Source organism: Hemiscyllium ocellatum, chromosome 11 (genome assembly GCF_020745735.1).
Source record: "Hemiscyllium ocellatum isolate sHemOce1 chromosome 11, sHemOce1.pat.X.cur, whole genome shotgun sequence".
NCBI lineage: Eukaryota > Metazoa > Chordata > Chondrichthyes > Orectolobiformes > Hemiscylliidae > Hemiscyllium > Hemiscyllium ocellatum.
In genome coordinates this window covers 34,086,907-34,231,085 of record NC_083411.1, presented here as the reverse complement: position 1 = coordinate 34,231,085, position 144,179 = coordinate 34,086,907, and positions in this window count along the sequence as shown.

The following is a 144,179-nucleotide window of genomic DNA, read 5'->3' as shown; positions in this document are numbered from 1 at the left end:
TGTTTCCTGCTTGCAGTACCCTCCCAGGTAGTTCATTCAAAGTTCCCACCACCCTTTGGATAAAAAGCATTCTTCTCAAATCCCCTTTAAACTCCCTGCCCCCTTGTTATTGAGTCTTCAACTAAGGGGAATTGCTGCTTGTGATCCACTTTGCCCACACCACTCATTATTTTGTACACGTCAATCAGGTCCTTCCTCAGCCTTCATAGCCCCAAAGGAGATTATTCAGTTTCTCTTCATAGCTGAAATGCTCCAACTCAAGCAACATCTTGGTGAATCCCCTTGATACTCTCTCCAGTATAATGACATCCTTCCTGCAATGGAACGTCCTGCAGTGGCCTAACCAAAGTTTTGTACAGCTCCAAGATTACCTCACACTTTACCTCTCTATATAATCTGCCATGACTGATAAAGCAAGTTCCCCATTTGCCGTTTTAACTAGCCCACTAATCTGTCCTGCTGTGTTCAGAAGATCTGTGGACAAGCACTCCAAGATCTCTCTGACTCCCTCCATGAGATGACATCAAAAAATGTGAGATTGAGATATATTCCCTGAAAAATCTGATGTAATTCTTGTTTAAGAGAAACAGCTGCGCAGGAAAACTAGCTGGATTGCAGAGCACCGCTCCTTCATCAGGTAGTTACCTTCACCACAGCTACCTGATGAAGGAAAAGGGCTCTGAAAGCTAGCACTTCCAAATAAACCTGTTGGACGAAAACCTGGTGTTGTGGGATTTTTAACTTTGTCCATCCCAGTCCAACACCAGCACCTCCACATCATAGCTGGATTGGTTCAGATCCTTTTCTTCTAGGAGTAAGTGTTGTGGGCTTTTTGTCCATATTATAGAAAGCCTTAGGGAGCAGACCAAGTGCAGCATACTGGAAACATTGTGGCATCTGCTCTCTGCTTACAGTCAGATTTTTGGAAGTACTGTGAAAATATTAGACATACAACAGAAGATGCCAACACTCATGGCTTAAGGGAGTGGTGCATAAACTTCCACTGTTTAATGCAAATAGGTAAAATGGATTGCCTTGGTTAATTTTTCCCACCCTTTCAATCACTGCATTCTCATGAGTACAGGCTGAGATTTACATAATAGTTACCTTAATAGTTAATTATCCTTATTTACCAGGTAGAAAAAAAAGGATAGCATCTGAGGAATCCCATAATATTTATTCAATGAAAGTAAGACTTAATTTGTCTGGAAACCACTTACATTTTAAAAGCTGGTGAATAGTCTAATCTTTCTTTGTCAGACAATGATTGATCTCACTGGGAAAGCAAGAAGTGGTATGAAGATATTTGAAAATTAGGATTGTATAGAATGAGCCCCAAAATGTAGTACCTCTGTTAGGCCAACAAAAATATTCAGAAGAATGATTTTCTCATTACTCCTGACAAGTCATCAATCTCCCTAATAGCTCCAGGCACCACACTTTGGGAACTTGACGCAATTAACTTTACTAAGCTGAGTGAGAAAAGTCACTAGATAATTAGATTAGATTCCCTACAGTGTGGAAACAGGCTCTTCGGCCCAACAAGCCCACATCAACCCTCCAAAGTGTAACCCACCCAGATCCATTTCCCTCTGACTAATGCACCTAACACTATGGGCAATTTAACACAGCCAATTCACCTGACCTGTACATCTTTGGACTGTAGGATGAAACCAGAGCGCCCAGAGGAAACCCACGCAGACACGGGGAGGATGTACAAACTCCATACAGTCAATCATCCAAGGCTGGAATTGAACCCAGAACCCTGGTGCTGTGAGGCAGCAGTGCTCACCACTGAGCCACCGTGCTGCCCCAAATAGTTGAAAAATGATTTATGATTTCCAAAACCAAACTTGTTATGAGACTTTGCTTAAAAATAAGTGATATCATAGAATTATAGAATCTCTACTGTGTGGAAGCAGGCTATTTGGCCCATTGAGTCCAGATTGACTTTCCGAAGAGCATCCTACCCAGAACCACCCCCTCCACCCAATCCGTTTAATCTGAATTAAATTGAATTGAATCAACTTTATTTTCACATGTACCCAAATGAACCAGTGAAAAGTTTATTACAGCACCATCTTAAATCAAGTGTGTCCAGGGATAGTTTCTACAGTGTAACAAGATCACCAACACATGACATCGTCTAAGGTACAGAGTACCTAGTTACAATCCTTAGTTAAAGAATAGAGAAATGAAAAGTTATATTACAGCTATACAGTATACCATAGGTCAGAACAAACAAGAGCCAATGTTAAAGTATCATAGTTTGTCTCTAAAAGTTCTTTGTACCAGACCAGTACAGGGGACCTCCATGTGGTCAGATCACTCAGAAGCCGCCATTCACAGCACTGGGCTGTTGGTCACCAGCATCACCACTCCAGGCTGTTGGTCATTGATGTCCCCACTCCGGGCTGTTGGTCAGTGATATTCCCTCTCTAGTCCGCTGGTGGCTAACGTTCCTGCTTCAGGCCATTGATCACTGATCCCGCTTTGGGGTTTGGGAATCAGAGGTCAGTGTTGGGAGTCTAAGACCAAGAGAAGGGAGGAAAAGCAAGAGAAAAAAAGTAAAAGAACAAGTGGAGCTGATGAGCATCTTACTGGAACGGCAGATTGCAATGCAATTGTATTTTCCCAAGGCTAATCTGCCTTGCCTGCACTTCTTTAGAATACGGGAGGAAACCAGTGCATGTTGAGGAAATCCACACGGCCACAGGGAGAAAGTACACAATCTACTCAGATGGTCACCCAAGGCTGGAATTGAACCCAGGTTCTGAGTGACAGCAGTGCTAACCACTGAGCAACCATGCTGCCCAAATATTTCAGTAGTAATTGTAATCACCAATTTAAATAGAACCAAATGTTGGAACATGAGAAATGCTGATAAAGACATTAAAATTAAAAATCCATTGATTAAGAGAAAGACTCAGAGTGCTCAGGTTCAAAGAATCAAGGAGACATTTTGGAAGGTTCTTCTTGTTTTATAATAAGAACAATAATACGCCACAAAGAATGCCTGTACAGAAGTTCTTCTAAAGAGGCACACAAGAGTTTGGGCATGTTTCAAGAATCACAGTATCCAGAGTTTTGTTTGTCACCTGCATTTAAAAATACATCAAACAAGAAGCCATGGAAGCACTGATTAAATAATAATCAGATACTGCCTAATATCAAGAATGAAAAAGGTAGAGATGATTGAGCCAGGTAGGCTTAACTTACAATGAGAAATTGATTCATTTGGGCCCTTCATCATTACTGAGCTAACAGATTAGAATTTAGTTATAGCAGTATTAGTATTGCATTTACCTGTTTGTTATCTTCCTGTGCCAAAATTTGCATCTGCAAAAAATTTTAATATTATACCATTCAGTTTTGTTACTATAGTGATTATAATTAGTTCAGCCAGGTGGGCCTAATGAGTTTCCTGAGTGAGGTTGTTAATCTGGTCCAATCAGGGAGCCTTGGCTGACAGATAAGAACAGGTATGTTTGTTCACACAGCATTGCCCTTTGACGTGAAGGGCACTGCTTGTCACAGGCCACTCGGGTGTTTTCCTTCTTTTCCTGGTGGTGGATATTGAATAAAGAAAAAAAAAGAAGAAAAAAAAAGAACAGGTATGTTCACGCGGTGTCCACCAACACCCTGGAGTTGTTCAGGGAGAGGTGGGCACTGCAGGGAGTGGAGTGCATCATTTCCCCCTCCAACTCTATTTTGATTTAGTCCCTGCCCTCCCCTTCACTGTTTTGATCACACAGCATTGCCCTCTTTGATGTGAAGGGCACTGCTTGTCACAGGCCACTCGGGTGTTTTCCTACTTTTCCTGGTGGTGGATATTGAATAAAGATTCATGCACTTTGTGTCTCTCACTGTGTCTCACACTTGCACGCACACACCATGGGTGCTGGGGGAAAATAAGCACTACCGCAATTAGGCGGTAGTGTGGGGGTTAATAAAAAAAAGAAAAAAAAGGAAAAAAAGAGAAAAAAAAAGAACAGGTATGTTAGACATTCTGGTCATTCTCGAGCTGGCTCTGAGGGAGCTGGATCAGTGTCAAGAACTCTCCAATTTGTGTCAGGGAGGGGACTGACTCTGAGCTGGCTGCCCACATCCAGTGTGTTACTGTTGCTTTCTGTTTGTTTTGGGGAAAAAACTGATTCCTGAACTGGCTGGTTTACAAAGCCAGTTTGTTAACTGGTATTCCTTTTTTATTGAGGACTGATTTCTAAACTGCCTGATCTACACAGTCAATGTGTTTCAGGTGTAACTCAGTTATCATTAGGGGATTGTTGTTTCACTGGCTGGTTGCAGCCTGGGTGTTATTTTCTCTTTCACTTTTGAGAAAAGGACAATGTTAATTTTGTGGTAGGGCTTAGCCTTGTACTCTAGTTTTCTTTGTTTTTTGTATGTGCCCTCACTGTTTTTTTTTGGTGTTTGGACTGAGCCCTTGTGAGAAACTACAACTTTCCAGATGAGCTATTCCTGTGGTTTGGCCTGGCCCTGGGACTGGGTCTCTGCAAACACTGAACATCTGTGTGTGCTGGGAGGTGAGCACTTGCTGTATCCTAGAGTTTGGAAGAAATCCTTGCCTTTGGAAGTGGACCAAACCCCTGTGAGTTAACTGCATCTTTTACAATGTATTGTCTTCCTGAGTGTGGGCCTGGTTGTCCAAGGATGAGCCAGAACCCTATGGAGACTGAATACCTGTGTGCTGTGGGGAGTGCATTTGCCACCTCCTGGAGTCGACTCTACCCTTGGTTGTGGACCCCATTTTTAATAACGGACTCTGCGGTTTGGAGTGGACTCCATTTCTGACAATGTACTTTGTATACTAGAGTGGTCTCTGTTACTGGGAATGGACTCTACATTTTGAAGAGTACTGTCTATGCTAATGGACTCTGAGCATCAGAAAGAACTCTGTTTGTTGATAATTAATTCTGTCGTGTTGCTTGTTGGGTTATCACCTGTACTGCCTTCTGTGTCCCTGGGTCTGGCAGGCCTTACTGAGCTGGGAGGCTCATAGGTTGTCCTGAAGGTTGTCACCCTGAGAGCCAGAGGTTGGGTAGGCCATTCTGTAGACCTGAAGGTGGATAGGCTGTCCCGAAAGCTGGAGGGTGGGTAGGCCAACCTGATGGTCGCCCTGAGAGCCAGAAGGTGGGTAAGCCATTCTGAGCAATGTCATCCCAAGAAGGGGTAATCAGGATGGGCTGTCCTTGAGGTGGTTGGAAGGTGTGTCAGAGCATCTGAGCACCAGTAGGGGCAGGCAGAGATCTGGAAGGTCTTGTGGGCTGCCCTGCATGCTGCTGTCCCAGGGGAGGGGATGGGCTGTCCTAGAGGTGGCCAGAAGGTGTCAGGGCAGTCCACTGGCCAGTTGGCACATCGGGGTGGGTGCGAGCCCAATGGTACGTAGGTGCAGACCGAGAACCAGAAGGCAGGTAGGCTATCCTCAGCGCTGTCACCCCAGGTGGGTATTGGGGCGGGCTGTCCTAGAGGTGGCCGGAAGGTGCTAAGGGCGGTTAGGAAAGTTGGAAAGTGAGTAGGCTGTCCTGACCACTATCGTCCTGGGAGGGGTTAGGGAAGCATGACGGGCTGTCCTAGAGGTGGTCAGAAGGTGTCAGGGCGGATCGAGAACTGGAAGGGGCATGGGGTGGACTGAGCACCAGAAGATGCATAGCTGCGGGCTGCCTTAGAATGGCCAGAAGGTGGGAGGGATGGTGGTGGGGAACTTGGTGGGTTTCTCGGGGTCTGCATTGGATGCACTTTTTTATGTAATTGGACTGTCTTGTATGTATAAATGTCATTGTTACTGTTTTGTAAAGTTGAAACTGGGATTTGAGGTTTGTCCTCATCTACCCTGAAAACTGGTTGAATGGAAGTTTGGGGCCTGGCTTTGCTGCTCCTCTCCCTTGTAAAATTGCTGTTTCTCTGTATACAGCTGTTAATGTTAATTGTTTTGTAAACTGTGAATTGGTTAATAAATTAAAAGAAAAGAACAGGTGTGTCAGACATTCTGTTCACTCTTGAGCTGGCTTTGAGGGGAGAAAGTGAGGTCTTCAGATGCTGGAGATCAGAGCTGAAAATGTGTTGCTGGAAAAGCGCAGCAGGTCAGGCAGCATCCAAGGAACAGGAGATTCGACATTTCAGGCATAAGCCCTTCTTCAGGAAAGATTCCTGAAGAAAGGTTTATGCCCGAAACGTTGAATCTCCTGTTCCTTGGATGCTGCCTGACCTGCTGCGCTTTTCCAGCAACACATTTTCAGCTCTGGCTTTGAGGGAGCTGGATCGATGTAAAGGACTCTCCAAATAAAGGCTGACTTGGTGACAAGATGTCTCCCTCTTTGGAGTTATTTGAGTGGAGATGAGAGAAACGCATGCTCCTGAAGAAAGTCACTTGCAACAGTCACCTTTGAGTAGAGGTAAGTTTTTTCAGCATCATGCTGTTATTTGGGAAGCTTGACTCTTTGGATCCAGCCTTCAAAGACTGAGCCCAATGTGTGGAAAGAATGTGTTATTTTTTTCTAGGCAAGTGACATTGGGGAAGAATAAAAGCAATGAGGAATTTTCCTGGAGCTTTTTCAGTTATTAGGAGCCTAACTTTCCCTGAGAGACCAATTACTATAAACTTTCAAGAGTTGTCAGATTTACTTAAGGAATATTACAATGCCAAGCCTCCACTAATTCTGAGATGCTATTGGCTTTATGCAGCATTTCGAGCATCAAGAGAATCAGCACTAGGATTTTTTAACTAGGTTAACATGGCATGTGACTTTGGTTTAACCCTTAATGAGATGCTGAGAGACCAAATGGGATTTGATTTGATTTATTATTGTCACATGTGACAAGGTACAGTGAAAAGCTGTGCTTTGCGTGCAATACATGCAGATCATACCAAAGAAAATGCGCAAGGGAAATAGAATAGAGCAAAGAACACAATGTTACGGCTGCAGAGAAGGCGTACAAAACGAGTCCAACATTAAATTTGAAGTTTGAGAGGTCTAATCAGAAATCTACTAACAGGAGGGAAAAATCTGTTCTTGAATCTATTTGTGCAGATGTATTGTGGAATCAATGATGTCACCATGCAAAAAAGCCTAGCTGAAGCCCAACTGGACTTCAATAGGCACGTCAACTGGCTTTATCATTTGAAAATATGGCAAGTGGAGCATGAGAATTGTAGAGTATGCTGATGGAAGTGGACACCCTAGCCAGTCATACAGAGCTTGGGAAACACCTCTTGAGCAAAGACAATTGCATAGCTTTACTCAGTACATATCTTGAACAGAGGGATTCTAGATTAGCCCACAGCAAAACTCCAAAAGAAAGCTGCATCTTGACCAAACGGTTCAAATTTTCTTCAGGATCTGGGCCAGCAAGCTATTGTAGTTGCAATTGATATGCAGACTAAAGACAGCCAAAGAGTCCCACTAGATGTAATTTGAGTAAGAGAACTCATAGGCTGGTATCCAGGAGAGTATACAACCTAGAAAGACCACTTACATCTGGCTTTGAACAATTAAATTGCTTAGCAACATCTACATCAGAACCAATTAAAATAAACATCTGGTTAAATGGTCAAACACCTCTAATGGAGGTCAATAGCGGCGTGGCCATTTCAGTAATCATAGGATTAATCTTGAACAAAATTTGCTTTGGACACCAATCCTTCATTTTGTGCAAGAATTTGGCTAATCTGAGAACCTACACTGGGGAACCTTTACAGATTAAGGTAATGACTTTGGCTCTGGTCTCTTATGAGGAGCAGCCTGTTCAGTTTCCACTGATTGTAGTAAAAGGCTTGGGCCCAACTGAGAAAGATTCACCAAGATTGCTTAATGTTTTTCAGTTAGAAAAGGCTGCCTGAGTGAAGTCCTAATTAAAATACCCGAAAGCATTTCAGGAAGGCCTAGGGACTATCAAAGATGGCAAAGTCACCTTGCATGTTGACCAGGAAGCTATTCTATGTTTCTGCAAGTCCTGCCCAGAGCCATTTGCCTTATGGGCAAAAGTATAGGCAGAAAGCAGGGGGCTGGAAAGTGAAAAAATCATCAAGCCAATCCAATTTGCAGAATAAGCAGCACCAGTCTCATTATTTGTAAAGCCTGATGGCTCAGTTTGCCTTAGTGGAGATTTTAAACAAACGATAATTCACTTTTCACAGCTGAATAAATCCCAATCCCACGCATCAAGGATTCAGACACAAGCTGGTGGTGGTGGGGCGCTGTCCTTCATGAAGTTAGCATGAGCCATGTGTGTTTGCAATTGCAGTTCGATGAGGATTCCCAGAACTATGCTACAATTAATGCCCATAAGAGTTTGTACCAATATCTGTATTTGGGGTATCGTCAATCTGTGCAATTTTTCAGCGGGTGATGGAAAACATTTTACAAGGTCTACTGTAGGTCATCATTCATCTAGATGACATGCTAATAACAGGGAAGACCAAAAAGGAGCACTTTAAATACTTGGACATGGTACTCAGATGTTTTCCGAGAGGTCATATGCCTGGAAAGGGAAAGATCTGCATTCCTGACATTCCAAGTGACTTATTTGGGCTGCAGAATCGACATCCTGGCACAATTGTGTCAACAGTTTAAAAAAAGGGTCAGCCTTGGAAATAGTTATGTGGCCAAACCATAGCTATCAGGGAAGTGAAGAAACAGGTATCATCCTCTAAGGTGTTAGCACACTATGATCCCAAGTGAGATCTGGCATTGACATACTGTGCTTTCCCATATGCCATAGGAGTAGGTATTAGCTCATAAGTGGTCCAATGGAGAGGAATGCCCAATAGCATATTTTAGGACACAGAGGTCGAGCCCCTCTCTTAAATAAAATCAAACACCCAGAAAAGCTCACCTTGCCTCGCAATCTGTTATATGAGTGACAGAACTCCTAACTTCTACTATTTAAAGAAAAACAATTTATTGTTCTAACTCTAATAGTGAACATTAAACAAAACCTATTCACAAATTCAAGCTCCCCTTAACTACTTACTATCTGATCCAATTATATTTTTTTAAAAAATGCTGTTCCAATAACATACTTACTAAACATTTCATTAACTGAATCTTAATACCACACAGCCTCTTGTCTTCTCCACTGTCTTCAATCTTCCAGCTACTGATCTCCCTGGGTCGCCTTCTTTCTTTTTTAGTGTATATGTTTGACATGAAACAGTACCTTTGATAGAGAATGTTTTCTAATTTCTTTGAGCGCAAAATGTTACGTGGGCAGTTAGCCCTCTGGCTCTACGGTGTTTGCTCGCTCTTATTTTCAAAATGTGCATATATTTTAAAACCCCCATGACACATTAAATTCATACAATTTTATTGGTTTATGAGTGTCAAAATAATAAATTAAAAGTCGATTGAATTTTAATGTCCTGGGCATAATTTAGACTGATTGCTGTTTTGACAACCATTTGAATTTAACCAATCAAAACTCAGGTATTCATTTAATAGCCATATATTACATGCATCTATTTTGGAACAGCTCAACTCCCAGTCTTTCCATTCGGTCAGCAGAGCCTGCACTTTAAGTTTACTTCAAAATTTAGAAAATACTTTCTATTTTAAAGTAGTATTATGTTTTGGCTTTGTAACAATATGCATCCAGGACTTTGGCTAATGTACAAGTGTAAAAGTGTCCAGATAGAGAAGAAAATTTCACGGTCATATTTGGAATCAGGATTGGAATATCGTCCAGAAGGCCATGTTGCAAATGCAAATGTATTCAGCTGCCTCCCGCTGACAGATGCACCAATGGTGGTACCACCACTGAAAGAATCCAGAATAGTTTTACATTTCTTGGACCCACTTCCAGTCCCAGCTGACCATATCAGACTGTGGATATGGAAAGAGCCAGTTCTGGCAAAACTGAAATGGTTGTTGGTGAAGTGGTTAACCAAAGGAATGTCACAATCAGAATTGAAAGTCTTTTGGACTCAGAGACCAGACCACAGTGGTGGATGGCATATTATTATGGGGAGCAACTGGTGGCCAAGATTTGATGCCGACGTAGTGGGGCAGTGCCTAGAGTGCCAGCAGAGACAAAAATTACCACTAGCCTCTCCCACACATTTGTGGAAATGGCCGGGTGAACCCTGGACTCAGTTACATGTCGACTATGCAGGTTCTTTCATAGGCTCAATGGATGTGCATACAATTCATTCATCAAACATTGGGATGATAGAAAAACTCTGCACATCCTTTTCAATACAAAGACTCTAGGAAGTGAGAGTCACAGATAATGGACTATCATTTATCAGCAGGGAATTTGAGCACTTCCAAAAGTTTAATGGTGTTTGACATATTGCGATGATGCTTCTCCTTTAACAAGATTATTCTGTCCTTGTTTTTTTTCAGAAAGGGGTCATAAAGGCAGACTTGAAAAGACTTTTAAGTTTCGTTTGAAAACACTTGCACAATGAAAAGGAAGTGGCCAGTTCTCCCAGTTCAGGGTTTTTTTCTGATTTGGTTTAAGCAAGCAGTCTGTTTGAGCCGATGATCAAGTTTTAGGTGGGGACCCAAGGAAAGAGTTTCATGCTAATTCTCTGTCTGCCCTGTAAGAGCCTGTGTTTTATTTTACCTATTTGTTTGCCAAGGGGGTGTTTATGGAGATGTTGCAAGTGTTTGGAACAGCATCATTAAGTTGCAATACAGTCAGTTGGGTTTTCAGATAGGTTCAGTTATTTTAAATTTGGTTCTCTTTTGTTTGTGTTTACATTCAGCAGTCTGTAAATAAATTCTGTTTTGTTTAAAACGGAGTGGTTAGGCCAGCTTCATCACTCCTGGAATATCCACTTTACACCTGCTTAAAACAACTAGAAAAGTTACGGTCTGGGCTACCTTCTTGAAATGTTTTGAGGGGGTCTGGCCTAGTCCAGAACAATATAAAAACAGCTCCATACAATCCACCATCTAATGGTCTGTTAGAAAGAGTAAAAAGTGAGGTCTGCAGATGCTGGAGATCAGAGCTGAAAATGTGTTGCTGGTTAAAGCACAGCAGGTCAGGCAGCATCCAAGGAACAGGATGCCGCCTGATGAAGGGCTCTGGCCCGAAACGTCGAATTTCCTGTTCCTTGGATGCTGCCTGACCTGCTGTGCTTTAACCAGCAACACATTTTCAGCTCTGTTAGAAAGAGTAGTCCAAACTTTGAAGGCAGGCTTAAAGAAACAGCCTACAGCTTGTCTAGATACCAAACTGTCCCAGTTCCTATATAATTATAGGATTACCACTTATGCAACTACAGGGATAGCTCCAGTAGATTGCTAATAGGAAGAAGTCTCTGTACCAGGTTAAATCTGGAGGGAGGATGAAATGGCATCAGGATCAGCAGTGCCAGACAAAGCAAGTGAGACAGTATACTATAGGGGACAAAGTTTGGTGTAGGAACCATGAGTAAGCAGCATGGTGGATGTGAGGTCAGGTCCATTGATGTATAAAGTTTGGGTGGGGTCCTGAGTAACCACATGGACCATATGAAACCTGCAAACTCACAAACAGTGCAGGAGCAAAATGTGTTTGGCTCCTCAATAACCATGCTGACTGTTGCAGAACCTGGAAGTTTTCCCTCTCTGTCAAGCATTGAAGCTACCTTGGGATCTGAAATTGACACAACAGATGTCATCACCTCGAGGCCTTAGCCATCTGAAGAAAAGAATTAATTTCTTCCAAGATGATCTCATTGTAAGAGGCGAGTTACTGTGTGTTACATGCCATCCATATCACAGGCAGAGTTGAAGGACCATGATCAGGTCCTAACAGCTCCAGGAGGAGCTCCAAAAAATAGAACTGGCCTTTGGCCTTAGACTCGGAGGGGATGTTGTGATTGTAAGATGTCAACTAGGTAGATCTCCTAGGTATGTGTTCCCTGATTGGGTCTATTAATCTGATCCAATCAGGGAGCCTGAGCTGACAGATATAAAACAGGAGTTTTGAGCTGGCTCTGAGGGAGCTAGATCATATGCAAATATGATGGGATACCAGCTACTGTGGAGTTATTGCAGTTCCTATGGCAAATCTTGGCATTTCAAGCCAGACCACAATGCATGCAGTCTGCCTTAAAGGATGCCCTTATTATTACTGATGATAGACACAGGTGATAGACAGTCCAACAACATTGATCAATTTAATGGACACTCTGTTTAAGAAGATAACTGATTCAAACATACAACTGTAACATTTTTAAGAATGTAATTGGTAAGAGTGTTGGTATAAATTGGCACAGCATGGTAATGGATGATTGTCTCATGTAGGATGTGACTGGAATAAGAAATAACAACTTGCAACAACCATCTGAAAATTTGTGGAGAACGTTGATTTGATCATGTGAAAGAAGATTTCACTGTGCTAAAGTTTTGATGTAAATACCTTGCGCACTAGTGTTTGTTAATGAATTGAAGTGCTTATTCAGAAATGTTGCTTTTATTTAGCTAAGCTTGCTTAGCTTTATCCTGACATTGCTTTTCATTGGAAATGCTGTCCTTATTAGTCAACGGTTTGAAACAACAACTGGAGAATGCTGTGTTATCAGGAAATTTATTCAAAAATTGTATTGTCAGTGCTGAGCAGTGAATTCAGTGGAATTCAGTAGAGGAAAAACAGAAATTTCAACGTTGTTTCCTTTTTCAAAGTGTACATCAATTTCAGAGAGAAAAACTAGACCAGGAAGCAATGAATACAGAGACAAAGAATGAGAGTCGATTTGGATCACTGAATTTTGGGCATGCCTGTTTTTCAAAAGACAACCTCTATTTTGTTGAGCCAAGGAAAGAGAAAAAAAACAAGAGTCAGAGAGACAGCTTTCCATTGAGAGATGTTGCTGAGTGGTTTAGAAAATGCCATAGAAAGGGGCAAGACTGGATGGGAGAAAGGAAACTAATGATTATAAGACTAAAATAGAGGCAGAATGATAATGATCTGCATGGTTGAAAGGCACATGGTAGATTTTGATACATTTTATGACAGAAGCATGGCACACTTTTATCTTATGAAGCCTCTGTTCCAATTCCCATTCTGCCCTGAGCTGGTTGATTTCAGCCAACGGCACAATTAATTTGAAACTTCCAAGGCTGAGTAGCTGAGAAGCAGTTAAATTCTTGCAAAAGTTTGCTACCCAGCAACCCAGATTTTGGGAGCTTTTTTTAATGTGTGAATATTGTTGAGGTCAGAACCAAGCTTAGTGGTGATGCCATCTTTATGAGTAACTAGCTGATTTCACTCTTGATAAATGACGGGTGAGAGATGATTAAGCAGCAAACATTCTTTGAGCAATATCTCAGCAAGAGTTAACACATTCAGTAATATAGGGGAGAACAGAAAGCCGACATTGAATTTGATTACTGCAAGTTAGTGGCTGGAAAGGGAGTTGTTAGAATAATCACAACTCAAATTTATTTAAGGTCTTTAATGTAGAAAAAAAATCCCAAGGTACTTCACAGAAACATTAAGAAGAAAAATGGATGTTGGGTCACAGAGGATGTACAAATGCCAAAGACATTTGACAAAATACCACAAAATAGTCTTGTAAGCAAAATGAAAGCTCATGGGATTAAAGGTACAGAGGCAGTGCAAATATGAAAATGGCTAAGAGACAGAAACAAAAAGTAATGGTGCGTGGTATATTTATAAGACTGGAGGGAGGTAAAAGACTGGATGTAGTGGTGTTTTTCAGGCACTGATGTTAAAGAGCACTATATTTTTTTCTAGACTTAATTTGTAACTCACCATCATGTGAATGACTTAGTCTTAGATATACAGGGCATAATTCCAAAGCTTGCAGATGAGTTAAATCTTGTAAATGCTTTCCATGTAAACACTGAACAGGATTTAGCATACTTCAGGATAATGCATATTGACGATATGGACAAACACATAGTAGATGAAATTTCACCAAGAGAGGTGCAAAATAATGCAATTTAATACAAAGGTTGAGGATAGGCAATCTGAACTAAGTAGTACAATTTCAAACAGGGTGCAGGTGCAGAGAGGATTTTTTAAAGATGGCAAGACAAACATATGGGATCCACAGCTTCACAAATACAACAATACAGACCAACAACAAGGAAGTAATGTTAAACCGCTTATAAAAGACTAATTAACGTTTGGCTGGAACATTGCATTAGATGAAGATGAGGAGGATGCCAAGACTTTGGAGATAATGAATGATCTCGAAATTAGAAGCATAATTTATGTGGTAAGTTTGGGAAAAGACAGTGTGCCTCTTCTTAGAGCAAATAAGACTAGGAGGACATTTGGTAAAAGGGCCCAAAATCATGGAAAACTATAGGGATGCTGCTTCTAGTGGTTAGCAACCAGAGACTAGAGATTTAGGGTGAATTGGGAAAAGAATTCCGTATAACATTATTTGTTTTTGTGTGTTCCCTTTCAACACAATTTGTGATTTGGAATGTACTGCCCAAAAAGGTAGTGAAAACTAATTACGTAGCAGTAATCTCAAAAGAACACTGGATAACATATAACCTCACTGAACACTGGCAACTTCACCATGTGGAGAGGCCATTCATCTGCTTCGAGTGTGGGAAGGGATTCACTCAATTATACAAGCTGCAGACACACTAACAATGTCACACAGGCCCGTGATCCTTAACCTGCCCTGATTTATAAATTTGTTCTGAACATACTTCAGAAACAATACTTCTGTCTGCCCTTCACGTTATTACTATTCCAGTGTACTATACAAGGGTAAGCACATTTTTGTATAGCTGAAGATGATACTACGGATATCTACAAGTTTGTAAGACCTAAAAAGAAGTATTTAAACAGCTTGAAAATAAAATGTATTTATTTATATAGCTGCAAGTGCAATAAAAAAAACTTCCTCATAATTTTATATTCAACCTCATCGTCCACTTACTAGCATGCTATATGTTGTCTGGTGAAAAGTTCTGTCCTGGCCAATTTGTAACCTTTTACTAACAGTGACTAATGTTTACAGGAGGATGCAAGATGTCCAAATAACCTAAGCTAGTTATGTTGTTATGGTATTGCATGATTTTGCGATAATCACAGTGATCTCACTGGCAAAACAAAACAGTGCTGGGTTCTGTTTGTGCAATAAAATCATCTTTCTAAAGTTCAGCATGACCCAGCCTGTAAATTGCCTTCATGGAATAGGCAAAATCTGATAAGCTGGAAGTGTGTTTGACATATTAGACGCTGCTGAATGGAGTTGCTATACTCTTGACATAATCATATTTGACAAGTTCAACTAACAGAAGAAATGGAAATTTTTCTTGGATATAAATTCTTCTATAAAGAGTAACTCAGTTTCCCTCTTACTTCTCTTCTCAGTATTTTATTTCCTACTATTTTTGTAGATGTTATCTTGTCTCGATCACCGCAAGTTAGAATGGTTAATCCAAGAATCTTCTTTCTATCTATAACACTGAAGAGTGAACATTTGCTGATTATTTGGCTTTGGCAGACATGACAGTCCAATCCTTTTCTCAGCTGACATCCACATAAAAGACCATTTGGGTAGTGATCAGAAATGCTGATGCTTCTTCTCTGGAGATTAGTGGAGCAGTGCCAAATCCTATACTATCTGAGTTCAATTAACTCAGCAAGCCTTGAGCTCATAACTTGTGCCTTATGCAATGTATGACTGAGTTAGAGATTCCTTTTGGGCAAGATGACTACATCTTAAGATAAACATTTTTGCTGTTCTGATTTAGGTCTAACTTCAGGCTAACAAAATTAAAGTTCCACTCTATTTCTGTGAGTCTATGGATTGAGGTTTTGCTCCCAGATTGGGATAGCACAGTTGGGACATTTGTCAGCTCAGCAAACTTGGGCCAGGAGAAAGTGGCTGATAAGTTTACATTTTTGTTCTGAGGTGGCCCCATTCTGTGGAAGTAGATGTTTTTTTGGGGGGGTGGGGGGGCACCTGGAAGACAACCCTTCTAGCATTGCGTTGATGATTAGATTAGGTTAGATTCCCTACAATGCGGAAACAGGCCTTCTACCCAACCAGTCCACAACGACCCTTCGAAGAGTAATCCACCCAGAACCATTTCCCTCTGACTAATGCACCTAGCACAATGGGCAATTTAGCAATTCACCTAGCCTGCACATCTTTGTGACTGTGGGAGGAAACCGGAGCACCCAAGAGGAAACCCATGCAGACACAGGGAGAACGTGCAAACTTCACACAGACAGGCGCCCACAGCTGGAATCGAACCTGGGACCCTGGTGCTGTGAGGCAGCAGTGCTAACCACTGAGCCACCATGCCACCCCTATGCTTTAAAACAAAAGCAATAAAGCATAAGGCACCATGTGAGCGCTCAACCTCAATTTCCCCCATCTCTAACAGACTTTGCGTACCTTATCCAGACCGATCAATTCGACAGCATGAACCAATCCAATCCCCTTAACTTCAATACCCTCTCTGTCATTGCAGGAAATCAGCTTTGGTGCTGCAATTACTTAAATTACATATGGATGCAAATTAGGAACAGAAGTGGCTTCTCAATCCCTTGAGCATGCTATATCATTAAATAAGATTGTGCCTACTCTGTTCACCACATGTGCTTGCTTACCTTTGAAAGTCTTTCACCCCCTACTTATCAAGAATTCATCCACTTCTGCCTTTAAAGTATTCAAAGATTCTGATTCCATCATTTTTTGAGGGGAAAAGTTTCAAAGACTAAAGACCTTCTGTGAGAAGAAAAAAGCATATCTCTGTCATAAATGGATAAACCTTTACAGTGAGACTTCTTTAGATTCTCCTACAAGAGGAAGCATCCTTTCCACATCTACTATGTCAAGTTCCCTGAGGATCTTGTATGTTTAAAACAAGTTACCTCCGAATCTTTTAAACTCCAACAAAAATGCACCTAGTCTGCCCATCTTCCCTCAGGACAACTTGCTCATTCTAGGTATTAGTCTAGTGAACCTTCTCTGAATGTATTCAAATCCACTTGTATCCTTCTTTGACGAAGAAGACCATTACTGGACAGAGAGTCAGAGTTTTCACAGCATAGAAAGATAGCCTTTGGCTTATTGTGCTATTGTTTGTCATTTAATATCCATCTATTTCATTTTCCAGTGCTTGGCCTTTAGCCTTGTATGCTATAGTGTTTCAAGTGCTTGTTTAAATAGTTCTTAAATGTCTTGAGGCTTCCCACATCTGCCACCCTTCCAGGCAATGAGTTCTAGATGCTCACAATCCTCCAGCTGACAAAATGTTTCTTAAAATTCATGTTAAACCTTCTGCTCCTTATCCTAAAACCATGTCCCTGGATTATTGACTCCTCTACTTAGGGGAAAAAATGTATTCTAGTTAACCTATCTGTGCTCTCAGAATATTGTCACTTCAAGCAGGTCCTCCATCAGCCTTTTGTGCTGAGGAAAACAACCTTAGCTTATCTGTTCTGTCTTCACAGATTAATCACTCCAACATCCTGCTGAATCTCTTCTGCCCTATCTCAAATCTCCAAGTGTGGCACAACAAACATTTTATGTAGCTCCATTATAACATCCTTGTTCTTGTGCTCAATGTCTTGACTAACAAAGCTAAGTATGATGTCTAACTTCTTAGCATGCTTATCTACCTATTCTGTTCCTTCAAGAATCTATGGATGCACATACCACAGTCTCTCTGATCCTTTGTACTCCTTCTTGATCCTTCTATTCAACATGTACTATTTTGCATTGTTAGTTCCCCCAAGATGCACTACCTGGCACTTTTCAGGATAAAATTTCATTTGACACTGTTCACACCATCTCACCAGCCTGTCTATCATCCTAAAGTCTGAGGCTTTCCACTTTCTATTTACCACACCACGAATTTTTCTGACATCTGCAAACTGACTGACCATACCTCATTGGTTCATCTCTCGATCATGAATGTATGTAACAGCAATCAACTCAGCACGGAATTCTATGGTATGCCACAAGCTTCCAGTCACACCCTTTGACCATTATCTTCTGCTTCCTGCCACTAAGCTATTCTTTTTGTCAAATTGCACTGGATCACATGATCAAGAGCATTATTGAAGTCCATGCAGATTGATTGCATTAAACACATCTATTCATCTCATCACCACCTCAAAAAATTCAATCAAATAGTAAACAGTGTCATTAAAAAAATAAATAAAGAGCATAGGTACACAATGAAAAGAAAATTCACACAAAATATAAAAAGGAATGTAAAAGGCTTCTATAAGTATATAAAGTGACTAATGGTCCACTGGAGTATCAGACTCAGGTGTTTATAATGGGGAACACAGAAATTGCAGAAACGCTAAAACATAATTGTGCCTCAGTTTTCGCAGTAGAGGGTACTAGAACCACCTCAATAGTAACAGGAAATGCAGAGATTAAAGAAAAGAAGGAACTTCAAACAATTATCATTACTCGGAAAAAAATACTGGTCAAGGTTTGAGTAGATTTGTAGCTCAGGTGCCGATTGTCGTAATTGTGGGGACAATGAACAACCGTAACCGTCAACCGGAGGCAGCAAGAACGAAACCAAATAAATTCCATTAGATACAGTATAGCAGCACTTCACAGGAGGCTCCAAAGCACTGAAGATGTCACCTAGACAGGGGACGAAATGACTGCAAATCAACTTCTCAGCTCGACAAACATATTTACAACTACGAGAAAAGTACTGAGCAAACCTTTAGGATCAAATGCAGACAAGTCACCAGGTGGGATTGAATGTAGAAGGTTACCAGGTCCCCATATCCTAAGGTCTTAATGTAAGTGGATCCACTGGTTATAATATTCCAAACTTCTCTGGATGCAGGAAACATTCCTATGGATAGGAAAAATACTATATAACACCCTTATTTACAAAGGGAGGAATGCAGAAAATAGGAAACTAGACCAATTGGTCTTACATTGGGAAATTCAGGAAAGTCGAAACAAAATCCATCAGAGTCAGTATGGTTTTATGAAGGCTAAATCAGTTTTTGATTAATTTACTGGAGTTCTTTAAAAATGTACTAAACAAAATGAATAATAGGGATTCTACAGATGAAGTATATGTGGCCTTCCATGAACCATTTGTCAAGGTGCAGCCCAACAGTTATATATAAGGTAAGATCAAATGAGGTTTAGGGCAGTTTATTAACTTGGACAGAGAATTGGCTAGGGTCAAGATTAGAGTGGTGCTGGAAATGTACAGCAGGTCAGGCAGCATCCGAGGAGCAGGAACACCGGCATTTCAGGCAGGAGCCCTTTATCAGGATTTTCCTGCTCCTCGGATGCTGCCTGACCTGCTGTGCATTTCCAGCACCACTCTAATCTTAAATCTAATCTTCAGCATCTGCAGTCATCACTTTCACCCAGAGAATTGGCTAATCAAGCAGAAAGTCAGGATAAATGAGTCTTTTTCTGGTTTGTAAGATGCAACTAGTGGAGTACCATGGTTTGTTTTGAGCCCCCAATGAGTTACAATCTGTATTAATAACTTGGATGCAGAATTAGAAGGTACCAGAGCCAGGTTTACAGATTGCAGTAAAGCAGCTGGGAAAATAAGTTGCCGTAAAGAAATGAGAAACTTACAAATCGAGATGAATAGGACATGGGCCAGATTTGGCAGATAGAGTTGTTCATGAATAAGTACAAAGTTGTCATTTTTGGTTGAAAAATAGAAAAGCAACTTATTATTTAAATAGAGAGAAAACTGAGAGTGCTTTAGTGCTGAAAGATCATGTCACTGTGCATGAGTGATAGAAGTCTACTGCAGGCATAGTAGTTAATAAGGAAGGCAACTGGAAATTTAGTATTTATTGCTGAAGAAATAGAGTATAAAAGGAGGGAAGTGTTGCTGCAACTGTACGAGGCATGAGTCAGACTCCATCTGGATTTTTATGTACAGTTTTGGTATCCTTGTTTGAGGAGGGATGTAAATGCATCAGAGTTAGTTCAGTGAAGATTCATGTGGTTGATTTTGGAGATGAGGGATTTGTCTTATGAAGACAGCTTGAGCAGTTTAGAAGAATGACAGACTGAAGTATAGAAGATACTAAAGGGATTTAACAAAGTAGACAAAAAGCGGATGTTTCCACTTGTAGGACAATCGTGAATGAGAGGTCATTGTTTTAGGAAAAAGGGTTTAAATCAGAAATGAGAAGCTACTTCTCTCAATTCGTTACCCAATCTGATGGTAGATGTTGGGAAATTAAGTGAATTTACGGAGGAGATAAATCCTTTTGATTAGTAATGAATTGAAGGAGTATGGAAGCAGGTAGAAAAGTAGGGGCAAAATTAGATCAGCCATGATTGTCTTGAATGACAGAAAAGGTGGAGGGGCTAAAATTGCCCGCTTTGAGAGATCAGGCCCCAGGAAGAGTAGGGAGGAGAAGAGATCAAGACCCAGGAAGAGGGGAGGAAAGGAGAGATCAGGACCTGGGTTGGGAGGGGAAGATCGTAACTTGGATGAGGGAGGACAAGATCAGAATGGGAGGAGATTAGAACCGGATGAGGAGATTGGGACCTAGGAAGGTGGAGCGAAAGAGTACATTAAAACCCATGCTTTTCCCATTACAAAATTTCAAATGCTTCCCTGTGCATGCACAGTGTTGCATTTGTGGATGATATCAAATGTAATTCCACATCATAATATTTTATATTTGCACATGTGTGTTCCTGGAGCAACCATCAAAAAGAATGGTTGGTATTCAATGCAAGTGAAGTTAAATTGAGAAATGAAGAAATCTTGCTACAAATGTATGGAGGTTTGGTGAAACTGCATCTGAAATTATGCATATGCTTCTGATTTCCTTATCAAAAGAATGGTATAGTTGATACGGAAGGTGTACAACAGATATTCACCAGACTAATCCCTGTGATTGCGGGCTTTTTTTAATGAGGAGAGATTTAGGAATCTGAGCCCATATTTCTGAGAGTTTCAAGGAATCAAATGTGATCTTACTGAAACTTCGGACCTTTTCACAAAATTTAATAGTGTTGATGGAATTTGGATGATTCCTGGAATATCGAGAATCGGGGATATAATCTCAGAATAATCCCATTTAAAACTGGGATGAGGGGGAATCATTTCACACAGAGGGTAGTGAATCTTTGAAATTCTTTAATCTAGAGACCTGTGGAAATACAATCATTGAACATGTTCAAGATTGAAATTAATAGATTTCTGGTGATTAATGTGAGCAAAGGATAAAGAGAAAGTGCAGAAAAGTGGCAGTGAGGTGGATGATCAGCTGTGATCTAATCAAATCTTCAAATAAGCTTGATGTACTGAATAATCTACTTCTATTCCTGTGTTTGTGTGGTACATGCTGACTCCTGAAAGTCATTGATTATGAAATTAATTACATATTATTAATAGCAATATAATCAATCTACACTATTACAACTATCTTAAAGGATTTCATTCTATGAAATATTTTCCATTAGAAATCTGTTAAATTGTTATTATAAATGAAATAGATTAATCTGATTAATTTTAACAATGCAGCTATTAGCATAATCATTAGTGAATAGATTTCAACACTAAAATTTCCATTCCAGATTTTCAAAATTAGCATTTTTCTCTAATCAATTTATGGCTAAATAAAAAACTGGTTCTAATTGCACCAAATTAAATGGATCAGGAGCCATTTATTTAAAAAAAATGGTAGAGTGTAAGCCTCTAATATTTAGTACAATGCAAGTGAAAGTGGAAGCAAACAGTAAAATATAGCAAATTAAAATTTGCAGAGCATCTCACTAACAAACATCTAATGAATTACTTTGAAATGCAGTAGCATTTTTTTTTCAGAGTGATATTCTCCAGCAAGTTAATTTTACAAATATCCATTGGATCTGTTTTTCCTGTTGTTGGATCAGGGAGAAATATTGGACCCACAATTTACTAAAATGTAAATTTAGAAATACTATCAGGGGAGAATATTTGCTCAGAATAGTAATAAATCTTTGGAATAATCTACTAAGCAAGTTAATAGTGGAAGTGTACTGAGGTTATTTAAAATGCAGTGAGATGCCATAATAGGATAGTTAATGTACGCAAGAGATGAGCTTTGATGGCTCTGGTGACTTTTGTATTCTTGACTTTCCCTTTATACATGAATGCAATCATCATTCGGGACACAGCAAGAAAGTCCAGAGTAACATTTAGCAGGAGCCAGCTTGTCATTTTTAATGTTATCAGCCGACTCCCCTGCCACCTTTTAAAATCCCACTCTCCATGTTGATTGAGAGACCTGTCAGGAACCTTTATTTTCCCAGTGCTACTCTTTGCAGTTTGGCCACATGCCAACTCCAATACTGTAGGAAGCAGCTAAACAGTGAGAAAGAAATGCAATACAAAAGGGGAAAAGGAGACAAAGAGAAAGGTAAATAAAACAAAAAATATGTGAGGGAGAGAAAAAATTAAAATGAAGATGGCGTGAAATAAAAGTGGGAAAGAAAACAATGCAGTAGAAGGAAGAGAGAGAAAAAAATAGACAAATTAAAGATGCAAAGGAAGGTGAGACTTCTCACAAATTTGTAAGATATATTTTAATGCATCCCAACAAGCAATCTAATCCATTCATTCGCTGCAGTTAACCTGTCTGTGGTGTTTTAAGTTCTTATGCTTCCTTATCTGCCATCCTTTTAGGCTTCTCTGGTGTAGCTGCATTCACATCCTTGCAATAAAGGGTTCTAACTATGGGTGGCATCATTATGAATGAAAACATTAACAATCACAATCAAGAAACCTGCATCATGAGTAGGAACACAATTTTCCTTGCAGTAGCATAGGACTTATGTCAATGTGGAAATAAACCATGAGCACGAAATGCATGTCCAACACCCTCAATGTGTGATTTATTAAGAAATGATAGATTGCATTGGTCAGAGTGCTTCTCAAAGGCTAATTATTTCCTCCAATCTGAAAAAAATGCAATTTCAAAGATAAATAATCTTGGACTCCTCAATAAAAGAACCCAGTAGGACTCCTCTTCAGATTAAACAAGACTCATTTTAGACTCCAAATGTTTCTCTCTCCACAGATTCTGCCAGATCTGCTGACTTTCTCAGTACTTCCTTTTAATATTTCCAATGTCCACAGTGTTTTACTTTTACTTAAGAGAACCCAGTTGTCAATGTAAGAAAGCAATGAACAATGAGTGAAAGCAAAAATTGCAGATGCATTTCATAACTTCCAAAATATTTAAATTATTTAAATTTTATCATCAGGCTTTGTTAGAACTCCAGAATGATATTAGTTAGCGCTTATGACTTTTGATTATATTTGAAGGTGTTCCACCACAAAGAACCAATAATCGTAACTTCATGAATAAATAATAAATCTTAACAACTCAGGTACATTAAACTGATACAGATTAATTTCCCCAGGTAGTGACAGTTGGACTCATTTTCCTTTGTAGTTTTTTATTCCTTAAATGAATATAAAATCAGGACAAATGTGGTTGTCTACTGGTACCTATTTTAATCTAATTTCCTAATTTTTCTTCATCAGTTCTCTCCTATACCTGCACAGTTTTCTGTTTTAACATCCTATTTTCAGATTCGACTAAATCACTCAAACTGAATTTTAATTTTATTTTTATAACCACTGTCTCTAAGATGCTATTATTTCTAACATTGCATGGCATAAATCTTTTATGCAGGAGCAGTAACATATTTTGAGCAGTCAAGAACACAACACATCCATTTCTCACTTTGCTGTGAAATATTCATACTCTTGTATAGCCATCATAGCCAAAGAATAAACCTGTGAGATCAATTTGTTTTTGTTGTGTGTCCTCTGTTAGTATTATGTCTGTTAAATTAGATTGCATTTGTTTTAAATACATATTTATATAGTTTCTGTCTAATTTGGGCTTACTTGTTTTGCAAGTAGTTTGTTATATGATTATGAAAGGGAATGGGATATAAAAGTAAGGAGGTTTTGCTAAAATTAAGGCTCTAGTCAGGCCACGGAAGGAATACTGTGAACAAGCTTGGACCTCTCATCGTAAGAAAGCTATTCTGGCATTGGAAGCAGCCCAGAGAAAGTTCGCTTGGCAGAGGTTTGGAGGAAGTATCTTATGAGTAGCTTGGGCCTGTACTCATTGAATTTTGAAGAATACGAGGTAACCTCATTGAATCACATGAGATTCTGAGGAGACTTGATAGAATATATGTGGAAAAGTTGTTTCACCTTGTGGGAGAATCTAGGGTCAGGGGACATCACCTCAGAGTAAGGACTTGCACATTTAAGACAAAGATGAGGAGGAATTTCTTCCCTCAGAGATAGTGGATCCGTGGAATTCTTTACCATAGAGAGCTGTAGAGATTGGGTTATAAAATATATTGAAGGCTGATGCAGACAGATTTTTAATCGGTAAGGGAATCAGGGGTCAGAAGGAAAAGGCTGGAAAGATGAGTTCAGGATTATCAGATCAGCCATCATTTCATTGATTGGTGGAACAAACTTGTTGGGCTGAATGGCCTACTCCTCCTCCTATATCTTATGGTCTTTTTCAAGTTATATTTAGGGCAAAATCTTCTCATGCTGAAATTTGCTGACCAGAAGTAGAATGATGAAACAAGTGGTGCCAATGACATGCATGGAGGTCATTTGCCTCTCTTCCATGCTCTGATCCCTTTCCAAGAATGGGATTGGGGGGAAAGTGTCACATGACCAGGAAATGAAATTGTCCACTCATTAAATAGGCAAATTAAAGTCATGAGTGAGGTTGCTCAGAGCTGGCTTTCTGACTGCTCAAGATGTTCATGGGATTGATCATCTATGAGGTGAAGCTGACTGGCTGCAGTATGGATAAAATAAGGATGGTAACATTGAAGCAGGTGTATTCAATGCAGGACAGTGAAATGTGAAACAAAAACGAGCATATATAACTGAGCAGAAAGAAAATGTTATGAACCAACCTTTCATTCATTAAGACCCAATTCTTTTTATCCATTCATGGGATAAGGGCTTTGCTGGCTGGGCAGCATTTATTGCCCATCCCCAATTATCCAGAGGGCAGTTAAGGGTCAACTACACTGCTGCAGGTTCAGAGTCATGTGTAGGCCTGACCAGATTTGGATGGTAGTTTCCTTCCCTCAATGACATTAGTGAAGCAGATGGATTTTCCAAAGAATCGACAACAGATGCATGGTCATCATAGGTTCTCAATTCCAGATTTTTTTTAAAAAATTGAATTTGATTCCACAATCTGCCATGACAGGATTCAAATCTGGTACTCAGAATATTATCTGGGTCTCTGGATTCACTCCAGTGTTAATAACACTAGGCCATCACCTCCCCAGGCAGCTTCATCAATGCTGGCTCATTGGGAGTAGAATCTGATCCGCTTCCCTGGGCTCCTGCCTCCATTTCTGCCATGTCCAGCCATTAACTGGGTAGCAAATCCATTGCGAGGGTCATTAAAATTCTGATTCCTTGAAAATCTTGCTTCATGCAGTGTTTGTGGGTGTGCAGTTTTTCCACCCAGAATCAAAAACACCTCATAAACCCTGCCTCCATTGGGAAAATCTGGCACCTGAAGTCTAATTTCAAATTTTTTCAATACTTTTGGCAGAGTTAATATTTGCAAGTTATATGACATTATGTACAAAAAATTTTTATGGTTGCTGTTAATTGTCATCCACAAATCTGTGTGGATTATAGATTCAAAAATAGAGGGTGGATGTTGGAGCTTATTTTCTTGCAAAATGATAAAATAGTGCCAAGGTTGACTCTTATTTCAATGCAGCATTAAACTGTTCCAATGATGATTCTGAATTTTAATTGAATGCATCACTTTGTGTACAATTTGGATAAAGAAAATAGTCAAAATCACAAGACTAATCTTTTAATACAAAGTACATGTAAAAAGGTCATATACATTGTTCAATTCTCTTGATTCTGTCATGGTGTGTGCTCATTGCTGCAATGCCAGCATCTGCCCTTGAATTGATGACTTGCCCTCATTGTCCTTGAACTGAGTGTCTTGCTGAGCCATTTCAGAGGATAGTTAAAAGTCAACCACATCACTATGGAACTGGAGTCACCTGTACGCCAGATCAGTTGAAAAGGCAAATATTCTTCCCTCGGTGAACCAGATGGATCTTTTCAACAATCTGTAGTAATTACATGGCACTACTGCTTATATTTCTAGATTTATTAATGTAATTTAAATTCCACCAATTCAGATTTAAACCTGAGCGATAATCTGGGTGTTTAGATTACTACTGTGGTGATTTCCCAAAAGGTCACAATCTCCCCGCCCTATTTAAGGAAAATGGTGGCATATTTCCCCAGTGTAATTTTTAGTTTAAAGTGAAAAATGGATTCACTCATTATATTTCTGGTTGTGGAAATAGAGCCTCAACTTTTAAGGAAGTATTAACTAACATTATTTTCATTTTGCGTTGATCTGATAACAAGTCTCTGTTTCACACAGCCAGCAATCCTCCTAGTGTTCTAATCTTAGTTAGAGTAATAATTATTTATAAAGAGAGCAAATAAAATATTAAACCGCAGATTTTGAAAAGCAGTCTGGAATGCTTTTTTGGAGAGTTCTGTGTGAAATCTTGGGTGACTGGATTTTCTATTTGTGGTTTCTTTGTTAGCAGTAGTTCTTAGCTGACACAATTAGTTTTAAAGCGATCAGAAAATTTATGCTATCGCCACATTCCTGCTCGTCTGGGTGGGCATCACTTCTATCATTGTGTAATTAGTACTAATTTATGGATGATTGGCTTAGTGTAATATTGTTTCTGTTGCACTTTATGACATAAAATTACTTTCTGTACAATCACACTGTTTTCACTCCTGTGGGTCCTGATGTTTTCAAACATCAGGCTGTTTTCGAGGGGAGGTAGATGTGGTCCATGTGAATCAATATTTACTTGTCTGCTCCTCTCCTGCAGAGAAATGTTTGGAATATATTGCTTCCTTTCTCAGAGGTCAGGTTTTTGCTGCATTCATTGTTGTAAAAGAGGAAGGAGAGATCCTGGAAGGGGAGAAAACTGGAAATAATGGCAGAAGGAGATGCCAATGATCATTTGAAAATTGTAGGCTAGTTCTGCACTCATTTACTAGAAGTGAGAGTCAGCAAAACTAGCAATGTCACCACTAATACTGCCGATTAGCTTAAGAATGCTGGTAATGGTGCCTACAAAATTGTTGATGGTTATAAATATTACATGTACAAATATATGGGGCAGAATTTTATATGAGTATCAATGAGGTGTGCTGTGGTGACATTTGTGGCAGAATCACATAAGAAGACCAGTAAGGCCATCTTAACATCGGACACAACTCATTGAATTTTTTATGCATCTGCCGAAGCAAGGTTCTCACTAAGCAGCAGTGAGGTACCAATTAAAGGGATTTATAGATTGTTGCACGTCTTATCAGCACCACAACTCTCCTCATTAATATTCAGTTTTCTACCTTACCAAATCGACTGGAAAAGCTGGATGCTGAGAATTCTTGACATGGAAACCAGAGTGAATAGCTGGAGACTTCAGCTTGCTGTGTGCTTCAAATGATCTCCATGTTGGACCCAAGGCACCAACATCTCAGGGCATGTTCACGGGATACTGCACCTCATGGCTCACTGGCCATCTACACCCTGTGTTCACTAACAATGGAATGCATCATTTTGGCACACTCCTGTCCACTCGGAGTACATTTCTACACTTACGCATGGTCTGCAGCGATGACTATCACTGTAATGCTGCAGTAAGGACACTGTGCCATAAGGGACACTTAGCTAGCTTATGAATTGGACTAGTCTGCATCTCCGATACCATTATAGGAGTTTCTACACTCAGAGCGGTCAGAGTCAGGATGCTTCCAAAAAAGGAACTAACCTACCACTCTTCTTCACTCTTCCTGCCTTACTGTGTGCTGTTTTCATCTTGGACTGAGAGGGAGGTGGGTATTAAAGGAGATACACCACCACAACAGTAGAGGAGGTGTCCCAACCAAGTGAGTCAGCAGTGCAAAGGATGTGTTGTATTAGTGGTATTGGGGTTGGGGTCAGTGATAGCGAATACGGGAAGATCTTTCAGCCAATAGAAAGACCAGTACAGCATAAACCTCCTTCATTGCTCAGTCCTTTGAGTTTAGGAGTTGGGAAGTCATGTTGAGATTGTACAGGACATTAGTGAGGCCTCTTCTGGAATACTGTGTTCAGTTCTGGTCACCCAGTTATAGGAAAGACATTTTTAAACTGGAAAGGGTTCAGAAGAGATTTACCAAGATGTTGCTGGGTACAGAAGGTCTGAGTTATAAAGAAAGGCTGGATAGATTGGGACTTTTCTCACTGGAGCAGAGGAAGGTGAGGGACAATCTAATTGAAGTCTGAGAGGTATAGATACAGTTAGTGGTAGTTGTCATTTCCCTAGAATGGTGGATTTCAAGACTGGGAGGCAGATTTTTAAGGTGAGAGGAGAGAGATTTAAAAAAGATAAGAGGCAATTTTTTTTACACACAGGGTGGTTCACCTGTGGAATTAACTTCCTGAGAAAATGGTTGATGCTGGTAGAATTACAATGTTTAACAGTGTGATGATGCTGTTACTTTTAAAAGGTCATTTTGTCTTAGTTTCTTTCAAGAGAGGTCGTAAAGGCAGAGGTACCAAACAGTCGAGGAAGAGGCTAGTTCAACAAGAGAAATGGAGTAGTCAGTTCTCTCAATTCAGGTTTTCTCAAGTTTGTTTCAGCAGTAGCATTCACAAGATGTGTGCATCCAGGAGTGTTGCAAGCTTCAGTCCAGAACTCCTCTGACCTTCATCTGAAATCTGTAAAAATCTGTTTGAGGTTACCTTTTAACCAAGGAGTGTGTTTGTGGGAAGTTGCTGTATGGAGCAGTTAACATAGAACATAGAAAAGTACAGCACAGAACAGGCCCTTCGGCCCATGATGTGCCAAGGATTATTCCTAATTCTAAAATAAAATAACCTAACCTATGCACCTCTCAATTCACTGCTGTCCATGTGCATGTCCAGCAGTCAGTAAAGTGTTCCTAATGATTCTGCTTCCACCACCACCACCACCGCTAACAACACATTCCATGCATTCACAACTCTCTGCATAAAGAACCTACCTCTGATGTCTCCTTTATACCTTTCTCCTATTATCTTAAAACTATGACCTCTTATGCCAGTCAATCTTGCTGTGAGGAAAAGTCGCTGGCTATTGACTCTATCCATGTCTCTCATTACCTTGCATACCTCGATTAGGTCACCTGTCTTCTTCCTTCTCTCCAGAGAGAAAAGTCCGAGCTTAGTCAACCTCATTTCATAAGGCAAGCTCTCCAGTCCAGTCAGCATCCTGGTAAATCTTCTTTGCACCCTCTCCAAAGCCTCCATAACTTTGCTATAGTAGGGTGACCAGAACTGAACACATTATTCCAAGTGTGGTCTCACCAAGGGTCTTGTAGAGCTGCAGCAAAACCTCATGGCTCTTAAACTCAATTACCTTGTTAATGAAAGCCAAAACACCAGCTGCTTTTTTAGCAACCCTATCCAATTGGGTGGCAATTTTGAGGGATCTATGCACTTGAACATCAAGATCCTTCTGTTCCTCCACACTGCAAAGAACCATGTCTTTAATCCTACGTTCAGCCCTCAAGTTCGACATTCCAAAATGCATCAGTTCACATTTATCCAGGTTGAACGCCATCTACCATTTCTCAGCCTACCTCTGCATCCTGTCTATGTCACACAGCAGCCTGAAATAGCCCTCGATACTATCAATAGCACCTCTAACCTTTGTGTCATTGGCAAATTTACTAACCCACCCCTCAATCTCCTCATCCAAGTCATTTATAAAAACTACAAAGAGCAGAGGTCCAAGAACAGAGCCTTACGGGACACCACTCATCACTGACCTCCAGGCAGAATACTTTCCATCTTCAACCACTCTCTGCCTTCTTTCAGCCAACCAATTCTGAATCCAGACAGCCAAATCTCCCTGTGTCCTAACTTTATGAATGAGCTTACCATGGGGAACCTTATCAAATGCCTTGCTGAATTCCACATCCACTGCTTGAGCTTCATCAACCTGTCTCGTCACCTCCTCAAATAACTCAATAAGATTTGTGAAGCATGACCTGGCTTGGCTCTCTCTCTCTTATTCCTGATGAAGGGCTTATGCTCGAAACGTCGAATTCTCTATTCCTGAGATGCTGCCTAACCTGCTGTGCTTTGACCAGCAACACATTTGCAGCTGTGATCTCCAGCATCTGCAGACCTCATTTTTTACTGTCCCTCACAAAGCCATGCTGACTGCCTTTAATCATGCTATGCTTTTCGAAATAGTCATAAATCTTATCTTTCCAAATTCTTTCTAAAACCTTGCTGACCACAGACTTAAGACAATAAGTAGCAATTGTTACTGTATCGGGTCAGATATTCTAAATTCTGTTTTCTTTTGCTTGTGTTTCAACTGAAGGGTTTAAATAAATTCTGTTTTGCTTAAGGCCGACTGGTTTGACCAACTGTATCACACCTGGAATATTTACTTCACATTGGCTTTAAAATAAGCTACCTTCTTAAAACACTTTGAGAGGGTCTGGCATGGTCCATATCAAAAAGACATTTTGATAGATACACAAATAGGAAAGGTTTGGAGGGATATAGGCCAGGAGCAGGCAGGTGGGACTAGTTTAGATTAGATTAGACTATACCTCTACGTTTATATATACCCATACCTCTACATTTACCCCTTACCTAACACTACGGGCAATTTAGCATGGCCAATTCACCTGACCCGCACATCTTTGGACTGTGGGAGGAAACCCACGCAGACACGGGGAGAACGTGCAAACTCCACACAGTCTGTCGCCTGAGTCAGGAATTGAACCCGGGTCTCAGGCCTGTGAGGCAGCAGTGCTAACCACTGTGCCACCGTGCCGCCCACTTAGTTTAGTTCAGGATTATCTTGGATGTGACTGGTTGGAACAAAGGGTCTGCTTTATGACTGTATAGTGGGTGATGGAGTGAGTGTGAGATATCAGAGAGGAGGTAGTGGCAGATGTACTGTGGAATGGACCTTCTTGCAACATTGCTGAGCACTCCTCTGCACTAACCCAGCTGGCAACCTCAGGCCAGGCTGATATAGTCTGGATTTGTGGCCTCCTCTGTTAATTTTGGGGGAACAGGGCATCCCACCTCTGCACCACCCAATCAGTAGGACCTCTACCTCCCTGCCCACAAAACATGTCACCAAATTTCCCTGTCTGTTATGTCTGGGCAAAATGTCATGACCCATACATGGCAACACCAGACTCTCAGTGCTTACCTGTGCATAATGGCCTTCTAAAGATGGCACTACTCCCAGGGATAATTGTCAATATTGGGATAATCTAGCAGCGGCAAGTTATACCAGGAATATAATAAAATGGGTTAAAATCAAATAATAGGATGTTTTGGGGCAGGGGAGACAGTTAATGATATGAGCTTGGTAAGAAGTTGCAAGCAAATTCGATAGGCCTTATAGCAAAAGCATCTCTGAATACTTGATGCAACCAGCACTCAGCAAAAAATTACAAGATTCAGCTTGTTATTTTTTTCTGGTTTATCTGGTGGTATGTATTCCCAGTGCAATTATAAATGCTTTCTGATCCGACTGTTCAGAGATGTTGCGACGTACCTCTGGAGTAGGTGGGACGTGAAACCAGGCCTCCTAGTCCAGAGGTAAGCTGGTGCATTTATATTCATTTCTCAAATTGTTACAACACACAACTGAATAGCTTTTTCCCACACCAAATCATCCATGTGCTTTTCCTCAATTATCTGTCACCATTAAAATCACCTGGGTCTTAAATTAATCAAATAACACTCAACGCCTGGCAAGAGCAATTCAGATAACCAAAGGTGAGGAAGCTGATGAACTTGTAGATATTTTTAATTGGCTTGTCCAGGGGTGTTATGTTTGAAATTTGTGGGACTTGAACCCGGGTCTCCTGGGTCACTACCAAAGCCCCCCTTGCCACTCCTGGTACATTTGCGTTTATATGTTTTAATCAACCAGTTCAGAAATGTTACTACATGATAGTAAAAGATTAGATTAGATTACTTGCAATGTGGAAACAGGCCCTTCAGCCCAACAAGTCCACACCGACCCGCCGAAGCGCAACCCACCCATACCCCTAAATTTACCCCTTACCTAACACTATGGGCAATTTAGCATGGCCAATTCACCTGACCCGTACATCTTTGGACTGTGGGAGGAAACCCACGCAGACACGGGGAGAACGTGCAAACTCCACACAGTCAGTCACCTGAGTCGGGAATTGAACCCAGGTCTCAGGCACTGTGAGACAGCAGTGCTAATCACCGTGTCACCCACAGTAGTAGTATTAGGAGTACACAGGACTCAAACCCAGGATTCCTGGCTCAGAGGTAGGGACACTGCCATTGTGCTACAAAAGCAGTTCTGTGTATTTATATCTATTTTCTCATCAAACTGTTCAGAGATATTATTACACAGTTTTGGAGTAAGTGGGATTTGAACCCAGGTCTCCTGGCTCAAAACTGGGGACACTAACTCTGTGCCATAAGAAGGACCCAAAGTAGTTAGTTTTTCTTCTTTTCAAAATTCAGCCTTTTTTAAATTCAAAGATGTTATTACACACTGCTGGAGCAAGTGGGATCTGAACCCAGGCCTCTTGGTCCAGGAGGGACGGACTCTACCTCTGTACCACAAGAGGGCCCTCAGTGTTTTTATACATTACAAGTGAGAATTAGCTGATGTCATTAACTATCAGATAGCACACAATCCTTCACTGATTTGTTTGAGTGTGTGAATGAAATATGTCTTACATAAAATAATCAAGACACTGCAGAAGAATTTGCTGATTATTGTAGTGATTCCACTGATGAAGTTGAAGGTGATTGCATAGAGCTGAATCTTAAGGGTTTTTTTAGTTGAGTGTCAGATTCATTGAATTTCTTTCCGTGAAGCTGAACAACTTTTAATTCTGCATCTCTCCAAACTCACCTCATTAACTAGCTACCCCTTCCATTCAATTCTACCACCCATCACACCGAGAACAACTCACCAATGCTGCAATATCCTAAAATAGATGTGTAATCCCTGGCACTAGCAACATATTTAAAACACTGCTTTGACAAGCAGTGTCTGTATAGATCTGCCCCATTTGCCCCAGCTACTGCAGAGAAAGTATCCCACTTTGTGGGCAGGTAGCTGGAGATCCTGTTGGTGCAGAAGTCAGGTGTTCCCATCACCCAGATCTGCTAGCGGAGGCCACAGCACTGGGCCATGGCAACCTGGCCCCAGGTTAACGCCTGGGTCAGTGTGGTCACTGCTGTCTGTCAGGGTGCACAGCAATGTAGGAAGAAGGCCAGTAACCTGTTTCATTCCACTAGTATCATTGCCACTATCTTCTCTCTGATACCTCTTATTCACTTTGTCTCTTGCCATTGTATCCATTTCCCACCCAGGTTCATGCTCTAACACTATCAGTATTGCCATCAAGATCATTCCTCATTCACTCCGACCCATGACTGATGCTGTATACTCACTCTAAGCTTGCTCACTCACTTACAACACAAGCCTGCCAGCACCTCTAAACAGCATTTCCTGTGACACCTGCCTCTTTCTCACTGCATGAGGAAATGAACCCACAACAGGACAGACAGAGTCTAGACAGATTTTGCCTTGCTCAAATTTCGGCTCCTCACCCTTTCGAGAAGACAATCCTGACTTTGACTGCCCTGAGCAGCTGACTGACCTTGTCCAAGTTCCTAGACCAATATCAGAGGTTTCCCTTGACTTACTATGCCCGATACTACCATTACACATGGGACACCATCCCCCATGTGCGCGACAGGTACTCATGTGACTCAGCCAACATTGTCTTTCTCATATAAGGCAGGCAAGGATACCCGAGGCATGGTAAATTGGCAAAACCATGCATCTGCTATGACAATGGATGAATGGATTCCATGCAACAATCTGCAGACAGGGATGTTCCCTCCCAATGAGGGTACACATCAGCGATCAAGGACATTTGTCCTCGGCTCTTTGAGTGAATGTCCTTCAAGGCAGACTTTGGGATACACAACAACACAGACTCTCAGAGGCTGATAGAGAAGTTTGGTACCCATGAGGATGACCTCAACCAGAATCTTGGGTTCATGTCACACTACAGGTGCACCACAGTATACACACTCACACATACATTCAAACACCAACTCACACACACATACATTCTCACACACAAACACACTCACAAAGACTCTCCCTCGTACATACATTCTCTCACACATACACGCTCACACTCATGTGCACATTCTCACAGGCATGTACTCCATCATATGTATGCACACACTCTATCAAGTGTGTACATACATGCATGCACTCTCTCTCTCGCTGTCTCTCTGTCTATCTCACACACACATTCTCTCGCTCTCTCTCGCTCTCTCTCTCTCGCTCTCGCTCGCTCGCTCTCGCTCGCTCTCTCTCTCTCTCATACACATATATATATACACACACACACACACACACATACACATGTGAGTCTATGGGGTGAATTTGCATCTGCAAATACATTTTATTTTGTTCAAAAAAGCGTGTAATCCTTAGGCAGTCAGTCAATGTAAAATTTCATAAATTCTTTCTTAGAAAATAAAGCCAGTCTGACTCCAGGTCAGGATACAGACAGATTCTAACCTCACACTTTTAACTGCATTGTCTGGGCTAAGATGTCACTTTTTTTTTAATCCACTGATGCAACATTAAGTCATCTCAGGGCTGTGACTTGAAAGAAATTCTGAGATTTTATATATTAATCAAAATCTGCAACCTCATGCATGATTTAGCAGTCATCTAACTTTGTCTAATACATTGTATCAGTTGTATGACACTTCGATCTTTTACTTATAAATTCTGTGTCCTATGACCCTGTGCCACTAGCTACCTGACAAAGAAAGCTGGTACTTTCAAATAAACTTGTTGGACTGCAACCTGATGTTGTATGACTTTTTAATTCTTGGGTTGATGCCTGGATCTTCTGCCATGAGTCTTGCTACATGTTCTCACTGAAGATGTGGCTTCCAGGCTTGTGTTTTTATCACCAACACAACAGCCTTCCAGAAGGTTCTCTGGCTTTCAAAACATCCAATAGGATGATGCCAACACCCTTCACTGTTGCCATGCTGGGGAGGGGTAAAGTTCACATCTTCATATGCTGGCTGGAAGTCAAAGTGCCAGAAAGCCTAATCAATATTTCTTCATTACACAAGCCTCAAGCTGGTTGTAACTGGTTCCCCTGAACCTCTGACATTGATTTCCACTTTTCTCTGCAGCTCAGAGCTGTTGGCTGCCATTTAGTTTGGCCAATTTTCTGTCAAGCCTGACTTCTCCAGCTGTGGGTGAATTTAGAAGGTCCAATTTTGGGTCCATGCTTGCTTGACCGCACCCTGAATAGGCTGTTGACCACTTCCTCATTAGAATCTCACCTCAGAATCTGAAACATAGTGAGGTGCTGCAGTGAGTTGTTCCTGACCTCAAGGTAAACCTCGCTAGACTTCTTGCACGATTTTCCATAAATCTCACAATAGTCCATGTAATTCATACCGCTGTATGATTCCATTCATAGGACAGAGCCACAAAGGAATTATGCAGCTTTTCTTAACAGAAAAAAAAACCTAATTGGTTTTCACTGTAATTTTTTTAATCAAAATTCTGCAAATATTGCAAAGGACTGATTGTGCAAGCATATTTGAGCAACAATCATGAATGGTCTCTTAGTGCTTTCCCCAAGTGAATTCTATTTTTTGTGAAACTGCATAGTGAGTGTTGACAAGCCACTTAACCTAATCCTGACTTTATTTTCTTGAACTAGGCCCAGGGAAATAACGCCAGGATTTACCTTCCATCCAGCCAATTTCAGCGTTATCTCATAATATGACATCCTGGGGATCTTCCTTACCTGTACAGATCAGTAAAACACTGAATACATGAACTCACTGATCTGTCAGAGAAGCTGTAGCAAAATGTATTCCAGTTCTGTTTTAAAGTTAAAGTTAGCTCTTAGTTGATCGGCATTATTCAATAGAATTTTTTTTACATTTGTGAAGAACAGAGTACTCGTGAAATCCTGTCATAGTTACTACTGCCGACAGGAGATGCTGAGATTAAGTGGAAGAGTGTCTGAGTGTGACATTGTTTGAGCTATGGAGCACAAGAGTGCTTAGTGTGTGGTACTGATGCCACAGAAAGCTCAGGGGCAGTTACTTGGTGTGAGTTGCTATGGTTACAACTCTGCATGCACTGTAGGTGAGTACAAGCATACAGCTATTTGATTTTTCTCCCCCCAGTTGCTTGCGGGAGGCTCGTTACAATGAGGTTTCTATCTCAAATAGAGCAAAGAAATTCTATACGCTTCTTTCGTAAGATAACTTTTTGTACATCATGGTTTTCAGGACATCACATTATCAGCTGTTTGAATTATTAAATAATGCAACAGAAACAAAACATCATTCATTAATGAAATGCTAATAGATTTTTGTCTTTTATTAACAGGTTTAACACTTCATGATTATTTCCTTTGTGTTGCTGTTTCTCAGTGAGTATCAGTCAAATCTTTACTGAGCCTCTGCTACAACTTGCAAAAGAAAGAATAAGAGACAGGTAAGGAAACACAATATGGTACACGGATTTAATATTTTATTGCAAATCTTTGTTCTTGATATTAAGAACTAGTAACTTACCAAACAGCCTTTTTAAAAAAATTATAACCTTAATTGCAACTGAATCTAATGCACATATTTGACCAACTATCTTATATTTAATTTTTGTAAGCTGTTATTTTAACTGTAATTTGTAGTTCTGTAACTCAACCTTGGTTGAGGTTCTGTGAGGTGACAAAGCAGTTTTATTTTTGATTTATTAACCATTAATTCAGCAAAAAAGACTATTAAGAGAGTTTAATTTATATTTGTTACACTTCTTGCAAAGATACAATTATCTTCACATCCTGCTCTCTGTATTATTCTTTAACTACTTACCAACTGTGATGAATCAGCCAAGCACATCATCCGACTGCCTAGCATCCATTGATGCTGTTCTGTGCCAGTCAATGGAAGGAATCCAGCAGAGCATTGTGGAATAATTCCCCTCCTTCTATATCATGATCTCCAATGGCGGCATGGCTTAAGTCTAGAAAATGAACAGCATGGAGTCATCAAAACTCCATCTCCCACTTGCTTGATACCACACCTTGCTTGCTAGATGTGCTGGGCTACCTTTTCAACTCCATGAAACTGCAATGTACTTTGTCTGGTAACATTAGAACAGAATATGTTCAGTGTGCCACATGGACTGGAATGACACAGTTGTTCTATCACCTTCAGTTCTTTTCAGATTTTGAGGCTGCGTCTGGTTGATGTGTACAAGTACACATTGAGCAATGACAGTACATAATAAACAAACATCCTGGAAGAAATCAAAATTTTCCAGAGATTTCAAAAAAAATAGGTCTGAGGCTGCCCCATACGTTATTTCTCTTAATCATGATAACAAATCCAATCTGACTCTGAACTTATATTTTCACTTATACGCCACAGTTGCAGTAAAAATGTCAGCCAAAACTTGTCTTTACTTCAATGCAATCCCTAAAGAGGCACAATTTAATGATATTGTAGTTACATTGAATTTGATTGTTGAACCCAGTGGCTATCAATGTAATTTTGTGGGCAGGTGCCATTTACATATCACTAGAAAATGGAAGAAAAGTAGCTCAGTGAGTCCTGCTCAGTTTGCTCCAGTACCCCCTGAACTAGAAGCTAGTCCAGCTTTGGAAAAAGGTACCTTGGAGAGATGGTTAATTCATGATGATTAAGCTGGAGTTAGCAGAATGTTCAGCAGCCTGTGTGGCTGAAAGTAGCCAGATTATGTGCAATACGTTTTTTGTGCAGAGTATTGAATTACGTATTAATATCTTGAAGGAGAAAAAGGAAAACCTCCATTTATGGTAGCATGTTTTATAATTTCAGGATGATCCAAAGTGGTCTACAATCAATAAAAAAACTTTTGAAATGTAATCATTATTGTAATATAGAACATGCAACATCATATCTGCATAGAAAAAAAGATGAAGAGGACTGAGGCGAAATTAAATAATGACCCAGATAGTTTATTTTAGCAGTATTGCTTGAGGGATAAATATTGGCCAGGAAGTTTTGAGAAGATTTGAAGCTCAGGTTGAGTTTCTGGATGAAGATTTGCTTGCTGAGCTGGAACGTTCATTTCCAGACATTTTGTCACCTTACTAGGTAACATCTTCAGTGGGCCTCCGTGCAAAGCTAAAGATGTTACCTTGTAGGGTGACAAAACATCTGGAAATGAACCTTCCAACTCAGTGAGCAAACATACATCTATTGGCCAGGAAGCTAGACAGAATTTTGGTGCTTTTCTTTGAATAGTATTGTGAAAATATTTTTGTCAACCAGCGATTGAAGGGAGAACATCCACTTAACATTCCAAACAAAGGTTAGTACCTTCAACAGTATTGCACTGGAGATTATGAGCTCAAGACTCTTGAACTGGACTTGAACACACAACCTTTGACTCAGACTGCTACCATGAATCAAACACTATGTTTATTAGAATAGATACAGTTTATATTTGAAACTGTCATTCCAAACTGAGTGAGGATGAGGAAATAAACAATTTTTTACATACCTACAGATATATTGAGTGATTGTTTTAAAATGACATAATTTAAAATATCATACAACAACAAGTTATAGTCCATCAGGTTTATTTTGATGCACTAGCATTCAGAGCGCTGCTCCTTCATCAGATAACTGGTGGAGCAGGACCATACAACACAGAATTTATAGCAAAAGATTACAGCTTCATGCAACTGAAATGACATATTGAACAAATCTAGATTGCTGTTAGACTTACCAGCAATCTCGGCTTGTTCAATATACCATTTTAGGTGCATGATACTGTAATCATTTGCTATAAATTCTGTGTCTAAAGAACCTGTCCTACAGCTATCTGATGAAGGAGCAGTGCTCCAAAAGATAGTGCATCCAAGTAAACCTGTTGGACTATAGCCTGGTGTTGTGTGCTTTTTAACTTTGTCCACCCCAATCCAACACCGGCTCCTCCACACCATGGCTACAATAAACCGTCCAACAAAGGTGATTACCGAATTAATATGACAGGACTCAACAGTAATCTTCCAGAAAATTCTCAGAAGTCAATGTCAACCGGACAATCAAATCCCATGTCCTCCTGATTGATCTATTTTGCTAACCAGGTTCAGAGATGATTATCGGTAGCAATAATAATCCACCACAATAGATTTGATAGGTCTACCAATCATGAGAAGAATTATTAATAATTTTGCATTTTACTTCTGGAATGGGCCACAGTTAGTGTTCTTCAACGGAAGCCTTTTTATAGTCATTGCTTCTTCTCCAGAAGCCTTTAGTTGCATGATTCCCACTGCACTGAATCCAACAGTATTTTTAAACATGTGATTTTAAAATAGTTGTTAGCTGAGAGGCTAGCTCAGAGATGGGGAACCTTTTCATGTTGGAAGGTTGCATTATGTTAGTTGTAATCTAATAAGGCCGCATCCAAGAAACTTCAATTATATATTCTTCAAAATTCACATTATTTTGTAAAAATCTAACTACTAATTTTCTTCTACTCTCTGGTATTTTAAATACATACATTTTAAGATTAAAATAAAAACAATAAAGGATGAAAGAAACATATTAATAAAAAATAAAAGATTTGTTTTGCAAAATTTGGATTCATTCAAAAGGTCACACACAATGGCCTAGAAGGCTGCATATAGCCTTAAGGCCGCAGGTCCCCCACCCCTGAGCTAGCTGCTGCATTTTCTGGCAATATCAACACTCCTAACTCTAGGCGACAAAGGAAAAGATGCCTGTATAAAAAGCAACCAACTATCTGTATTTGTGCCCTCTGCAAGTAAACCTTCCTTTCATTGTAAAAGTGAAGCAGATGTGACATTTTAACAAAATCTCCTCTGATTTTCAAAGATTGTCAAAGTTTTTTATGGAGAAGAAACTACCCACAACTCCTCAAATCTTAATTAACACATCAAATATTTCTTCCAAAGGAATTTCAGACTACTAAATCCAGTTTCAGACTTTTGGACTCCATCTTAAAAACAAGGAAATTGATCATATGGTATCCCTTGGTTAGTTTGTCATTCAGAAGGTGCTAAATGAATAATATCTTTATCCTTTTTGATTCTATCCCTCTATGTATATTTGCAAGCATGCCGGCACTGTAGAGTGTTCCCTACATCTAAGAATAAGTGAAAAAAACCCTATTTCTGATTTGAGTTTACCTTCGTGTTTTTGTGGTTGAACTAGGTTGGAGTCCACTAATAGAGAAGATGGGGGAAATGCACTCCTACTCGTTATAAAAGGGCTAATATTATCACAATTTTTGCATGAATAGATGGTGACAATAGGGAGAGAGATTTGTCTTAAAACTTGCTTTATGTGCATGAAGTGTATTTAAGAACTTTACATTGGAAATGAGAAGAATTGAGTTGGGTGCTAGAGATTATTTTGTCTGCCATGTTGAATAATATTCTCTGTGAAGTATCTGTCCAGTTCATATCTGTTGCATCCATGACTACTAATTATGAAATGTTAAAATTTCTTGGTTTTAATTAATTTTTGCTTGACCTTTCAAGTTTCAATTGATCAACATTAGCATTACTAATAAGATATCATGAGTTTCTACCTCTAAGGAAGATGTATGTGGAAATAACTAGCTTTCCAGTACATGGATTAACAGTCCTAACTAATATGGAGTGAATGGGAAGGAAATGTTCCTTTGTTCAGATTTCACAGCATGAATGAAAATGAATTTTTTATATTTATATTTACAAGTTAACCAAAAGTGACAAATGGCCAAGGAGACAACCTAGACAAACCCACCCTGCATAATCTGTACGTTCAATAGGCCAATGAGACTTCTGCATACCCTAATAAATCTAAAACTCCATTTAGTTTAATTATGCAGTTCAATGGTCATTGAGAGGGCTCTGTTAAAGGCTGGAAAACAGATGCTCACTTTAGCATGACTATATTCAGGAAGCCTGATTGGATTAAGTTCCTAATTGAGGATTTAATTTCCTGCCTATCATTGTGATTTCTAGTTGTGATGAAAGAAACATCCCCACTAGTTTTATAGTGGATGACTGTCCTGCCTCTGTGTGCCATTGATCAATCAGAGTCTGGTAGTTCTTTAGCATAAATGGTGTCATTGTGTGTGTGGTCAGTACTAGTATGCAGCTGACATGAGGCATCAAACGGAGCCTAAAGGGAAAGATGAGTTGGGTGGGTTCACCAACAAGCCCCACTGGAAAGGAAGGGTGGATGCTTTAAAGGATCCAGGGGAGTCTGCCTTCAAGTCCCTCTGTTCCCATTGGTTGTTGCCTCCATTAAGGATAATGGCAAAGAGAGGAGTTCTCTATTACAGGGTTTTTCAGGGAGTATGGCTATGTAGCATTTGACCTGCCTGCTTTTTATTAAATGCCAGCAGTGACAGGATAAGGCTCTTAAGATGCCCTTAAATGACCACTTAAGCATCTCATTTGTCCTCTACATTAAATCTGAGGGAGTTGAGAAGGCATCAGATTCTCCACCCAGCATTTTGCTGCCTGATTACACAGTGATCATTACTACCCATTGAAACAACCTTGGGAAGATAGGGTGCATTGAACTCAGTCCTATATCTCTACAACACTCCTTGTGCCAATTGTTCTTGCAGTTTTTATGCTACATATAATGGTCTATTTTATTTTAGCTTGCAGTTGAACAATTATTGAGCTACTTTGTTGTAAGCACTGCATATGCCCTTTTAAAGGAATTCCAGAGAAATAAATTTCTTACAACATATTTATTTACTTTGTGTCAATACAGATTGAAAATGACTTAGACATAGAAATTCCATCTTTACAAATTTGAAGACAAGTGTCAAATCTGTTGTAAAAGCATGGATATGACAGGACAATATCACAGTAATGATTATATATGAATCTAGGGAATGGATCTGTGATGCTGGTTCACAGAGTGTAAATAGGCTTTTTTTTTTCTCAATACCTTGATCTAAGAAAAAGCATCTTGAGAAATTTTGTTCAATACAATGTTAGGTGGTTAAATTAAAGATGTTGGAAATTGCAATTTGCTATTCCTGAGAGAATTTGCACTTCCTAGGCAAAAAATGATAGCTTCACAAATCCAATTTCAAATACAGTTACTTATACTCAGCAAAGGAATTACTGTTCAAATTATGTTGATAGCTCGCAACAGGTAGGAATGTATGTTAATAAGAATTATTCAGAAATACTGAACTGCAGTTTGTGATGTTTTGTAATTTGTTTTCTTAGTCAGATAAAACATAATTCTTGATATTATAGTGGAGTTAATTTTGAAACTGCAAAAAATAAATCCCAGAGATGTTATTGAAAATGAACCAATATTGCTTTTGCTGTTGGGTGGAATGAAGGTAGATTTTTTTTAAAAAATCTAGATCAGAAATGTGTTTGATAGACCCTCATGACATTGAGATTAGACTGAGGGTAGATCTAAGGTAGCAGGCCCCACTGAGGGGCTTGAATTTACTGGGGGCAGTTTAAGGTTGTGACATCTGGAGGGGTAAAGAGAGGAGGGTGGCAGGAGTATGGTACACCTATGATGGGGTGCAGAGAAACCCTTGAAAGATACTACCTTTACCTTATACAGATCATGATGCTGGGGTTGGGCTGGACGTTACACAAGGGTCAGAAGTCACTGACACCAGGTTTATTTGAAGCCACAGGCTTTTGGAGTGCTGCCCTTCATTAGGTGAAATGAAGAAAAACTCTTCACTTACTAGTCAGTTATTTATACTTTACTCACACCATCTGACCCTTTTGATCACCCACAGAGGCTAATTATTTGATATTCCACTCACACTACTTGTATGATCTTTTGATCTCTCCACCCATTGATCTCTCTGCCTTTAAAATCTGTGCCTGTGATTTTCTTCACCACCTAACCAAGGGGCAATATTCTGCAAACTTGTGATTTCAAATCAATCTGTTGGACTATATCCTGGTGTCATGTGGCTTCTGACCTTGTCCACCCCAGTCCAACAACAGCACTTCTACATCATGGCTACCATTGACACCACAAATCGTTGGTTCAAAATAGAGAAGATCTCCGAGAAGATCGCACATATCGATACAGACGTCAAAGTTTCTGTAGAGATACAAGAAAGCAGAGAAGATCTCAAAAGGACTACAGATGATGAAGCCATTCAAGGTGACCAGCAACACAGACTACACTGTGAGACTCTGCCACCACCCCTCTCTCACCATCCCCAATCAGCCCATACAACAATATTACACAGACACTGCAACCTTGAAATTGAGAGAGGACCCATATTCTCAGCTTGCGCTCAGGTTATTATCATGGATCAGCTATTAGACTCTAGCAAGCAGACAAGGCAACGGAACTGCATTACCTCCATGCACACCAAGAACAGGAAACGGGAGAAACTTAGCATCACCAACAGCAGTAACCAAGCACTCCTGCCGGTATCACAGTTGAAACTAATACTACCACAGAGAAATGCACCATCAACTCGTCTATCCACACCTTTCAACCAAACAAAAGTGAGGGTGGTAAATGGGATCCAAGTCAATGTGTTTGTTGATAGAGTTCCAGTTGGAATTCCATGCTTCCATGAAATGCCATGGAATGTCATGGAATGCCAACTGGAATTCTATCAACAAACACATTGACTTGGATCCCATTTACCACCCTCTGAGAAAAATAACAGGAAATAACATCACCACAGGAAATGACATCACCAATCCAAAGAACGCAGGAATCATCAGCAATGCTTTTTCCAGAGGCTCACTGAAGATGTTACCTAGTATGATGACAAAACATCTGAGAATGAACTTTCCAACACAGCGAGCAAACCTACATTCAGAACCTCAACCTGAGCTACAAATCTTCTCAAAACTCATTGTGTACCTCATACGCTGCAGGCAAGGATTCCTTGAGACATGGTATATTGGTGAAACCATGCAGACACAATGACAATGAATGAATGGACACAACACAATAATTGCCAGATAGGGATGTTTCCTCTTAGTCGGGGAACACTTCAGCGGTCAGGGACATTCAGCGTCCGATCTTAAGTTAAACGTCCTCCATAGCGGCTTTTGAGATACACAACAATGCAAAATTGCAGAGCAGAAACTGATAGACCAGTCCATACCCATGAAGAATGCTTCAACTATGATCTTAGGTTCATGTCACGCTTCATTAACCTCGCCATGCTTTTATGTCTGTAAAATCTTCCTTCCTGTCTTGTTTTGACACCATCACCTTGAATACTTGCCATGATCTCAGTACCTTAATCAGCTTGTACAGTTTTGGATTACTTGTTACTTTAGTTACACCCTCGATGTGCGACTCATACCTATTGTGTTATTCCAGCTGTTTGGTTTGTGTCCAGCACCACCTTGTTTTTAATTTTTTTGTAATTATCTATCTGCCTCAATTAATTGGATTTTGAGTTATTCCTTTCTCTTACTATTCATCTGTTGACACTTTGCTCACACTACCCGACACTTCTGATCACCTTTAGAGACTTATTATTCGACACTCCACTCACACTATTTGTACGATCTTTTGATTTTTTTGACCCGTTGCTCTCTCTGCCTATAAATTCTGAGCCATGTGCTTTTCTTCAGTCACCAGACAGAGAGGCAACACGCAGTAAGCTTGTGATATTAAATAAACCTGTTGGACTCTAACCTGGTATTGCATGCCTTCTGACTTTACTCAGATCAGTCCACTCAGCTAACATTCACATGGGTCTCTCCCACCTGAGGTAAATTAGCAGTGAAATTATGATGATGCACTTCATGTGAATTAAGTAGCCACTTAAGATCTTCAAGAGTCTCAAGAAAAAGGAGCTGGGAGTTCCAATGTCTCTACTGTTCTCTGTAAAATGAGAAATGGATTGGCAGGTTGGGTTGGTAATAAGCAGGCTACACAATAATTCTGTGATATTATCCCCACCTTCACACCCTCGGGCAGGGACCATAAAGCTAAACTATGATGATGTCTGTTATTGAAGGGTCAAACAGAAAGAAAAGAGATCTTTCTTCAGCAGATCTAAAAGATTGCCTTGACCAACAGTACCAAACAAAAATTGATTGCTGTTTGGAAGGCCTCATTTGTATGCAGTATATGATGTCTTTTGTTTATATACAATGAGGAATTGTATTTTACAATAATACTACATTTGAAAAACCCTGCAACATCCCAACAGCATTTAACTGGCATAATTATTTCCCTGGAGATCACATGTTGGGTAAGTCTGATGGGAAAATCCAAGAAATGATCTGATTAAAGTGCTTACAATTTTGTAAGGGTGTGGCAAGATGGATGGAGAGAAGTAGTTTTCTCTCATGGGGCTAAAAAGTAAAGTTCCCATATCAGAGGACTCCTGTCACATTAGAGAGAGAGAGATGACTACGATGGTTTAACCTGAAGTCACCACTCTTCAGGTAGGGGGAAGAGTTCTTCATGATAACCTCAGGTGGTGTGGGAATTGAACCCATGCTGTTGGTAATATTTCACCTATGGGATCATCAACAGCAAGATTCTTGGCAGAAGCAATGATGTAGAGACTAGAATGAGCACCCCTTTCCACATAGCTATGGATTCGCGCCTTTGTCATCATGAAACAGAACAAACTAGAAGAAACCTACAATATCATTAACAGCATCCTTACTGACATAAATTTGACTAAAGAGGAAGAGAACAACAAGAGACTCCCCTTCCCAGATGTCACAGTCAATGGAGAGCTGCAGATCAGCGTCTACAGGAAAGTAACACATACAAATCAGATACTCAACTACAGAAGCCATCATCCCAACACCCACAATTCGAGCTGCAACAGGACATTATTTAAATAAGCCACAACACACTGCAGCACCCAAGAACTATGAACAGCAGAAGAAAAATACCTATACTGCCTATTCAAGAACAACAGGTACCTGATAAGCACAGTCCGCCGATTCTTAAGCAACAAATCCAAACAAGAAGACACAACATGCCCAGAGACTCTGGACATAATACCATAATACCATACATCAAAGACATCTTGGAAATGATGACCAGACTACTCCGACCCTTTGGCATCATGGTAGCCCACAAACTTACTAATACACTGAAACATCTACTGATAAAGCTAAAGGACCCTATACCAACAGCCAGCAAATTAGATGTCATATACAAAATACCCTGCAAGAACTGCAACAAAAACTACATCGGACAAACAGGCAGGAAACTAGCCACCAGGATACATGAGCACTACCTAGCCACCAAAAGACATGACCAGCTATCGCTAGTATCCTTACATAGACGAAAAAGGGCACCATTTCGACTGGGACAAAACATCCATCCAAGGACCGGCTAAACAAAGACATGCTCGGGAATTCCTTAAGACCTGGCATTCAAACCAGAGCTCTATCAATAAACACATTGATTAGGGCCCCATTTACCAACCTCCGAGAAAAAGAACTGGATACGATATTACCCACCTTAACAGACAAGGACACATAAATAGCAAGTGGGACAGGACACCAGCGCTTCACCGCATGCCCACTGATGATGTTACCTGGCATGGTGATGAAACGTTTCAGAACATGCCTACCAGCTCAGTAAACAAACTTACAACCAGAGCAGTTATACATGCCTAAGCAAGCCTGTGTGTTCCAAATGAAATGAAATGTTTGTGCAAGTTCTTCTGTTTTGTAAGTTTGAACTCATTAAATCAATGGATGCTTGATAGAGTTTGGCTATGGACAATGCTGTATATTGTCACAAACCTAACAGAATTTACAATAAGTACGGAATGCAAATGCTAAACAATGTTGGTGGAGGCAGTCAGTTTACTTTGGAACATCAACTAAATGCAAACTTGTCTCCTGTTGTATTCGGTTGATAGTCTTTTTTCTTGAATTATACACCAAGCTAATGGCTTAGCTAGTGATATTCATCTTATGAATGAATAAAACAAAGCGGTGCATGATCTTTTTCTGATTGATTTCTCAAAGCAGGTGATCATCTCCTGACCTAACTTAGCGTGCTCTTTTTTGCTTGTTCTATGAGTTATCTGTTATCCTCTGAAATCATCTCACTCATTGCATTTTTTCTGGATTTCTTCAAAGATCATAGGCTGCCTTGAAGTAATTTTGTTGTCTGCCTATTTGAATTACAAATGTATGTAACACCAAATAATTTTTGATTAATATTTTGGGCTCATTGTTCCAAATAACATAAGGACAAATATCTTGTGGGTTCTATACTTGAGACAAATGTTTCAGCACATTGCTTATGCATGCTTCATAATGACCGTCTTTTCTCAGAACAAAGCTAAATAATAAGGTATAACTTGGCACGCAGGAATTTCTTTACAAGGATATTGCTTGTGAAGTAATCTAAAATTAACAAACAAAGATATAGGGTAGTCGCTAATCAATAAGAAATTCAGGAGAAGCATTTTATCCACAGAATGATTAGAACATAATTTGCTGCCACACAAAGTAAATGAGAGGACTAGAATTGCATTACACTAAACGAGAAAAATACAAGAGATAGAAACAAACAGATGTTGAAAATGTGAGATGAAGCAATGAATAACAATCTCAAGTGAAATGTAAGCACTAGCACAAAGCAGTTGGGCCAAATTACATTTCTCTGGGCTGCAAACTTTCTTTATTTCTTCTCATTAGGCACATTACAGACATTCATTTCTTTTTGCACTTTCACCACCTTGGTTCCCTTGTCCTTTCCTTGAAAAGCTTTGAACACTGCAATTTTCCCAATCATTCTGTGTCTGTTTTGTTTTCAACCCATCACGCTTGATTTATGTTGAACTGCTGTTCAGGTTGCAGCCCTTCTTGTGGAAAGCCACCATTTTAATGCAGTGCTCAGTTTCATCATGTTTCACACTGTAATCTGAGCTGCTGCTGACAGTGACATTGACTGCACACGCACATGCTCATGTGCACACTCACACATTGCTGATTGAGGCCCTGACATGTCTTTTCTGAACCTTAACAAAGTTGGTCATTTCCCTCTGAATCCTCATGGCTGTTCCATCAATGGTTCAGCTCTGGGTGTTAACTTTTTTTGCCAGCAGGGACTTTGCAACTCTGCCTTGAGGATAGAGTCAAGAAGGATTAAAGTAACTAGACAGAACAAAGGAGAACCAAGTAAGGAAATGAAAGAGGAGCCCAAGATGAAACTGGACAGACAATTAAACGCAGACAAAAATTGATTATCTTTTCTGAGAACACTTAGCAATTTGTTCAGTGGAGAAAAGTTTTTCAAAATTCTTTGCTATTCATCAACAAACTTTATGAATATAATGATGATGGGTAGCAATTATTAGATTAATAGCTTCATTTATGATGTATTTTATTTTACTTGAGGTCACGGTAGCTCGCTTTTTTATGGGTGGTAATTTAAGAGTTCTTGGGTCAGAACAATAATTATGCGTGTGAAATAATATCGCAAACTGATCACTAATGTTTAATGAACCACAATTATGATCAGCTGATAATAAAACATGAGCTACACAAGGTCAGTTTCACTCCGAGAAATGCAGTGTCTGGATAATCAATTTTCAAGGTGATTTTCTTTCCATGAACTGTATTTTGCACAGTGCAGCAATATTTCTGTGTGATGAAGTGCAAGGGCAGTGACTGCCCAATTGTTATTTTATTCACTTTCCATTTCTATCCAACATGGCTGTGCAATGCATCTGTGAATCTGGGGCAAAGTAATTTGGTTTGAGGAGGTTTGTAAGCATGCTAGCCCCTTCAAGAATGGTAAACCACAATAAAGGAAGTGTTTAAAAAGGGAATGATCATTCACCTTTTGACTAAATCCAATTCAGATCAATAATTTTATCCAGCCTTATCAAGCAAAGATTTTTGAATCAAAGTATTGTTGCATACAATCAGCATGTCCACAATTTCTTTGCCACTCATTAAAGTGTATTGTCTTCTCAGCTTATTTCATTTATTTATTGGTACACATTAGAATTTTGCCATAAGAAGCTCAGAAATAGTGGAAGGAGCAAGTCGTGTATTTTCACAAGCCTGATTCCCCTCTTCAATAAGACCTTAAAGCACCTCAATGCTTAGCACCTACCTACATTTTCACAGTATCCATGCCCTTCAATGCCATAATGTGCCATTACTTTTAGCACATTGATGCTTCAGCCAGAGCCCCGGCTTTAATTAATGCCATTTTGAGACAGTCTTTAGCCCAGACACAAAGAAAGGCTGCTTACCAGTTGGGATTTGTTTGGGGTGACACTTTGGTGAATGGCACACAAAGACCTATAGAATGTGCCAGCTGCCCATGGACCAAATAGATCATATGGTCCTCTGTATAGTCAAGGGATGGGGTGGGTGACAGATGCTGCTAGTCAGGGTCTTCCAGTACCATTAGTAGGCCCACAATCCACAGCTTTCATAAACCATAAACCATAAGACCACAGGATAAAAGAACAGAATTAGACCAATCAGCCCATCATGTCTGCTCCTCCATTCAATCGTGGCTGGTGTGAATCTTAACCCCATTTTCCCAATAACCCTTGATCCCATTGCTGATCAAGAACCTATCTCATCTACACTCAATGGACTTGGCCTCCGCAGCCCTCTGCAGCAATAAGTTCCACGGATTTACCACCCTTCAGCTGAAGAATGACCTCCTCATTTCAGTTCCAATGGGTCATCTGTTTTTATTGCATCCCTTCCAAACAACTCTGGCCAGCTCCTCTCTCATGTCTTAGAAGCGCATTTTACTCAATGGTAATATCATTACATCTGATTCAGGCCTATCTCAAACTGCAGGGTGAATTCTACCATATTATGATCAGCATAAAAGCAAATGGAAAAGCACACAATGTGGTGAAATTTACTGGTGAAACTGAGGAATTGGGAAGCCTTTGAAAACTAGAAGAGGACAATTTCAAAAACAATAAGTGGGGTGAAAATGAAATATGACATAAACTGGCTCAATATAAAAGAAGATTAAGTTTTTTTTTACATTTCTAAAATGTAAGGGAGAGTCAAGAATGGATATTGGACTGTTAGAAAAAAGGCGAGGGAAGTAGTGACTGGGAACAAAGAAATGGCAGAGGAATGGAATAGGTGTTTTGCATCAGTTTTCGTGGTAGAAGACACCAGTAACGCGCCAAAATTTCAATTAGAATCAGGGGACAGAGGTGAGTCATGGCCATCAATAAGAAGAAGGTGCTGGGGAAGCTGAAAAGTCTGAGGGTGGATAAATTACGCAGATCAGATGGACTACATCCCAGAATTTTGAAGGAAATAGCTGAGGAGATTGTCGTAGCATTGGTGATATTTCAGGAATCACTGGGACCAGGGAGAGTCCCAAAATACTGAAAAATGGCTAATGTAACACCCCTGTTTAAGCAGGGAGGGAAGCAGAAGGCAGAAATTTTGACCAGGTCATCTTACCTTGGTCATTGCTCAGTTTTGAGAGTCCATTATTAAGGAAGAGAATGCAGAGTATGTCAGTGGGAGGTCGTGATTGAAAAATCCATTAGAATTTCTTGAGTCTTCGCCTTGAGGCCCCTAATTGAATATGCCTCATTACACAACACCAAATCCAGAACTGCTTATCTCCAGTGGGCTCAACCACAATCTGCTCCAACAAAACCATCTCATAAATAATACACAAATTTCTTTACTTTGGATCCGCTACCAATCTATCCAGCTATTGTAGTCCCTCATGATTACTGTAATTATGTCTTCCTTATGTGCCTTCTCTATCTCCTGATTTATTTTCTGCCCCACATCTTGATTACCGTGGGGATACGTGGACATAACTCCCGTGAGGGTATTTTTCCTTTTGCGGTTTCTCAACTCTATCCATACAAATTCAATGCCTTCGACTCTATGTTACTTCTTGCTATCAATTTAATTTCATTTATTATTGACAAGGCAACCTCACCCCTTTCCTCATCTGCCTATCCTTTTGATAGGATGTATATCCTTAGATATTTAGTTCCCAGCCATTTTTCCCCTTTCCGTCACGTTTCTGTGACACCCACATATCATACCCCCCAAATTTAATCTGCACTACATGCTCATTTACCTTGTTTTGTACACTTGGTGTATTTAAGTATAAAACTCTCTATGTGGATTGTTCCCCTTTTCTATAGCTGTCCCATTACCTGTTATACCTCAAGTTAGATTCCTGAGTCTTTCCATATTCTTTGTCCTGTTATTTCCTTTGAAAACTATAATAGTCTCCCCCAAGCCCTTCCCATCTTTCACTTCTTCAATAATTTTCCAGGCAACGAAACCCACCCAACTACTTAGTTTGAAGCCCCATTCTTTAGATTCCGAATTATGCAATTTTCCAGGACTCTGGTCTCAGCATCTGTCAGGTGTGACAGTGTTTGCTGGAAAAGCACAGCATGTCAGGCAGAATCTGAGGAGCAGCAGAGTCAACATTTCAGGCAAAGGTCCTTCATCAGGAATGAAGCTCTGAGCCGAGGGAGTGATGAGATAAATGGAAGGGAGGTGGGGTTGGGGCGGAAAGGTAACTGAGAGTGCAATAGGTGGGTGGAGGTGGGGGTGAAGGTGATAGGTCAGAGCGAGGGTGAAGTGGATAGGTGGGAAGGAAGATGGACAGGTAGGACAGGTCATGAGGGCAGTATCAAGTTGGATGGTTGGATCTGGGATGAGGTGGTGGGAGGGGAAATGAGGAAACTGGTGTAATCTACATTGATGCTATAGGATTGGAGGGTCCCGAGGCGGAAGATGAGACATTCTTCCTCCAGGTATCGGGTGGTGATGGAGTGGTGATGAAGGAGGCCCAGAACCTGCATATCCTTGGTAGAGTGGGAGGGGGAGTTGAAATGTTCAACCACAGGGCGGTGGGGTTAGTTGGTGGGGCTGTCCTGGAGATGTTCTCTGAAGTGCTCTACTTGTAGGTGTCCTGTCTCCCCAATGTAGAGGAAGCCACATCGCGAACAACAGATACTGTAAATGACATGTGTGGAAGTGCAGGTGAAACTTTGAAGGATGTGGAAGGCTCCTTTTGGATCTTGGACGGAGGTGAGGGGGGAGGTGTGGGCGCAGGTTTTGCAATTCCTGTGGTGGCAGGGGAAGATGCCAGGATGGGAGGGTGAGTTGGTGGGGGCATGGACCTGACAAAGGAGTCGCAGAGGGTTTTCAGGTGCAGCCAGTCCCATTGGAGCAACTCCCTCCTTCCCCAGTATTGGCACCAATGACATTGACATGATCTTCTTGAGACATCCTTTTAAGAGATGAATAGTCAGGTGAACTATTCCAGTGCAGTTTAGGAAGTGTACACTTCAAGCCAATTCTGTAAGAACCAGCATTTGTTGCTCAGGGAATTGCAAACAACCAGTTGGACAGCTGCCAATACAGTGGTCTGGTACTTGGCTGGTCATGTTCAGGAACTGCTCATTGATGTCACTGAGGTCTCGGGAAAATGTAGTTCAATGTGTCAGCATAGTAGTCTTTTGGAAGGTTCAAAGAGCAGCAGTGAAAAAATGGGGGACACTGCCAACAGGGATTGGAGAATCAAGACTGTTAGAGAGGGGAAGCAGAGGTACCTGTATCCATACGGTTAAAGATCATGATGGGAGAGGTAAAAGTGAATGAGGATGTAATAAGCTGTAGGAATGTTGAGGATTGTTGATTGTAACCACGATAGTAGCCTTCACAATGGGAGTATAAAACAGCAGGGTAGTCATTATTCAGCTGTAATGCTGCAGTTCGAGGGCAAGGCAAAATTTAATGTGTTGGGTTTTCACACGGTGCAGATAAGTGGAGTCGGAATATTGGTGTAGTGGGAGGTAAAAGGAGATATGGAACCTCTGGGATGGACCTCGTGACCAGATTGAAGGTTGGTGCCGGCAGTATCTTCAGTGACCTATGTTTCCTGATATCAATTTCCTTCTCTAGATGTGATATGCTAATAGAAAATGAACTATTGTCCATTTACTTAGATGAGTACAGCTCCAATAACATCTAAGAAGCTTGACACAATGCAAGATGGAGCAACCTGCTTGATTGGCAGCCCCTCCACCACCTTCAATATCCACTTCACCACCACTACACAGCCACAGCAGTATGTTCCATCTCCAAGATGTCCTGTAGTAGCTCATTAAGATCGTTGAATGCCAATCCTGCAAGTTGTTCTGTTCTGAAGTCTTGACATTGGGAGCTACCCATTGCATCTTTGCATCTTTTCGACTTTTCACAAGTGGTATGGTGAGTTTTCTATACTTGATACTACAGCCACGTGATGTTCCTCAGCTGCTGTCTCTGCAACCACCTCATCCCTCAAGGCCTACAGGCAACACATGTTGCCAGTTATGGACAATTATTGCTGGTTTACCATCTTGTTGATGGCCCAACTCACCATTCAAATTCAGCTCTGTCTTACCAAGCTTGCCAAACAATCTCAAGGTCAAGAAAACTTGGTGTAAAAATTAGAATAGGTACCTGGCAGATTCAACTCACCATTTGCTCTGAACAGCCTCCATGCTGCAAACAACAAACCAGCACTTCAGGGCACAATTCCTGGCATCAGCCGTACACATCCTTTGTCCATGAGCATCAATATCTGACATCGACTAACCCCTGATGACCAGCACAACATTCACAAATAAACTGCCAGTGCACTCTGAGCATACATTGTAAATTAGAGTGGAGAGGGTAGAGAAGGAGCAGTTAACACACATGGGTGAGACTTTATGTTACAGATTGGACAAGGCTGCATCTAAGGGCAGGTAAAAACAATGACTGCAGATGCTGGAAACCAGATTCTGGATCAGTGGTGCTGGAAGAGCACAGCAGTTCAGGCAGCATCCAATGAGCAGCATCTAAGGGCAGTTCATATGACCTAAATGCTTACTCATTTTGCAACTCCCCTTATGCTGACACCATGTGTTGGCAGCTTATATCGTAAACCTACAGCATGTGCAGCCATATCTTAAGTGTTTAGGAGAGGAGTCCTCACTGAAGTCCGTGGAAGCATCCAAAAGTTGTCAGAGGGCCTCAGTATTCAGCTGTAATGCTGCAGTTCGAGGGCAAGGCAAAATTTAATGTATGGAAGGGCAGCCTTCCATACTGGTTTGGGGAATTGTCAACTCTCACAGTGGTCGGGTCAGGAAGTCTGTGACTCAACAGGTCTAGGGGAGTGGGTCATGATCCGACTTTTGGCTGTACAGCAACAAATCCAGGGGCTATGACTAATGTTAGGGAGAATGTATCGCTACCAATCAGAGTTCAGGCACTTCCCATACAGGGCTGTCTGGTTAGGTCACTCAAGGGTTGGGCCACAATCAGTTTCACTAGGTAGAGCTGACAGACTAAGAGAATTCATGTGGAAGGGTCCGCTGGAGAAATTGCTGCCATTGAATGGGAATGAGACTTGGCAAGTTAATGTTTGGGACTGGGGCTACAGTTTCTGGGGAAGGGGAGACCAGAATTATGAAGGGGGCAATGTTATCTGCAAGGGATTTGTATATTAACTGGGAAGGGGGTAATGCGGGAAGGTGTCACCGACAGGTACAAGCACCCTGATTTCAAATTTGCAGATGACATCAAACTTGGAAGAGTTGTAAGCTGTGAGGGGGGGTGATGTGCAACTCCAAAAGGACATTGACAACTTGGTGGAACGGTTCAATGTGAAGATACGTGAGGTGATATACGTTTTTAGATTTAGATTAGAATACTTAGTGTGGAAACAGGCCCTTCGGCCCAACAAGCCCACACCGACCCGCCACCCACCCGTTCCCCTACATTTATCTAACACCATGGGCAATTTAGCATGGTCAATTCACCTGACCTGCACATCTTTGGACTGTGGGAGGAAACTCATGCAGACACGGGGAGAATGTGCAAACTCCACACAGTCAGTCACCTGAGTCAGGAATTGAACCCAGGTCTCTGGCGCTGTGAGGCAGCAGTGCTGACCACTGTGCCACCGTGCCGCCTTTTGTCAGAAGAACATTGAAAAACAATATGAAATAAGGGATACAGTTCTAAAGGGGGGCACAGATTAATGAATTTGTCAGGATAAGTAGAACGAGTCATTAATAAAGCATATCTTCAGCATTATTATTAATAGGGACTTAGAGTCCTAGAAAAGTGAGGTGATGTTTATCCCAACGGGAGTACATGCAGAGTGTAGAGTTGTGGGTGTCACATTGTAGGAAAACAATGAATATATTGGGGAGAGTTCATCAGCGATTTACAAAGGCTGCTTCCAGGAATGAGTGATAAGGGTATGGAAACACTGCCTGGAAATGTGGTGGACACATTCAAGTAAGGTGTCAAGAAGATAGGAATAGTGTGCAAGGGTATGGGGGGGACGTAGCAGATCGGCACAGAATCAAGAATCACAGAATTATTATTAGATTAGATTACTTACAGTATGGAAACAGGCCCTTCGGCCCAACAAGTCCACACCGACCCACCGAAGCGCAACCTTACCCCTACATTTACCCCTTACCTAACACTACGGGCAATTTAGCATGGCCAATTCACCTGACCCGCTCATCTTTGGACTGTGGGAGGAAACCGGAGCACCCGGAGGAAACCCACGCAGACACAAGGAGAACGTGCAAACTCCACACAGTCAGTCGCCTGAGTCGGGAATTGAACCCGGGTCTCAGGCGCTGTGAGGCAGCAGTGCTAACCACTGTGCCACCGTGCCGCACATAATGGTGCAGAAGATGGCTGCTTGATCCATTTTTCCTGCACTGGCTCTAGTATATATAAGTGATTTGGAAGAGGAGACCAAGTGTAAGTATACAAGTTTGCTGATGATACTAAATTGAATGGAAAGGCAAACTATGCAGAGGACATGGAGGGTCTACAGAGAGATTTAGATAGGTTAAGTGAATGGGCAAGGGTCTAGCAGATGGAGTACAATCTTGGTAAATGTGAAGTTATCCTCTTTGGAAGCAAAAATATTAGGTTAGAGTATTATTTAAATTGTGAAAGATTGCAGCATGTTGTTTTGCAGAGGGACTTCGGGATACTCATATATGAATCACTAAAAGTTGATTTGCAGATGCAACAGGTAATCAGAAAGGCAAAGAGAATATTGGCTTTCAATCCTACAGGGATTGAATTTAAAAGCAGGGAGGTTCTGCTACAATTGTACAAAATGTTGGTGAGGCTGCACCTCGAGTATTATGAGCCATTCTGGTTTCCCTATTTGAAGAAGGAAATACTGGCTTTGGAGGCGGTGCAGAGGAGGTTCACCAGGTTGATTCTGGAGAAGAGGGGATTATCGTATGAAGAGAGGTTGAGCCACCTGAGATAGTACTCACTAGAGTTTCGAAGAATGAGAGGGGATCGTATAGAAACATATAAGATTATGAAAGGGATAGATAAAACAGAGGCAGGCAAGTTGTTTCCACTGGTGGGTGAGACTAGAACGAGGGGACATGGCCTCAAGTTTAGAGGGAGTAGATTAAGGACAGAGTTAAGAAGGAACTGCTTTTGCCAAAGAGAAGTGAATCTATGGAATTTTCTGCCCAAGAAGCAGGAGAGGCAGTTTCATTAAATATGTTCAAGACACAGTTGGATGAGTTTTTGCACAGTAGAGGTAACAAGGGATATGGGGATAATGCAAGTAGGAGAAGCTAAGACGATGAAGAGATCAGCCATGACCTTAATGAATGGCAGAGCAGGTTTGATGGGCCAAATGGCTGACTCCTGCTTCTATTACTAGGAAACCATTATCTAGGCCCTATAATCTTGTGCCAATCTCTTGCATGTTCCCCAAATCCCTACAAGGCATTACTATCAAAAAGAAAACATCTAGCAGGGAGATGTAAACCCTGTTAGGTTTCTAGGATGACTACCGTGAAGGGGATGTAGATGCTCAAGGGCAAACTGACATGTTTGGGCTGAGGCTGGAAGAAACTGACTGAGGAATGCACACTGTCATCTTTCATCATCCTGGAAACTGAAAGTCTGCAATGAGGTAGAAAATAGCTGCACCAAACTGCTGAGTAGGCTGGTCATGTGACTCAATTTGTTGGAGAGGGAGATACAACATCTATCAATGCTGGGCCATTTAATGGGGACAAAGAAACATTCCACACAGACACCTGCATTGTACATGAACCACTCCAAAGAGGTCCCAAACCCTGGCCATCTGAAAGCATTGCACCCATCTGTGTTGCATCACCCTACCACAGATACTGCTGGACAACTCATTGTGTATAAAAGCATAGTTCTCAGAGGGTATGAAACAATTCAGATGTTCAACAAGAAGGGTCAAAGGTGTCAGCATGTCTCAAAGCCATGTATACATATTATTCATCTTGCTTCTGTATGATGCACCAGGCTCACCGCACATTTCCATCCATGGAACCACATCTGTGGTCATGAACTATTTCCACATACATTTCTCATTTTGTTCCCTGACCACGGTTAGGTCTCTAGAGCAGCATTATTATATTGCACAAAAGCTGTGAACCTTACTGCACCCTCTCTCAGACTTGGTGCTGAATGTAATTGTGTGTTTTGTAAATATTAGCTGTTGCTGCTGATTCCTGTAAACACACATGTATCTTAAGGGTGATGGCGCTAAATGTCTTGAACTATTTTTGTAGTCTATTGAATTTGAACTGTACTTTACTGAGGAACCACTTTAAAAGCTTACAACATAAGTATGGAGAATCAATACGACAGTTGGGAGTTTTGTGCTGTTAAGTTATTGACCAGAATAGAGATTTATGATGAATGTTACACAAATGAATAAGTTAATGGTACTGCAGCTATAAATATTTCCTTCCAATAAAAACTAAAGTGTCAGCCCATTTTATATGCACAAACCACAGAGTTAGGTCTAGAAGTCTCCCTTGTCTGTCATAAGTATCACTGCTACACAGGAGCCAAGCCGAAGTCAATGTTATTCAAAGATAATTTGTGCATAATGTGAAAAGCTTGAAGATTTTGGTGACAACAAATACTTTTCCGGTGTTTCTTTGTCGCAAAGATGTTAATCTAACCACAAAGTCAACATAATTTTTTGACTAACTTATCCATTATTCAGAGGGTGCAAAATATTTTTCAGAAGATAAGGGGCTGGAAATGAGAGAACAGTAAAATGTAGACATGTTGTGGGGGTCAATTAGTGTTGGGAATCAATTAGCTGATGATTGGTCTGTGGCTACACTGATCGTATGGGATCAATTCCCACCATTGGCTGAAGTTACGATGAATGTCCTATCTTCACAACCTTGCCTCTTGCCTGAAGCCAGTGTTCCCTCAGGCTAATCTCAACACCAGTTGTGTCTCTCTCTCATGATAATGTGGAGGAGGTGATGTTGGACTGGTATGGACAAAGTTAAAGATCATACAATACCACGTTGTAGTCCAACAAGTTTATTTGGAAGCACTAGCTGGTCCTTCATCAGATAGCTGCGGAGCAGGACTCAGAGAATTCATGGGGACGGGTTCACTGAAGAAATTGCAGCCGTTGTGATGGGAATGAGACTTGGCAAGTTAATATTTGAGACTGGGCTATAGTTTCTGGGGAAGGGGAGATTAGAAATATGAAGGGGGCAATGTTATCTGCAAGTGGCTCGCATATAACTGGGAAGGGGGTAATGCAGGAAGATGTCATCCATAGATAAAAGCACCCTGATTTCAAATTTGCAGATGACACAAAACTTGAAGAGATATAAACTGTGAGGAGGAGACTGTGCAACTCCTTATGGTCCTGCTCCACAGCTACCCCATGATGGAGCTGTGCTCTGAAAGCTAGTACTTCCAAATAAACCTATTGAACTATAACGTGGTGTTGTGTGATTTTTAACTCTCTCTCATGAGTGAGTGGGACAATGGTGACTACACCTTATGTGAGCTTCCATAGTTTGATGACATGCAGTCATGTTATAATGGGTGTAATGTGAATGTTGCTTTCCTGGTGCCAAAGAAAATGACTTCATGGACAGTATGTCGAATATTCTGCAGGGAAAGGGCCATCAACCAAACATTATGGTACATGTTGGTCTCAACAACATTGAGTGGAATTTTTCTATTTTCAATTGAAATGTTTTGTCAAGTGATATTCTAGTTGTCTCAGAGTGATTTTTCTCTTGCAATCTTCTGTTCAGCCCCTTGTTAATTATGCTACCAAATTCTTGGACACTTTTTCCAAAGAACCTTGCAGCCAGAAAGGTGGAAGCACTCGACATTGCCATATCCTTCTGGTATTTATGCTGCTGGCACCATTTCAGATGCTGCAAGCCAGGGACTACTTCCCAAAATATTGTGCTCGAGCCTCTATATTCAGGGTATAGTCCCAGGGAAGCAAAGTTTATGGATAGGGACCTGGATATTGTTTTAGATAGGACAGTGTGAGGAGATCAGTCTGTTTTCCAGCTGAGTACCTCAAGAGACTGCAGGTCTCGACCAAGCCTGTGTGCATAGCAATAACAGCCTGGGTTAGTACTGTGTCCCAAGCAAAAGGTGATGCCCAACAGTGCAGGAAGAAGGACTTCTGCACTCCTCAAAGGAAGGATGATCATTTTCTGTCTGTTGTCTCAAACTCAGAATCACCATTCACTCAAACTGTCACTGCACAAACAATTCACCAAGGCTCATGGATTATAGCACTCACTATTGCATGCATTATTTCCACTTGACAGCTCTGACTCACTACATCCTCCCAAGCTACTCACTCTTCCTACCCTGTACACTTTCTGCTCGCTCACTGAGGATACCTCATAAGTGTTCATCCTTAATCATCATCACTAACTGTTCTTCCAGCTACTTCGATCACACTCAATCCCTCCTGATGTCTCATTGCACGATAAAATAGCCCAGAATCTGGCAAAGAGATCCAAGATTGGCAGGTGTGGGGGAGGGTAGACATTACATTTTCCACTCCAAAGAGAAATTCTAGGTTTGGCCAGTGAGGAGCATGCCTGTTCATATGGAAATGGAGAGACAGCGGTGACCAAACAACCCAGTAAGATTCATTGTGCTGCAATGTACTGCACACCCGTCAACACAAGTGGTAAGTCATTGTAGTCAAGAGTGTGGTGCTGGAAAAGCACAGCAGGTCAGGCAACATCCGAGGAGCAGAAGAATCGACGTTTCAGGCAAAAGCCCTTCATCAGGAATGAGGCTGGGAGCCTCAGGGTCTAGAGATAAATGTGCGGGGGGGGGGGGGGGGTTAGCTGACAGTGCGATAGGTAGATGGAGGTGGGAGAGGAGGATGGAGCAGATAGGTAGGAAGGAAGATGGACAGGTAAGACAGGTCATGAGGGTGGTGCTGAGTTGAAGGGTTGGATCTGGGATAAGGTTGGGGGAGAGAAATGAGGAAACTGGTGAAATCCACTTTGATGCTGAGGAGTTGGACTCAGGGTTGACCTGTTGTGCTTTTCCAGCTCTCGACTCTAATCTGCAGTCCTCACTTTCACCTAGTAACTCATTTTTAGCCAACATGAGCTTTTATCGCATTTAGACATGTGTCTTTCTATGTAGGCATTAGCAGCACCAGGGAGCTTCGACAGTGAGGTTGGCATTGGGCATCCTGAGGTCCTTCTTCAACTCTAAGGAAGAAGCCATTGATCTCTCAGATGATGAATGGACACATCATTAAACTGCATGTTCTACCAGCTCAGAAACCTTCATCTAAATTTCTAAATTATATTCGAGGGTACAACCTGGTGAGCATATCAAGGAAGAAACAACCCCATGGACCATGCACCTTCTGAAGCCAGGCAGAAGACAAGCCCATGTTCTTGGCCATTAATGACTTTGTCAAAATGCACAGTCAGGCTCAGGAACATCAGGCAGCTGAGCAAGAGGCACTTTGTAAGCTGGAGCAAAGGGTGGAGAAATCCACCAATGTTATCGTACTGTGCTGGTTCCCGCATGCAAGTGTCTGGTTGTCTCCATGGATAAGTTGGTTACAACCACAGAGATCCAGGTTTAGCACAATCAGTGTCTTCTGGAAATGTGCATGGACCTGCACTGTGGCAACACTGAGAGCTCAGCATTAACGGCAAAGTGAGAGGGAAACAAGGGATCTCAACCTCACTTGAGATGGCCCTTTCTCAGAGTGAGACAGAGTGATGCTAGTGGTGGCAGTAGACATCTCTCCTGCATGTGATCTTGAAACCTGGTATAGTTCTAACCAGGGAAGGACAGCCTACATGCAGGAAGGGCACTCTCAGCAGGCCGAGGCCCTCAAGGCCCATAAGCATCAAGGGCACAGAATGACCAACAGTGCCAAAGACAGAGTAGGCTTCTTCTAGTCTAGCTGTGGGCATGAGGATTACATTTAGACATAATAAGAAGAGGATAAAGAAGGAAATTTGCTGAAAGTGGCATGAATGTAACATCATTACAAGCTATCTCCTACTTCTGTTTGCTGACACTTCCTAAATGCCTGCTGTGACCTAATTTTTACTGTTGGATCTGGTGAATTTACACCCATTTGAAGATGAGCATCCCAAAGATGATGAAGTTTTAATGGCCAAGTATCGGTCATTGCTCACAACTTAAACAACTGACACCTAGACTGTAAATAGCCTCAGAGGCCAGGGCCCCTTGAACTGACAGATTACTGCAATTATAATGTTATACCTTAACATGGCCAACATTGATGTTAAAGTAATTGTGCCAGAAATATGCCAGTGCCTGGCTTGTACTCTACACTTACGCAGATTTTTGGAGAGAGAGTAACTTATCTGTGAAGATTCTGCACACGTGTGCAGGGAAAGGTTCATTCTGTGAGTCAGTCTTTCAAAGGAGCACACTGCCATTGAGGGCTGGCAGATGTACAATGTGAAGCACACATTGGTCTATCTGCCTAATACTGCATTGGTAGGATGGGAAGAAAACTGCTTAGACCACTGTCTTTCAAAGATTCAATGCTGTTCTACTGAATACTCAAACATTTCAGAACAATTAAACATTCAATGCATACTGTGGAACACTAAAATGTTACTGACAATAGAACGGTTATTAGGCGATTCCTGAAGATTCTTCTGATATCCAGATGGAGGCCTTCATAACTACCAAACCAGGGCAACATATTAGGACCTGTATTGCACATAAAGAAAGCATTTCACTGTACTTAGGTACATGTGACAATAAATCAATCAAATCCAATCAAATTAATGACCTGACTGATTGCTGCTTTTCCCAAAATGGTCACTCAAACATATAATGTGTACATACTGGAAAGTGCAACAACACAACAATCAGGCTGATAGCAAAACATTAATTCAGCAACACAAAAGCTCAAAGAGTTTGGAAATAACAAAGGTCCATATGTCCTGAATAGTAAGAATGGCTGTTTGCCAGATTGACAACAGAATCTTGAACAAGGTCCAAACCAAGCTAATTTATCCTGGAAGCAGATTTCATTAAGTTTATTCTCTCAGATAGTCCAGCTGCTCAATTTCCTGATCCTCATCCTCATCTTTATTCTCCAATTATACCTTTCATTTCTCCATGTTATCTGCATCTAGGACATTCCCTTTTATGAGCTCCAATTGTGAAGCATGCAGCAAGTCACCGTGGCATGGTATTGATTTTCTGGATTGTACCGTAAGGCTCAATCAAAGTAGTTCAGGCATAAAGACTTCACCTTAATAGAGTCCATGGTTTGTTCCACTATGGATTTAGTGGAAGTACAAACAGCCTTGTTACTTGATTCTGTCTCAGTTAAGTTTTGTAAAGGTATCATGAGTCATGATTTGAGAAGGTAGCCTTGTCACTCACCAGCCACCCCATTATGACTTGAATATTTTGGAAGCAAGCAGGAATCTATCAGTTCTCCACTGTGTAACATCACAGCAGTTTCCAGGATATCTGGCATTGAGTTCCAGAATTTGGCCTCAGTCATCACATCTGATTTGTACATAAATGGAGAGAGAGTGTTTTCTGTTCACAAAAAAAAGTACTTTCAAAGAAATGTGGCAATACGTAATTATGCCCTGCAGAGGGGTAAAACCATCAATGGTGGAATATCACTGTGTCTGAGTTGTTTAACTCTCTTTGTCACGAGGGAAGAATGTGAAGTGCTCTGCTCTGGAACAAAAAGCATTAATTACATGCCAGAAGGTTCAGTCTTCTGAATACAAGTTGTTCTGCAGCAAATAATGCAGTTTATTGATGATGGGTCAGGGCATCTGTAATCGGTACTGCACTGTCTTTAGCAGGGCCTCAACAGACAACTCCACTTTCTTGGTGGATCTTCACTTACTGTTTCTCATACTGGATGCTGTGCACCAGAGATTGGAGACTGCTGGTCCTGCTGGCAAAGTAGTAATTGTTGTCTCCTACTCTGTCTGTGGAATTGTAGCAAGGCCACAATGCATAGAGCCATGGTGATCTCCATGTGAGAACTGTGAGCAGCTCAGTTATAGAAAATTTCAGAAAGAAAACACAATTTTATTGAAGTCACTCCCAGTGATTATTTGTAGTGTTATGTTTCCAGCATGCATAGTCTATAAAGTAAATGATCACTTGTAAACAAAATCTTTATATTCATTCTACTCTGTCCTACTTTTGTCAGACCCTGTGCATAAGTTGCATACATAATATTTGAAGTGTTGAGAACTCTAATGGTTCTGAATTATTGTTATTGGCTATTTGTCTGGCATCTGTTCATTCCTGTGGTGTTTTTCCTACTCTGGGGAATGTCATGCCTATGCTGTGTGCTTAATCAGAGTTGATATCTTTCAGAGCATGTTGTGCCATTGATTCTCATTGAAATGAAAGACTTTACACTCTTGGTCAGCATCCTTAACTTTTGTCCGAGGAAGTGCAGTTTTTGATGACATATTGGCAATGTGCATCTGCATTCCATGTTTCTACATTGTGCCATTTCCAGAGATATCAATTGCAAGCAATGTTCTTTGCAGATGATTTGAGCAAATAGAAGTGATTTAAGGAAGATGCTTGAAGTGGCCTGTAGCTGGATTCCACTCCCACTTTATCATTCCCATTGATTAAAATGCTCACAAGCAAAGAGACAATAGTGAGATGCAAACATAACTGGTTGTCCTTGTTGTATAATGATTCATACAATTCCTGCCTTGCTGGCTTCATTGTTGACTTCTGCTACTCAACACTGTCATTGCCATCACTTGTTGTTATTTTGTGAGTGAAAGATGCTTTTGTTCTCAGTCTCAAAATCACTGCATGTTCTTTCAAGTGAATTTGTAAAGAGGTTTGCACTCTTAAACTTAAGCATGAACTTTGATATGCAGTTCATCAATCAAAAAATCTTTGCACTATGTTCACATCTGTTGATTGCTGCTATCTTTTACTTATCTCCTTGTCAGCATCAAGGCAAAGTCCTTTCTGTGTCTGCAGATAATCTTTGTCCTTCAATGGTGTACATCTGCTGAGATCTTTCTCAAAGTCACTCTAGATTCTGATTATGGTCTGCAATTATTTCTTCCACCAAATCTCCACATCGGAAAACTAGCAGATTATCCATGATCACTTCAATCACTATCACATGCTGTCTTCATTGATTCTTTTCTGGAGTCATAGAAATATCAAATGGCATACACTCCCAAACAGCATTCAAAATGTAGATGGAAAACTATTGATTTCATTCGACTTTGCTTGTCAACAGAAATACTTCATACCTGTGGTAGAAAAGACTTTGGCAAATTGTGGCAAAAATGTCTTCAGTGGTTGGCATGGGAGAGTGAGATCTCTTCAAAGCTTTATTAAAATCATTTAATCCTATCTTCAGAATCCTATTTTTCATTGCTATCATGCTACTAATCCAGCTTTTGGGCATTGAAATATTTTTTCATTAGTCCATTTTCTTTTTCTGACTTCTTTATCTTGTCTTCCAGCTGATTTCAGGACCATTGGAACACCTCAGTGAATGTAAAGTTGATCTTGCACTTTCAACTACTTTGAGACAACATTCACCAGAAAGATATTTGAAACCTCTGAAATTATCTTTGCACTTTTCATTTTGAGTGTTTAGCTAATAATGGCATGGTGCATTGGGAAATACTGCAAATCTCATATGTGAAGTTATTAGATCAAGCTGTGAACTTTCATCTGCTGCAATGAGTGGATTTGCTTAATGTCTATTTTCTCAAAGTTGTGACAGATTTCTAAACATTAAGGGAAATCAAGTGTTATGGGGATAGGGCAAAAAAATGGAGTTTAGGATTATCAAACTCACTGTGATTTCATTGAATATTGGAGTGACGCATTGGGCTGAATGGCCTGAATGTCTTATGGACTTATGGTTACAAGCTGCTGACCTTCATTCTTCACATTGCAGTTCTCTCAGTTTAGTTTGGAGAAAGTGAGGACTGCAGATGTTGGAGATCAGAGCTTAAAAATGTGTTGCTGGAAAAGCGCAGCTGGTCAGGCAGCATCAAAGGAACAGGAGAATCGTTGTTTCAGGCATAAGCCCTTCTTCAGGAATGAGGAGGGTGTGCCAAGCAGGCTAAGATAAAAGGTAGGGAGGAGGGACTTGGGAGAGGGGCGTTGGGAATATGATAGGTGGAAGGAGGTTAAGGTGAGGGTGGTAGGCTGGAGAGGTGGTGGGGGCAGTTGGGTCGGTTGGTGCGGGTGTTCCAGAGGTGTTCTCTGAAACGTTCTGCAAGTAGGCGGCCTGTCTCCCCAATGTATAGGAGGCCACATCGGGTGCAGCAGATGCAGTAAATGATGTGTGTAGAGGTGCAGGTGAATTTCTGATGGAAATGGAAGGATCCCTTGGGGCCTTGGAGGGAAGTGAGGAGGGAGATGTGGGCGCAAGTTTTGCATTTCTTGCGGTTGCAGGGGAAGGTGCCGGGAGTGGAGGTTGGGTTGGTTGGGGGGGGGGGGGGTATGGATCCGACGATGGAGTCGCGGAGGGAGTGGTCTTTCCGGAATGCTGATAGGGGTGGGGAGAGAAATATATCCTTGGTGATGGGGTCTGTTTGGAGGTGGCGGAAATGACGAAGGATGATATGATGTATTTGGAGGTTGGTGGGGTGGTAGGTGAGGGCCAGTGGGGTTCTGTCCTGATAGCGATTGGAGGGGCGGGGTTAAAGGGCAGAGGAGCCACTTCCCGCACCTCCGCCCTTGTACCCCGCCTCTCCAATCGCCACCAGGACAGAACCTCACTGATCCTCACCTACCACCCCACCAACCTCCAGATACATCATATCACCCTTCGTCATTTCCGCCACCTCCAAACAGACCACACCACCAAGGATATATTTCCCTCCCCACCCCTATCCATATCCGTCAGAAATTCACCTGCACCTCCACACACATCATTTACTGCATCTGCTGCACACGATGTGGCCTCCTATACATTGGGGAGACAGGCCGCATATTTGTGGAATGTTTCAGAGAACACCTCTGGGACACCCACACTAACCAACCCAAGTGCCCCGTGGCTGAACACTTTAACTTCTCCTCCTACTCCGCCAAGGACATGCAGGTCCTTGGCCTCCTCCATCGCCAGTCTATGGCAACACGACGCCTAGAGGAAGAGCGCCTCATCTTCCACCTCGGAACCCTCCGATCACAAGGGATGAATGCAGATTTCTCCAGCTTTCTCATTTCCCCTCCCCCCATCTTTTCTCAGTCCCAACCCTCAGACTCAGCACCGCCTTCTTGACCGGCAATCCTCTTCCCGACCTCTCCGCCCCCACCACCTCTCCAGCCTAAAACCCTCACCTTAACCTCCTTCCACCTACCGTATTCCCAATGCCCCTCCCCCAAGTCTCTCCTCCCTATCTTTTATCTCAGCCCGCTTGGCACACCCTCCTCATTCCTGAAGAAGGGCTTATGCCCGAAACGTCGATTCTCCTGTCTCAGTTTAGTTTGTCCAAATATGATGAATATCTTCATATTGTATAGCTTCAATTTTAGCTCTGATGATTTAGTTTTCACGTCACCATCTTGAGCTGTTTCGATAATCTGCAAACTCATGATGTTGCATGAAGTAACGGATGTATCTAACACTTCTCAGTCATATCATGCTCTCCCCTGCAGTCATCATTCTAACAGTCACAAACTATTTATCACCTTTCAACTCAACCATGGAACCTGTTGTATGACACAAAATGATTGATCAGAATCATCATCCTCTATCTCTCCAATAGCCATCTTTGTATTTAGCTTTTCTTCTTCGCAGTGAAACATTTATGTGCAAAGTGTTTCATCTTCTTGCATTTAAAGCATTGCTTTCCACATGCTGGACGTGCTTCCTTTTGTGCTATGTCCTGTTCAATATTTAGCAATTGTACTCTGGCCTTGATCTTTCTGCTTATCATTCTGTAAATATTTCATTCTTTTATTCAGAGCCCCGATGTTACACACATGTTATTTGTTGAATTATGGTACAGGTTCCAGATTGTAACTCTGAGATAATTACATAACATCATGACACGTGACATTCCAGTGTGAAGATATCAACCTGACCTTCAGTCATATTCTCAGTACAATGGAGTGAGGGTAATCAATTGTTTCTTTATGTGCAAAGTACAACAACATAGAATCATAGAGATGTACAGCACAGGAACAAACCCTTAGGTCCAACTTGTCCATGTGAAATAAATATCCCAACTTAATCTAGTTCCATTTGCCAGCAAATATCCCTCTAAACTCCTCTTATTCATATACCCATCCAGATACCTTTTAAATGTTGCAATTTTACTAGGCTCCACCACTTCCTCTGGCAACTTATTCCATACACGCACCACCTCCTGCATGAAAACGTTGCTCCTTAGGTCTCTTTTATATCTTTCCCCTCTCACCCTAAACCTATGCCCTGTAATCTGGACTCCCCCCACCCCAGGGAAAAGACTTTGTCTATTTTTCCTATCCATGCACCTCATGATTTTATAAATCTTTTATAAGGTCACCCCTCAGCCTTCTGACGCTGCAGGGAAAACAGCTCCAGACTCTTCAGTCTCTCAATAACTATAGGACCCAGACTATGTGGGTAAGTCTGCATCTTTGTGATTAGTTAGTCTTCTAAATAAACTCTGTGATGTCTGATTCAATAGAACCCTTCTTTCTGTGTAAGTGCTACTTTGGCTAACATACAGGAAACCGCAAATGGCAATAGAATGACAGCAAGTAGGCACTAAAAGCTAGTTGTGACATTTTCTTAGCAGCAGTAAGTGGACATTAAAGGCTGAACTGTGCCTGTGGTGTGATAGTTGTGAAAAGTCTTTTTTTTAAATAATCATCTATCAATCTGTCTGCACTCAGTTAAATGCAGCGAAGATTGAAGTAGAGTACTTAAATAATCCAGAACTAAATAACCATGTTAATGTTTCAATTCCGATGACTTCTTCGGAACATTGAAGAAGGATCATATGATTCAAAACTCTATTTCTGTCTCTATAGATCCTGCCAGACCTGCTAAGTTTCTCCAGCGCTTTGATTTTATTACTGAAGTATAGCAACTTTGTGCTGAGCATCTAAAATTGTAAGAACCTTACCTTCACTGACTATCAGAATTCTCCAGTCTTTGCAGTAGCCCAGTTCTGCAGTACCTCCAGTTAACTGCCAATGAGACTCCTTTTCCGAGCACCAGGACTCCTAAGATGGTCTTGCAGAATTCACTGTTTGTACTATAAAATCCAGGAGTATTAAGTGTAAAGCTCAATGTAAATGTTAAGCAACTTCCAAGATTTTCAGAAAGCAATATTAAATCTGTATTACCAGTATTCACAGCAACAGTCTCATGCTTGGATGACAGATCCACACAGTTCTTCCCTGACATACTGTCACCAACTAAGTATGTGTGCTGAGCACATTATTTGAAAGAAGACAGAAAATTGCACAAGAATTTGATCAACTACCATTCAGATAGTTCTTCCAATTTGAACCAGAACAAAGCACATGATTTTGAGATTTTCAACACAGCACATGAGTTGATGGAACAATACTAAATTGTTGTGTTCAATTTCGATCTCATGCAAGAAAATGAAAACTGATCAAGTCCTGCAAAGAAATAGATGAGACAGCCAAATTGCATATCATCAAAATCAACTGATATGTTTGCTGTTTGCTCTGCACAATTTCTATGTTGGAAACTAGTCACCTATATCTCTGGCCACAATCCAAAGGTACCAGCTGAATGCACACCTCCTCCATAGACATTTACATCTGCAATCTGCCAAACCATCATGACCATCCTGGCGTTTATACTATTCACTGGTGTGTGTTCTGGAAGCACAGACTTGCATTTCAGGATATTTCAACAACTTGTATTGAAAAGTTTCAGCAGGGACATCTAGCACACAAGGACAGGCAGCCAATGAGGAGACTGAATTAGGATACATGTTGGGGCTATTTGTGTGCTGTCTGAGCGCTCACTTATTTGTGCCTACCTGCTTGCTCAAAGCATCCCTGCCTCACTGCTAAGCAGTTCTCAATGTTGGTGGCACAGACCCTGCTGTACGACAGTGTGCTATATTAAATTCACAACGACTCCACGTGCCAGCAGCTTAAATACAAATACACAATATGTGTTGTAAGCAGGCAACCATATTTCAAAGTCTTAGAGATGTAGTCTTCACTGAAGACCATAGAGGGTCCCAGCACAGTAAGTAAAGGGCAGCTTTGTGTATCTGTCAATGGTCAGGCACTCCTCAAGGGTTATTCTGGTCAGGGGTCCATGTCTGTGCAGTCCAAACAATAGGCCATGGTTTATCAGCTGGCTTTGCAGCAACAAATCTGGGAGGTAGGGATACTACACTCAGGGAAATGTACAGGTACGAGTCAGGGGACTGGGTATGTCTTGTCTGGGGTTGTTCAGTTTATGTCAGGAAACAAACAATCTGTCCACACAAACTGAAGGGGAAAGGAGTTAGAAGAAGGTTTGTCTATAGCCTTGACAGTGAGCCTCAGTTGCTTAGTCTTTAAAGTGGGGCTGGCAAGCTCTGGGCAGGGGCACAGCAAACTTGTGAAGGAGGGATATCAGGATTTCAAATGGTGTACAGGTGATACTGTAAAGTATGGCTGGAAAGGGTGTAATGCAAGATGTGGGATTGTTAATGCTCACAGCACCTTGGTTTCAAAGGGAAGTGGGCAATGAATGAGCACTTCAGGCATGTTCATTTCATATGCCAAGGTCTGTGTGGTAAGAGTTGGCAGGTTGGGTGGGTATTTGATCCCTTTGGAATTTGTGAAATGTGCTTCTAGGAAGAGGATGTGAAGACTTGAGGGCTCACTGGCATAGTCAGCCTGAGGCTGGGAGCCACTGATAGAGGAATCCTCATTGGCACTTTCTAATCGAATATGTGCAATGGGAAGAAAATGGCTGCAACCACACTAAGTGGCCAGGCTAAATGACTCAACCGGTGAGGGAGGAGGTTTCTCTTCCAATGATGATACAGAAGATTTTAAAGAGGAAAGAAATTAGGTCACAAGCCCACGAAAGCTGTTCCACACAGAAGGAAGGCTGCATATTCGCTGGCTACCTTACAGCATTGATTGTCTCTGCATGTGGCTCTTCCCTTGCACAGTCACTGCTGAAGAAATCTCTCACACTTGAACCTTTGCTCACGGAAGGAGCAAGGCCATTGGGCATGCTGAACCAGGAGTGCCATGTCATTCCCCTTCTTTGCAGATGGTGCAATGGATGGTCCTGGCAGAACTTTATCCATTACAACTCAGGAGTGGCCATGAACTGCTGCCAGCTGCAATGAAAATGCAGTTACACAGAGAGACTCAAGCAAATGTACAAAAGTTAAAGTCAGAATCATCAACATTTCTGTGTTGTGAAGTTGGTGTTTATAAAATTGTAAAATGTGGAAAGCATTGCGTGATACCTCTAAAAGATGTTGTTTTTTTTCTGCAATTAGAGATTTTTAAAAAATGGATATCTGTGAGCAGCAGATTTAAAATTTGTAGAGACAGAGAACACCTGAATTGAAACATTTTGTATCAAAGGCCTAGCAGCAGCTTTTATTGAGACAACAGGCTTTTAATTTCGCTAATCAATCTAAACCGGGTACTGAGCTCCCAAAAACATATTAAATTTAAATCTGATGCTTTTGACAACATAGGACCAACCCTATTGGAATTGATATGTAATCATGGATATAGAAGAAGGGGGCAGTTGGACAGAGCCCCTTAGCTAATTGCTAACTGCTAAGAGAGAATAGCTCTCAGCTCTCAGAGTAAACACCATCTTTTTACCACAGTAGCACATTATCAAAATTCCTGACCACCGTTCTATTTACAAAACTACCTTCAATATGTTTTCTTCTTCCTTTCCTTCCCTCTACACCTCTGTGCCTTTCCGTGAGGCTGGGGTGGGGATGTTGGTGGGGAGCCTCTGATGGAGTTCCTATTAGGAGGAGAAAGTGAGGTCTGCAGATGCTGGAGATCAGAGCTGAAAATGTGTTGCTGGAAAAGCGCAGCAGGTCAGGCAGCATCCAAGGAACAGGAGATCCGAAGTTCCTGAAGAAGGGCTTATGCCCGAAACGTCGAATTTCCTGATGCTTGGATGCTGCCTGACCTGCTGTGCTTTTCCAGCAACACATTTTCAGCTGGGGTTCCTATTAGCCCTGACTATTTGGGTGACTCTAAAGAAGCTTGCACTTAGATGAGCCAGACATGCCAAGTTGACTCTCAACAACAAAAAAAAAGAGGACTATGCATGCTGGAAATCTGAAACAAAATCTGAAACTCAGCAGATCTGGCAACATCTGTGGGAAGAAAACAAAGTTCATGCTTCTTGTCCATTAACCCTCTTCAGCACCCTTCCAGAAAAGGGTCACTGGGTATTGACTCTGCCTTCTTTCCAGAGATGCTGCAGGACTTGCTGAGTTTCTCCAGCTATTTTTGTTTTCCAAATTTGAAGGGGGAAGGCAGAATAGAGTTGGAGGATCCAACTACCTCTGCAATGCCTTGAGTGGAAACCTCTGAGGGGCCTGTGAGGGATTTCAATCTCAGCTCCTGGCACCACCCTGTCATAATGGCAATATTTAACTAGCTTTTATTGATTTTCTTAAATCATATTTCTAATTCTGATCATCAGTGGAGTTAGAATGCAAGCTCACCTTTCAGTACTTAGTTTCCTGAGCTTCACCAGATCTTGTTTACATGTCGTTGGTAATTCACCTCTGACCCTACACGTGCAAAATTCTGCATTGGTGCTTGGAAGGGCCAGAATGCCTGATGCTGCATCTTTTAAATGTAACTGGATTGTCTGCATCATTTGTACCTTGAGAAAGGCAAGAAGGAGATTTGATTAGCATATTGCCAATGACAAACTTCGACAATGAATGACTATCAACTTAATGAAGACAGGGATGACCTACTTATGTACTGGTCGAGTTCTTTTTGATGTTTTCTACCTTCTTCTTTTGGAAGTCTGTTAATTACGACCATATTTAACTCATTTCAACAGCTCAGCATCTCTGTTCATGAGGAACAAAACAGCAAGTTTGAGCAAGAGGAAGAAACAGAAGGTTAAAAACATACTTTGAGGGTGTGAGTGCAAACAAGAAGAGGAAGACCTGCTTTCTGAAGAACTGCGAGAAGGATGAGATGATTAATCATACCAATGCTTAAGTCATGTATTGTCAGAAGAAACAGAAAATATGAAAGAAACCAATGGTCTGCCACAAGGATCCGTGTGAGGTCCACTGCTTCTTGACATTTATATAAATGATTTGCATGTGAACTTGGGAGGTATAATAAGTAAGTTTACAGATGACATTAAAATTGGAGATGTAATAGACAGCAAAGAAGATTACCTCAAGTACAACAGGCTTTTGATCAGATGGGCAAATAGGCTGAGAAGACTGATGGAGTTTAATTCAGATAAATGCGAGGTGCTGTATTTTGGAAAAGCAAATCTTAGCAGGACTTATACACTTAATGGTAAGGCTCCAGGGAGTGTTGCTGAACAAAGAGACCTTGGAGTGCAGGTTCATAGCTCCTTGAAAGTGGAGTCGCAAGTAGATAGGGTAGTTAAGAAGGCATTTGGTATGCTTTCCTCTATTGGTCAGAGTGTTGAGTACAGGAATTGGGAGGTCATGTTGCAGCTATACAGGATATTGCTTAGGCCACTGTTGGAATATTGTGTGTGCAATTCTGATCTCCTTCCTATCGGAAAGATGTTGTGAAACTTGAAAGGGTTCAGAAAAGATTTACAAGGATGTTGCCAAGGTTGGAGGATTTGAGCTATAGGGAGACGCTGAATAAGCTGGGGCTGTTTTCCCTGGAACATCAGAAGCTTTGGGGTGACCTTATAGAGGTTTATAAAATCATGAGGGGCATAAATAGACAATGTCTTTTCCCTGGGATGGGGGAGTTCAGAATTAAAGGGCATAGGTTTAAGGTGAAAGGGGAAAGATATTAAAGGGACCTAAGGGACATCTTTTTCACACAGAGGGTGGTGTGTGTATGGAATGAGCTGCCAGAAGTGGTGGAGGCAGCATTTAAAGGCATCTGGATGGTTATGTGAAGAATTTGGTTTAGTGGATTATGGGCCAAGTGCTGGCAAATGGGACTAGATTAGGTTTAGCATATCCAGTTGGGATGGACAAATGGGACCGAAGGGTCTGTATCTGTGCTGTACATCTCTGTGACTCTATGATTCCAAAACTCATAAACATTCTGGTCTCAGCCACATTGTTTACAGCTGAAACTAATTCTCAAAGGGAATGCATTGACATTTCATTTCTGTTAACTTATTCACCACAGCACTTGAGACCCATCTATTATATTGTTCATTTTGCCTGGAATTTCTGATGGCCAGATTGTAATTTCTGCAGTTTGAAGGGAAGTATGGATGGCAACCTGCCATAACACACTCTAAAGGCATTGCCTGGGCCTGGGAAATTGTCGATTGCATAGGGTGCTTCCCTAATGCCTGGAGCTCTTCAGAAGTATCCAGTTAAATAGGAGATGTTCGGAAAAAATATCTTGCAATTACTTAAGTAGTTTCTCAGGAAATGTCAGACTCTAAAATAGACAAACTAGTCTAACTCCTGAGCAACTATGAAACTGAGCCCCTGCTCCACGGATGCTGTCTGACCTGCTGTGCTTTGACCAGCAACACATTTGCAGCTGTGATCTCCAGCATCTGCAGACCTCATTTTTTACTCGTGCTTTTCCAGCACCACACTCTCGATTCTGAGTGCCACTCCCCCCACTTAACCATACAGTCCCTCAACTGTAGCATCCCCAGACCCCTGATATTCTGAGGGCATTGATCTGACACTCCACTGATGCTACCCCCTTCCCCACCACTGCATTTGTGACCCCCCTCTCCCTGGGTATGGCAGTGCTGTCCCTTCCCCTGCTAACTGGCACCTGGCACCCCTTCTGTCCACCCAGACCTCCCTCATGTTTCCATCACTTACCTTGTCCCCTTGTCACCATTTGCCTGAGCACCCTAGCCACCTGGCATTGTAACCTCACAGTTCCCTTACACAGGAGCAGTCAAAGTAGCTGTGCATGTGACGCAAGATGTTTAAATCAAAGGACATGGCATCCAAATGCTGTGAGAAAGATGGAGTACCTTGCTTTCTCCCAAGTATTTTACACAAAGAGTGGACTTGTCAGAATGAAATTACGGCTCAGCATTTCTGAAAAATCCATGATCAGAATCTTCTGTCAGACACAAGGAGCGCTTTCATTTCAAAAATGAAGTGGAAAATCAGCCAGTGTATGTTTCGTACAGAGTTAGGAATTGATTGCTATGTGATGTACATCTGAGATGCCACTTTCACTACAATAGTGCAGTCAAGCACTAAGCAATAATGTGTCAGTCCACCAACCACATGGAGAGCAAAACTGTATTGGGCACCTTCTGGTTGGCAGACATTTAAATCACATCTATTTGTGCTGGATGTGCACCTCATAGAAAAATTGTCGCAAGTACATCAGAAACTCATAGATTCAATAGAAATTTACAATCCAAATGCAAAACATTCGGCCCATCATATCTGAAATAGCCAACAAGTAGTCATCCAGTTTGCTAGCTCAGTCTTGAAGTCATACCAGACTTCCAATGTTAACTCTGTTTCTCTCCACAGATACTGCCAGGGGGTTGCTGAGTTTCTCCAGTATTTTCTATGTTTGTCTCAGCTCGTAGCTTTGTAGGTTTTTGTGCACATTCATTCTTTTTAAAAAATGCGATGTGTTTCTGCTGCAGGTTCAAGCAGTGAGATTCAGTTTTCCAGCAGCTTCAGGGTAAACTTAATTATCATCTAATTGCCACAATCCTCCCTGCTTTTTATCTCAAACCCTGACTGTAGACCTCTCCACCAAGAGGAAGAAAGTCTTCCTGTCCGTTTGAAATAGCCCTCATAAGGGTTTATAAACAAAATTTCCCCTCAATCTCATAATTCCCAAAGAAAACAGCACTAGCATCTTAAATCTTCACTCATTGCTCAAATTCTTCATTTCTGCCAACTTTCTTTAAATATTATCTCTGCCTTTTCTCATACAATTATGTCTTTCCTGTCGTGTGATGACCAGAAGTGCATGTGGTACTCCAGTTGGTCAATTCAGTGTTTTATGTTATTGCAGCATATCCTCCCAGGATCGTATGTCCTGGCAAATAAAGCTGACTATCCTCTATGTCTTCTTGACTACCTTATCTACCACTCAAGTCATCTTCAAGATTGATAAGCATATATTCTAAAATTCTTTTTTTTAATCCAGATTTCACAATATCTTACCATTTTCCCTTGCATTGTTAACCTCCTCCATGAGCACAAATGCATCACCAAACACCTCTTCAAACATCAATCGTACAATGCAGTTAAAAATGCTTCTTTGAGAGAATGCCCATACAAAATAAATCAACTTCACTGCTAAACCGGACTCAATGGATACATATTGTTTGTGGGGAACTAGGTTTGCTTTGTTTTGCATGTTACTTTAGAAACTCAGATATTTAGCATTTCCAATAACTTGGTAAATAAATACTTCTGACAATATTAATTTAGAAGATTCCAGCACCAAAATTTGGGGTGTAATGAATTATCTCAGTCAGTACAGTAGATTTGGCCCAAATACAACCAGGAGTAAACTTAACCAGAAGTTCTGCTTTTGGATAATGTATAATGTGTTGGTGAAGAAACAAATTTTCAGCTTTAGTTCCCTCATAACATCTTAATTAGCTGGTATTTACCATCTGACACACATATATGACTCTTCAGTATAACTTGTGAAAATTACCAGAGGGTATTAACATTTGCTGAACATTACCCTATTCAATATTAAAAGAAGGAAAATAGGAGAAATTTGAAGAAAGATTGAGAAATCATTATCTTTTCTGTGTTGGTTACTTCTGAAGTCTTGTCTTATTTGTAAGAAACTTCCTAAATCGACAAATATTTTATAGACACGAAATTAGGCTTGATAAAAATGAGAAAAAATATATGAAGAGAAAACAAAGGAATGGAAGCAACAATCTTGTGAACAGAACTTTATTCTAAAACCTCTAAGGAGCAGTTAGCTTTATAAAAGTTAAAAGCCAACTCGATTTTTGAAAAATCATTTGTTCTTAGTTCAACAGAAAAATGAACTTCAGACTGAAGAAGGAACTATTCATGACTCTTTAGTTAATACAGAATGAAAAATAAAGCTTTTGATTATTATTACTAAAAATATTTCACTTACAAGTTAAACCAGTGGAATTTAGTAAAAGCAGTTTCTGCACAACCTGATATACTAAGTTGCCAATAGTTAGGAAAATATGTTTTGCCAATAGGTTTTGCAAACTGCCTGAGGTGTCACGAGTTTGATTCACAAGATCATAACATACATATAAATGATAGAATGTTATTGCAGCACTATCTTCCACATTTGGCTGGCTTGCACACAACTTACGATAACATCAACTACAGCAGGAAGCACAGAAATATGTTTGAGAAGATTATTTTATGTGGAATCATTGTGGACCATTAAGTTCTATATTAAGATTGTAATTAAGTGAACAATTCAATCTATGCTGGAAAAGTTACACAAGCTGAAGGACAAAATTTGAAAGCTAGAAATGCAATTGTACTTTCAACCATGAAAAGTTTATTATTTTCTGTTATTTTTGTCAGTTAGTGCTATGAACATTAACAATAGAATGATGATACATTGTTAAAAAAAATCTCAATTTTTTTTTGAAATTCTGCTGAAACTTTGACTGTAAGTTATATTATCATCAGATTTTCCTGAAGGGCACTGAAATTATCAGACCATTTTGTTGTCACAATCTTTAAGGATAAGCATAGCTTCTAGTTTTAAGAGGATTATTCTATAGCAGACCGCCATGAAATATGCAGCAATTGGATTTGGTCATTGTTTCAATTGATCCAAGTGTACTGGACATGTTGGGTAATCTTTCTTTTATTACAACCTTAGCCAAAAGCCTCATAGGGAAGAATTGAAGTAAGACAATAGTGCAATATCACATTCTAATATTCCTGAAGAGCCTTTAGGCATGGATATAATCATTGAACCAACTGTCATCCTCCAAAATCTAGATAATAAAAAAAAAGTTATTAACCAATTCCAAACCTCATCTACCTGTTGGCAATATCAAAGTAGGTGTCTCTGCTTTTCCTATCACAAGTTATACAAAATCTTTAATCAGTATGATGTGGAGATGATAGTAATGTTGTAAAAATATCACTGGTCTAATAATTCAACAGCCCTGGTTAATGCTCAGGTACTTGGGTTCAAATCCCATCACAGCATCTGTGCAATTTAGTTTTAGTTCAAAAAACAAATCTGGCATCTGTTGATATAGAACTTGAATATTGATGAAGAAAAATATATTTGTTGAAGTTTTTCATCCTACACTCATCAAGACAACCACAAGAAATATTAAAGTCAAAGGAACATAACACTATTGCTGTATGAAAAGAGATTGTTGGTTGGTTGGTAATTGATTGATAGAAGTATTGCAACAGGTAATGCACTAGTTAATGTTGACTGACTGTCAATTGTTAAGTATTGTCTAAATTTTAACTGTGGTCGATGCATTTAGCTGAAAAATGATAATGACGAAGAGTCTGAAATTACATCTGACTCTTTAATTTCATACTTGTAAAATGTACAATCCCTATATCGATATCATGTGCTTTCACTTGTAGTATACAAGAGCTACCTTTGGAATTGTGAAATCACCTTTAAAATGGTGGGGGTCCATGTAAGAGTTCAACATGCAACTGAGTCAAGTACCTCAATGTTTTCACATCATCTTAGGCCACAGGATCTATGCACTGCAGCAGTTGATATACAGTCTATATGTGGAGATCACTGTGAACTGTGTATATCAGCTTAACTGTAAATTAATCCTTGGAGATCTTCAAGTAAACAGAATCTGTATACCTCATTGTGCTGCATTTAGATCACATAATAATATTGTTATTGTTAGGGGTTTGGATGAGTTGAAACTAGGAAGATTTCAAAGCTGCAAGCATACTTCTAAGTGAAGCTTACTGAATGAAGGTATCACAGATATCTTTTGTGCAGGCAGCTCTATGATTGCACACAGCAAGTGCATTTTTGAATGCTGCTTCTCTTCAAAAACTCCCATGCACTCACACCAGTTCTTGCCTTCAATACTATATCATGTTGTGCAGGATCCAAGACTTTAGTACAATCAAACTGGCCTATACTAGGGCATATTAAGTGACACCTCCAATCCAGTGAGGCAATATACCTTATTTTGAGCAATCAGAATGCTACTCTCCCAAGAACCAACCACTGAAGTTATCTAGTGGAGAGCTGATGTGCATTACAAACCTCATGCAATGCTGACATACCAAATCATGATGAAGACATTGGAAACCTTGTTGATTGACAAATACACCTGGCTATTCTGATGGAAAATGTTTACAGTTGCTTAAGCATTTAGAAATTACACAAGTGTAGTAAGGCTGACAGACCTCTTACTGAGATTAGATGTTCCAAAGTGGATGCAATTTTAAAAAATCCTTTCAAACAAGACATTGGTGACCATGGTGATTCAGTCATCAACTGATGATTGCAAACTTCTCCATATGGTAATAGCTGAGCCCTGGCCACCTTGATAACCATGGTAGTTAAGAGGCAAGAGGTTGTAGAGGTCATGGTTCAATTTGATGCAAACCCTGAGAGATCCGTGATATTTTGATAACCTGGACAATCATGCTTTTTTTTATCTGAAACACATACAATCACCCAAGCGCCAAACCAACCTGACCTTACAACCAGCTGAAATTCACACCCAGTCTGGATGAAACCAGTCTAATGGAGAGTCACCTCATTTCGAGTGGACTGAGTGATAACTCCCCCATGCCAACTCTGCCCTTATTAAAGATTCACCCTCAAGCTGTGGGACTAGCCCAGGAAAAGCTCCTTCAACTCACACTGCCATCGCTCTTCCAATCAGATATTCTCAGTTTTGAGAAATACCAAGAGCAAGACAGAGAGAGTTAAGGATTGGTGGAGCTAGAGCACCCTACATTGGAGAGTTAAGATTTCTGCTTGGAGGACATGTGATGAAGTCTTTCTTTCACAGGTAGAATGAAGATAACCTGAACACATGATGTAGAGTGCTTACTTTATTGCCATATCATGATTATTATGTGTAGTTTCACTTTAAGTCTTCCTTCCTGTGGTATACTGTTGATGATATAAGTAGTTAATATAAAACCATATATAGAACATTGCTGTACTATAAACAATTCTGTCTCTCCCATGTACAGGGGTGCCCTTTCTCTAATTTGTTATCTTTGGAATTGAATTTTCCAAGGATTTTCAGGGTGAAACAATCCTGTCTCCTTGTATTTTGAGCATTGTTCCTTACAGTTATGTCTTCTGTGTTCACATTTTAATGTGTGATAGTAACACCTAGTGCATTTAGATGAAATACATCTACAGCTATTTGATTTTGAACAATGATGACAATCACTTTGATTTAAAACATGAATGTATGACTCTGATAAAATACTACATGAAGGAATTTGATGTGAATTCATGAACATGTTTGTTACTAATAAGCACTCTCGTGACAACCTTTTCCCCCTGTTCTAGCTCCCTTGCTTCTTAAAGGGTCACACATTGTCTTCTGAGAAAAACATGTTTAAACATGTTCATTTGTTTTGACTTGTGAAGAATTTTCATTATTATTATTTACATATTTTAAAAATAGAAATTAATTTATCTCTTTGGAAGAAAAATGCTTTTGTGAACATCGTACATCTTTAAGAGCACTTGACTTCACTACTTCTGATATTTCACAAAGCTGAGATATTATTGCTTTTTATTTTATCTATTCTTTTTCTCTTTATATCCCACAGGAACTTACACCCACATATTACAATGCTGTAAGAAATTTTGGTTATACTGATTAGATGATCACCTTCTATCCCACATCGTAAAAGAACTCTAATTCTTACACAGCAACCATACTACAATTTTCATTGTGCCAATTTACACAAGACCTGCAGTTTGTTGAAAGAATTGTTTACAGTACAGCAATTTTCCCTGTAAGGTTTTATATTAACCAATTACATCATGGATAGTATGTAACAGGAAGGAAGTCTTAAAGTGAACTACACATAAAAAATCATGATCCAGCAATAAAAGTAAGCACTCTGCGGCATGTGGTCAAGTTGTCTTCATTCTACCTTTGAAAGAAAGACTTTACCACATCAGAAATGTCACAAAGCTTCATACAATGAAATATGTTGACATTTCTTCTTGTTATATATGGGAAAAAAAATCAATTTTGATATAAAACACCACAAACATCAAGAAATATGTAATGAATGAAATGTATTTCTCCAGAGTCGGTTGAAGGAGCAATATAGTCAGACAGTCCAAGTTGCTTTGTCCAGTAGTGTGCACTAATCATCAGTATTCATCTGAACCCACAGAGCAGGCAAGCATTTTACATCTTGATAGAATTTTAATGCTTCTACAATGAATGGGAGCTTTACCTACATCATGACCTGATCCTAATACCAATTTCTTTTACACGATCAGATCACTTGTATTCATTCAATGGTGTCCTGAAAAGATTTCCAACTTCCATAAAGAATTTAACAGTCATAAAATTTTGTCTGGCTAAAGGAAATATTGTTTGGTGTTTCTCGGACCTGTGGCCATGTATTGAAATGGATTCAATTCTCCATATTGCCGGGAAAAAAAATCACACTACAACAGGTTAGGGTAAGGAAATAGTTTGCAAGGCAAAGGGTCAAGTTTGGGAGCTAGTCATTTGATGTTTCTTTCAAAGAACCAACACAAATACTATGGGCCAATTGGCCCCTGACTATTCCAGAAGATCAGACAATTGTTGAAAAAAAATCTCACATGAGTCACGCAGGATTCCAGGCCAAATTGCAAATCTTAAAAGAGTTTGGGAAGCAGAACAGTCTTGTTAAGAGCTGCATTAGAATTTGCCTGCATTTCATAACATAAGGCCAATGACAGCTCAAAGACTCTTGAACAACCTCCTCCTGAACAATCAGATTCATAACATCACCTAAGCCTAAGGATGCTGCCAATGCTTAAAGTTATCACTCTTATTTTGAGCAGTTTTGTTTTAATCATTAGAAGTAAATGAGAGGTGCAAGCTTGATGGCTGGCTTTTGGTGAGAGAATGTACTTGCAATCTGATAAGCTTACATGGGCAAACTCCTTTATAGATGTGGACATGGGAATTGTAATGGATAAAGGTCAAGACAAAGTATAACAAAAACAAGACAACAGAAAGTAAAGCTTTGTAAACAGAGTATGTGTATAGATAAATATGGTGCTGGAAAAACACAGCAGGCCAGGCAGCATCCGAGGAGCAGGAGAATTGATGTTTTGGGAATAAGCCCTTCTTCAGTTTCCTGAAGAAGGGCTTCTGCCCGAAACATTGACTCTCCTGCTCCTTGGATGCTGCCTGGCCTGCTGTGTTTTTCCAGCACCACATTTTTCAACTCTGATACTCCAGCATCTGCAGTCCTCACTTTCTCCTATGTGTATAGATATACAAGTTTTAAGAGTTTAGATTTGAATGTGATAATCTGCATAATTGGTCATCCAGTGAAAGATTAAAGTTTCTGTGCAATTTAAAATCTAATGTACCTCTCCCCATGTCATGACGAGAAACTGAAGTATTCCTCATCTCCAGTGCCCTTCAAGTGCAATTGTGGGAAATATGTTGGGTAATGCATTATCATCGTTTTTATTTAGGGCATTGCCATGATTAAATAGCAGTGGCAGAGTCGGCAACATCTGAGCTCTTGTGCCCAGGCTTGTCCTCATCATCCACTTGTTATTTTTCCTTTCCCTCCTCTGTTCTCTGTTTTATTTAGTTTTTGCTCAAACTTACCTGATAAAGAGAGTTCTTCAGAAGAAGGCAGCCTCAATGGGTTCTGGAATGGTGGCAGCATCTTCAGAGGCAGCATGGCTACAGATTCGGTTGGCCTGGGAAGGCTGGAGTGGGACTCTCGCTTCTGTGTAGAGCAGGACTTGGCGATGACATGGTGGGGGCTGGTGTAGGCCAGAGCAGCACTCTGGCAGCAGCACAGCGTGGGTTAGGAAGTCCAGAGCAGACTGTAGGAGAAGGAAAAGTTGGACTCTCTTTAAGTTATTTTCTTTACTTTTATTTTACTTTAAGTTAATGTGAATGTCAGCTCTGCATGGTAACAGTACACACTTTTCACTGTATTTTATTTCAAGTACACGTGACAGGAAATGATTCAATAATTGTGACATATGTTATCTATTTGTGTGGGAGAGGACATATTTTACATTCTACATCATTTTCAGCAGAAGTTCAGCAGCTAGTTAGTTGGGGTAGTGGTGATAGTAGGCAATAGAAATCGGGTATAAATTAAATGGGAAACTGGTTAAACTCTTGGATAACTATCATCAGTAAATAGTAATTTTGTTATTCAGGAAGAAGTCTTAAAGCACCTGATAATAACAAAAACAAGAATACAGAATCAGGCATATAAAAGCAGAGTATTTGAGAGACTAAGTCGAGAACTGAAGGATATGGCAAAGTTATTCGAGACAATAGGGGTTTAGAAGTATGGCATGAGGAGAAGTTCTGTTTTAGAAGAATAGGGGGTGTGGAATCAAAGGACTCGAAATTCATAAAGCAGGTTTCCAAAAAGACTTAAAACAGGAATTTCAAAACTACATGCAACATGAGGTTCCAATGGGGCTTAGAAAAGAGGACAGGAGTCTGATTTAATCTGAGTAAGGATGCAAAATGTACTCTTTTAAAGTTAACTGAAGCAGGGAAGCTAAGATTGAAGGCCTTAGGTAAGTCCAATTCTAAACTGATGAAGGTTTGTCATGAATTTTCAAAAGCTGATGTGAGAAATGGGTCTGGGCATTGGCATACCTTGAAGCTCTTTGAGAAATTACATTGAGCAGAGAAGAGACACTGTCCTCAGATGCTTGCAACATAATTCAATGATGCAGAGATGGTGATGTAAGCTATAGACATTCATTCTAGGTTCTCCAGGATTCCACAAGAGACATTTTAGCCCATCTGGCACTTTTAATCAATATGAAATTCAGTATTAACCAAAATTATGAATTCTTTAGTATAAGTGCATTGCTGAAAACCAACTGTTGGTATCAGCTGCAACCAACTAAACAAAACTGAAAATTACTTGATGTAAGTTCAATGCCAATTGACCATGTTCCAACATGTTAACACATGGAATTGTCAATTGAAATATTATTTAATACACCCACCATGAAAAATATACACACTGCTCAGTGCAGAGAGCTAATGAATTTCTGAGCAGCTCATATTTCTTGTTGTTTCAAAATTGTATTTATCCATTCTAAATCCGGTGACTATAATGCCACACTGAACACCAGATGAAATACATGATGTGGAGGTGCCAGTGTTGGATGAGAATGGACAACTTCAGGAGTCACATTAAACCAAGTTATATTCCAGGTTTTTTGAAATCACAAGCTTTCAGAGCACTGCTCCTTCATTAGGTGAAGCATTGACAAATATTGTATTAGAGGTTGTGCTTTCGTTGCCTGCCTGCCCTGTTTCCTCTCCCATACCTTCTTCCTGCTTGAAGCTGACCATCCTGTGATGGCTCCACAAATTGATCCAAAAGCAGACAACCTTACCTCTGCTCATTTATAACAATGCCATAAGATACCCAGTGGGTATGCTGAGTACCCATTCTCTTTGCCATTTATACAGGGACAAGGCTACCCTCTTACCAAATTCCCAGCTCCCATTTGCTTTGTTCATCCTCTTTATGGTGTGAAGATGATGTCCTGGGGCAGCCATGGCTCCAATTCTTTACATGCCTCCCTTCAGATGTTCAAATTTTGAAGGTACAGATAATATATTTAACCTTTAAAAATTTAAACTACAAACATGGAAAGCTGTTGTTGAGTTTTTAAATAGATTTACTCGTCCTTAATTGGAAGTAGAGCAGAATTCCTGATCTACTCTTCCAACTCCCTAAGCTTGTGTTTCTATTTTCCCTAGTCCTGGGACTAGCTGTCCAGACCTTGTGCTGATGATTCCTGCTCCTCCATTCATGTATTTCAAGGCTGTGAAAATTCAACATTTCATGTGATCATACACAAAATGATGTGGATGAGATTGGTGGGAAAAGGGTGGCAGTGGTTAGCACTGCTGCTTCACAGCACCAGGGACCCAGGTTCGATTTCAGCCTTGGATGACCGTCTGTGTGGAGTTTGTACATTCTCCCCGTGTTTGTGTGGGTTTCCTCCAGGTGCTCTGGTTCCCTCGCAAGTACAAGGATATGCAGGTTAAGTGAATTGGCAATACTAAATTGCCCATAGTGTTCAGGGATGTGTAGGTTGGGGATATTAATCAGGGATAAATATTGAGTAATAGATTAGGAGAATATGTTTGGGTGGGATACTCTTCGGAGGGTCAGTGTGGAATTGTTAGGTCAAAGGGCCTGTTTCCACACTGTAGGAATTCTATCAAAAAAAATGTACTATTAAAATGCATCCTGTTCTTTCCAGAAACTTGGCTTGCAACTCAGCCCAGACTTTGATGTAATAGCCACCTGTCTCTGACAGTTGTTCAGCGTTTAAAGTTAAATAATTTCAGGCAGACTTTTAATTGGCTCCACGTATTACATGAGCCCATTGCATGACATCACAAATCATTTTCAAGAACAATGAAAAATGTTTGTTTATCTTTTGATTAATCCCAAAGCACTTCAAAAATAGCGATGTACTTTGAAAATGTGATATTAAACCGAATATAACATATCTTCCCCCTTCGCACCTCCTTCTCCCCCCACCCTATTATGTTTTTCTTTGGCAGTGCTAGCATGTTAAATATGTCAGGGGGTTGTCTCGTTGCATTCTGTGCATCACTTCCATAATACAGAGTTTAAAAAAATCACACACCAGGTTATAGTGCAACAGGTTTATTTGGAAGCACTAGCTTTCAGAGCGCTGCTCCTTCATCAGGTAGTTGTGGAGTATAAGATCGTAAGGCACAGAATTTAAGTAAAAGTTTACAGTGTGGTGAAACCGAAATTATACATTGAAAAAGACCTGGATTGTTTGTTAAGTCTCTCATCGTTTAGAATGAACATGTTGGTTTCAGTTCTTTCATATGTAAATCGCAGAACATTTAAAAGTTACATTCTCAAGTGAACTTTAACAATTGGTGTCATGTCAGCCAACATAGTGCATTTAAGGTGTGAGGTGCCCTGTGTGAGACTGTCTGTACCACAATGGTCAGACTGATTCTCATCTAAAAAATTGATTTCCAGAATCTTACATAGATTCATGCAGTTTTTGAGCAAATTAAAATGTAATTCTGCATGTGTGGGTGTGTGTGGGGGGTGTTCTTGAATGTTTGTGAGAGAGTGTGTGTATGTGTGTGAGTGTGAGTGTAAAGGGGTATAAGTCTGTGAGAGGGTACATGTGTGAGTGTGGGAGTGTATGTGTGAGCATATGAGAAAGGGTCTGCATGAGTGTATGAGTCTGTAAGAGTGTGTGTGTGCCTGTAGGAGTGTGTGTGTGTATTGGAGGGTGCGTTTGTGTGTGTGTGTGTGCATCTGTCTGTCTGTGTATATAGTGCAATGGGGTCACCTGTAGTGTGACATGAACCAAACGTTTCGGTTGAGCCCATCCCCATAAGTATTGAACTTGGCTATCAGCCTCTGCTCAGCCACTTTTCGTTGTTTCCTGTCCTGAAGTCAGCCTTGGATGTCGGTCACCCGAAGGTCCGAGGTCGAATGGCTCAGACCACTGAAGTGTTCTCCGACTGGGAGGGAACACTCCTGTATGTTGATTGTTGTGTGGTATCCATTCATCCTTTGCCATAGCCTCTGCTTGGTCTCACCAATGTACCATGCCTCAGGGCATCCTTGCCTGCAGTGTATGAGGTAGACAACATTGGCTGAGTCACATGAATACCTGTCACGTATATGGTGGGATGTGTCCCCACACATAATGGTGGTATCAGTGTCCACACTTTGACACGTCTTGCATCGTCTTCCATGACAAGGTTGTATGGTGGTGTCCTGAAAGCTGGACAGTTTGCTACGAACAATGATCTGTTTCAGGTTTGATGAATGTTTAAAGGTGAGAAGTGTGGGGAAGGTCTTGGAGAGCTGCTCATCCTCATTGATAATCAATGAGGACCAATGTGTTCATTCTAAAAAATGAGAGACTTAACAGACAATCCAGGTCTTTTTCAATATATAAGTTCAGTTATTTCACACTGTAAACATTTACAATAAATTCTGTGTCTTACAATCTTATACTGCACAACCACCTGATGAAGGAGCAGTGCTCCAAAAGCTAGTGCTTCCAAATAAATCTGTTGGACTATAACCTGGTGTTGTGTGATTTTTAACTTTGTACACCCCAGTCCAACACCGACATCTCCAAATCCATAATGTAGGATACCAACACAAGGTACTAAACACCACCTCCTCCATGTCTTTTAAAGCCATTAGGTGGCCACTTAAGGCATCAAACTTCTTTTTGTACTATAATATGCTGGGCAGTGAGAAGTGAACAAGGGTGAGAAGGTTGTTTTCTCCTTAAAGCTAGTGAAAAGGCAGGATTGAGGTTGGGTACCAATTTTATTTTGGGTTGGGGGTAGGGGAGATGGCTTGTATGCAATGGAATGCCTGCCATATCGTAGTCCCCTTTGGGCCGATCTGCCTCATCTCAAATGCAAACCCCCTGCTCCATTTTCCCCAAACTTAGTCAGCCCCAACTCCCCCTCACTAGATTCAGTGAAAACACTCTGCTCAAAAGGTATGGGTACAGACCTTCAATCTATGTTGGCCTTATTGTCATTACATCACTGTTGTGTTCTGATGTTGATTGAACTCCACAAGGCTAGCTGGCAGGTACTGAAGGCACAATTTTTCACTGAGGCCTGGAAATCCAACCTTCAACCTTTTTAGACCACTCTCGGCATGCTATTGTTGCAGAGTAGTCCTTAAGGAGTTGGACAGTTTGCCCTTGATCGTTCATCAGGGCAGCTTGTAGTCACTGTCGTAACATAGGGAAATGCTGTAGCCAGTTTGCACGCAAAAAGATCACCATTATTACTAAACCAATACTTTTGTGTTAAAATGCACAAGAATGATCTGCACATCCATGTCAGTCAGTAACATCATGGAAATGCACTTTGTACGAAGGAAATAGATACTGAGGAGAGATGACCAAATATTTTGCCAAAACGTTTGACTTTGAAGATAGAAGAATCTTTTTGAGGCAAGAGCAGTTTAAGAAGAGAGATTCTGCAATATTCAAGTGTGATAAAGCTGGAGAGAAATGTAGTACTGATTTTAAAAATATTGAATTTAACACGAGAATGGATATACATACAATCAAAGAAGGACACCACTTTGTCTGGGACAACACACATATCCTAAGACAAATGAAACAAAGCCATGCATGAGAATTCTCAGGGGCATCGCATTCGAACCAGAACTCCATCAAGAAACACATCGACTTAGATCCTGTCCACCCTTCACAGACAAAAAGACCCAGCAATGATATCACCCACCTTAAGAAACCAAGACCTATAAATAGAGAGGTGGGAAATACCACTAGCGCTTCACCAGAGGCTCACAATGATGATGTTACCTAGTATGGTGACTAAACATCTGAAAACAAACCTTCATGTTTATGTACTTATCATCAACCTGAGCTACAAATGTTATAGAAAATCGTGAGAATGGATATATATATATTTACACATTACAGAAAAGAATGATATACATAATATGGGATAAGATAAATTTATTTGAGACTTATTTGTTGGCAAATTAAGTGACTGCATATTATCAATAATCATCATTCTTAATTACTTTAGCATTTACCCTGTATTGGAATCTTTGTGTGTTATATTTTTGATTACTCCTTTCTGATCCAGTCAGATAGTCATAAAGATGTGCAACATGGAAACAGACCCTTCAGTCCAAGTCATCTATGTCGACCATATACCCTAAATTAATCTAGTCCCATTTACCTGCATTTGGCCCATATCCCTCAAAACCCTTCTTATTCATATATCCATCCAGATATTTAACGTACTAGCCTTCACCATTTCTTCTGGCAGCTCATTCCAGACACGGTCCACCCTCTATATGAAAAAAACTGCCATTTGGTCCCTTTTAAATCTTTCTCCTCTCACCTTAAACCTATACACTCTAGTTTTGTACTCCTCCATCCTAGAGAAAAGATCATGCCTATTCACCCTATCCATGCCCCTCATGATTTTATAAACCTCTATAAGGTCCCGTCTTCACCTCTGATGCTCCAAGGGAAACAGCCCCAGCCTATTCAGCCTTTCCCTGCAGCTCAAACCCTGGCAACATCTTTGCAATTTTTTTCTGAACTCTTTCAAGTTTCACAACATCTTTCCTGTAGCTGGGAGACGAGAATTGAATGCAGTATTCCAAAAGTGGGCTAACCAATACTCTTTACAGCCATACCAGCACCTCCCAACTCATATACACAATGCACTGACCAAGAAAGGAAAGCATACCAAATACCCATGGTCAGCCTTCCTGATCCACCACTAATTAAAACTCCTGAGCAGTCTATTAATGGCATCTAAGGGTTTCATCTCACCATCAACTCAATTAATTGTTTCCCACAAGCAGAAATAATGGTTGCCTTCTCTACTGACAAAATGGAGCGGTGTGCCTACAGATTGGCAGGACCTCGATTTGCCCGAATCAGAGGATGATTGGAGCTCAGACTAGGGCAGGAAGTGATTCCTAAAAACTATAAAGATGCCTGTGGCTCTGACCCCCAGACACCCATCCCCTTGCTACCCTCAACCCAACTTCACCCACTAAAATAACACTTCTCTTCCTCTTACTCCTTGGTCTTCAGTGTTGATCTGCAGTCTGGGCCTCTGAAGTGACACTGCTTCACATGTTGACTGCTAGCCTCTGAGTAGCCAACACGTCAGGTGGGGCAGAATATCTTTTTCCCGGGAAGTGATTAAGCAAGAAGCCTGCTGGGTAACCACTTAAATGCCTGATCAGAACTCATCTGGTAGGTTTTCTAATTGGTAATGGCAGTGGGTGCCCGCCCTCTCTTTTCTTAAAATCTCCACTAAATCACCGTGTCTCTAATTACATTTGCATCTCCTTCTTAAATGTACCCTCTGCACACTTCAACTAAAAATGGGATGTTTCAAATTGGTTAATTTCATCAATGAGTAGTTGCCTTTATGTAGCACTGTTTAAAAAAAAGAAAACATTACAAGATGCCTTACATTTATGCCTGTATATAATTTACTATAATCCTACATAATCACTTTAGTGCTTCATCTTTGGAACATTCATTGTGTCCTGCTCCGGCTGGAGTGTGTTTTTGCTGGATGTGCTTGAGATATGGCTGTGTATTTTCACGTTCTGCTGTCTACAACTTTTGCACGTAATTGGGCTTGCTCAAGAGTGATTACATAGTTACCCAACTTTATTAGAACGTGGTTATGACTTCGTTGAAACTGTAACCAACTAGGTAACTTCAACAAAGCAGAATGTTACACAGCATAAAATATAGTGGTAATGTCAGCTTGTGTTCTTGGTATGCGTGTGATTGAGCAGAGCTTAATGTACATTGACCAAGGCAGATAAATTATTTAACATCATTACATTTCTTCACATTCTGTAATCTCAAAAAATCATTCATTTCCATGAAACATTACCTAATAATTGGAAATGTTGAACTATCAGGCAAAACTTAGGGTGATCTTGAAATCTTAAAGTGTTTTGAAGTGACCTTAAAATCCAAAGGAGACTTTAAATGATCTGACTCTCAATTATTTTCGAGGATTCTTTTTGGTCTAAATTAATATGGCAATGTATATGCAAATCCCATTAGAGCTCTCATTTATATATTATTATTAGATGATCAATGGTGTAAAATTGCTGGAGCATGGCCCCTGACTTTGTCTTGGTTAATTCTGATTAAAGTCATTGAGAAGGCATAATAGCATACAGCCATCGAAAAATTTTAAAATGCTGGGTTCTATCTGACTCAAAGAATAATTGTATGTTAGAAATCTGAAATATGGACAAGAGACATCGAGCATACAGAATAAGACCAGTATCTCTAAACAGAAATGGCAACTTTAGATTGTGCGTTATGACTCTGAATACAACTTCAATGTACTTGCCATCAGGACAAAACATTAATATAGGTAAATGCATTACTTTCTGATCTATAATGGGATATAATTTTGCAAATGTTGTTGATGTTATTCTGATATTAGAAAAGTAGTGTGGAGCAGTCACAAAAGCACAAACTAATAGAGCAGGAGTGAAACACTGTAATAGAGAGTTGCACTTTGTTTAAGTGTGACTTAAAGGTTTCCAGTATTGAGGAGAAAGACTCTCGGGAAAAGGACAAATGATTAGATTCCCTACAGTATGGAAACAGGCCCTTCGGCCCAACAAGTCCACACCGACCCTCCGAAGAGTAACCCAACCCCGACCCTATATTTAACCCTGACTAATGTACCTAGCACTATTGGCAATTTCCCATAGCCAATTCACCTGACCTGCACATCTTTGGATTGTGGGAGGAAACTGGAGCACCGGAGGAAACCCACACAGACATGGGAGAATGTGTAAACTCGACACAGACAGTCACCCATGGTGAGAATCGAAATCAGATAGCTTGTGCTGTGAGGCAGCAGTGCTAACTACTGAGCCACAGTGCACTCAAATGAGGAGTGTAATTTTCATTTCCAGATCTGGTGTACAAAGATGGGAGGAAGTCTTACCTTTGTGAATCCAGCATTAACAATGGCTGCAAGCACTTCTAACTCTCAGTCTGAGGAAGGTGGTTGACCTCGATTGTGATCTGAAAATGTGTTACTGGAAAAGCGCAGCAGGTCAGGCAGCATCCAAGAAACAGGAAATTCGACGTTTTGGGCATAAGCCCTTCATCAGGAATGAGGAAAGTGTGTCCAGCAGGCTAAGATAAAAGGTAGGGAGGAGGGACTTGGGGGAGGGGCGATGGAGATGTGATAGGTGGAAGGAGGTCAAGGTGAGGGTGATAGGCCAGAGTGGGGTGGGGGCGGAGAGGTCAGGAAGAAGATTGCAGGTTAGGAAGGCGGTGCTGAGTTCGAGGGATTCGACTGAGACAAGGTGGGGGGAGGGGAAATGAGGAAACTGGAGAAATCTGAGTTCATCCCTTGTGGTTGGAGGGTTCCCAGGCGGAAGGTGAGGTGCTCTTCCTCCAACCGTCGTGTTGTTATGGTCTGGTGATGGAGGAGTCCAAGGACCTGCATGTCCTTGGTGGAGTGGGAGAGGGAGTTAAAGTGTTGAGCCACGGGGTGGTTGGGTTGGTTGGTCCGGGTGTCCCAGAGGTGTTCTCTGAAACGTTCCGCAAGTAGGCGGTCTGTCTCCCCAATATAGAGGAGGCCACATCGGGTGCTGTGGATGCAATAGATGATGTGTGTGGAGGTGCAGGTGAATTTGTGGTGGATATGGAAGGATCCCTTGGGGCCTTGGAGAGAAGTAAGGGAGGAGGTGTGGGCGCAAGTTTTGCATTTCTTGCGGTTGCAGGGGAAGGTGCCGGGAGTGGAGGTTGGGTTGGTGGGGGGTGTGGACCTGACGAAGGAGTCACGGAGGGAGTGGTCTTTTCGGACTTTGGATTGACGTGACTCCCTTGTCAGGTCTCCAAAGAGACCACTCCCTCCGTGACTCCCTCGTCAGGTCTCCGAAAAGACCACTCCCTCTGTGACTCCCTTGTCAGGTCCACACCCCCCACCAACTCAACCTCCACTCCCGGCACCTTCCCCTGCAACCGCAAGAAATGCAAAACTTGCGCCTCACACCTCCTCCCTTACTTCTCTCCAAGGCCCCAAGGGATCCTTCCATATCCGCCACAAATTCACCTGCACCTCCACACACATCATCTATTGCATCCGCTGCATCCGATGTAGCCTCCTCTATATTGGGGAGACAGACCGCCCAGTTGAGGAACGTTTCAGAGAACACCTCTGGGACACCCGGACCAACCAACCCAACCACCCCGTGGCTCAACACTTTAACTCCCCCTCCCACTCCACCAAGGACATGCAGGTCCTTGGACTCCTCCATCGCCAGACCATAACAACACGACAGTTGGAGGAAGAGCACCTCATCTTCCGCCTGGGAACCCTCCAACCACAAGGGATGAACTCAGATTTCTCCAGTTTCCTCATTTCCCCTCCCCCCACCTTGTCTCAGTCGAATCCCTCAAACTCAGCACTGCCTTCCTAACCTGCAATCTTCTTCCTGACCTCTCCGCCCCCACCCCACTCTGGCCCATCACCCTCGCCTTGACCTCCTTCCACCTATCACATCTCCATCGCCCCTCCCCAAGTCCGTCTTCCCTACCTTTTATCTTAGCCAGCTGGACACACTTTCCTCATTCCTGATGAAGGGCTTCTGCCCGAAACGTCGAATTTCCTGTTCCTTGGATGCTGCCTGACCTGCTGCGCTTTTCCAACAACACATTTTCAGCTCTGATACTCCAGCATCTGCAGACCTCACTTTCTCCTCGATTGGGCCCTGCCAGGCAACTTGGGAAGTGCCTCAGAGGTTGCCAGTTCCTGAGGCAGGTTGGGTGGAAATCCTGCCTGGAGCCTCTAACATCACTAAAAAATAAAATAGCTATCCTGCTCATCCCTCCCCTTACGTATATTGCATTCCCCATCTATTCCACCCTGTACCCATTTATACATATGACTGGCCCTTTTTAGACTTTATACTAAATCCTGCCAACAGATATTCATCACCTACCTTCTTTGCCCTTCCCTCTTCATGCCAATTCACATGGTATCTACAATGGGCAAATAACAGGACATAGATGTAATGATGATGCAGCTATTGTAAAAAGGAACAATCATTGACAACAAAAAATTCCTTCAGTTGAAATATTGTGAAAACAAGCATTTCACTTAAGTGCTACCCTCAAACTATTATACCCTTTAAATCAAATAAGGTTTCTATTCAATCTGAAATTGAAACTATTTTTGAAACCACTCTCTTGATAGACACTCTATTATGAAAATGCTAATGTCAGAAATCAGACTTGCAATGTAAGTCCCATTGATGTCATTCCATACAGTTTGCTTTGGACAATTCCTTGACAATCTTGTCAGTCTGTTGTTTCACACAAGCCTACCTTTTCAGAACCCCAAAGGGAAACTTATCTCCATCGTAAGACCCATTCAACAAACATGGTGGGAAACAGGTACATTATTGCAATTTCACTGGTGATATTGTTTCATTTCAGATTAAATAAAATGTAGTAACAAGACCAAACTCTGAATCACTGAGCTGAAGTTTGCAGGATCTGAGTTATGCTGGTATTATCAGTAAAATCTACCAAATCAACATAAGTTAAGTGCATATCAATTCCCTAGATCTTTTGAAGTTGTTTAAAAATATCATGCTAAATGCTGACACAGGCCATAAAACTAACTGTGCCACCATATCAAATTAATCATTTTTGCAAGTTTCCACTGATTGTGCCTGTTTGTATCCTTCATGGAGGTTCTTAAAATTATGCCATTTTTCATGCACAGAGATATTTTAATCTTTCATTTCCCTTGATTTACTGAGAAACTGGCTATATATGATAATGTCATAAAGCTAGCAAATAGCTGAACAGTTTTTAAAAGTCATTTTCGGTTGTTCAAAAATTGGTAGTGCATTCGGGCAGACTCTGACAGGGGCCTAAATAACCTGGGCTAAGGCAGGAAACCAGAGAGAATCACATGAGAAATCTAGTGAAGTTATTCTTGATACTGGGTGTTACAAGTTGCATTTTCTAACTGTTCCAGACATTGAGATACAATTCTTCTTTAGCAACAGCGCGAGGCCTACGAATAAGGATATTTGCTCATTATCATCCCCATTAAAACCATAACTCACATACAGCTTCTTATTCTCCCACTTGCCAGTTAGAAACAGTTAGAAATTTGACACCAAGAATTCCCATCATGACTTGGGTACCTGGTGATTCCAGCTTGCCTCTTGCTTCTCCAGACTGTCACTTTGGACCCATAGCACCACCATCTCAGAATTCATTCCCAAATACTAGCCATTTACATCCCACATTCATGGCTGTTTTCATCCAACATGTGCCAGCCTCTCCATACCATCATGTTCAAATCTCCAAAACACTATGGTGTGCTTCTGCACCATAATACCACATTTTAGAACATACTGGCAACTCACATTACAATGCAATTGCACACATACAAGTAAAGTCTTGTCCCAAAAAAGTTATAAAAATCAGTGCAATTTGATGAAATTTATGCCCAGTTTGCTAATAGAAATACTGAAACATTCAAATAAAAGCAAATAAAGGCAACCAGTTGTTTGCCATTTCAATGAATCATCTTTCTCCCATGCTAACATTTCTATCCTGGGCACATTCAGTCTTCACAGAATCTCAGACTCAATATTCAGATTCACAATTTCAGATTATGAAACATCTGAAAATAATTAGTCTGAGGACACTATCCTGGAGAATTCCAGCAGCAATGTCCTGGGGCTAAGATGAACGGCCTCCAAAAAACAATAACTCTCGTCCAAGCCATGTTGTATGATTCAAATAAGTGGCGAGGTTTCTTCCCTGTTTCCTACTGACCTCAATTTTCCTGGTGTTCCTTGATGCTGTGTTTGGCCAAATGCTGCCTTAATGCCAAGGGCATCCATTCCCAGAATACTTCTGGAATTCAACTGTTGTCCAGAGTTAGATCAAGGTTATAATGAGGTTTGGAGTACAGTAGTCCTAGCAGACTGCAATTTAAACGTTATTGTGCATGTTTTTGGTGAACAAGGACTGTCTGATAAAACTTGTAACAATACGTTCCTTCAATTCATTGCTATTTGTGAGTAGCCTATAATGGTGATAAATGCCTGGATTGAATTTGTCCTGGTTTCCATGCACTGCAGATCATTAGTGTTTAGTTACTTGCTTGCTGTATTTCCAGTTACATTTTGTAAATGAAATGTGTTCAGAATGATGAGCACTAACAAGTATGGGAGGAAAAGGGTTGACAGAAAGCTGAAGGATTTAAACATTATAGGAACTGATATATGATGTAAAATGGCTAATTTTAAAATCATGGATTCTAAAGAAGTGCGATTTTTATGTATGTGTCTGACAACTTTATTTGTTTGCCTACCAACATCATAAATAATCATTGTCGCCTTATTTTACATCCTGTCACGAAGATGAAAGAACATGCTTCTTGCCTCCTTTGTCTTTTTGATGATGAGGGGATTACCCCTTCAAGGGCATTTAGTTTCATGTGTCATACTCCACGTATAACAGAGGGATGAGAAAAAAAGATGAATTGCATTTATTGCAGTTTTGAACTATCTCCTTAGAGTGAAATTTAATATCATTAACAATAACAAGTGTTGGTAATATAGAAAAGCTTTCAATGAATTTAATTAAGATATAAAATGCATAAAGCAAGGAACAGTTCGTCTAGGATGATTTTCTTACAACACATTTATTCACGTAAAACCAAACATAATCTCTTACCGTAAACACATTAAATAATAACAAACTACACAATGCTTCATAACATGTTTTTTTTCTGTGATATACAATCCAGACAAACATTAAATATTTTGATATTGATGGATTTTTCAATCATTTCAAAATCCATCAAAACTATTCAAATGTAATCAGCTGAAATAAATCAACAAAGATTACTTAAATACTAGGTTGTTGTCTCATATGTGATGTTAGTTCAAGTACCACTTTGCATCCCTGATGATAAATGCAACAAACAAAGTCAGTGTTAGAGGGATAAATAGAGGCATTTGTGGGCGGCACGGTGGCACAGTGGTTAGCACTGCTGCCTCACAGCGCCTGTAGACCCGGGTTCAATTCCCGACTCAGGCGACTGACTGTGTGGAGTTTGCACGTTCTCCCCGTGTCTGCGTGGGTTTCCTCCGGGTGCTCCGGTTTCCTCCCACAGTCCAAAGATGTGCGGGTCAGGTGAATTGGCCAAGCTAAATTGCCCGTAGTGTTAGGTAAGGGGTAAATGTAGGGGTATGGGTGGGTTGCGCTTCGGCGGGTCGGTGTGGACTTGTTGGGCCGAAGGGCCTGTTTCCACACTGTAAGTCTAATCTAATCTAATCATTTAACGTGCCATACTTGCATGGCCTGAAGACACATGGCTCGGTTCCCCTCAATTGTCAAAGTTACTTCATGACAGAGGATATGGATCTTTCTGAGGTTATTTTATCCTGTCCAGCTTGCACTCTCTGAGGGTGGCTTTCAATTTGACTTCATATCCAGGTTTATGATGTTCTTTGCTCCCATGATATCGTAAAGCATCACATATATTGATATTTCATCATGTCATCAAATTATGAAGTTAAAGTATGTGTGCGATGTAATTGAAAAGGAAAGCACCACCAGTGCTTTGATTTTTAGACTTAAGAACATACAAACATATAAAGTAGAGCAGGGGTTGGCCATTTGGTCCCTCAAACCTGATGACGCTCAGGATGTTATGAGTGAAGTTATTCAGGGGTTTGTGCTGAAGTTTCATTTTTTTGTAAATCATGTCAATGACCTTGATGAGGAGAGTGAAATTAGGGTAACTAAATTTTCAGATGACAGCTAGATATATAGAAAAGTATGTTGTGAAGAAGACATAATGAAGTTTTTCAATAGGTTGAGTGAGTGTGCAAAAATCCACAGATGGACAGTAATGTGGAAAATTTGAAGTTGTTCACTTTGGCAGGAAAAGTAAGAAAACAATGTATCTGAAACAAAGAGGAATTCAGATGTTCTGCTGCATCAGTCACAAAAGTCTACTATGCATTTACAGCATGTAATGAAGAAGGCTAATGGTGTGCTATCCTATATTATGAAAGAAATTAAACATAAAATTATAGATATCACACTTCCATTATACAGGGAGTATGTATATGTGAGTCAACATCTCCAATATTGTGGGCGAATTTGGTTTCATTATTTAAGGATGAAAGTAAATGCATTGAAGGCAGTTCAGAGGAGGTTTCCTATTTTGATACCTCGAATGAACAGGTTCTCTTATGAGGATAGTTTGGATAAGCTATGTCCACTTGAGTTTAAAAAAGAGAGGGGTTATTTGATTAAAGCGTATGATATCTTGAACGGTCTTGACAAGTGGACATGGAAATGTTGTTTCCTGTTATAGGTAAACCCAGAGCTACAAGGTACTACCTTGAAATTAGGGCTCACCTATTTAGAACAGGGATGAGGACAAGTTCTTTCCCTCAGAAGGTTGTATGGCTTTGGAACTCTCTGCCTCAAACAATGGTAGAGGTAGGTCATTGATTATTTTTAAGGCAGAAGTGAATACATTCTCGTTCGGTAAATTTTTTAAATAGAATCCCTATAGTGTTGAAACAGGCCCTTCAGCCCAACAAGTTCACAGCAACCTTCTGAAGAGTAACTCATCCAGACCCATTCCTCTACTACTCTACATTTACCCCAGACAAATGCACCTAACCTACACATCCCTGAACACTAGGTGCAATTTAGCATGGGCAATTAATCTAATCTGCACATCTTTGGATTGTGGGAGGAAACCAGGACACCTGGAGGAAACCCACACAGACACAGGAAAAATGTGCAAACTCCACACAGGCAGTCACCCGAGGCTGGAATCGAACCTGGTTCCCTGGCGCTGTGAGGCAGCAGTGATCCATCATGCTGCCCCATGGCAGAAAATGATTCCCTGTGGTACACCACAGATCACAAGCTTCACAAAAACAACACAAATTGAACACTTTGCCTTCAATTTGCAAACCAGTTTTGAATCCAGTTTGCCAACTTGTCTTGCCAGAGTTCTTACAGTCACTGCCCTTTCCCTTCTCTCTTAGAGGAATACATTGACCCTGAATTCTCACTATGCTTTTTAAAAATAATTTCAATTTCAAAATGTAAATTTTAGAAATGTAGACTTTTGGGTTGCCTGTATAATCCCAGCAAAGTAATGACCCGATTTTTATTTCTAAGCTCCACCTGGATAGTCTCATTTGAAGACCCTTCTGGGACATCTTATTACATTACTGCAGTGATGGTTTCCTTTATCAATCATGCAATGCTCCAACTTCTATTACATCACCCTCGGGAAACCCGAAAGTTCTATATCCTGGAATATTGAGCAGCCTGTCCTGTCCTTCTTTTAATCATATCTCAGCGATTGCAATAATGTCATAGTTCATCTGCTGCAGGGGTCAAGCTGTACACATTAAAATATATACAATTTAGCTTTCTAGATCGCCCATTTTCCTACCCATGCCATGTCCACCTATTGAACTGTCCTGGCATCTCTTCTTTATCTTGATTAAACCTTGCTCCCGACTTTACATCTACACTATGCCCCACCCCGGCTAAATCAGTTTAAAACCTCCCCAACAGCATGAGCAGACCCTCTAACAAGGATACTAGACTCATTCTGGCAGAGGTGAAACCCAACCAATTTGTACAGGTCTGAACTACCCCAGAAGCTGTTGCAAAGATCCAAAAATCTGAAGTCATCCCTTTAGTCATGCATTCATCTGACCTATCTTACTATTCCTTTACTCAGTAACACGTGGTGCTGGAAGTAATCTAGAGGTTATAACTTTAGTTGTCTTCCTTTCGACTTTATGACTTAACTCTCTAAATTCCTGTTGCAAGACCTCATTTCTTTGTTTTTCCCGTGTCATTGGTACTAATATGTACCATGGCTGCTGGCTGTTCACCCTCCCCTTCAGAATGAAATGCAACTGCTCCGAGACATCCCTGGCCCTGGCACCAGGGAGGCATCCCTCTCAAGAAAGTTCTCCAAGTCTGTTTCCTCCCCTGCTGTGCAGCACAGCCAACCCCGATGCCACAAACTTGGCTGCTACTGCTTTCAACTGAGAAGCCATCCCCCACCACAGTGTCCAATATGGTATATCTGTTTGAGACTTGCTTACTAGTCATAGAGGCATCGAGTCATAGAGATATACAGCAGGGAAACAGACCCTTTGGTCCAACTTGTCCATGCCAATCGGATATCTCAACACAATCTAGTCCCACCTGCCAGCACTCAGCCCATATCCCTGCAAACCTTTCCTAGTCATGTACCCATCCAGATGTCTTTTAAATATTGCAATTGTACTAGCCTCCACCACGTTCTCTGGCAGCTCATGTACCACCCTCTGTGTGAAAATGTTGCCCCTTAGGTCTCTTTTATATCTTTCTCCCTCACCCTAAAACTATGCCTGCTAGTTCTGGACCCCGCCACCTGACTGACTTTGTGTATTTATCTTATTCATGCCCCCCATGATTTTATAAACCCCTATAAGGTCACCCCTCAGCGTCCGACACTCCAGGGAAAATAGTCTCAGCCTATTCAGCCTTCTCCTATATCTCAAAACCTCCAACCCTGGCAAAATCATTATAACTATTTTCTGAACCCTTTCAACTTTCACAACATCTTGTGAAGGAGACCAGAATTGCACGCAATATTCCAACAGCGGCCTAACCAATGTCCTGTACAGCCGCAACATGACCTCCCAACTCCTGTACTCAATACTCTGACCAATAAAGGAAAGTATACCAAAGCCTTCTCCATTATCCTATCTACCTGAGACTCCACTTTCAAGGAGATATGAACCTGCACTCCAAGGTCTCTTTGTTCAGCAACACTTTGTCTTCCTGGAGTGTCACCCAACACCTTCTGTCTGTGTAGCCCTTACTTGTGATGTGGCTAGCTCACTAAATGTGTTATGCATAATGCCCTCAGCCTTATGGATGCTTCATAATGAGTCCATCTGCAGCTCCAAGCGCTCCATGTGGTCAATCAGGAGTGGCAGCTAAATACACTTCCAATGTACATGGTAACTATGGGAGCTGAAACCATCCCTGATTTCCCACATATTGCAGGACGAGCATTCCGCAGGGCTGAGTTCTCCTCCAATGTGAACCTCATCAACTACAAAATATAAACTAGGAACTAATTACTTAATCTTACCCACTACTCACCAATCTTTGTTGCCCATCTCCTGAACTGCCCTGAAACTGAATGGCTTGTTCAGCAATTCAGGGAACATTCCGCCACATGACTGTTACTCTGGAGTCACATCTGTATCAGGGGAGACCACCAAAGATGAGGCAATCTTCCTCCAGGCGTCGAGTGGTTAGGGTTTGGCGATGGAGGAGGCTGAGGACCTTCATGTCCTTGGTGGAGTGGAAGGGGGAGTTGAAGTGTTTGGCCACAGGGCTGTGGGGTTGGTTGGTGCGGGTGTCCCAGAGATGTTGTCTGAATCTTTCTGCAAATAGATGTCCTGTTTCCCCAATGTACAGGAGACCGAATTGGGAGCAATGGATAAAGTAAGTGACATGTGTGGAAGTGCAGGTAAAACTCTGATGGATGTGGAAGGCTCCTTTGGAGCCTTGGACGGAGATGAGGGGGCAGGAGTGGACACAGATTTTGCAATTTCTGCAGTGGCAGGGGAAGGTGCTGGAAGGGGAGGGTGCGTTGGTGGGGCATGTGGACCTGACCCAAGAGTTGCAGAGGGAATGGTCTAGACAGAATGCAGATAAGGGTGGGGAGGGAATTATATTTCTGGTGTTGGGGTCCATTTGTAGGTGGCAGAAATGGCAGACAATGATGTGATGTACATGGAGGTTGATGGGGTGGAAGATGTTGGCCGGGTGGTGGGATTTTGAGCTTGTAGTGGTTGGAGGGGTGGGGTTCAGGGGCGAAGGTGTGAGAAGTGGATGAAATGTACTGATGGGTATCATTGACCATGTGAGAGGAGAAATTGCGGTCTTTGAAGAAGGAGGCCATCTGATGTGTTCTGTGCTGGAACTGGTCCTTCTGGGAGCAGATGTGACAGAGATGAAGGAATTGGGAATAAGGGATAACGTTTTTACAGGAGGCTGGGTGGGAAGAGGTATAGTCCAGGTAGCTGTGGGAGTTGATGGGTTTGCAGACGATGTCCATGTTGAGTCGGTCACTATTGATGGAGATGGAGAGGTCCAGGAGGGTAGGGAAGTGTCCGAGGTGGTCCAGGTGAACTTAAGGTTGGGGTGGAATGTGATGGTGAAGTTGATGAACTATTCAACCTTCTCATGGGAGCACAAGGTAGTGCTAATACAGTCATTAATGTAGCGGAGGAAAAGATGGGGAGTGGTGCCGGTGTAACTGCGGAAGATAGACTGTTCTACGTAGCTGACAAAGAGACAGGCATAACCGAGGCCCATGCTGGTGCCCTTGACTACCCTTTTGGTCTGGAGGAAGTGGGAAGATTCAAAGGAGAAATTATTGAGGATGAGGACCAGTTCAGCCAACTGAATGAGAGTGTCAGTGGAGGAGTCACACCTGCGTCAGAACAGGTAAGGACAGCAAATTTCTTCCTGTGGTTTTTATGACAATTAATAATCATTTGGTATGCAACATTACTGACCATAAATTTCCAGATTTCACTAAGAAAATTTAAATTGCATCAGCTGAACTTTTGGTCCAGTATGGTCAAGTATGTGATCATCTGAGAGTTACTGAAGTTTCAAAAGTGAATTTATTTATTAATTACTCCACAAGTTAACTTCTGATTTATTTTACTTGGTTGCTAACAATAATTACTTGGGCCACCCTCTTGCCCTTTTCCCATTCATATGAATGACATTTTTTTCTCAGACCCATCTTCTTTATTCCTAAAGTTTATGTTAGCAATAATGGATAATTTCCTAAAGTTTATGTTAGCAATAGGAGTCACCGGTTGCAGGGGCATTGAGAGAGCAGCACTGATTACTTTCAGTAAAGCCCCCTGAGTTAAGTGCTAATCAGGTATTTAACTTGGCAGCAGCAGATCAACGATACACTTGCCCTGCTTGCTATGATACTTAGAGTCATAGAGTCAGACAGATGTTCAGCATGGAAAGAGATCCTTCAGTCCAACCTGTTCATGCCGACCAAATATCCCAACCCAATCTAGTCCCACCTGCCAGCACCCAGCCCATATCCCTTCAAACCCTTCCTATTATTATACCCATCCAAATGCCTCTTAAATGTTGCAATTGTACCAGCCTTCACCACATCGTCTGGCAGCTCATTCCATACACGTACCACCCTCTGTGTGAAAAGGTTGCCCCTTAGGTCTCTTTTATATCTTTCCCCTCTCATCCTAAACCTATGCCCTCTATTTCTGGACTTCCCAACCCCTGGGAAAAATACTTTGTATATTTATCCTATCCATGCCCCTCATAATTTTGTAAACCTCAATAAGGTCACCACTCAGCCTCCGACACTCCAGGGAAAACAGCCCCAGCCTGTTCAGCCTCTCCCTTTAGTTCAAATCCTCCAACCCTGGCAACATTCTTGTAAATCTTTCCTGAACCCTTTCAAGTTTCACAACATCTTTCCAATAGGAAGGAGACCAGAATTGCACACAATATTCCAACAGTGGCCTAACCAATGTCCTGTACAGCCGCAACATGACCTCCCAACTCCTGCACTCAATATTCTAACCAATAAAGGAAAGCATGCCAAACGCTTTCTTCACTATACTATCTACCTGCACCTCCACTTTCAAGGAGCTATGAACCTGCACGCCAAGGTCTCTTTGTTCAGCAACATTCCTGAGGACCTTACCATTAAGTATATTAGTCCTGCTAAGATTTGCTTTCCCAAAACGCAGCACCTTGCATTTATCTGAATTAAACTACACCTGCCACATCTCAGCCCATTGGCCCATCTGGTCCAGATCCTGTTGTAATCTGAGGTAACCCTCTTCGCTGTCCACTACATCTCCAATTTTGGTGTCATCTGCAAAATTACTAACTGTACCTCTTATGCTCGCATCCAAATCACTTATGTAAATGACAAAAAGTAGAGGACCCAGCACCGATCCTTGTGGCACTCCACTGGTCACAAGCCTCCAGTCTGAGAAACAACCCTCCACCATCACCCTCTGTCTTCTACCTTTGAGCCAGTTCTGTATCCAACTGGCGAGTTCTCCCTATATTCCACGAGATCTAACCTTGGTAATCAGTCTCCCATGGGGAACCTTGTCGAACATTAACTGAAGTCCATATAGATCACATCTACTGCTCTGCCTTCGTCAATCATCTTTGTTACTTCTTCAAAAATCTCAATCAAGTTTGTTTGACAGCACCAACTGGAAAACAGTGGCTGCCATTGACAATGTATCAACATCAGGCCGAGGATCATTCCAGGATCCAGCAGAATGGTGCTGAGGATCAGATGATGGCCATGGGAGACAATCCATGGATTTTGGCAGCAGGGTGGTTCTTAAGAGAAAGTGAGGACTGCAGATGCTGGAAAGCAGAGTCAAAATGTACAGCGCTGGAAAAGCACAGCAGGACAGGAAGATCTGGGGAGCAGGAAAATCAACATTTCGGCATAAGCCCTTCATTAGGAATGTGGGCTGGTGGTGGTGAATGGGACTGAGAGATAAATAGGAGAGATAAAAAGATAAGAAGAAAGCAGTTCTTGGTAGGCATCCAAGCTGCCTTCCAGAGTTGAGTCTCTTGAATAAGCGAACTGAGTGCCTTGAAATGGGGGAGCTCTCAATCGCTGAAGTCCAGCAAGCAACAGGCATTTTGGCCTTCCCTCATGGCGAATCACCTGTCTTGCACTCGATGATGAGGCCTTTCAATGGGCATTAATTGCTTAAGGATTAGAACTTTGGCTAAACAAAAGGCCTTCCACTCAATCTGCTGCCCTGGGTTTAATTGGGGCAGTGTTGAGTTTCTTTGTGTTAATCCTCCCATTCAATTCATTAGCCCCACCACCAAACTTATCTCATTGTAGGGCATTAAATTCTACTGAATGATCTCCACCAATATCATCATAGTTTCACCTATTCCCCAGTTTCTTTCTTTTATATTTCCTTTTGCAAACCAGCTGAATATTTTGAATATTCCACATTCAAAGATACATTTTAATGAATCTTTTCTCATCATGAAAATTTCAGCCACCCACCATATCCTGCTGTAATTAAGATTTCCCCTTCTTGTTGGTGTTGTTTATTAATATTGTGTCTTTCAATGAGCTGCATTGTTATTCATCTTCTGTGAAGTCAGATGCTGATGTTTGCAGGGTGAGTATTTGTATAGCACATATAATGGCATCCTTACCATGGGAACTGGCCTGTTTCGTATAATTACTTATCAATTGAAAAGTTAATGGATGTCCCAACCAGGCAGGACTTTACATTTAATTGCATGTAATAAGATATTGTGAGTGATGATGGACATCCCTGTTAATATTATTTGCACATGCAACTTTGAGGAAATAAGGGGCAGAGAAAACAAATTTTGCAAGTGGCAGAATTTTTTGGATTAGATCAGTCCATTATGTCCATTGTGATTGTTCTTCAGATCTATATTAATTGATCCAACCACTCCAAATGTTTTATAAGACAATTCTCAGCCCATAAATCTTTCCAGCATGAAAAAAGAGGTAAAATAGTTTCATAATACTTGGTAGTGAATATCCTGATGGTTCTGATCCCTCCTTTTAAAATGTCAAAAATTAGTCAGACCAGTGTGTCTCATTCACCAGCTCTCCTGTTTTTTTTCTTTAAGGTTCAAGGGAGTGTTTTCTTCTCCAGAGTATATTTGTGCTCCAGGTGGCCCTTGTTGGGCATTCATGTTATTTGGAACAATGATGTTCCATTTCTTCTACTTTTTCTTGGGGGAGGCAATGGCTGAGTGGTATTATTGCTGGACAGTTAAGTCAGAGACCCAGCTAATGACCTGGGTTTGAATCTCGCCCTGATAGACAGTGGAATTTGAACTTAATTTTTAAAAACCTGGAATTAAGCATCTAATGATGACCATGAATCCATTGCTGATTGTCAGGGAAAACCCACCATCCGGTTCACTAATGTCCTTTAGGGAAGGCAAGGATCATCCTTGTGTCGTCTGGCCTACATATGCCTCCAGACCCATAGCAATGTGATTGATTCTTAACTGCCCTCTGGGCAGTTAGGGATGGACAATAAATGTTGCCTGGCCAGTGATGCCCTCATACCATCAATGAATAAAGAAAGAAAAAAATTCCAGTATTATTAACTCTTGGAAATTTGTCCCAAAGCTAAACATCATGATAAGTACTTGCACTATCTTTTATGTTTGACCACAGGTTCAACAGGATTTATATGTGTTGCCAGATTACTGGTTAATTAAAGCCAGAGCAACTATTTCAGAGGACAGGAACTGTTAAGACCAGAAAAGTTGACAATCTCAAATAGAACTGAAATCTTAATGAAATTGTTTTATAAAAGATGGGCTCCAGAAGACCTGTCATTGCTCATTTCACAGGTTAATGCTAAGCAAATGTCTGTTTACAAATAGCAGGCATCAGTTTTATTGATGGATACAATAGGTTAGTGAAATGATTAGATCTGGTTTCCTGCAAAAATGGCATCACATACCATGGGGATAAATATTTTATAATACTTTTCTAATTATTGACTCTGAGGTAGAGAATGAAGTGAGAGAGTTTGGAATTGCGATGAGTATTACAGCACTGTGTGTGCAGAATGTTCTGAAATAAAACCCTTTCAACTATCAACCACCTGTGGAGATAGGATATTGAGTCATTCTGTTATGAAGCTAGCATGACGAAAGTCTGGTGTAATGCATTTACAGTTGCCTTCAGGAATAAAAACATCTCCATATAAATTCAGGAAGCATTCATCAATCCTGCTAATAATTTAGTTCACAGTTCAGCTATGTAGTCTAATATGTCTGTTATTTATGATTAAGGGAAGAGGGAGACAGTCAACCACTTGTGTTGAGATACTTAACCCTGCATATATTAAGATAAGGTGTTGTGAAGCATAGCAAGTACTATAAAATTTATTACAGTAAAATATCAATGTTGCAAATTAAGTAAGGTTTAAAACATATTTAGAATCATACTGTTTCACTTAGTGGTGAAACACTGTTATCAGACTCGGAGTCAGCGCAGTGCAAACAGCATGTTATTTCAGCTGAAGCAACATATTGACTGAGCTTGTGGGAAGGGATAATATCTGTTGTCACCTCCATGGAATAAATTGTTTTTCTGTGCTTAATATGACTTGCCTTCAGCAGGAAAAGATTTGGAACATACAAAGTTGGGTGTGCCTTTACATTACTTGTTGGCACTTTGGATTTCTTTTTCAAAGTTCCATTCACTGTTTATTGAAGTGTGATGCGTAAGTACTTGGGACATTTTTGACAAGTACCCCAGGTCTACATTAATTGTAGAAAAATATCCATCTGCTTAGTGGGTGACAGAAAACTGTAAATACACTCAGTTGTTTGAGTTTATTCCTTCATTGAAAGGCAGAATTGCCCCAGTTGAGAACAGAAGCGAGTCAAACAGTCAGGGCAGGCAGGGACAAGGTAGGAATAATAAATTAAACTGCATTTATTTCAATGCAAGGGCCTAACATGGAAGGCAGATGAAATCAGGACATGGTTAGGAACATGGGACTGAGATATCATAGCAATTACAGAAACATGGCTCAGGGATGGACAGGACTGGCAGCTTAATGTTCCAGGATACAAATGCTACAGGAAGGATAGAAAGGGAGGCAAGTGAAGAGGGATAGCATTACAGCTGTACTGAGGGAGGATATTCCTGGAAATACATCCAGGGAAGTTATTTGGGTGGTACTGAGAAATAAGAAAGGGATGATAACCTTATTGGGATTGTATTATAGACCCCCCAATAGTCAGAAGGAAATTGAGAAACAAAATTGTAAGGAGATCGCAGCTATCTGTAAGAAAAAGAGGGTGATTATGGTAGGGGATTTTAACTTTCCAAACATAGACTGGGACTGCCATAGTGTTAAGGGTTCAGATGGAGAGAAATTTGTGTACAAGACAATTTTCTGATGCAGTATGTGGATGTACCTACTAGAGAAGGTGATTGACTTACTCTTGGGAAATAAGGCATGACAGGTGACTGAGGTGTCAGTGGGGGAGCACTTTGGGGCCAGCTAACATAATTTTATTAGATTTAAAATAATGATGGAAAATGATAGACCAGATCTAAAAGTTGAAGTTCTAAATTGGAGGAAAGCTAATTTTGATGGTTTTAGGCAAGAACTTATGAAAGCTGATTGGAGGCAGATGCTCACAGGTAAAGGGACAGCATGAAAATGGGAAGCCTTCAGAAATGAGATAACGAGAATCCAGAGAAAGTATATTCCTGTTAGGGTGAAAGAAAAGATTGGTAGGTATAGGGAATGCTGGATGACTAACTAAATTGAGGGTTTGGTTAAGAAAAAGAAGGAAGCAAATGTAAGGTATAGATAGGATAGATCGAGTGAATCCTTAGAGGTTGGTTAACATGGTGCCACTGTTTAAGAAGTGTGGTAAGGACATGCCAGGGAACTATAGACCAATGAGCCTGACATTGGTGATGGGCAAGTTGTTGGAGGGAATCCTGAGAGACCAGATGTACAAGGGCGCAGTCACCTCGTTAGGGGTTTACTACAGGCCCCCCCAATAGCAGCAGGGAGATTGAAGAAAGCAGAGGTCGGCAGATTTTGGAAAAGTGTGGATGGAGTAGGGTTGTTGTAATGGGTGACTTTAACTTTCCCAATATTGATTGGAACCTCCTTCGAGCAGAAGATTTGAATGGAGCTGTTTTTATAAGGTGTGTTCAGGAGAGTTTCCTAACTCAGTATGTTGACAGGCCGACGAGGGGAGAGGCCATTCTAGACTTGGTGCTCGGAAACGAGCCGGGGCAGCTATCAGATCTTGTGGTGGGAGAGCATTTTGGTGATAGTGACCATAACTGCCTCACATTCTACATAGCCATGGAGAAGGAGAGGATAAGGCAAAATGGGAGGATATTTAATTGGGGAAGAAGAAACTATGATGTGATTAGACATGAGTTAGGAAGTGTGGATTGTGAGCAATTGTTCCATGGTAAAGGCACTATAGACATGTGGAGACTGTTTAAGGAGCAGTTGTTGCGAGTGATGAATAAATATATCCCTCTGAGACAAGCAAGAAGGGGTAAGATAAAAGAACCTTGGATGACAAGAGCGGTGGAGCTTCTCGTCAAAAGGAAGAAGGTAGCTTACATAAGGTGGAGGAAGCTATGGTCAAGCTCAAGCTCTTGAGGATTACAGGCAGGCGAGGAAGGAGCTCAAAAATGATCTGAGGAGAGCCAGGAGGGGGCACGAGAAAGGCTTGGCGGAATGGATAAGGGAGAACACAAAGGCATTTTACACTTATGTGAGGAATAAGAGAATGGTCAAAGGAAGAGTAGGGCCGATCAGGGATAGCATAGGGAATTTGTGTGTGGTGTCTGAGGAGGTAGGGGAAGCCCTAAATTAGTTTTTTGCTTCTGTCTTTACAAAATAAACAAACTTTATAGTGAATGAAACCTTTGAAGAGCAGGTGTGCATGCTGGAATGGATAGAGATAGAGGAAGCTGATGTGCTGAAAGTCTTGTCAAACATTAAGACTGACAAGTCGCCTGGCCCGGACCAGATTTGTCCTCAGCTGCTTTGAGAAATGAGAAATGTGATTGCTTCACCACTTGCGAAGATCTTTGCATCCTCTCTCTCTACTGGAGTTGTACCTGAGGACTGGAAAGAGGCAAATCCCTGGCAATCACAGACCAATAAGTCTCACGTCTGTCATCTGCAAGGTGTTAGAAAGGATTCTGAGGGATAGGATTTATGACCATCTGGAAGAGCCTGGCTTGATTAAATGCAGTCAACACGACTTTGTGAGGGGCAGGTCATGCCTCACAAACCTTATCGAGTTCTTTGAGGATGTGACTAGAAATGTTGATGAGGGTCGAGCTGTGAATGTGGTGTATATGAACTTCAGCAAGGCATTTGATAAGGTTCCCCATGGTAGGCTAATTCAGAAGGACAGGAGGAATGGGATACAGGGGAACTTAGCTGTCTAGATACAGAATTGGCTGGCCAACAGAAGACAGCAAGTGGCAGTAGAAGGAAAATATTCTGCCTGGAAGTCAGTGGTGAGTGGTGTTCCACAGGGCTCTGTCCTTGGACCTCTAATGTTTGTAATTTTTATTAATGACTTGGATGAGGGGATCGAAGGATGGGTCAGCAAGTTTGCAGATGACACAAAGGTTGGAGATGTCGTTGACAGTGTCGTTGGCTGTTGTAGGCTGCAGCAGGACATTGACAGGATGCAGAGATGGGCTGAGAGGTGGCAGATGGAGTTCAACCTGGATAAATGCGAGGTGATGCATTTTGGAAGGTCGAATTTGAAAGCTGAGTACAGGATTAAGGATAGGATTCTTGGCAGTGTGGAGGAACAGAGGGATCTTGGTGTACAGGTACACGGATCCCTTAAAATAGCCACCCAAGTGGACAGGGTTGTTAAGAAAGCCTATGGTGTTTTGGCTTTCATTAACAGGGGGATTGAGTTTAAGAGTCATAAGATCTTGTTGCAGCTTTATAAAACTTTGGTTAGACCGCACTTGGAATACTGCGTCCAGTTCTGGTCGCCCTATTATAGGAAAGATGCGGATGCTTTGGAGAGGGTTCAGAGGAGGTTTACCAGGATGCTGCCTGGACTGGAGGGCTTATCTTTTGAAGAGAGGTTGACTGAGCTTGGACTTTTTCCATTGGAGAAAAGGAGGAGGAGAGGGGGCCTGATTGAGATATACAAGATAATGAGAGGCTTAGAGTCGATAGCCAGAACTATTTCCCAGGGCAGAAATGGCTAACATGAGGGGTCATAGTTTTAAACTGGTTGGAGGAAAGTATAGAGGGGATGTCAGAGGGAGATTCTTTACACAGAGAGTTGTGAGAGCATAGAATGCGTTGCCAGCAGCAGTTGTGGAAGCAAGGTCATTGGGGTCATTTAAGAAACTGCTAGACATGCATATGGTCACAGAAATTTGAGGATGCATACATGAGGATCAATGATCGGCACAACATCGTGGGCTGAAGGGCCTGTTCTGTGCTGTAGTGTTCTAGTTCTATGTATTTGGAAAGGCAAGGATCGATTAGGGATGGGCAACATGGCTTTGTGCATGGGAAATCATGTCTCACAAACTTGATTGAGTTTTTTGATTAAGTAACAAAGAGGCAGAGCAGTAGAGTGATCTATATGGACTTCAGTAAGGCATTCGACAAGGTTCCCCGTGGGAGACTGATTAGCAAGGTTAGGTCTCCTGAAATACAGGGAGAACTAGCCATTTAGATACAGAACTGGCTCAAAGGTAGAAGACAGAGGGTGGTGGTGGAGGGTTGTTTCTCACACTGGAGGCCTGTGACCAGTGGAGTGACACAAGGATCAGTGCTGGGTCCTCTACTTTTTGTCATTTACATAAATGATTTGGATGTGAACATAAGAGGTACAGTTAGTAAGTTTGCAGATGACACCAAAATTGGAGGTGTAGTGGACAGCGAAGAGGGTTAGTGTTGAAAATGTGTTGCTGGTTAAAGCACAGCAGGTCAGGCAGCATCCAAGGAATAGAAAATTCGACGTTTCGGGCATAAGCCGATCATCAGGAAAGAGGGTTACCTCAGATTACAACAGGATCTGGACCAGATGGGCCAATGGGCTGAGATGTGGCAGATGGAGTTTAATTCAGATAAATGCGAGGTGCTGCATTTTGGGAAAGCAAATCTTAGCAGGACTTATACACTTAATGGTAAGGTCCTAGGGAGTGTTGCTGAACAAAGGGACCTTGAAGAGCAGATTCATAGCTCCTTGAAAGTAGAGTTGCAGGTAGATAGGATAGTGAAGGCGGCATTTGGTATGCTTTCCTTTATTGGTCAGAATATTGGGAGGTCATGTTGTGGCTGTACAGGACATTGGTTAGGCCACTGTTGGAATATTGCATGCAATTCTGGTCTCCGTCCTATTGGAAAGATGTTGTGAAACCTGAAAAGGTTCAGAAAAGATTTACAAAGATGTTGCTAGGGTTGGAGGATTTGAGCTATCGGGAGAGGCTGAACAGGCTGGGGCTGTTTTCCCTGGAGAGTCGGAGGCTGAGTGGTGGCCTTATAGAGGTTTACAAAATTATGAGTCTTTTCCCTGGGGTCGGGGAGTCCAGAACTAGAGGGTATAGGTTTAGGATGAGAGGGGAAAGATATAACAGAGACTCTTTCATGCAGATGGTGGTACGTGTAGGGAATGAGCTACCAGAGGAAGTGGTGGAGGCTGGTACAATTGTAATATTTAAGAGGTATTTGGATGGGTATGAATAGGAAGGGTTTGGATGGATATGGGCCGGGTGCTGGCAGGTGTAAGTATATTGGGTTGAGATATCTGGTCGGCATGGATGGGTTGGACCGAAGGGTCTGTTTCCCTGCTATACATCTCTATAACTCTGTAACTCTAATGAGACAAAATTGCACTACAAAATATTCAATTCAGAAACCAGAGCAAACCTTTTAATCAAAGAACACACATTCCAATAATTTATCAATTGGCATCTTGTTTCATTTCAATTTAAAATGATGTTTCTACAATGAAAAATGAATATAGAATGTGGGACTCCAGGACTCCTTTCCAAACCTGTGACCACCACCACCTAGCAGTATAAGGACAACAGATGAATGGGAATAATGCCGTCTACAAGTTCACCTCCTATAAATAAATAAAAGAATATGTGACGTGCAAGTATAGCACAGTTACCTGTGAATTCACATGTACAGTCCTTTGTTCAACATGTCAATGAAGGGGATAACCATTTTAACCATCAAAATAAGTAGACCAATGCCTTGTTTTACTTGTGACAAGAGAAGTTGAGTATTGACATGGGACTTGCAGAATTTCAATTCACTAGTCCATGGTAAACGTATCTCATCAAATGTCACCCATATAAAGCAAGAGAGAGTAGTGTCCGTCAATGAAGTGAAATTATTTTGCTTTTTCTACCTTAGCTGGACTGAAACAGTTCAGAGAAGTTTTATTTGACATATTCCTGGGATGAAAAGTGATAATAGTGCAAACACCTTGAACAATAATTACCTGTGACTGTTAGTGACTTAAAGGAATAAAACACATTACAAGAAGCAGATACTCGAGCAAACTAACTAATTTCTGAGTGTGGAATTTGCAGATCTGCAGTAGACGAATTGCCAGGTGGAGTATAATATCTCGGCGGAGCAGGTAACGGCTGTCTGGTGGGTTTTTTTTAAGTCGCGGTACAGTCCAGTTATTGTTTTTTTAACGGCTAAAATTTAAAGTTTTTTTTAAGCATCTAGCGGACCCGGAAGCTGGTGTCGTGCTAGCTTACCTGGGAAGGTTTTTTTTTCTTATAAAAGCGTGCAGGAGAGGAACGCGAGGCACTACAGGGGTAGAGCCTCCCACCCGCACTCCTCCTCCAAACTAAATAATAAGACCCGTTGTGGTAAGCAGGTAAGTGCTGCATTTTGCTTGTTTGTTTCTTTAGATCTAGTTTTCTTTTAAAGTTTACCTTTTAGAGGGATGGCAGCAAAGGCAGTGCAATGTTCCTCTTGCAAGATGTATGAGGTGAGGGAAGCCATTAACGTCCCTGCTGATTACACTTGCAGGAAGTGCACCCATCTCCAGCTCCTCCAAGACCGTGTTAGGGAACTGGAGCTGGAGTTGGATGAACTACGGATCATTTGGGAGGCAGAGGTGATCATAGATCAGAGCTTTAGGGAAGTAGTTACTCCGAAAGTTATAGACAGATGGGTGACAGTGAGGGGGACTGGGAGGAAGCAGCCAGTGCAGAGACCCCCTGCAGCCGTTCCCCTCAATAACAAGTATACCGTTTTGGATACTTGTGGGGGGGACGACTTACCAGGGTAAGCAATGAGGTTCAGGCCTCTGGCACAGAGCCTGTCCCCATTGCTCAGAAGGGAAGGGTGGAGAAAGGTCGAGCGATAGTTACTGGGGACTCAATAGTGAGGGGCACAGATAGGCGGTTTTGCGGGGGCAACAGAGACTCACGATTGGTATGTTGCCTCCCAGGTGCAAGGGTACGTGATGTCTCTGATCGTGTTTTCCGGGTCCTTAAGGGGGAGGGGGAGCAGCCCCAGGTCATGGTCCACGTTGGCACCAACGACATAGGTAGGAAGGGGGTGAGGATGTTAGGCAGGCTTTCAGGGAGCTAGGTTGGAAGCTCAGAGCTAGAACGAACAGAGTTGTTGTCTCTAGTTTGTTACCCGTGCCACGTGATAGAGAGTCGAGAAATAGGGAGAGAGAACAGTTGGCTATAGGGATGGTGCAGGAGGGAGGGATTCGGGTTTCTGGACAACTGGGGTTCTTTCTGGGGAAGGTGGGACCTCTGTAAACAGGATGGTCTCCACCTGAACCTGAGGGGCACCAGCATCCTTGGGGGGAGGTTTGCTAGTGCTCTTTGGGAGGGTTTAAACTAACTCTGCATGGGCATGGGAACCTGGACTGTAGCTTTAGGGTACAGGACCTTGAGTGTAGGGAGGTTAGGAACAAGACATCGATCTCGAAGGAGGGTGCCGGTAACCAGAAAGGTGGCTTGAAATGTGTATACTTCAATGCCAGAAATATAAGAAATAAGGTAGGTGATCTTGCAGCATGGGTTGGTACCTGGGACTTCGATGTTGTGGCCATTACAGAGACGTGGGCAGAGCAGGGACAGGAATGGCTATTGCAGGTTCCAGGGTTTAAATGTTTTAGTAGGGTCAGAGGTGGGTGTATAAGAGGGGGAGGTGTGGCATTGCTTGTCAAGGATAGTATTACAGTGGTGGAAAGGACAATGGAGGAAGACTTGCCATCTGAGGTAGTTTGGGCTGAGGTTAGAAATAGGAAAGGTGAGGTCACCCTGTTAGGAGTTGTCTACAGGCCTCCTAATAGTTCGAGAGACGTAGAGGAAAGTATTGCAAGGATGATTCCGGAGAAGAGTGAAAGTAGTAGGGTGGTTGTTATGGAGGACTTTAACTTCCCAGATATTGACTGGGAAAGCTATAGCTTGAGTATGTTAGATGGGTGAGTGTTTGTCCAATGTGTGCAGGAGGGTTTCCTGACACAATATGTAGACAGGCTAACAAGACGTGAGGCCATACTGGATTTGGTTCTAGGTAATGAACCAGGCCAGGTGTTAGACTTGGAGGTAGGTGAGCACTTTGGGGACAGTGACCACAACTCGGTGACTTTTACTCTAGTGATGGAGAGGGATAAGTGGGCACTGCAGGGCAGGAATTATAGCTGGGGGCAGGGAAATTATGATGCGGTGAGGCATGACTTAGGATGTGTGGATTGGAAAAATAGGCTTCATGGGAAGGACACAAATGATATGTGGAGCTTGTTCAAGGAGCAGCTATTGGGTGTCCTTGATAAGTATGTACCAGTCAGGCAGGGAGGATAGGGTCTTGTGAGGGAGTCGTGGTTTAATAAGGAATTGGAATCCCTTGTAAAAGGGAAGAGGGCGGCCTATGTAAAGATGAGGCGTGAAGGTTCAATTGGGGCGATTGAGAGTTATAAGGTAGCCAGGAAGGATCTAAAGAGAGAGCTAAGAGCAGCGAGAAGGGGACATGTAAAGTCCTTGATTGGTAGGATTAGGGAAAACCCAAAGGCTTTTTATAGGTATGTCAGGAATAAAAGGATGACTAGGGTAGGTATCGGTCCAGTCAAGGATAGTAGTGGGAAGTTGTGTGTGGAGGCGGAGGAGATTGGAGAGACACTAAATCAATACTTTTCATCAGTATTCACTCAGGAACAGGACATTGTTGCTGATGTGAATATCGAGTGATTAGAATGGATGGCTTTGAGGTATGTAGGGAAGAGATCCGGAGAATACTGGAAAGGGTGAAAATAGATAAGTCCCCTGGGCCTGATGGCATTTATCCTAGGATCCTCTGGGAAGCTAGGGAGGAGATAGCGGAGCCATTGGCCTTGATTTTTATGTCGTCGTTGTCTACAGGAATAGTGCCAGAAGACTGGAGGATAGCGAATGTGGTCCCCTTGTTCAAGAAGGGGAGTAGGGACAGCCCTAGTAACTATAGGCCAGTGAGTCTCACTTCTGTTGTGGGCAAAGTCTTAGAGAGAATTGTAAGGGATAGGATTTATGAACATCTGGATAGGAATAATGTGATCAAGCATAGTCAGCATGGTTTTGTGAAGTACAGGTCGTGCCTCACAAACCTTATCGAGTTCTTTGAGAAGCTGACCAAGGAAGTGGACGAGGGTAAAGCAGTAGATGTGGTGTATATGGATTTTAGCAAGGTGTTCGATAAGGTACCCCATGGTAGGCTACTTCAAAAATTACGGAGGTATGGCATTGAGGGTGCATTAGAGGTTTGGATTAGGAATTGGCTGGCTGGAAGGAGACAAAGGGTAGTAGTTGATGGTAAAGGTTCATCTTGGAGTGCAGTTACTAGCGGTGTTCCACAAGGATCTGTTTTGGGACCATTGCTGTTTGTCATTTTTATAAATGACCTGGAGGAGGGGCTTGAAGGCTGGGTGAGCAAGTTTGCGGATGATACGAAAGTCGGTGGAGTTGTGGACAGTGAAGAAGGATGTGGCAGGTTACAGCGGGATATAGATAAGTTGCAGAGCTGGGCAGAAAGGTGGCAAATGGAGTTCAATGTAGCTAAGTGTGAAGTCATTTACTTTGGTAGGAGTAACAAGAAGATGGATTACTGGGCTAATGGTAGGCTACTTGGTAGTGTGGATGAGCAGAGGGATCTTGGTGTCCATGTACACAGATCTCTGAAAGTTGCCACCCAGGTAAATAGTGCTGTGACGAAGGCATATGGCGTACTGGGCTTTATTGGTAGAGGAAGTGAGTTCCGGAGTCCTGAGGTCATGTTACAGTTGTATAAGACTCTGGTGCGGCCTCATCTGGAGTATTATGTGCAGTTTTGGTCGCCATACTATAGGAAGGATGTGGAGGCACTGGAATGGGGGCAGAGGAGGTTTACCAGGATGTTGCCTGGCATGGTAGGAAGATCATATGAGGAAAGGCTGAGGCAATTGGGGCTGTTCTCATTGGAGAAATGAAGGTTTAGGGGAGATTTGATAGAGGTGTACAAGATGATTAGGGGTTTAGATAGGGTTGACAGTGAGAACCTTTTTCCGCGTATGGAGTCAGCTGTTACTAGGGGACACAGCTTTAAATTAAGGGGAGGTTGGTATGGGACAGATGTTAGGGGTAGATTCTTTACTCAGCGAGTTGTGAGTTCATGGAATGCCCTACCAGTATCAGTGGTGAACTCTCCCTCTTTATGGTCATTCAAGTGGGCATTGGATAAGCATGTGGAGGTTATTGGGCTAGTGTAGGTTAGGTAGGCTTCGGTCGGCGCAACATTGAGGGCCGAAGGGCCTGTACTGCGCTGTATTTTTCTATGTTCTATTGTTTACACATAGCACATGGAGCCATTAAAGATGAGCTACTAAAGGCAAGGTACACATACAAAAACCTTCCCAAAAGGGAGCTTAATTATTGAAAATAACAAGTGAACCTCTGAATCTCTAGAGCAAATTGGAAATTTGTTGAAAGATGCAGATCTCATATCTTATGATGGTGACTTTGATTTTCATGTCATCTGCATTATTGCCTGTCATTTCTCTTTGTGTTTTCAAATCTTTCTTTCATGGATTTGGGTTGGTGTCCCAGAATTTGCTCATCCTGATGCCAAGTTTTTGTTTTTCAAATGACCCATTGAATGTTTATATTTTTGACGATCTGTTGAGTGGTTCAAATCTACTTGATATTTACTACTTTATTTCTGAAAAGCTTTCAGCTAATTTAGAACCTTCTGGTTTTACAATCTAGATCCTTCTAATTCTATCCAAGTTTCAATCTTCAGTTGCGCCAAGTATTTTTCTTTCTAAACAATGCCAATCACTATGTCTTATTTGAGTTCTTTCATTGAAGTATCCCACTGGCATTTATTTCTTAAAGAGCTGTCATGTGAGTGATTTATGACTCATTGTCATGTGCAATGTACACCTCTGTCTCTTTCTGCAGGTCTATAATTTTCTCCAGTGTTTTTAGATTAGATTACTTACAGTGCAGAAACAGGCCCTTCGGCCCAACAAGTCCACACCGACCTGCCAAAACACAACCCACCCAGACCCATTCCCCTACATTTACCCCTTCACCAAACACAACCGGCAATTTAGCATGGCCAAATCATCTAACCTGCACATTTTTGGACTGTGGGAGGAAACTCACGCAGACACAGGGAGAATGTGCAAACTCCACACACTCATTTGCCTGAGGCAGGAATTGAACCCAGGTCTCTGGCGCTGTGAGGCAGCAGTGCCACCTTGCCACCCACCATGTTGCTGAAAGTAATATTTCTGCAGTAGTTCCTGCAGAGTCTGATCTGTTTTACATTCACATTTCTATAAATTGTCAATCTTTTTACTGGTTCAACACTGAAGGTTGAAGGTTGTTCAGCTTTCTTTCTTTCTCTTCCAGTTCTTCATTTACTTTTGAGTTGAGCAGAGGCATTCTCCTAAAGCCTTCAGAGAAGTTATTTTTAAGTTTGAATTTGTCCTGAGCAACTTATGCAACCTTTGCCTTTTCAATCTTCATTTCTTGCTCCACAATAGGAAGCTGAAATTTATTTGCACTAATTCAGAAGACAGCAAAATGTTCCATTCTTCTTTCATATTCATTTTTCCATGTATTTTTTGAAATGTTTCTGTTCTGTCTGTGATGTTAGACTGATTCCATTGATTGTAACTAGTGTGTGGTCATAGCATCCAATTGCTGGTACAGCAGTGTCTACAGTGCAGAACATCTGCAGTGTCCAGGCAGATTGATTGACTGATTCCATTCCAGTATTAAGTGGAGATCAAAAATTGCTGTAAAAGCACAACAGATCTGGCAGAATCTGGGGATAGAAATCAGAGTTAACATTCTAGGGTCAGTGACCTTTCCTCAGAACTCAGTAATTTTGGTTTTCATTTCTGCTTTCCAATATCCACTGTACTTTTGACTTTTTCTTTCCCCAGTATTAGGTAGTCCTGCACATGGAGTTGGTGAACCACTGCTGCAAAATTTACTTTCAGACATTTTGCCATGGCTTCCTATGTCTGTCACTGCATGCTTCTTTAGAACTTAGCTGCCTAGACCTTTCCTATGCTTCCCTTTTCCTCTTTGCTAGTCGTACAATTTCTCCTGTCATCCACGGTTCACGAATCTTGCCCTTCCTATCCTTTGCCTTCAACGGGACATGCCTATCCTGCACTATCTTTAACCTATCTTTGAAAGCCTCCACATCTCAAATGTGGACTTCCCTTCAAATAACTGTGTCCAATTCACATTTGATATAATTGACCTTGGCCCAGTTTAGTACTCTTCCCTTTTGACCACTCTCTTCTTTATCTATGAATATTCTAAAACTTACAGAATTGTGGTCACTGTTCCCAAAGAAATCCCTCACCGCAACTTCTGCCACCTGGCCTGGCTTGTTCCCCAGTACCAGGTCCAATATGGCCCCTTCCCTTGTCGGACTATCGACGTACTGTTCTAGAAAGCTCTCCTGGACGCTTCTTACAAATTCTACCCCATCCAGACCTCTGACGTTAAGTGTATCCCAGTCAATTATATGAATTTTGGTCAATTAATATTGAAGATTAATCTGATTCTGAATTGATCTACCCATGTGGACCATATCTTTTGGGGTTCTTTTAACTATTCAGCTGTGAAATTTGATGTGTGCCAAGTTTGTGTAAATATTAATTCCCAATTACTGAGCAAATCTTAATAGCTTGATTAACTGCATCAGCCGTACATGAATCAAAAAATGATAGCTAAAAATATGGTTTAAATGATATCAGGAACTATGCTGTGCCTCAATTCAAGTTGGAGGTTCAGACAGACTAAAATATTACCAAAATTATGACAATATGCCTTTGACATTTTCTTGCTTGCTATCAAATTATCACACCCTTTTCACTTTTCTTTTTTGAGTGAATTAAACAGGCCTCTTTAAGGGTTTGTCTGCTTTACCAGTAAGCAATGTTTTTAACACCCTCTGAAACACCAATAAAAACATCAAAGATTTAAGACTACTTACAGTGTAATCTATCTCTTTATAAATATTTGTCTATTGACGAACATCTATGTTTTCAACTTCCTCCAATACTAACGAATGAGGGCATTGAAGTTGTCTCACACATTTTAGCACAACACAAGAGTGCCAGCCATGTGTTCTAGCTGTAGATTAGCTTGTTTACTGAATGTTCAGCATGATAAACCTGCGATGATACTGTGGCTTTAAGATGTGTATTTTATCCTGAATATTTTTGTGAAGAAAGGTTGAGATACAGCTGCCGAGCAGTGGATTAAAGCCAATACAGTAAACAGTTTGTGAGACCTTGTGTTTTTTTAAAGTTGGAACAATAGAAGCAGCCTGAATTGACGGGGGTCAAGCACCCACAGAACCAGGATTGTTTGTTTTAGCTTTCTACACTTACTGAGGTCTTGAAGATGGATGTGGAGGCTCTTTATCCCCTCTCAGTTACATCTAAAAGCTGGCACCTTCTTCCTGCTGCTGGACATGTGCAGACAATCTGTTTTACTGAATTTGCTTTGCCAAGGGTGTGTTTATAGGACGTTACTACTTTGAAACAGTTAATTAGTATATAAATATGACCTTGTGAAGCATTTTGATCAAGTTATAAGTAAGCCAATTCTTTTCTTTTCATTTTGTCTGTAGTGTAAAAACAAAATATGATTGAAGTCAAGTACTTTGACCAATTGAATTGCATCTAAAACACATTGCTTGACACTTACTTCTAAATTAAGAAAAAGTTACAGTCCAAACTGTCTTCTTAAACTACTTTGAGGGAGTTTGTTGTGGTCCATACCAGGCCTAAATACTGTGATGTTTTCCCCCACTATTTACCATGTCCTGTTGTTGGCAATAATCTCATAATCATTTGTTCACTGAGGATAAATTAACTCCACAGTAAAACATATTCTCAGCAATCTTTACAGCAAGCCAACTGATTTGTGAATGTCATCCAGCAAAACCATTGCAAAACAGTTGCAACATATACATGTACACCCAACAGATGGCGTCCTTAATTGTGAACTTTTCTTAAGACAAGATACCCGTACAACAAAGGGCTTAGCTTCTGAAAAATAAGGTTGAACAGGATGAGCTTTTGTGCCTTAGAGTTTACAAGAATAAAGGGTGATCTTACTGAAACATCTTCGATCTTGAAGGAACTTTATGAAACCTGAAATATTTTCCTTTTATGGAGAGATTAGAAATTGAAGAAACAATTTAAAAATAAGAGATCTCACTTTTAAGATCTCGAAGAGAAGAATTGTTTTCTCTCATCCTTATAAGCAGATGGAATTCTCTTCACCAGAAAACCATGGAGGCTGAGTAATTGAGTTTATTCAACACTCAGTGAAGATACTTTTGATAGACAAGGGAGCCAAGGGATTTGATAGAAGACAGAAGAATGGAGTTGGGACCACAACCACATCAGCCATGGTTTCATTGATTTTATCTGATTTATTCCTGTCTTTTGTACCATGGTACAGTGAAGAATGCTATTTACGTAATTTCTAGGCAGATTGTACTATACAATTGCATCAGAATAACAGAACAGAGTTGAGAGGGTATGGAGAGAAGAGAGTATAACTGGGTTGGTGATGCTGGTGGTGGAGGGGGGGGGTGCAGTGCTTTGATTATGGTGGTTGCTTTCACAGTGCAGCAGGGGTATAGATGAAGTCAATGGATGTGAAGTTGGTTTTTATGGTGGACAGGGCTGTATTCATGACTTTCTATCATTTCTTTCAGTCTTGGGAAGAGCAGTTGCCATACATGCTGTGATGCAACCAGATTTGATGCCAAATTTTCTTAGCCTCCTGAGGAAGTAGAGGCATGTTTGTGGTTTCTTGACGGGAGTATCAATGTGGATGGACCAGGACAAATTGTTGGTTATCATCAGTCCCAGGAACATGACACTTTTGACTATCTCCACCTCAGCACCTTTGATACAGACTTGGGCTTGCTTTCCACTCTGCCTCCCAAAGCCACTGACCATCTCCTTCACTTTGATATTGATAGAGAGATTGTTGTCTTTGTATCATGCTGTTAAGCACTCAGTCTCCTTCCTGTACTCTATCTCTTCATTGTTTGAAATCCGACCTACAATAGTGGTGTCGTCAGCAACTTTGTAAATGGAGTTGGTGCAGAATTTGGCCACACAGTGATGTGTGTACAAGGAGTATAGTAGGGAGCTGAGTATGCAGCCTTGCAGGGCACATGTGTTGAGGATTGTCATGGAGGAGGAGTTGATGCCTATCCTTACTGATTACGATCTAGGGGGTCAGAAAATTGAGGATCCAATTACAGAAGGGGAAGCAGAGACCTAGGTCTTGGGTTTGAAGATGGGTTTGTTTGGAAATATGTTTGGTGCTCTAGGCCATCAATCAGTAGGAGCCTGACATAGGTATCCTTGTTGTTCAGATATTCCAGGGATGAGTGTAGGGTCAGGGAGACGACTTCTGCCATTGGATCTGTTGTGAATCCACTAGGCGAATTGCAAGGGATGAAGAAAATTTTGGAGGCTGAAGTTAATGTGAGCCATGACCAACCTCTGAAAGTACTTCATAATTATGAATGTCAGGGCCACTGGGCAATCGTCATTGAAGCACGCTACATTAATTCTCTTTGGCACTGGAATGAAGGTTGTCATTTTGAAGCAGGTTGGGACTTCAGATCATAGTAGAGATCTCTGCAAATATTTCTATCAGGTGTTCCATGTAGGATCTGAATGCATGCCCGGGATCTCCAGCCAGGCCAGTTCATGGAGTTCACTCTTATGAAGGCTGAGCTGACGTCTGCAGCAGTGACTGAAGATGCAGGTGCAGCCAAGGCTGTTGGCATAGGTGACACCATTTCATTGTTCTTCTGTTCAAAACAAGTGTAAAATACATTGAGCTCATCAGGTATGGCTGTACTGTTACCTGCAATTCCGGGCAACTTCGCTTTTTAGCCCATCATGCTGTGTAAGCCTTGCGACAATTTTTTTAAAATTTCAAAATATACTTTATTCATAGAAATAAATCTTTGGTACCTGTACAATTGGTCATGCCGTTCATATATATACATTGCATGTCTTAACATTACAGAGAACAGATTGAGTTAATCGAATTTACAGTTATCATATTTACAGTTCTGTTTATTAACCATCCAGTCTCTTAGTATTTAGCTGAAGCTCCAGCGGGACCCAACTGCCGAGTGGGCCGGGTAAAAACAATGTCTGCAGATGCTGGAAACCAGATTCTGGATTAGTGGTGCTGAAAGAGCACAGCAGTTCAGGCAGTATCCAAGGAGCAGTGAAATCGACGTTTCGGGCAAAAGCCCTTCATCAGGAATAAAGGCAGAGAGCCTGAAGCGTGGAGAGATAAGCTAGAGGAGGGTGTGGAGAAAGTAGCAGAGAGTACAATAGGTGAGTGGGGGAGGGGATGAAGGTGATAGGTCAGGGAGGAGAAGGTGGAGTGGATAGGTGGAAAAGGAGCTAGGCAGGTAGGACAAAAGTGGACAAGTCATGGGGATAGTGCTGAGCTGGAAGTTTGGAACTAGGGTGAGGTGAGGGAAGGGGAAATGAGGAAACTGTTGAAGTCCATATTGATGCCCTGGGGTTGAAGTGTTCCGAGGCGGAAGATGAGACGTTCTTCCTCCAGGCGTCTGGTGGTGAGGGAGTGGCGGTGAAGGAGGCCCAGGACCTCCATATCCTCGGCAGAGTGGGAGGGGGAGTTGAAATGTTGGGCCACAGGGCAGTGTGGTTGATTGGTGCAGGTGTCCCGGAGATGTTCCCTAAAGTGCTCTGCTAGGAGGCACCCAGTCTCCCCAATGAAGAGGACACCGCTTCGGGAGCAACGGACACAATAAATGATATTAGTGGATGTGCAGGTAAAACTTTGATGGATGTGGAAGGCTCCTTTAGGGTCTTGGATAGAGGTGAGGGAGGAGGTGTGGGCACAGGTTATACAGTTCCTGCGGTGGCAGGGAAAGGTGCCAGGATGGGAGGGTGTGTTGTAGGGGGGGCGTGGACCTGACCAGGTAGTCAGGGAGGGAACGGTCTTTGCGGAAGGTGGGAAGGGGTGCGAAGGGAAATATATCCCTTGTGGTGGGGCCTTTTTGGAGGTGGCGGGAATGTCGGCGGATGATTTGGTTTATGTGAAGATTGGTAGGATGGAAGGTGAGCACCAGGGGCATTCTGTCCTTGTTACGGTTGGACGGTTGGGGTCTGAGGGTGGAGGTGCGGAATGTGGCTGTGATGCGTTGAAGGGCATCATTAACCATGTGGGAAGGGAAATTGCAGTCTCTTAAGAAGGAGGCCATCTAGTGTGTTCTGTGGTGGAACTGGTCCTCCTGGGAGCAGGTACGGCGGAGGTGGAGGAATTGGGAATATGGGATGGCATTTTTGCAAGAGGTAGGGTGCGAAGAGGTGTAATCCAGATATCTGTGGGAGTCGGTGGGTTTGTAAAAAATGTAAGTGTCAAGTTGGTCATCATTAATAGAGATGAAGAGATCCAGGAAGAGGAGGGATGTGTCAGAGATGGTCCATGTAAATTTAAGGTCAGGGTGGAATGTGTTGGTGAAGTTGATGAATTGCTCAACCTCCTCACGGGAGCATGAGGTGGCGCCAATGCAGTCATCAACGTAGCAGAGGAAGAGGTGGGGAGTGGTGCCAGTGTAATTACTGAAGATCAACTGTTCTACATAGCCAACAATGAGACAGGCATAGCTGGGGCTCATACGTGTGCCCATGGCTACCCCTTTGGTCTGGAGGAAATGAGAGGATTCGCAGGAGAAATTGTTAAGGGTGAGGACCAGTTCAGCCAAACGAATGAGAGTGTTGGTGGAAGGGTACTGTTGGGGACGTCTGGAGAGGAAATAACGGAGGGCTTGGACGCCCTGGTCATGGCGGATGGAGGTGTAGAGGGATTGGATATTCATGGTGAAGATGAGGCATTGGGGTCTGGGGAAACGGATGTCTTGGAGGAGGTGGAGGGTGTGGGTGGTGTCTCGAATGTATGTGGGGAGTTCCTGGACTAGGGGAGATAGGACAGTGTCAAGGTAGGTAGAGATGAGTTCAGTGGGGCAGGAGCATGCTGAGACAATGGGTTGGCCAGGGTGGTCAGGCTTGTGGATCTTGGGAAGGAGGTAGAACCGGGCAGTGCGGGGTTCCCGGACTATGAGGTTGGAAGCTATGGGTGGGAGATCTCCTGAGGTGACGAGGTTCTCTATGGTCTGGGAGATAAAGGTTTGGTGATGGGGATGGGATCATGGTCGAGGGGGCAGTAGGAAGAGGTGTCCTCAAGTTGGCATTTGGCTTCAGCGGTGTAGAGGTCAGTGTGCCCCCTTTATCCGTTGGCTTGATGGTGAGGTTGGTATTGGAGGGCTGCGCATTGTGAGGGTGAGAGGTTGGAGTGGGGGAGGGGGGTAGACAGCTTGAGGCGGTTAATGTCCCGGTGGCAGTTGGAAATGAAGAGGTTGAGGGCAGGTAATAGGCCAGCGCGGGGTGTCCAGGTGGATGCAGTGTGTTGGAGGAGGGCGAAGGGGTCCTCAGAAGGCTGGGCAGGAATCCTGATTATGAAAGTAAGCTCAGAGACGGAGGCAATGGAAGAATTGTTCAATGTCACGGCATGTATTAAATTCATTGATGCGTAGAAGGAGGGGGATGAAGGTGAGTCCTTTGCTGAGGACTGATGGTTCGTCCTCAGTGAGGGGGAGGTCTAGAGGGATGCTGAAAACTCGGCAGGGCTGGGATCTGGGATCTGGGAGTGGAGCTGGGAGTGGGTTGGAACCTGTATTTGGAGTGGGTGTGGTGGTGGGGGGAATGGGGGTGGAGTCATGAGCAGGGGTAGTGTTCCCCTCAGGGTTCTGGGGAGTGGGGATAGTGACAGTGGGGTCTGAGGGGGGCGTGTCAGCAGAATGCAGGTGAGTGGCGCTGGTAGGGGCGAAAGTGGTTGTAGGGGTGGCAGAAGTCACTGAGCATGTGGCATCAGCGATGATGTGAGGGGTGGAAGTAATGTCACGTGTGATGCATGAGGAATTGTGAGGGGTGGAAGTGGTTGTGGGATTGGCCATGATGGGGACGGACGTGATGTCATCAATCAGCGTGGGGGTGGCAGCTGCATCAGCCACATTACTAATGGCGTCTGAGTAGTTTCCGAGGCCAGGGGAATCTTCTGGAATATTTAAGGAGTGCTGGTTATGGTGGTGGGTAGATAAAAGTTTGTTGTACTTAACAGTTTTTGATGTTTGAGATGGAATTGAAATACTGTTTGTTGAGAGTATGAATTCTCCTGAAGATGTAGTACAGAGTGGGTCCTTTGCAATTCTGAGAGAGTGTGGCCCTCAGCTGAGGCAAGGCTAACTGTAGAGAGGTTAGGTGCTGGCGGATTGCTGCGAGTGTGGAGCGGAGGATCTTGAAGGAGAATTGTTGCTGGTGTTTTTGAATCTGTACTGTTTATCCTGTTCGGGTACGAACTCTGCTGGTTTAAAGGTGGTTCAGAGTCTGTGTGGGATGAATTGGTTATGGAGGCAGGCACTGACAAAGCAATGTTTCATGACATGGTTGAAGAGCTTCAGGGCAGAGGAAATTACCTGGGAGTTTAAGTGGGAGAGGGACTCCTGAGATTCTTGTAGAGAGAGGAGGAAAACTTCTTCAAGGCAGGCATCCTTGCAAGAGGATTCGCAGCAGGGTTAAAATCAACGAGGTAAAAACAATGACTGCAGATGCTGGAAACCAGATTCTGGATTAGTCGTGCTGGAAGAGCACAGCAGTTCAGGCAGCATCCAAGGAGCAGCGAAATCGACATTTCGGGCAAAAGCCCTTCATCAGGAATAAAGGCAGAGAGCCTGAAGTGTGGAGAGATAAGCTAGAGGAGGGTGGGGGTGGGGAGAAAGTAGTAGTGGGGAGTACAATAGGTGATAGGGGGAGGGAATGAAGGTGATAGATCAGGGAGGAGAGGGTGGAGTGGATAGGTGGATAGGCAGGTAGGACAAGTCCGGACAAGTCATGGGGACAGTGCTGAGCTGGAAGTTTGGAACTAGGGTGAGGTGGGGGAAGGAGAAATGAGGAAACTGTTGAAGTCCAATTGATGCCCTGGGTTTGAAATGTTCCGAGGCGGAAGATGAGGCATTCTTCCTCCAGGCGTCTGGTGGTGAAGGAGGCCCAGGACCTCCATGTCCTCAGCAGAGTGGGGGGGGAGTTGAAATGTTGGGCCATGGGGCAATGTTTTTGATTGGTGTGGGTGTCCCGGAGATGTTTGCTAAAGCGCTCCCCTGTTATACGATAGCAAAGGAACCTTCTTTAACCTCCAGTTTATGGGGTTAACATTGTCCATTTGACTGTCCTGTCTCTGGGGTAGCTGTCTGCATCCCCATGGTGAGCACGAACTGCTGGACCCTCGCTGGGCTGAGGTAGCTGTCAACTCCTCACTGGGGTCATTTACCTGCTCTGATGATCCAAGGCAAGGGTCCTTACCGTCCAGTTCTGTATCTGATAGTGGGAGTGTCAGAGGGTCACAGCTCTCAGTTACCCTCAGGCTGTGGGTACTCCCTGGTTCTCACTGGATGGAGGGTGGACTTCGGGGGGGTCGGTTGTTTCATGGTTGGGAGGAAATGCCCTCCTCTTCACCTACAGCCTCTGTCTCTTCTTCTGGTGATGACCCTCCTTGCGCCTGTATTCAGCATCTGAAGAGCTGGCCGTGCCCCCCTTGTGCAACTGTTGTTTTCCCCCTTTGCTGGGAGGCTTTGGGGGCCTGGCATAATTTTCTTGTCCTGTTTTTAACAGGTATCCACTCCTCTGCCTTCTTGATTACCTCTTCCTCCATTGCTTCCATCTGCCCAGCTAGAGCTAGGATCAGCTGCTGTATCTCCCCGCTCCAGCTTGCTCTTCTTTCTGGATGCCACCAGACTCCATTTCCCTGCTGTCTGGGTGGACGTTGCTTGTCTTTGGGGGTCCACGGCTCACATTGCCACCTCAGGCCATCTGTGCATAAGTGCCCCCCACCGTCTCGTACATGTGGCCCACCTCTCCGTACAGGTTGCAGCTATTTGCTTCCTGACAGTCCTTGGTCAGGTGACCCTCCTGTTTGCAGTTCCTGCAGATGGTAACCTTACAATCTGCTGCCATGTGTCCCGACTTCCTGCAGGTTCGGCACACTTTCAGCTGCCCTGCATATGTCAGGTAGCCTCTGCTCCCTGCAATTGCGAAGCTCGAGGATGAGTGGAGGATATTCCTATTGTCATCAACCCTCAGGGTTACCCTAACCTGCCGCTTACTGGTCCAGATCCCGAAAGGGTCGACCACATCAGTGCTTTCTCCCTCAACTTGGACGTACCTTCCCAGGAAGGTCAGGACATCAGCCGCTGGAACATAGGGGTTGTACATATGGATTGCAACAACCCGATTCCTCCATGCAGGAAGCACACACAACAGGATCGCCGATAAGATGGAGAACAGCAGCTTCCCTTCCTACTCCTTGAAGACATTCAGGAGCTGTTCACACTCCTGAAGGTCACGTCAAAGTAGCCTGTCCTAGGGAAATCCTGCAGGCAGTACACACCCACTGTGGCAAACCCACAGCATCCCAACAGTACCTTCTTGATGAACAGTGTTTGATCAACTGGTGTACGATCCTCCACCTTCTTCACAGTCACCCTGACTATATTGCGACGCCCTGTCCAGAGCTGCGTGCGGCTGCTGAGGGCATAGCTCTGAAGTTGGCTGGTACACGAATTGGTGTTAGGCCGAAGCCACATGAAGATCCACCAAGAGCAGGTCAGCACAAGCAAATGACCCTCCAACGTCCAATCACAATCCAGCGACGATCTCGACTAGCTCTTACAACTCACCACTCATCACCTGTTCTGATAAGAATAAGCACTTGATCTTAGCCAAAAGACCTTGCCACAAATGACAGTCTCCATGTGAGATTAGTCTGGATGTTAAGCTTATTTTTGTATTGCTTTGCGGGTGGCATATCTGGATTCCTGTATAGGTCAGGGCTGTCCGACTTGAACACTCAGACCTGGATGTCAATAGGGAGTGCATCTCCGTTTCGCCTAGGGTTTCCAGTTGGGGAACACTCAGATTCACCTTTTTAGCATGCAGTCATCTACACAACTACTAATGAGGTTCGTAACAGTAGTAGCTTACTCATTTTGGTTGGCTGCTGAGTTCTTGACTGCCATCGACTCTTGGCAGTCCCATAGAAGTCTTCCTGTTTCTTCAGACCAACACTACACTATTTTTTGTGCTTTGTCCTCATGCTTCAATTTCTGCTTCAAAGCCAGGAGAAGGAGCATCATGTATTGGTCTGATTTTCCAGAATACATGCAGGGGAAGGAGCAGTAGGCATCTTTGATGGTTGTGTAGCAATGGGCTACTATGTTCAGATCTGTGATGGAACAGGAGACGTATTGAGTTTCAGAAAGGTTGTGTTCGTTACTCCTGGCTTAAGATCCTATAATGCCAAGTGTCTGAGTTTGAAACATTTCAATATATTTGTCAAAATAAGAAGTTTGATTTCACTCTGTGTCTAATCAAATTGTTGCATTCCACTGGACGTGATGTGATGGAATTTTGAGGCTGAATTTCTATCCATATTCCTTTTGAGTAATTAGCATGAACAATATGCAATCAAATCTTGTTGTTACTTCTCAGAAAAGTTAACTAGGTCTGTTTCATGGTTCCAAACGTAACTCATGGGGGACAATCAAGCATTTTGCTTTATCTCAAGAGGGAAGCTCAACTCATCATTTGTACCTGTCCTTGATCTGATGTACACATTACTAACATTTACAAATATGAGCATTACTCAGAAAGAGTACTATTTTGTTGGAGGATTACACCTGCCATAAGATATGAGATTTAATGTCACTTAGAAGCAAATTAAAATGTGGATTCTAGTTTATTCCAGTGTAGGGAAGAAAATGGGTTAGTAAAATCATCCAAACTATAATGTTTGTTAGTTGCCTCAATATTTTCTGACATAAATGTCTGAGAATGGTGGATTTCCTTTTATAAAGAAATTATTCTCTCTTCCCATAATTTCAATTCCTCTTAACTTGACAGAGTGACTCTTGCTTAAGAAATAGTCCCATGATACATTCCTTTACTTTGTCAAAGTTGACTGTCAGTAGGTTTTTTGGTCAGACCTGGGTGATGAAAGATCATTGCCAGATATAATGCTATTTTCACATAATGCTCATACCTCCACACTTTCTATCTAAAGTAATTCAATTCTAACCTAGTGGATAGCAGAAATAGTTGATTATTTACGAACACAGAAGTCATTTTTAGTATTATAATTCTGACTCAAGTGGAATTAACTGATTCAACAGATTAGAATCAAGACCTTGGACTGTTTTATTTTTGTTTGCTCTTTAAAACAATGAGGAGAAAAAACTTTTAAACAAAGGTTTGTGATATATTTGTGCCTGCACCCAATAAGAGTGCCCCTTCAACACAAATAACATACCATTGATCAAAAATATTATTTTATCAGAGAAGTGAGAATTTGCAGTGATTTTTGTAACATGATTTTTATAGAAAACACAACTTATATGGTTAAAATCCTGTTTAAGTGAGTGAAGAAATGAAAAGCAATAACTTTCACCATGTTAAATTCCCTGATATATTTAGAAGGTAAAATTGTTTTTCACTTTGCTTTTTGAAAACTGAAATGGATAGGTATCAGAATAGCAACTTGTGGTTCAATTTTCTCAGATTTTCACCAAATGGTTTTGTCTGTTACATTCATTTGGTGGTCTGCCATGGCCCATGTCAAATTTTCTCACACAATCATTCACTCTTCAGATGACTAATTATGCAGTTGACCGCCACATCATCCAGCTTGTCTACTCAAGAGTGTTCCCACTGGTGTCATATTTAGAACTCAGTTCCACAGCATTTAACAGCTCCTCACTTTGCCAACAGAGATCTTGAGGTCTTGATGGATAGTATAGGAAGAAAGGCAATGTTTCAGTGGCTGTGAGGCAGACCCTACCTGGACTAAGATACTGTCTGGGTCAGTGCCATCTCGAGAGTCAAATGTAACACACTGCAGAGTCTAAAAAAGATAATTGAACTGCCACTTTTGTTTCTCTGTGGCCTCATACTCAGAGCAATGATTACATATTCAAACTCTTCCATTGCACATGCCTCTCACCAAGACTCGTAATCTGCAGTTCACTCACTATTTTGTGCAACATGTCTGCTCAATGACTCTCAGTCATGTTATTCTCCCAAACAATTGTAGCCATGAGCTAGTCTGATGCTAAATAAAGGGCTTATCAAATTTACACTTTTAATAAGGAACAGTTTCTTGGCCAAAAATTGTTATGAAAATAAATGTAGCCACAAATGTTTCGCAATAGAAGTGAAAATCTATTCTCAAATATAGCTTTCTTGTCTGAAAGGAATCCTGCCGAGTGAAGACAGATGCAATTAACTTTATCTCTGCTACATGTGTCACAACAATAACCTAGAGCCATCCTTCTCAAAGTTGCTTTGATGCATTGTCAACATGTTGACTCTTTAAAAATTTGGGCATGATTTTCAAATATTGTCACTCCTGTTCATGATTCTCTTGGAAAACTTGACTCCATAAATCAAATCATAGCCAATTTGCAAGAATGTACTTCAGTTAACGATATAAAAATATTCTAAGTTGCATTTCCTGTCCAGGGACAGCTGTCACAACTCACTCTCTGCACACTCTGACCTTCAGTATTTTACAGTAGAATTGCAGAAATATGTGGAAATACAAAGTGCTTCCTATACATTGTGTGAACAAAAAGAGCAAAAATTGCACTTTACTTGTTACCTTGGAGGAACAATATTCTGGGAAACTGCAGGAGATTTTTTTCTTTTCAAAATCATATATATAATATGTATATGAAATGTTGTTTTGACAGGTTGGTACATGCAGTTATGTGGACCCATAAGCAAGATCTAATCTTTGAATTATTCAATGTGACTACAAAAGCAATTGGGAAGTTGCAACACATTTTAGTTAGTCAGTGGCATCTGTTGTAGATTAGGCCTATAATCTGTGTATGCTGATGTTATTTGTACATGGTTTCTATCATTGTTGAACAGGATTGATAATAAATATTTTCACTCTTAAGTTGTAAAACCTTCTTCTCCTTTCACTGCTTCAGTTTGATTTTAGTTGTGTTGGCATTACACATCCATATTTCACCAACATTTATAGGCACTGCACGAGCTAAACCAGGCATAACTTATTGAGATTATTGTTCAGATCATAAAAATTTTTAAAATTGAAAGAATTAAAGATGAGTCTTTAAGATTTCGAGCAATAAGGCTGTGACTGTTTCGTTTGGCAGCTTGTTCCTTGTGGGAAGATTGTTCATACACTATCTTAGAAACAAATTATCTTTGTAGTTTATATGGATGGCACCTGAGGTTTTTGTCATTGACAGAGACTACCAAATACATATTTCTATCAATTTCCACTCAACTATTCCATAATTTAATAACACAGTAAATTAGATTTTCTCCTTCCTTTGCTGTTGTAATCAAATTTTTCATCAAAGACGTGACATTGCTGTATATTCCAGACTGAGTTGCTTTCATTTTGTTTATATCTCTCATTATATAATGATACAATGCTCTACTTCCATAATCCAAGTTTGGACAAACACACATTCAATAAGCTATAACTGATTTTACGGAGTAAGCAAGAATCTATTGTTTGCTTTGAATGTTACATGCTAAATGTGGAAACCTGTTGAAGATTGTTTTTAAGATGAATCCCAAGGTGTGGTTGTGTATTTATCTGTTGGATTGATTGTCTATAGAACTTAAAACTATTTGTTTGTGGATCCTTTTTTATTGGTTATGGTCATGACGTAGCAATTTCTGGATTAGAATGCCATCTCCCATTAATCCTGCTATTCGTGCAGTTCTGCAAGTTTATCTTGCAGTGAACTGATACAATATTGAATTGATATAATATTGAGTTTTCTCTGATACTCAAAACATGTAGTCATCTACAGATAGTTGCACCCTTTTTAACTTGTTGGACAGATCATTAGATTAGATTCCCTATAGTATGGAAATAGGCCATTTGCCCCAACAAGTCCACACCAACCTCCAAAGGGTAACCCACTGACATCCATTCTCTTACCTATTTGCCCCTGACTAATGCACCTAACACTATGGGCAATTTAATATGACCAATCCACTTAACCTGTACATCTTTAGATTGTGAGAGGAAACTGGAGCACCTGAAGCAAAACCCACGCAGACATGGGGAGAACGTGCAAACTCCACACAGACAGTCGCCCAAGGCAGGAATTGAACCCAGGTGCCTAGCGCTGTGAGACAGCAGTGCTGACTACTGAGCCACCATGCCACTCATTCAAGTATATTATGAAGAGCAGAGGCTGCAACATTGTTCCTTGGAGCAGTACAGAAGACATCAGCAACAAATGGCTCCATAAGCTCGAATAAAAAGTCAAGAAATCTAAAGTGACAATTCTTCATGCATGAGATTAAATACTTCAAATACTGCAGGTATTGCATTAAAGTGCAATGTTATCCATAACTATTTTTACACAGCTATTAGCTAGAGCTAATGGGATAATGATCATAAATGCCAACCGTTCCTAACTGGGAGCATGGAATCGAGATGTAGCTTGCCTAGAATCACCGAAAATTACCTAAACTAACACACATGAGTGATCAAATTTGGAATCTCTCCTGGTTATCGGGCAGAGCTATGATTGGCCTTAACCAAATGAGCTGTCAGGTGACCTAAGAGATAAAATTATTTTTGGATGTCAGCTCATGGAAAATGCCTACCTCACGTGGCATCTTTACAAATGCTAATAAAAATGAATATTTCACTTGAATGTGATCTTCAGGTTACTCAGTATAACTTATAAAGGGTCACAAGGGGGCAGTAGTAGATTTTTTTGTCAATCTGCTGTCGAGTCGACCTTTATCTTGTACATCCAGGTGAGATACATCAAAAAGCCCCAGAGGTCTCAGTGATTCTTTTTATTCTGATTAAATTATGTTCCTTTCTGATTTATATTTATGGTTGTAACATTGTATAATCTCCATATATATTGCTCATAAATTTTAGCAGACTTTGCACTTGGACCTAAAAGGGGTGTAGAATATGTACACAATGTACTTTTGTTTCCTTTCACGTGATATTGGGATTTGAATCTGGTTCAGAATGTAGTGATGAAAGTTTCTTTTTTCAGGGCTGTGTGTCCATCTGATAATTGAGGTTCAGATAAATAATTGCAGGCTCGACAAAATTAATTCATGTGGACAGTGGTAAACAAAGCGTATCATGGTTATCTGGTCTGCATTTGGGGATTGTCAGCTAGTTACCTTCAGAGATGTAAGAGATAGATCCCCATTAAATACTTGTGAACAGGAAAAGTCTTCCTTTTCTTCGGAAAACATAGTGATCACTGTGAAGAGGTTAAGAACCAGCTTTTAAACACAAGTCAATATGAGAGGATATGGTTTGCAACAGTACTTGATAATTTCTTCCTTGCTCCACACACCCTTTCCACAACTCATTCCCCACCCCAGACCTCTGGTAATCAAACCTAAGTCATATCACCCTGGCTCTGATCATGTTTTGCAAAATCTAACTTTGATAAAAGATGATCTTTGCCCTAGCCACAACAATTTGTTAGAAAAGACTCAGCAAATTGATGTCCACCACATCAATCAACAGCCATTCCTGAGGTCCACTGTTCTCTTGGAAGGGAACCACTTCCAGGCATCTAGCCTTATGAGCAAAAATTAAGAATCCTGATTTCTCTCATTTTATTTAATTGGAAAAGAACTGGCAGCTTTGGTACAAACTTTTTTTTTAATCACACTATACACCTCAAACAGAATGCTTGGCAGTTACTGTTGAGCTGAAAATGTGTTGCTGGAAAAGTGCAGCAAGTCAGGCAGCATCCAAGGAGCAGAAGAATCGACGAGCTGCAGTTATGAGAATTGCATAGAATTTTATCGCACAAAGAATTTTGTCCTGACCTGTGCTGGTGGAGATCCTCTAGCTGAGTCGCCTCCAACGTTTTGCACCTAATTCTGTCTGTGCAGTCTTCTATTCTTACCACACGAGCATTTATCAAGCTTCTCCTAAAAATAAATGGAGCCTCATTTCACTGCAAGGGTGAAATGATCCTTTCTGTTGTCAGGACTCACTGGGATAGTGTGCTGAGAATCAAGCTCCATTCTTTCTGGAGTCGTCATGTGTGGGAAGATTTGATAAAATTACCAAAAATCTCAGTATACCTCTGTCCAAATGTGACTCAGGATTAAAGCACACCAGGTTCTTTTAGTAACAAGAAAAATACTTGAACTTTTAGAGAACAGGATTTCTAATGTATGCACTTTAAATGTTACATTTTTTGATAAATATGCACATTTAAGAAAAATAAAGATAGATGAAACACAAATATCAGGAAAGAAAACAAATAGTCAAGACAACACAGTTCTTTATCATGAGCTTAAATCATGAAATGAGATGAGTTAGTGTCACGATGCTTTTGATTCTTCAGTCATGCCTTTGTGTTAACTGAACAGCAATCAGCAGTCTGTAACTCACTGATTGACTTTGAGTTTTAAAATTATTTGTTTTATTGTCTTTAAATGTAGTTTTGATGCTCTTTTAATAGAAAATTGGAAAAAAACAACTTTACAGAGAGAGAAAGAGAGAGAGAGGAAAGAGAAAGATAGATGCAGCCAACTTCTGGAGTCTCTATGCTTCTGTGTTTAACCTCCTTCACAGGATCAATCAACTGAACCAATCAGAGATGTTCTATGCTGAGCTCTCCTGAACTCATAACTGACTGAGAACAGATGAACCAGCACAATGTCCCCAAAAACTGTTTCATATGCATCAGTGAGATTCACTTGCTCTTCACAGCTGCAGGCTCTTCTAAGGCTGTGTCAATGTTTTTAGATTTTCAGTCCAGTGTTGAAAAGGTAAAAAGGTTTGGCCACTTGCACTGTGTATTTTCCACAGCTATTTTGAACCCTAATAACTAAGATTATTTAAACAATTAAGTTGTCTAGTTACCCATTTTTTTTTTTGGCAATTTTCAATGTCACCTACCATATGCAGAAGCTAGAATGGAATATCATTGTGAAAGTACTGTGAAAGGATGAAAGAGCATGTTTAATCTAATAGTCAATGTCCAATGACTCACCTTAACTGACTATTCATTCTTACTGTTGCAACTTGACATTGCTCATGAACCTTTGCACATAAACCTTTGCACTAAATTGCTCAGAAAACTTTCAGTATTTTCTTCCTTCAATACTTTCCCTAATGAATGGGTATAGGTCGGGTATTACACTGCATTTAAAATAATTAATCTAACTTGATCACCAAATGTGTGACAAAATTATTCTCACTGCTACTTCATAAACTGAACACATTACGGACAACGATAGAATCAGAGAATCCCTTCAGCATAAAAGCAAAGCATTTGTCTCATTGTGTCCACACTGACCTCCAAAGACCATTCCACCCAGACCAACCCATTCCTGTAACCCTGCATTCCCCACAGCTAATCAATTTAGACTGCACCTTCCTGGATACTATGGGCAATTTAGAATAGTCAATCTGCCTAACCTGCACATCTTCGGACTGTGGGAAGAAAGAAGAATGCCCGGCCCAAACCCATGCAGAGAATGTGCAAACTCCACACAAACATTTGCCCAAGGCTGGAATTGAACCTGGGCTGCTGGTGCTGTGAGGCAGCAGTGCTAACCACGAGACATTTTGCCACCCATAAGCCACTGTGCCACCTGTGATCTTCATCACTACAGCACATTCACTTCCATGAGACCCTGCCAAAACACTCTTGCTCATTTGGGCCAGTATAAGTAGTTCAACTGGCAGAATGCACTTTGGGCTTGGTGGTTCAAATTTCATGGCCAATTCCTGTCACTGAACAGTTCAGAAACAGATAACAAGATAACAGAAAATGTCGGGGTACTAAAATGAGCTTAACAGGAACAAAATGGATGAGAAAACTCACAAGTGTTGGAAATCTAAAATTAAAAATGTTGTTGCTGAAAAACAACTCAGTTAACATCTAAAAAAAATTATTTTGTTTGTTGAGACCCTCAACCAAAACAAAGTGGAGGAAACTCAAAAAACACAACAGGGAGGGGCTACAAGCTGTGGTGACTTCTTTAATCAAGGCATTGCCTCTAAAATGGATTATTCAGATTCCCGAAAGACCAGTACAATGTTATCATGAAGTTACAATCATCTCAATCAGGAATTTTAATATATATCAGAGCAAACTGACATATTTATTGTTCTGAGTTCTGTAAACATGTTTCATTTAATAACTGAAATGTAACCAATAATCTGAAACACTTCTTTGCAGATTGTCTGCACTGTATCGTATCAAATATGTGAGCAACTAGAAACCAGAAATTCTGTAAGACCTTTGAAAGTAAGCTGATTTGAATTTCCTTGATGTTGTTGCTGTTCTGGGTGATTATTAGTGCAAGTAGAGAAGAGGAAAGTGTGGTGGTAACAGTTCTTTTTAAGTTCATTTTACCAGAATTTTGTGACAAAACCCCTTTAAGGAGTTGTCAATTAATTAATTCAAATCATCTGTTTAATTAGTTATTTGGATTCCAAAGGCATTTTTGGAAGCAGGTGAGACCAGACTTGTTGGTTTCAGGTGCATGAAATGTAATCTATGTTTCTGTAAATAAAAGCTTGTAAGTGTATAAATATGAGATGCCAGTTTTCTATCCTTCAGAGGCTGAGTTCAGACATTATGTTTGCAACTAGTAATCTAATAGTCTAGACAAAGAATCCAGAGAACATGTGTTCAAATTACACCATGGAAGTTGTGTGTTTTAATTTAGGTTAAGTAAAAAGTAAGCAGGTTGGTATCAATTGAAGTAGACCTGAAGCTGCTTAATGTTCTGATTATATTCAAACCAAAGTGGTTGACTATAAAGTTAATTATATCAAATCACCAATTGCATGGACTGTAACTGTTCAAGAAGATGATGCAGCACCACATTTTCATGGTAATAATTAGTGTTGTCAGTGGCACTAACATTCTGAAAGTGAATTTATTTTGAAAACAAAACATTTGTGTACTGTTCAATTGTGTGGCAAATATAAACTATTGAATTTAAATTTCCATCTTCTGAGACCAGAGACCCTTTTGACTTAAAAAGGAAGAACCATAGACCCAAATTGGCTATGTAGTCAGGTGACCATAGTTTGAGACAAATTTCCTGAACAAAGCAGTCCCCTTGTTTGACACCACAGCCACAAATATTCACTCCCTTCACCACTGACACTGAACAACAGTAGTGTGGAGCAACCACAGATTAGATTAGATTAGATTATTTACAGCGTGGAAACAGGCCCTTCGGCCTAACAGGTCCACACCGACCCGCCGAAGCGCAACCCACCCATATCCCTACATTTACCCCTTTACCTAACACTACGGGCAATTTAGCATGGCCAATTCACCTGACCCGCACATCTTTGGACTGTGGGAGGAAACCGGAGCACCCGGAGGAAACCCACGCAGACACGGGGAGAACGTGCAAACTCCACACAGTCAGTCGCCTGAGTCGGGAACTGAACCCGGGTCTCAGGCGCTGTGAGGCAGCAGTGCTAACCACTGTGCCACCGTGCCGCCCAGATGCAATCCAGAAATTTACCAAGGTTCCTTTGACAGAACCATCACTATTTAGAAGGACTAGGTCAGCAAATACATGGAAACACCACACAATCTCCAATTGACCCCAGCCTTTTACCATCCTGAGTTGGAAATATGTTATTGTTCCTTCAGTGTTGCTGATTCAAAATCCTGAAGTACACTCCCAAATGGCTTTGCTGGTAATATCTACAGCAAATCGACTACAACGATTGAAAAGCTAGATTGCCACCACCTTCTTCAGGGCAGTAGAGATGGACATTTTGGGAAAGGAAATCTTACTTGTACACTTAATAGTAAGGTCCGAGGGAGTGTTGCTGAACAAAGAGACCTTGGAGTCAGGTTCATAGCTTCTTGAAAGTGGAGTCACAGGTTGATAGGAAAGTGAAGAAGGTGTTTGGTATGCTTTCCTTTATTCGTCAGAGTATTGAGTTGGGAGGTCATGTTGTGGCTGTACAGGACATTGGTTAGGCCACTTTTGGAATATTGCATGCAATTCTGGTCTTCTGCCTATCAGAAGGATATTATGAAACTTGAAAGAGTTCAGATAAGATTTACAAGAATGTTGCCAGGATTGGAGGATTTGAGCTAAAGGCTGAACAGGCTGGGGCTGTTTTCCTTGGAGCATCGGAGGCTGAGGGGTGACCTTATAGATGTTCGTAAAATCATGAGGAATTTGGATAGGACAAATAGACAAAATCTCTTCCCTGGGGTCAGGGAGTCCAGAACTAGAGGGCATAGGTTTAGGGTGAGAGGGGAAAGATATAAAAGAGACCTATGGGGCAACTTCTCCATGCAGAGGGTGGTGAGCATATGGAATGAGCTGCCAGAGGAAGTGGTGGAGGCTTGTACAACTGCAACATTCAAGAGGCATTTGGATGGGTATATGAAAAGGAAGAGTTTGGAGGTATATGGACTGGGTGATGACCGGTGAGACTAGATTGGCTGTGTTTCTTTGTTGTACATTTCTATGACTCATTCGGGGGACAGGATGTGGGGGACCTAATTGAAACATACAGAGTACTGAATGGCCAGGACAGAGTGGATTTTTCCATTGATAGGAGTGACTAAGATCTGAGGGCAGAGGCTTGGAGCAAAGGGAAGACCTTTTAGAACAGAAATAAGGAGAAACTTCTTCAGCCAGAGAATGCTGAATCTATGGAATTCATTGTCACAGAAGGCTGTGGAAGCCAGGTCATTGAGTATATTTAAGACAGAGATCAATAGATAGATTCTTGAGTATCCAGAATTATCAAGGGTTACAGGGAGAAATCAGGAGAATGAGGTTGAGAAACTTATCAATCATGATTGAATGGCAGAGTCAACTCAATGGGTTGAATGGTCTAATTTCTGCTCCTATGTCTTATGCTTTTATTATTTGTCCAAATATATCAAAACCAGACAATTGAGTCTGCATCAAGAAATTTGGATCTTCTGTATCGCAATTTTACACATTGGGAGATGAAAAGCTCATCAGATTGGAAAGACAATGGATAAGACATCAGAATACATACAAAACTATATTACAACAGCCTTTTTTGAGCAGCAGGGCAGAGAGAAGGAAAAATGAACTTGTGGCAGGAGCTGGAATTCTTTGAACTGTGGATATTTCTCTCAATATCAAAATGGCAAGACAAACTTTAACCAAGATTTAAAGATCTCTGTAGATTCTGCTACTGCTGTGGATATGAATCAACAATTAATCAATTCTGGTTTCAAGTAAAAAAAATCTATCCTCAGAGACTTTATTGACTTTTAAACTGTGTTGCCTTATTTCTTCCATGTCTATCCTACTTCTTATTTAAAAAGAAAACATTACGTGTTTAATATCACATTATGTTATTTAGCGTTAATAGATAAGAAAATTCATTTCTCTTTAATTCAAGAAAATATTGAATTTGGCTTTTTGTATTAAATCTAGTTAAGTCCACTTCAATTGATGTTTGACATAGTAACATGCTAAAAGAAAAAGAAACGTTTGTTGAAACCAGCCATCAGCAGGTAAAGGGGGAACCATTTCCTCCTCCTCACTTCCAACTGAATATTGTCACCATAGAACAATAAATAAATAAGTCCTCTTGGTTAGCTATGAATAAATTTAGCTCCTCTCAGGATAAAACGTGTCTGCTATGACTATAAAATATCATTTTTATGCAATACGCTTCCAAAACTTAGATGAATCACGAATGAGCTAGATTCTATTAGTGACCTCACCACCCCCAAGGCTGTTGCAACAGAGAAATGTTGGAAGGTGAGATTAAATGGGTGATATAATCAGGCACCATGCCAAGTGAACCATATCTAGAACCCCCGCCCAACTGCCCTGCCACCAGTTTCAAAGGCAGAGGAGTACAGGAAACTCATTTGCCTGTGAATTGAAGACATCAATTGACTCATCATCAGCCATTATTGGTAAATATTACGTCTAACATGGAAAAGATACATCTTTCCCTGGTGTTGACAAACCTCTATTAATCACAAAATGAATAAAGTTGAAAATCTGGCCCACTTTCACTCTCATTAGGTAGAAATGGATTAAGTGATGAAAAATGTGTTGCTCGAAAAGTACAGCAGGTCAGGCAGCATCAATGGAGCAGGAGAATCGACGTTTCAGGCATAAGCCCTTCTTCAGGATGCCTTTCTTGAAGAACCTGTCCTCTTCCCTCTACAAGGATCTCAGTGAGTTCCTCTTTCACTGCACCCTCCTCTCCTGCTCTTTTGATGCTGCCTGACCTGCTGCGCTTTTCCAGCAACACATTTTTCAGCTCTGATCTCCAGTATCTGCAGTCCTCACTTCCTCCTAGAAATGGATTAAGTGTCTATTTTGTGGTGTTTTTTTTAAGGATTTCTTATCAACAGTTCCAGTAAGTTACCTTACAAAGCTCTCCATTGCTTGCTTCAATGTTTACACACCATGCCCCTACAATACTGTTCCCATCCAAGCATGCATTCACCAACAGCTAAAGTGCTTGTTCTACCAGACCTTCTGAGATTTGTGTCAGTGGGGCCATATTGACTATGCAGCTGGTCAATTGCTGCCAGCTAGGATTAGTCCACCAATACACAATTGTTTCCTATCCCCATGGTGAGTTACTCTCCCTCGACACAATTATTACCCCACTTTACAGACCAACATGCTGCCTGTGATCTCTACAAATGATATTCCCAACTTATCACCGTAATAGTAGCCCCTGTTAACCCTGCACCCTTCTCTTCCAATGAATAGACCCCCAAAACCTGACTGGTTAGGGGACTGTATCCAGTATGGAACAATAATGACTGATGGCCATGTAGCTCCCCAGCTGAATTACTGTCCCACCCGACACTGGTTACTGTGGACCTGCAGGATTGACAATGGCCTCAGTCCCAGGTTGCAATGATATGAAACCTTTGACACCCCAAGTAGCTGACTGACCATATTTAAGCTCCTGGACTGAGATTGAATGATACCCTTGAGTGAAGCAGAACCTCCTTAATAATAATAATTCTATCCCACATTTCCTCCCCTCCCCAGTCCCCCGACACTGCCCGCATAACTTGACTGAGGATTACTCCCAGTAAACTTTGAGACATGGCTCTTTGTTTGAAGTACGTTCAATGTGTTTGCTGCTTAAGCTGCTGGCACATGATATAAGTTTGACATTAGTACAACACAGACATACAGAAACATACAGCAACCACCCCAACACACACAAAAGAAGTTGCATCAAGACACTATTCAAAGGGCCACAACACACTGCAGTACACCAGAACTGCAAAAAGAGGAAGAAGAACACCTCTACAATGTATTCGCCAGAAACAGATACCCCTGCAATTTCATCAACAGATGCCTAAGGGAAAGACAACGGAATGAGGACATGCAGCAACCCAAAGGACTAGCCACACTACCATACATCAAGAGCATTTCCGAACTGACAGCCTGACTACTGCGACTACTAGGACTCATAACAGCACACAAAACAACAGCCACTCTCAGACAACAACTCACAAGAACGAAGGACCCGATACCCAGCATGAGCAAAACCAGTGTAGTGTACAAAATCCCATGCAAGGACTGCACAAAACATTACATAGGACAAACAGGAAGACAGCTAACGATCTGCATCCATGAACACCAACTAGACACGAAACGACACAACCAGCTATCCTTAGTAGTCACACACGCAGATGACAAGCAACATGAATTCGACTGGGACAACACCACTATTATAGGACAAGCCAAACAGAGAACAGCCAGGGAATTCCTAGAGGCATGGCACTCATCCACAGATTCAATCAATAAGCACATCGACCTGGACCCAATATACTGACCACTGCAATGGACAGCTGGAACTGACAACCGGAAGCAGCAGATTCAAACCACTACAAATAGCGGAGGAAAGATCACAGAAGCGCTTCACAGGAGGCTTCCAAGCACTGAGGATGTCACCTAGATAGGGGATGAAACGTTTGTAACACAAATTCCCAGCTCGGCGAACAGAACCACAACAGCAACATATCCACCCCATGATTGATCATTGCTGACAAACATGACAAGCTACCTGACTTTTTTACTGTGCTAACAGGAGTTGTTATTGCTCTCAAACAAATGTTTGAATCTGTACATTAACTTTCTTTGAAATCATTGTACGAGGACATTTTATGCATTTTTCTCTCTGGATACTGAAAAAGAATCCAAAGACACTTCAATAAATATTATAAGTGGTCATATCAATAATTATCATTACGCTTGTTTTCTTGGTTGCTATATATTCCATATTAGAACACTCTTTCCCCATGGGAAGGTATGTGTGACTGTCTGTTCACTGTGTTTCGATATGCTAAAGCATTTACTTCTGCATGAAATGCAAGTCATCAAATACATTCCCTTTCTGTTCTCAAACCAGTGACAAATTCAAGGAGATTCTTATTTCACTGTTCTGAGTCACAGAATTATAAAGTCATACAAGGCTTGCAGTTCACTAGGGAATGAATATGTTTTATGAGAGAGATAGCACAATATGTTGAATAACTTTGAAGGTACATTTCAAATGAGGTACATGAATGAAACAAAGAGTTTGCCATGAGACAATATTGTTTTTTTTTCATTCTTTTCCTGAATTATTAAAACCCACAGGGGACATTCATATTTTTTGGTGTCTAACCTTACTTTGGAACACAAGAAGTGGAGACTGCAGTCAGATCAATTTAGATTTGAATTGAAAACTCGAGGAGACTACAGGATTTTGTCATCTTGCTTTTTGCTGTCAAGTGTATAGGAGGCATGGTATGATTATTAGAATTATTGTGGTGTTACCAAAGAAATCCTACCTGTCTATTTTCTTTACTGGTTTTCCCATTATTGTGAAATTAAGTTGACCGTGATAATTAGTAACATTTAGTCAATGAATTGAAGCCTGCAGACATTGACTTTATCTCACTGAAGCTTCACTATTTTGAAGGTTAATCAACATATGTGTCTAATTGTCCAGCTTATTATTTATTATGTATGCTTCCAAGCCAGACAATAAGCCAATGTTTTAATTCATAGTAAATTATATAGGTTGATTAATTCTTCATATTTTGCAAAGTGGTGAACTAACTTTAAGCATATGCGTATAGGCCAGAAATAAAAACAGCTCTTTGAAAGCTTATTGGATACTTGCACCTTTTCTCAAACTGATTGTTTCCTCTTTAATATAATGGGATGCTATAGTTGCAACAGCCGTGTTTTGATTCATAGAGTGACCCTATTGTCTAAGGTTATTTCATTGATGCAAACACTGATGTTGGCATTCCAACACCTTGTCAGAAAAAATAAACATCACATTAGAGCTCTGTGAAAATCCAACATATTTTCTGTCAATTGTTGCCTCTGATCAACTGGTGAAAGACTATTTGGTGGACATATAACTGAAGGAGAGTTTTTCTCATTCCTAAACTGCTTCTGGGGTTGGAAGTTTAATAGTGAAGTAATAGCATGCTCTCACTGCAG